The sequence below is a fragment of the Siphateles boraxobius genome, unplaced genomic scaffold (assembly GCF_051911475.1).
Source record: "Siphateles boraxobius isolate OS27281-9 unplaced genomic scaffold, OSU_SipBor_1 5, whole genome shotgun sequence".
In the NCBI taxonomy this organism is placed as follows: Eukaryota; Metazoa; Chordata; class Actinopteri; order Cypriniformes; family Leuciscidae; genus Siphateles; species Siphateles boraxobius.
The window spans coordinates 24,632,272-24,772,550 of NW_027509141.1; the positions used below are offsets into that span (position 1 = coordinate 24,632,272).

Genomic DNA, 140,279 nt, shown 5'->3' on the forward strand with positions numbered 1-140,279 from the left:
TGATTAAAACTGACAACTAATGAAAATCCCAAATTCAGTATCTCCGAAAATTAGAATATTACTTAAGACCAATACAAAAAAAGGATTTTTAGAAATGTTGGCCAACTGAAAAGTATGAACATGAAAAGTATGAGCATGTGCAGCACTCAATACTTAGTTGGGCCTCCTTTTGCCTGAATTACTGCAGCAATGCAGTGTGGCATGGAGTCGATCAGTCTGTGGCACCGCTCAGGTGTTATGAGAGCCCAGGTTGCTCTGATAGTGGCCTTCAGCTCTTCTGGATTGTTGGGTCTGGCATATCGCATCTTCCTCTTCACAATACCCCATAGATTTTGTATAGGGTTAAGGTCAGGTGAGTTTGCTGGCCAATTAAGAACAGGGATACCATGGTCCTTAAACCAGGTACTGGTAGCTTTGGCACTGTGTGCAGGTGCCAAGTCCTGTTGGAAAAGGAAATCTGCATCTCCATAAAGTTGGTCAGCAGCAGGAAGCATGAAGTGCTCTAATACTTCCTGGTAGACGGCTGCGTTGACCTTGGACCTCAGAAAACACAGTGGACCAACACCAGCAGATGACATGGCCCCCCAAACCATCACTGACTGTGGAAACTTTACACTGGACTTCAAGCAACGTGGATTATGTGCCTCTCCTCTCTTCCTCCAGACTCTGGGACCTTGATTTCCAAAGGAAATGCAAAATTTACTTTCATCAAAGAACATAACTTTGGACCACTCAGCAGTAGTCCAGTCCTTTTTGTCTTTAAATGCTTCTGACGCTGTGTCTTGTTCAAGAGTGGCTTGGCACAAGGAATGCGATAGCTGAAACCGATGTCTTGCATACGTCTGTGAGTATGTGGTTCTTGAAGCACTGACTCCAGCTGCATTCCACTCTTTGTGAATCTCCCCCACATTTTTGAATGGGTATTGTTTCACAATCCTCTCCAGGGTGCAGTTATCCCTATTGCTTGTACACCTTTTTTCTACGACATCTTTTCCTTCCCTTCGCCTCTCTATTAATGTGCTTGGACCCAGAGCTCTGTGAACAGCCAGCCTCTTTAGCAATGAGCTTTTGTCAGTTTTGTCAGTGCCACAGACTGATCGACTCCATGCCACGCCACATTGCTGCAGTAATTCAGGCAAAAGGAGCCCCAACTAAGTATTGAGTGCTGTACATGCTCATACTTTTCATGTTCATACATGAAAAGTTCATCCTAACCCTTAAGTAATATTCTAATTTTCGGAGATACTGAATTTGGGATTTTCATTACTTGTCAGTTTTAATCATCACAATTAAATGAAATAAACATTTGAAATATATCAGTCTGTGTGTAATAAATCAATATAATATCCAAATTTCACTTTTTGAATGGAATAACTGAAATAAATCAACTTTTTGATGATATTCTAATTATATGACCAGAACCTGTATATGTAGGCCTAAATGCTTCCTCAGAAAAACCCTTGATCTGATTTTATTAACCATGAGAGTGAATTCAGGTAAAGTGGGCTATTCATCTCAATGAAGAAAAAAAACTTAAGGATTTTAAATGAGTGACGTAAAATGAATGAATAATGTGATTTCTGCATCATTTAGGAACTATTCAAATAAGCAAATGTGTGACACTGTTCATGTGAAGTCCTTTGTACAAAAGGTCAGATGTTCTTGTTTCCACTGAATCGCTCAAGAAAATGTATGTACATTTTAAAATTAAAGTTTCTTCCTCAAATCATATGCTGGTAATTTGAGACCAGACCTGAACCGTCGTAAAAATAATGTAGTGGATCTCGCATGAAAGGTTTTCATTCTGACTCCATTGCAAGAGTTATTTAGGCAGATATAAACAGAAAAAATATAGGCTGTATAAAAAACAGTAACCCTTATTTTAGATCAACAACTGTGTGTTCACAATGTTTACAGAAAGAAGAATTCTGAGAAGTCTGCCCTCATGTAATACCAGCAATAGTCCTCTGCTAACTGAAGAGGGCGCTATCATCTTGCACCTTGCCAGTATACTTAACGAGCTTGGTGTATTGGATAACGTTGTGGGAAAATGTATAAATAAAATCTAAATCATACTCTAAAATCACTTTGGATGCAGGTCAAGACGATGGTTTACTGATAAACAAATCAGAGGAGAGAAGGTTTGGTTATTTTACAAATAAGGCACACACACACAACTGTTCAAAAGTTTAGAAAGATTTTTTCTAAAAGAAATTGATACATTTATTCTGTTTTTACTATACTTTTATTGAACTGATAAAGTCATTAAAACTGATAATGTCATTAAATATATTTATAATGTTACAAATTTTTTCTGTTTCAAATAATTGCTGTTCTCTTAAACTATCTATTCATCAAAGAATCCTGCAAAAAAAAAAAAAAATCCACACACTTCAACTAGATAAGAAGAAATGTTTCTTGAGCACCAAATGTTAAGGATCATGTACTAAGGATTGGAATAGTGGTCTCTGAAGATTCAACTTTACCATTACAGGAACATATTACATTTTAAAATATTTTAAATAGAAAAAATATTTAATAATATTACTGTCTTCACTGTATTCTGTTTTTGTTAAAATAAATGCAATCTTCACTAGACTGAGACTCTACTTATTCTTATCTTAATCTTTCTGACCAACTTTCGAATGGTAGCCAACTTTATATTTGTGTTTTTCACACACAGGACTAATCTGCAGTGATTGTATATAATCGATTGTTTATTTGAATTGTAGTGCCATTTTAGCGTGTAAAAGTGCATTTTAAAAATGAATAAACAGGACATAAATATTTTCAACATGAAATTCAAGCAAGTAAGGCCTGAATTAATACTCAAAACAAATTAACATTCAGATGCTGTTTAATACCTTCAATTATCATACTTTCAAAAGCCACCCCTGAGGTTTACTATTAATAGCTTGATTAAACAGAGCAACAGGTGATTGTTGGCTGTTAATTATTTATCTTGTTTTCATGAGTGTTTTGAGGCACATCCACCCCCTCAGGTACCGCTCAACGACTGTCCAATGATCGCAGCCTTAATCACTCCTCTTGAGTAATGAAACCTGCTTGTGTTTTTTTAAAGCAGTGGTTATACAGTTCACGCTTAATCAGAACACTTACAAAGTATTTTTCTCTGCCTAAACCCAACCATGTGTAGGCCCATAATTGAATAACTGTTCAAAATTAGATTTTTAAATGGATTCATAAATGGAATTATGATCATGCATTACAATGGCATCTAAAGTTCCTACTTTTATGTATTATCTTTATTTGAACATCTATAGCCTATACTGATAGGGTTGTTTTTAAAGGAATAGTTCAACCAAAAATGAATTTACATGTTCCAAAATGGTATGACTTGCCTTTTTTCTGTGGAATATAGATGATGATATTTTCGAAATCTGTTTATGTCCGTATAATGAAAGTCGAAATAACATTGGACCCCATTGCCTTTTATTGTGGAGACAAAAAAAAAACACAGAGTCATTTTTCAAAATATATTTTTGTTTCTTTTAAGAAATAAAGCCAGGCTTGGAACAATATGAGGGTGAATGGTAACACTTTACAATAAGGTCTCATTTGTTAACATTAGTTAATGCATTGCCTAACATGAACAGACAATGAGCAGTGTATTTTTACAGCATTAATTAACCTTTGTTAATGTTTGTTAATAAAAATGTTCTTGTTCATGTTAGTTCACAGTGCATTAACTAATGTTAACAGACACATCTTTTGATTGATGTATGCCATTAACTAAGATTAAAAAGTATTGTTCATTGTTAGTTCATGTTGTAGTTAACTAATGAAACATTATTGAAAAGTGTTACGGGGTGAATAAATGACTTTTGCGTGAACAATCTTTTATTTCTTAACAATCCTTTACTGAGCATAGATAGATATGCCCACAGAAATGGACGCAAGAAACTCATGGCAAGATTTTTACTTGGTGGAAAACTTTACCCAAGATAAGTGTTGAAAGTGTTGTATGCTATTGGCAATTCTCTTACCATTCTAAGGGGATATGGTGCTAATTTGGCAACACATGGGTGTAAATCCATCACTAATACAGGTATGTGTCATCCCAATTAAACTAGACTCGCAGGTGGAGACCTTTTGTTACCCGTCTGCCCTTGTCAGCTCTTCTGCCCCCTCATTGGGCTCTGGTAAACATCTGACTTTCCATCAAGAGGAGACTAGAACAGTCACCATCTGGAGGAGGGTGTTTGGCCCGAGGATACAAAACAATGACATGAAAATACAAGTCAGGGGAAAACAATGTGATGACGCGTGCCAAAACGGCCCGGCCACGTCTTTTTGTAGTTTACAGGAGAGATTTCGGTTTCAGCGCCCACGCTCCTATTTTCGTCCTTCAAATGATGATGACACACGGTTGTTTTCAATCCCTGTGGATCCGGCGGAGCGCAGCATGTTCGAGTTGTTGATGGCCTGTGTAAACTTTTCTGCTCGTTCCCTGGTGTGACATGTTCTTGCCCGTTTCGTATCTGCTCCTAGTACTTTTAGAGCTCACTGGTTCATTTCAGACTGTTCCTTTGGCCAAAAAGAGCAGAGATAAATAATAATACGAGAGCTATTCGGCAGTGTTTTAGCTTTATGACCTTGATTCACACACTCTCAGCACATGAGTAATACAAGCCACATTATAGTAACTGCTGTCAGTGAAGGTAACCACTGCTACTTCTAGATGTGTGTGTCAGCACCACTGCCGAACCGTGCTATTAATAGAAGGCACAGTGTGTCTCAGGTGAAAGCAGTCTTTGTGTCCTGTGGTCTTTGCTGTGTGGGCTGTGTGTGTGGCTCGGGGAAGGTGACAGGTGCAGATCTGTGTTGTGGCCAGCTCATCTGTTTTACACTTTTTGTCCTTTTAATGCAGAAACAGTGCAGAGAGTATCTTGGCTAGTACAGGAGGAAAAGTTCTATATATTAGGGACGCACAGTATATGCACAATGTACCATATAAGTCAGTATTAAAGATATTTATTTTTCTTTCATCTAACACTTTTATACCAACAATAAATCGGATGGATTCATACAAAACAGATGGAAAAAACATGCAATATAAAAGTATAATTTTTCAATTTATCGGTCCCAGTTGATTTCCCTTTTATAAACTACTAATAAATCTGATGCATTCATACAAAAAAAGTATGTTCAATATCATACTGCTTATTGGTCAATATTACTTTTTTTCAGTATCAGACAATATTTATTTATTTGTGGATATTTAATATTCATGTTCTCCTATTTTTACTTTTAGTTTACCTCTGCTGTCATCTAATGCTGGCTTAAAGTTCATCTTTAAAACACTAATCATTTAAAAACAGTGTTTAATGTCATCTTTAGCAAATCTCAAAATGAATACCCATCTGTATGTTGTGATGCTAAAATTTTTTAGTGTATTATTTTTAATTCGTTTAGAATTTTAATAGGAGTTATTTATTATCGGTTATCTGTCATAACATGAATATAATTCTTGGCTTATTGCATCAGCCAAATATTTGTATGTTTGAGCATCCCTAATAAAATACAGCAAAATAGCATTAGTATTAGTAAAAAGTTAAATAGTGAATTACAAAACTGCATTAGTGAAACACTATTATCCCCATCATGACCACAAGTTTCGGTTTAAATTTCAATAAAGATTAAGGTAAATCATGAATCTTTTATCTTTTTTTAATATATTAAGATCAAACAATCTGATTGCATGCGGTTAAAGAGATGCCTGAGAGGAGAGCGCTGTTCAAAACAGATAAGGCCCCTTTCTGCTTCACTCACTCACCCTCATCCAACGTTTCCTGCTGCCTCATAGAGTCTTTATCTCAACCCATCTCTTAACTCGGATATACCGCAAACCCTCTCACTCTCACGGTTTAACCAGTCGCAGTCGAGGAGGCGTACTTGCTCTACCAGCTCTCTTTCCATCTGTCTCATCAGTTTAAGACAGTGTGAAGATACAGCTGATCCTAAGAGCTGTTAACGCTTTTCTAAAACATCCACTATAGCTGTGACCAAATATAAACAGTTGACATAAATATTCACTTTCAAGATAAGGAAAATCCTTATATGTTCATCACATTTCAACTTACTAAAATGAATGGGTGGGAAAGGAGTTGCTGGTGCTTGGCTAGCTGTTAAATAACATGTGTACTCTTGGTCATTGATCATCACCTTCTCAGTGCCTGTTTCACAGACTCTCCATTCACTTATTGATTCATGCAAATTGATTTCATATGGATTTTGTGATGTAATCTATTAGCTGCTCATGTGTCTGCTAAAGGCTTTTAAATGATCAGACGAATTGAGCTGTCGGCCGAATGAGGTCAAGAATAATGATCTGGGATAAACTGCAAAGAAACTGAAAATGAAACAAAGAATGTTAGAAAAAAAAATTAAACGGAAGGAATATGAAATTACTGAGAAAGGAAACAGGGAAGGTCTAGTTGATTTAGATGATTTATATTGCATAAAATAAAGCTTGATTTCGGAGTATATATTTTGATTGACATTTTTTATTAAATTTTAAGCATAAATGGTCTTGTCTTGTGTTTAAAAACAATTTGCCAATGGGGTAAAACTAGATTCAAAATATATTCTCTTATTTTCTTATGCATTTTTGTTGTATTTTGTATGCATTTTGGGTAACACTTTATTTAGACAGTCCTGCATTCCAATTGCTTTGGGCCTAATAAGTCTTATTTTTTAGGGTGGCCAAGGTCAATGATCCTTCATGGTTATCTACTGTTTTACATTTAAAAAATGATACTAAGATGAATTTCTTACGTAAAATGGTAATATTGTTGTAGAACAATAAAGAAGCAGCAATTCCAATCACATTATTAAACAGCCAGCAGCAAAATTGCTTTTTATTCTGGCTGACCTTTTGCAAAATGAATAATATTTATTCTTTAAGCTCAAAATCAGTTTCAAATCACACTTTGGATTCTTCAGCCAAACAGCTTTTTGATTGTATAGCAGACATTTATAAACATTCACTGTCCCTTTAACAGCCCAGGGGGTTACAATGCATGTTTGAAAGATTGAGAACTTAATGCAATCATGAAACAATTAGTCAAAAGCACTTGTGTGAACGCTGCCTGAATTATGCAGATGGTGCAGATCTGTATTTCTCCTGTGAGGTGCTATGAACTTGAATTAAACTCAAGGGTATGGCCTGCTCTCCAAACTGGCTGCATGGCCAAAAGAACAAAACAAATCGGGGTGACGTCTTCTACACGTGCTGGCGTTTATCATGCTACATTCACTGGCAGTAATGTGTTTAGACGCATGTCAGGACCACTGTTGTTGGGATGGAGGGGGATGGGAGACTTATCTAGTACTGCTAGATCAGCACAACTTTGATTTCATTGATTGAGTCGACTGCAGAGGACATCTCAACAGTCATATTACACAAAGAAAGGAATGTAGCTTACATTTTCTGCTACATGTCTATATAAACATCACGCTCTTCTTAAATAACAAATACATTTAAAGCATATGTTTAATATTAAATTGCCTTAATAAAACTATAATATAATATAATTAATGTAATGTAATATTACTGAAAAATAAATGTATGTGTTTGAATTACAGATAAAATGTTCATCCATTTTGATTACACACTTTAACATAAACAAACTAATACAATTAATGTGATGAATATGTGTCAGTCATATATAATGAAACTGGCAATAATTCTGTAAGAGTACTAATACACGTAATGTTTTAAATACACAATAATCAGGTACATGTTACAGGTACATATAAATGTATCATTAATAAATTTAATTTGTTTCGATCTCATACATTTTAATAAGTGAATATTGCTTGTCCCAAAGCATGTTCATACTTTTTCAATGAATAAATGTAACTATTTACACAATGAACATGATTTATGCTGATTCTAAACCATTTGGGGGAAAAAATGCATTTTTAAAATATCATTATTATGTAAAAAAACAAAACAAATATGCAAATAGTTCATAAACTATACCACAATTTTTTTGAGTGCAGAAATCGTCCCCGTTTCATTTATGTATGACTGGCAAATATGCATCACATTAAGATTTTTAGTTTGTTTATGTTAAAACTGTGTAGTTTAAATGGATGGATATTTTATTTGCAATTCAAAATATTTTTTGATACATAACATAACATACAATATATAAACATTTGATTCTTAATACCATTGTCAAAAAATCACGTCTAAATTTTATAAAGTAATTTAAAAACAAAAGTTTTAGGTTTTTTTTTTTTTTTTTTTTGTAGCATATAGTATTTATTTTAGTTTCTTTTTTCGATGTATCTCATTATTACCTTAGTGGAGTGATGACATGCATATTTAAAATGAATTAAATCTGAGTGAATGCCTAAAAGTCTATTGATATTTCCCTAAATTGAATAGGCCTACATAAAAACGAATCTTGTAATTCCTGGTATACTTCATTATACATTAGGAGAAGACTTCCATGGAACACCCTGTTGGCCAATGTCAAGCACTATTGTAATGACTTATGACTCATTATGGAAGCATAGATAAAAAAAGACAGCGTATCTGTGTAGTTTTTAAGTGTTTTAAGTAGCTCATTTGTTTTCTGTCAGATCATCAGTACGAGTTATTATGTATACAACAACAGACATCACAGAACATCCTAATCCTGTGACTGACAAACTTGCAGTTTTCTCACACCACAGAAAGACTTTCTGCAGACTCAGTGCTTTGTTTATCGGCGGTATTTATACACTTCTTCTTTATGGTGGCTTGACAGCAAGGAGTGGCACGCTACTGTTCTCAGTATCACAGTTTGCTGTGGAGGTGACGGACTAGATCTTTTCCCATACTTGTATATTTCTTTCTGTCTCCATAACAAAAACAACTAAATGCTTGTTTACATTACAGTGATATGGATATTTGCATGAATTTGATCGTAAAAACCACCAGCAGTTACAATGAAAGGGGTCTGTTTTTTAAATCATGGCATCTGTCTTCACATTTACGCACAGACAATAAAGTCACAAATGTGTCAAATGTAATTGAGGTTTTCCCTGCTGACCATGACGTTCTGTGCATGTCAACTTTAAGAAGTTCCATGTCTATAGATTACAAAAGGTGTCTCATTGCATTGTACAACCCGCCTTTTGGTTTATAAAGATGGATGAGCTGCTGATGCATAAACAGATAAAATAGCTTGTCACTGTGAAGGCCGGGGGCCGAGATGCCAGATCTACTCTCACTTGGCTCCTGTGGGACGGTGGGTTTCTTCACCTTTCCATCAGGTATGAAAACAAGGTCAGAGAGCAAGGAAGAGGAGAAACACTGACTGTATGACTGCATGGGGATGGAGCATTTGCCTGTTTCTCACAGCGTTTCTTTAACTATGGGAACTTTTAAAGTTAATTTGTTTTACCAACATTGGATATCATTTTTTTTTAAAGAATTAAAACTTTCATAAAGCAAGGGCACATTAAATTGATCAGAAGAGACAGCAAAGACTTTTAGACTGTGAAATAAATGCTGCTCTTTCTATTCATCAAAGAATCCTGTTTTTTTTTTAAATCATGGTTCCCACAAAAATGTTAAGCAGCACAACTGTTTTCCACATTGATAATAATAAGAATGTTTCTTAAGCAATAAATCAGCATATTAGAATGATTTCTGAGGGATCATGTGACACTGAAGACTGGAGTAATGGCTGCTGAAAATTCAGCTTTGCCATCGTAAATTGGATTTAAAAATATATTAAAATAGAAAACAGTTATTATAAATTATAATATCCTTTCATTTTTCTGTATTTTAAATGCAACCATGGTGAGCATAAGCATATAAATCTTACTTCAAAAACATCATACAAATCTTACCAACCACAAACTTCTGAACAGTACTGTATGTATTGTGCTTGAGACTATCCTGTGGTAGAAATGGCATTTTATACATTTTTAGAATAAAATGGCTTGCTAAAGATAATTTTATTGCAAGCATTTTATATATTGCATATACAACTAAATATTTTCACACATTTGCTCTAACAAAATTATATTTATTGGAATGACACACAAAAATATATCTTCTGTATATCTCAGTAATATTTTAGATACTAGTTTTTATTAGCTAATATTTTTTATTTTCCAGTTTGATTTCAATTTAAGTTAAAAATATGTCTATTTAAAAAATATATATTTTCATTTCAGTTTTAGTTTTTACAACACGTTCAAATAAATAAATATTAGAAATGTTGCCTAATATTTGGCAACTAGTTAAAATAAAGTAAGTTTAGGTTTTGTATATATTTTTTTTGTTTTTTTAAGGTTTTGGCTTTAGTTAACTATAATAACCCTGCTATATCTTTTACATCTCATATCTGATTGCATGCATGCTTATTACTGACCAAGTGCACTCAATAAAAAATAAAATAAATAAAAACATTATTAAGACCCACGTTTTTGAGGGATTGTCATCATTTGTGTAGAAATTTATACAAATCATTTTTAAACAATAAATATTGAAATGGTTTATTGTAGGCCTACTATTTGTTAAGATTATCATAGTTTTAATTAAAATAAACTAGATAGAAATAACAATAAAATCTATGCAGGTATTTAGAATTTAGCAAAAATGAAATCATGCTAAAAACATTTCCAAGGGAATTTAAATATAACAGAAAAGAAATTACCCTGTTGTTCATGAAACACCCATCAAAAAACTCACAATACACAAAACCATATAACCAAACAAAGCTATTACAAAAAACGTATACATGCAGTCTCATTTCGAGAAACAATAATGCAGATAAATGTTTGTGGTTCCCATTTGTAGCTGTGAAATGTTACCTCAAATTAACACATTACTTCCCCATTCTGTTGAAGCACATAAGCCAGAGTGAGAGCGTCAAATGCCCTTGGTGGTGAAAGTGCTGACGAGCCAGTTTGACATGAGATGGCGAGGACTGATAACACCTTTTGAAGCCTGATCCCTATTTGCCACCTGTGGGAAAGCTCATCTTCTCTGCCCCCCATGTTCTTTCACCATCATGGTCCTGTCACACTCTACCAGCCGGTTTCAAGATCAGCAGACAAACATGATATTAAGGAGACAAAAAGCCAAACGCTGAGCTGATTCATTATTTGCGAGGGTTATTGTCAAAACCATATGAAAATCCATTACTTGAAATAAAATAAACATTAACTAAAATAATAAAATAAAATTAAGCCAAGGCAACGTTTCTCATTTTCGTTTAGTACTAAAATAACTAAAACTAAATCAACTAAAGAAACTACATGAAAAAAATTATAAAAATGACTACAATGAAAACAGAAAATATAAAAATAAAATCTAATTCAAAATATTTACTAAAACTATAAAAGTACACTGATAAAAATGATTCTGTGGTGAAGTAAAGAAATTAGTAAAGAAATTTAAGTTTAAATATCAACGTTAGAAAATTAAGTAAAACCTACTCAACTTTCTGACACGGGTGTTCCCATCATGCACTGGGGCAGGAATAATTAATATGGTTGCATTTTTTCACTATAATTGCTTTTGTTGTTAGGTTAGGTAACTTGCTGTTTTATGACATCTGGAGTTTATTTTAGACTTAAAATGACATGTTCATACTGATCCATGATCCAACGAATGTTACCGTTATTGTGTATTGTGTACACAATACTGTTACCGTTATTGTGTATTGTGTACACTTTGGATGTGCCAGTTTTAGACAATACAATTAAGAAGATTTCTGCTATATCTGTAATGTGTATATCTACCCTGCTGCTTTATGGCATACAAGGAACCACTGTCATTTATCCATTACACTATCAATTACCCCATGTTATCCTGCTACATTTGACCCATACATTACATTAAGATGAAGACATGTTGAAAGTCTGTATTCTATGAAAAACTTCTGTCTTTAATTCCATGGACCATCGTGACACATTTCTGAGCTGATTGGGTAATTTAACTGTTTGGCGAATGTACAACTGCCAGCGAAGCACTGCAAATCTATAAAAGCTCTGTTTACTTATAGCATCTAGTTTGGCTCCAGGTTTAGAAACAAATCTTCTTCAGAAGACATCAGCTGGACACGTCTATCTCACTGTTTTGTGTGCTGAAATATTCAGGATGCAGTCTTGGCGGCTCCAGACTTACGGCCTTGAACTTTTTGTCAACTCAGTGCTCATGAAATGTTCAGTCTTTAAGTTTGTGGCTTTAAAATAAAAGAGTCCACATGAGGCTTTAACAAAAGCATGACCAACTGAGCTTTTATGGCCGGTTTAATCCTGTACTTTAGCCAGGCTAAGGCAAGTGTATCAGTGGCAGAGGTTTGAGAGGGAGAAGGAAGTGACAGTGTGGGAGGAAGCCTGAATTCTTCCAGTGGGTCATGTGTGTGTTGTGTGCTCATGAAGTGCTGTCATCAGTTCTGACGCACAAGAGACCAGCCAGCATCTGCTTATCTGAGGTTTTCTTCTATAGAAATGTACAAGACACTTGCAAAGGTCGACATAAATCTGAGTTTCCACTTGTAAACTTATTGCAAAACCTATTAGAATGCGTGCAGTAAAATACTCAAAATGCTGGTCTAGTTCACCCAAAAATGAAAATTTGGTCATTATTATGGTGTAAAAAGTGTATGGCTTACTTGTTTTTGTCCTTACCATGAAAGTTAGGGGTCTAAAACAACACTGGAGCCCACTGACTTTCATCAAAAAACATTCTTCTTTTTTTTCCGAACGAAAAAGTCTGTTACGACATGCAGCTGAGTTAATTAAAACTATCCCTTTAATCGCAGGTTTGACTTTGATATTCAGCACTACACTGCTGCATAGTGTTGTAGTAAAATCAGTTCCTAGAACTTACCGAAAGTGAGACGATTCATTGATACAAAGTGCTTGTGAACGGTAAATCATAATGAATCACAACACCCCCACTAGCTGTCATTGCTCCAAACGCAGAAACAAGTGGACATCCTGAGCGGAAACCACTAACCCCACCGCCGCATTGCATTCCTTCACTTCATCTCCCCTCACTCTTGAACAAAGTCACTTGACCAGACCCCTATTTAGGAAGTGAAAGAGGAAGCTCCATATATCCCCATCCATCCTTACTGCCACACGGCTGCTGCTGTTCACGTGAGGGGTGAGAGAGATAGAGGACATTGGTATTATCCACACTAAAAAACAGCCTGAAAGCAGGAACAGACCAGTTCTGACCAGCCAAGTTCTGCTTGAGAGATCAGGCACTTTGACTCAGTGTTCGGCCAGAGGATGTTACTTGGGTACTGTACTATAACTGCAGGTGGACGAATGTACAAAAATAAAAAAAAAGGAAAACTAGACCTCAAAATGTTCTACATGGTACACGTAGTTCTCATTTTAATATGATTAATCAATATTATTACATGTATAATTTTAATATAAAATTAGAAATGTAAATTATATAAAAATGTTTAAATGTAATACATATAATGCATCTTATTTTAAAATGATAATTGAAATAAATATAGGCTACATAAGTTGTAAATCAATTATAAATGTATATTACATAAAATGTATAAATATATTTATTACATTTTTATAATATGCATTTATATTATTATTTATATTGTATAATATATTTATTTCATTTATAATTTTAATATGATATACATTATAATGTATATTATATTGAAATTACAAATGAAATAAATATATATAATTATAAATAAAAATGAATAATACAAATGCTAAAATAAACAAATGCTAGACTGTAAAATTTTCTACAAGGCACAAAGTAATTCTAATTTTAATATAATTAATCAATATCATTAAATATTATTCATTATTATATATTTGATCATTAATATATATATATATATATATATATATATATATATATAAATTATCACTGTATTAAAATAATATTATATTTAATATATACAATTGTAAATGTATGTGTAATAAACAATGTATATTATATTAAAATTATAAATGAAATAAATATATATATGTATTTTATCATATTGCAGTAACAGAAAATTGATAACATAAATACAACTATAAATTACAAAACTATAAATGTAATAAAAACAAAATTTTTAAAAAATTCTGCCAAATAATATAGTTTTAAACTTGTGAACTTTAAAATTGTTTACAGTTCGCGAACAACGTATAGCAAGCAGACAAATTTATACATAATAATAATGGAAATACGTGTGCATTTATGTGCACGGCTCATCGGATCAATTCACAACTGTCCGTTTTACAACCAGAATATGTTTACAATTGAAAAAGCCACTGTTAGTGTGTTATCAACTTTTTTGCGCTTTTGTTTGTTCTTGGTCTCTTCCTGCCTCAGTATTTCAGTGACCCTCTGATGCCACAGAGAAGCAGACACCTTGGGTGTAAAGTGCTGACTCAATGGACCGAAGGCAGAGTGGGGGAAGGAGGGGACTGGAGGACTCAGACATTAGCCACAATATCTCATGCGCAGGGAGAGAGGTTGTTAGTGACTTTTACAACTGCACTGCGTATGCCGTGATAAAACACTGTACATCGAGTCATGTCTCACTACAAGAGCACCATAGAAAAACAAAACACCAATGATATATAGAATTACCTACATTAAAAAAGTGCTGGTCATACAAATGCAACCCGAAGAAAGAAGATTAACTATGAAAAATACACAGCAGACAGCTTACAGAACATAACACTGATTTGAGTGAATGTCAGTCATGATGAGTGAATCGCTAAAATCTAAAGTCACATTATTCCAATTTTTATTGATCAGAGTCCACAATGCTTTCAATCATTCTCGCTTATGAAGGACAAGCTCACCCTAAATGGGATGAGAAAGAGCCCATAAATCTGTTGCTTCGTGAAAAACTGCTTTTGCACCTGTGACCCTGTATTGCACAGGTGGCACGTCATTACAAAGAGGTCAATCTTGCACTAACTGTTAAGGAGCAGTTGACAACAAGGTCGAGGGTTAAAGGCTGTTTTGCCACACATGTTGTTTAGATCCAGAGAAAAGGAGAGTTGTGTAAACCAAAAATAACAAGATCTATTTATGTCAGTGTTGTGAAAGTGTATCAGCACTACTGCTTTAATCATTTCATTTACTTTTATTAACAAAGTGTGCAATCCATATTTGCCTAGTTTAGATTTGCATATTTAAATCCTTTTAATTCACCACCAAAAGTGCAAATATTCTAAAGCTACATTGTTCGTGGTTTAGGGTTTAGATTACTCATTGTTCTTGTAAAGTTTGTTGGGCTAGCTGTTATTGGAGTTATATAGTACAACAATTACGTACAAGAGAAATGAAGCGACAGTTCGGATGGATGGCCTTTGCTTTCCTCTTAAGGAGAGGGCAGAGGGCTAAACTTATTTCCACCTTGGTACAATCAGTGCCGTGCAGCTCTTCTCCGAGTCTCTCGAGTCATTAGAAACACAGTTGTCTCAGGAAACAGCCGCTAAGCAAGGTCAAAGGTTGCTGCCAGTAGACATACCTGCGTTCTGTTTTTTTTTTATGCTCACATGATATTTTATGTGTGTGTGCTGATGCATTTGTGTGTGTTTCAGGTCAATCTGTGTTGACTTTTTATGAACAATGTGGTTGATTGGTTACATATAAAACATGCGCATAATAGGCCTACATACAAAAGTACGAAAGATTAGGGAACTCAAATACTTTTTTTGCTTCAAAAATTTATTCTGGAGGTAACAATGCAAATCACAATCATTTCCTCTTCAAAAGTTCCAACGAACAATTCTTGAAAATGGTACAACTGATTAATGAAACAAATGAAAGACATAGAAAATGTTCAAACAAACAAAAATGCCAATGCAATGCATCTATTGCCAAAAGGGTCAAATGTCATTTGCATAGCTGAGATGGCTGTTGTGAAAACTCAAAGATAAAAGATATACATTATCAAAACCAGCTTGACATGTCAGAGATAAGGTCGAGTGGAAATATAAAATACTAAATAAGAGAACTAAAACTTTCTCCTCCGCTGACAAAAACAAACAAAAAAAAACATAAGATGGTTTGCTGGTCTTGCAGCTGGTTTTAGAGGGGTTTGAGGCATCAGACCAGCAAACAATCTTATTTCTAGTTTAAGATGTTTTTAGCAGAAACTTAAAAAAAATCCTGAATACATTTTGAACTACCGCAAAAACTCGGGCGATGATGGATTTTCACAAGAGGGTCCGTTACTCTGGCAGTTCATTCCGACAACTAGCCTCTCGCATTTGAGTTTATATGCGTCCCTCTCGCGCACCAGCCGACTGAGCTCGTGCTTCAGCTGCTCCACTTGCGTCGCGAGGTTCGTCTTCTCGTGCTCCAGTGTGTGTTTCTGCTGAACGCGTTTGTGCCGGCACGACTGAGCGTACCCGCGGTTCTTCAAGGTACGGCGTTTCTGCTTCAGGCGGATAATATCGTCCTTGCTCATGCCTCGGAGGTGTCGGTTGAGCTCGCGCACAGACATGGACACCAACTGCTGGTCGGAGAAGCGGCTCTCCGCGCGCTCGCTGCGCCTGTGGTGCGTCTGATGGTGGGACTTAAGGTGCGTCACGCCTTGAGATGAGCAGTCGATATGCTGCATTAACTGATCCATGCTTTTGCCGTGCGCAAAGCCGGGATTGTGGCCGAGCTCGGTGTACTGCTGCTGCTGATGATACTGATGCACACTCGGCGCGTGGAACTGACCCATGCTCCTGTATCCCTCCATCTCTGCCTGGTGGAGCTGAGGCGGGTTTGCATGCATGAGATTCGCACTTAAAGCTTCCCGGACATCCTCGGGTGTTAGTTCAAGACAGTGTGGATCTGCGTGCTGTGGATATGTCCCCGTGCTCAGGGTCCAGTAGAGATCGTCAGCACTGCTTCTCTGTCCACTCGGGCTGAAGCTCGGTGATGAAGGGACGGAGCTGCACGGGGTGCTCACGGGTGTGCTGGACACGGAGCCTGGCACGTGTAGACCGCACTGCTGGATAAAAGAGCGCTCTGGTCCCAAAGCTGCAGTCTCCTTCTTCACGTCAAACCTCATGTCAAAGTCACCGTAGTCCATATTCAGCTGATTTTTTGCCAGCTCCAGAAGACCATGATGCTCCGCCGTCATGATGCCTAAAGATGTTTCGATGAAGTGAACAACTTATTACTGTGGTTCAGGTTGCATTAAGGTTCTGAAAACACACCTTAGGCTATAAAATCGAGCTGGCTGTGAAGACACCGATTTCAACCACTCTCCTGAACAATTTAGCCAACGGAAAGTTAGCAGGTTTTCGCCTTCAGGTCTCAGATGGTCTCTCGTTGACCAGCGCAGGATGTATGTTGAAAAGAAAGTAAATCTCGCTGCTTTAAAAGCAGCCGCGCAGCGAGACCACGCCCTCTTTCCTATCAGCTGTCACTCTCACCAAAACACGTCCAAGTTACATTTAGGCTTACCTCAAATCAAAAGAAAAAAAAGCTGTATTTTGTACAACGAAAAAGAAACCTATTAATAAGGTTAGCATACTTTTTATTTTCAAGTTTTCCAGGGTTGACTCTCAGTATAGCTATTTGATTCTCACTAAAGGCCTATTGTTTTATTTATTTATTATATTTAAATAAGTAGGCTAGGCTATAGGTCAAAGGCAGTGCAATAAACAAGCTACCACAATACACTTTCCAGTATAATGATCTGACAGTCACAAGCATTACAATATTGTTGTACAGTTTTGGTGACTGTAGGCCTATATTTCACAGTTCCTATAATTGTTATTAAATAAACCTACACAGGCCTAATGTTAATAGGCCAACATTTGAGCTACAATCTGATTATAATGTCATTGTAATGTCATAATTGTCATTGTAAAATATACTGGCTGGTGCAACGGAAGGCCACACGATCTTAAAGTTGGCCTCTCCAGCAACTGTGACCAATAAAAATAAAGAGAGAGCATAGTCTACAAGACCATCAGGGTAGCACATGACACTAAATTAAAGCTATAAGCATGAACTGAATAACATAAAATGCAACATAAAAATGTAGGCTACTCCAATGTACATGAAAGATAACAAAAATAAAATCTTTCTTAAATAAAATCTAAACATCTCAAAAGTCTGGGAATGCCATTTCCCCTATTCATTATAGCTTAACTTATAACATCTCCATAATTTTAACAAGTGTATTTCATTTTTATTGCTGTGTGTATTGCTGGGTTTAATTTAACGGTGTTCACTGTTGTATTTTTACAGTATATCATAATAAAAAAAATTCTGCAATGCAGTAATGAGGATGCAAAACAATTATGATGATTTAAGCGTGAGATACCTGGACGTGTTTCAGTTTTGTGAGATTCATGTTGCCAGTGAAAAACAAAACAAAAAAACTGTATAACTCCTCTCCCCTCAGCCATGTAAGACAGTGCAACTATAATCCTATACTGAAAATAAAGTTTAAACACCTAACTGGAAGCAAATTTGAGATGAGCCAATATAAAAGTTAAGATGGTATTTGGACCCAATGATAAGCCCAGGTTAGAAGATCATCAGAAAACGCATGCAGTATGGTGTATGTTTCTCTGATAACTCTTTTACTGACACCATGTGGCCATTGTGTGAAACGGCTGTTATGTTTTCCAAAATGTGATAAGGTATAGGTAATTTTTACATTTATAGGTAATTTTTACAGTTAAGACAACATCCGTCAGTGCATCTGCTTTTAAATGTATTATCTGGAGAAGGTTGGCTGTAAAATCTCCCTAAGCTTGGGAAAATATTTTTTGAGAGAGAAAGAGAGAGAGAGAGAGAGAGAGAGAGAGAGAGAGAGAGAGAGAGAGAGAGAGAGAGAGAGAGAGAGAAAATATTTGTATACAAAACATTTCAAAGCATTGAATAACTGGTGCCTCGGTTCACTGTATATTTAGTAAACACAAAAGCACCAATAAAGCGAAGAAAACAAGAGCAGAGCCTTGACAGAACATTCATGGACCAACTGGGAAACATTCAAAGTACAATGATGTCAAGACACCAAAAAGCTGAGATAATGATTGCCGGAGAACAGCTAAGGTACGCTATATATATATATGTATATATATTCACAAAGCTTAGTCCCAGGAGGACATTTACACAGTCTAAATAAATCTCACCTACTCACACTTGCAAGACTTTATTAAATATTGTATTATTTGTTGGATATTGAAACATTATTCTGTTATACAGTAGCCTAGGTAATATTATTATTTTTATATATTATAATTTTTACATAATAAGGGTTCTAATAATCTGTGTTTTGAAGATTACGACTACATGATAGCAAGTTGATTAAGGACCACAGACACCATTTGCGAACGTACCCGAATTGTTTTGTGGCTCAGGAGTTAACTGATTGGCTGATTGCTCATAAAGAAGTGTCTGATCGAGAGACTGCTGTCCAGCTCATGCAGTACCTCATGGACCATGATATCATTCATCACGGTAGAACATTATTTACTGTACACCAAATAACAAAGAATATGATACAGCAAGGTCATTTCTGCTTTCTGTGTTGTCTCATATTAGGACCCAATTATTTGACTCTTTGTGTTTTGACTGAATTATTTGACTCTTTGTATACATTTTCAATGTATACTTTACAATTTTCTCATCTTAATAGTGTGTGATAAGTGGCCCGTGTTCAAAGATGCCAAATATTTGTACAGATTCAGAAAAGATGATGGCACATTTCCTTTCAACGTAGAAGTTAAGATCTTCATGCGTGGACAGAGGCTGTATGAACAGTAAGACATTTTCACAGGAAGTAAAAAAAAACTTAAATGTAATAAAATATTTCTATTTCAAGTAAATGCTTTTTAAAACTTTCTATTCATCAAAGAATCCTGAAAAAATGTATCACTGCTTCCCAAAAACATCAAGCAGTGCAATTGTTTCTTGAGCAACATATCAGCATAATGATTCCTGAAAATTCAGCTTTGCCATCACAGGAATAAAATACAAATTATATTCAAATAGAATTATAGAGTTTATTTTAATTTGGCTTTATATCTCACAATATTACTTTTTTATGGTATTTTTAATCAAATAAATGCAGCATTGGAGGGTGTAGATCTTACCGACCCCAAACGTTTGAATGTATAAATTAACATTAACCTACAATTGCTGTAAAAGTATTTTCATTATTAGTCTATTTTTCAAAATGCTTGTCTCAAAATTCATCTGTTGCTTTTTACAGTTTGATTACAAGCAAAGACTCCATCTTACAGCTGAGACAGGAAAAGAGAGTGGATTATGAACGTTCTTTCCCTGGTTACATGTTAATTGATTGGCTGCTACAGAATGGTGAAATAGAGAGTAGGCGGCAAGGACTAGATCTCTGCAAGGCCCTACTGGAGCATGATATCATTCAGCATGGTAAGAAATATTATGATAGTGTGTGTATTATTTTGCCACTAAGTCAAAATGCACTGCCTGTGAAGTTAATCTAATGCAACATACCTGAGTATTTAGCAATAACTTATTCAAGCTTTGCCTTGCTGAAACACTCCACTCTTCATTTCACTCTGCAGTCTCTCTGAAGCACCACTTTTTTGACAGCGGGTTGCTGTATCAATTCTGCATTAACTTTCGCCGGCGGCGACATCTCTCTGAACTGCTGCATGAGACAGAGAATGAAGAGGTTGAATGTATAACACAGCATAACCAAGACCAGGCTGACAGTCCCTTCACACTGCGCAAAACTTCTCCATCTGAGAGCAACACTGACTTCTTATCTGGTATTAAAATTATAAAAAAATACTACAAATATATTTCCATGCATTGATATGGAGAGTTAGAGCTTGAGATGCGGTACTTAGGCAAATAGCTCAATTTATTCAGAGTGACTTTCAGCACAATAATTGCTGGGTCAGCCCCCTCTGGAGCAATATAGCAGTATGAAGTTAAGTACCTCGCTCAAGGGCACAGCTGAGATATCACAGCATAATGAGCGCAGTAACTCAACATTTCCGTGCACATCCATATATGCAACCTGCAACCTTTGTGTCAGCAAGCTAGCTCCTTAACCTAGAGTTTCTCATTATTTTATTTTACACCAAAGGCCCCTTTTCATAACCCCAAACTATTCATGGACCCCCAGACACACAACAAAATGTAATACTGGACTACCAGTTGGCCAATATAACAATATGAGCAAATTGCTGGAAAAAAAGAAAAAAAATATATAATTATATATATATATATATATATATATATATATATATATATATATGTTGTATATTACTCTGTATATGCATTTAATATGCAGCCTTGATGAACATAATACACTTCTTTCAAAAACAGATTACGTGAATAAACTTTTCTAATTCATAATTCTGATTTCTAATTACAGTTGAACCTGCTAAGGATTTAAATGTGCCTACAGATGGACACTGTGGAGGTTTGACCCACCAGCAGAACAGTTCATGTGGATACCCACTCACTGTTTCTCTTACCGCTGCTCTTGCACTACGATGCAATCCTACATCAGGTTATAGGACAGCATCTGCATGCTTTTGAAAATTTGTTACACATTTGTTATATTTCAAAGTTTTTATTTTTTAGCGGAAAAGATTGCTAAAAATAAAACTAGTGACATTATTCTCTCTGTTGGCAAATTCTGAGCACAACAATAAAAGTGTATTATTGTTATTGGCAGTGCTGAAAAGACATGTAACCTGTGAGGAGCTGTTATCTCCAGGTGCACCTTATATAAAAAGAGTTCTTACGGTAAGTCTTGCATATCATGCTCAGCTAGCCATGAAAAGAACCTTGAACTATTATTTTTTTTTAATGTGAGTTTTATAATTAAAGATCCTCGGTGATGACCTAGGCTGGGGCATTGTGGTACGGGGAAAATCACCTTGTTATGTTCAGGCAGTGGATCCCGGAAGCCCTGCTGCGGCAGCAGGAGTTAAGGTGATCATAACATGTAAACACATTGCTTACACAATAAAAAATTTGAATCCATCATCAGTTGGTCTCCAATCTTTTTCTTTTTTTTGTGCTTAGGTACGCCAGTTTGTGTGCCGAGTGAATGGACGCAGTGTGCTTCACCTGGACTATCGTACCCTCTCAAAGCTGGTGATGACTGGACCCCGTTTTGTTACTTTGGAAGTGATGCAACCACTGGATTAATTCGGCATGGATGGAATAAAAAAATGTATACATTTTGAAATGAGTCACTACATGTAGTGCTAGGTGAAGGTTGTGCAATATTTTTCTCCTTATGTCATGTAAATCTTCCAATATATTAATATCATATAATGGGAAAATATATTATTTGGTGGTTAAAATAAAGAAATCATTACAAAAAAAAATCGAATGGATTCTATGTCTGCTTGGAGTTTTGGTTTTACACAGAGGTGGCGTTTGCAGTTCGGAGGCCCGTTTCATAGAAACAATTGGAGGGCCCCATCATTCAGACAAACAATTCGTTCATTCAAAAATAGACAATGATATTCTAAGTCTAAAATGAAAGTCACCATTTTATTAACTATCAGAATAATATTAACTTCTTGTTTGTTGAACTGTTGAACCATCGCGTTTTCAATTGTGCTCATATTTGGGGGAAAAACACTCTGTATCCTGTAATAAATATTAAAAACAAGAACTCATAGAAGGACATTTTTACACCTTATCTCTAATTTTGGGGGCATTTTTAAAAACGTTGGTGCCATTTTTGCCCCAGTCCCCATTAATTTGTTAAGTTATGTTGATTATATGGAGGCAGATCTAAATGTGAGCTTGCAGTTGATTGTGGAAGGGTGGAGTTTAAGATTTTTTTCCGGAAGGTTTAGTAATGACAATTTGATTAAATATTACAAGGTAAAAAAAATGTTTAAAAGTAAAACATATTCATGGATGAAACATTCACAAGATCTATAACATGAATTTAGAAAATAGCAAACACTTTGGTTTAATATTAGGCTGGCAGATAGTCTTGGACTTTACACTACCACTGTCAATGTTGATGACATTGAACCAGTCATATCACTAACACCAGAGAAAAATTAACCATTCTAAACTTAGATATAGTAGCCTACTGGTATTTTAGAAGAAACTGTTTGCCAGGTGTGCATCTTAATTTCATAATCTCAACTGATGTATAAACCCATGCAAATATCAAGGACAAAAGCTACACTTAGCATATCAACTACTTAAAACCTACTTGGTTAGTCTTGTGTGGAGTTGATAAATGACCGCCAGACATCAGTGTGGCCCTTTTTGAACCTTACACAAATATATGTCATTTCCGCTTGCAACCGTCCGCCATTTTGAGCAGGCTGGGCTGGTATGTGGTACACTCTCGAAGAGAAGAAAAAAAGTATTTTTTCTGCCCAGTGTTTGTATTGAATTGACACTACTACAGGCTATCCAAATCGTGAATTAAAGAACAAGTTCATAGGACCAATAGAAACTGCCCTGTAGTCTGTGTAAATCCAGTTGAGGACACATGGTGCGGATTCTCAGGATGAGTTGCCTAAATCCACCGGCGGCAGCAGCGGCGCGAAAGACTGCAGCATCTGCCCGGGCCGAATAAACCACAATCTGCCTCTGTCCTCTCATCCCAACCATTAATTTGGTCCGAACGCGAAACTCTTGAAAGGAATTCGATGCGAGACCGTGAAAAAAAGCAGGTAATACGCCATTATAAACGTTTGTTTTTCTTACTCTGGCATCAGTGCTTTTGTGTGGAGTTCAGTGTGCACATCAAACATCCCGTTGCTAAGCTAACGTGCTAACTGCATATGTGTGCATGCAGTAAGAATTGCCATGTTATCACAAAAGTTAAAAAAAAATACAAAATGATTTATAAATTAGATAAACTTTACTGTCATTGCAAAGTTTGTATATACGGGTAAGGGCAACGCAAACGTAGTCTGTCAAAATAAATGGGTTATTATTTTGCTGAGCCCAACAAAAAGGCCTGCGGTGGCCTGTATTGTTCTAGTGGAGTTGCATTCATAGGAGCAACTGGCCCAGTTGCAGGGCTGCATTTGCGGCATGCAATTTTATTAATTAGGTTTATTTTAAAGTGGTTTGTTTAAATTCTGCAAAATCTACCAAACCATTGACTGTATATAGGCACGTATGTTTACTTCGATTTGATTCATTTCGCTTAACTGATGGAAAATGAACACCTAGTGAAATTATCTTTTATACTACTGTACTGTATATGCATGAAGATGCATAAAACAGTATACAAGCAGATACTAATACTTTAGTTGTTGTTGTTAAAACAAATGTTCGCAACTATTCACAATGTTTTTTCTACATGTTAAAAGTTTAACATTGATTGAATTGTTTACATGAATAGTACTTAAATCGTTACTTCACCCAAAGATGAAAATTCTGCCATCATTTACTCAGTCATTCCAAACCCTTAACTTTTGTTCATGTTTGAAATACAAGTTAAGATTTTTTTTTTCATGAAACCTGAGAGATTTCCTTTCCTCCATTGATAGTCAAATCACTTCAAAAACACAACATTAAATGGGGTAAAATAAGCTTAACTGTACTTGCTAAATGCATGAGAACAAATCTCACTGGTTCTTGTGGAAGCTAAAATGTGCTTGTGACACAGAACAAACCTCATTGGTTCTTGGTGTCTCTTCAGAAGACTTGATTTAAACTGCTTGATTCATGGATTAGGCTACTTTTGCAATCTCTTTATGAACTTTTTCAAGTGTCACAGTTTTGCCATAATGGAGGGGCTGTAATCTCTCAGGTTTAATTAAAAATACCTTAATTTGTGTTTCGAAGATGAGCGAAAGCCTTAATGGTTTTGACTGGACTGGAGTGATATGTGAGTTAGTAGCTAGTTGATCAAATTTCCATTTTTAGGTGGACTATTCCTTTAAAATTGTTTGTCATGTACACTCTCATGAGGCTAATAAAAGCTGGGGCCAACATGTAGAAAGAAAGATCACATGAACAGCAAAATACTACTAACTTTTATCCATGTAGCCTTCTGTTGAACACTTTTGGAATAAGTTAGTGATGGTTGACTTCAAATAGAAAATAGCAACTGAAAACCATTGCTTTTGCATGATGCTGCATCCATAACATTAAATTAATAACTAGTATGGGTTTCGTACAACATAAATTGAGACCTTATTATTGAGACCTTAACTAAAATTCTTCTTTCTTTTTTATACATAGAAGAGATGTTTCAGCTTCCAGTGAATAACCTCACTCGGTTGAGGAAGGCCAGGAAAAAAGTCAAGAGACTGCTCAGTGACATTGGCCTTGACTACTGCAAAGAGCATGTGGAGGTGATTTATTTTTGAATTTGCAAATGTTTTGCAGTCATATTGAACATCAAATTAAACACAAACTAAACACAAACACACACACACACACACACACCTACTCTGTTAATACATACACTTAAGACCTTCACTGATGGTATTTCCTGTCCATTTTCCTGTAGGACTACAAAGATGTTACCCCCAGTGATTCTCACATGAATCAATTTTACCTTGACATTTGTATGTGGGATTCATCCTGGACAAAGTCACAGGTATGTCAGCCACTGCAACAGAAGTTGACAATTTTTTCACATTGCTTAAACATTTTGTAATTCTGCGTTGTCTCTAAAATGTTGCAGGACTACAGAACAAAGCAGTTTTGCTGCTCTGATTGCCCATTTGCCTCCAAGTATTTCTCTGCCTACAAAAACCACTTCCGCAATGTTCACAGAGAAGAGTTCGAGAGCCGAATCCTTCTTAACTGCTCATATTGCACATACAGTGGGAACAAGAGGACTCTGGAAACTCATGTCAGGCTCTTCCATATGCCTCACAATATGGTACGCCAGGGTGCAGCTGTCTCTCACGGCGCTCCAGTAGCGGTTAGGGATGGTATGCGGGTAGACAAGCCCTTGCTGGGCGATCGAAAGGAGCTCCCAGTGTACTACTGCAAGAAGTGCACCTATCGAGATAGACTGTACAATGTGGTGCGCAGGCATATCTACAGGGAACACTTCCAGCATGTGACCACACCTTACTTGGGAAAAAACTCAGAGAAGCAAGAAAACAGTGCAGAGACCCCTGGCAACAGTCATGGAATTCACTGCAAGAGCTGCCACTTTACGCCTCGTTCTTATGAAGCACTGGTGCAGCACGTCATTGAGTTCCATGAGCGCATTGGCCATCAAGTTACCGCTATGATCGGGCACACCAATGTCATCGTGCCGAGGCCCCAGGCCAACCTAATCCAAAGGGGTGTTGCGATTGCTCCTGGTGTGCGTCCTCAGACACCTCAAATAAATCGCTTTAATATGCCTAAAATGGTAGGGTTACCTGTCGGCAACCATTTCAAGCAAAGCCTTGCAGGCAACTCCATGCCTGGTCAACCAGTGCGCGTTACACTACCTGATAAAGCTTTTGTGTCTGGTGCAGTCTCCCAGTCACACACAGGAAAACAAGTTAGTAGCTTTGGTGTCCATGGTGCTGCACACTTTAATGCACATTCAGCTTCTTTCTCCCCCTCACTGAAGAGCCTACCTCTCTCTTCATCATTGCATGCTGCTACTGCCACATTGACGTCACTGCAGGCCAAGAAAGCTGCAGCCAATGCTCTGAACACCTCACAAACACAAAAGTGGAAGATTTGCACCATCTGCAATGAACTTTTCCCTGAAGGCACATATAGTGCTCACTTTGAAAAGGAACACCAGGCGGAGAAGGTGAGGGCGATGGCTAAATACATCATGAAGATCCACAATTTTACTAGCAAGTGTCTGTACTGTAATCGTTACCTACCAAGTGACTCTTTGTTGAACCACATGCTAGTGCATGGGCTATCATGCCCGCAATGTCATTCCACATTTCATGAAGTTGAGAAAATTGTAGCACACAAGCGGCTGGCTCACCCTAATGAGCCAGGGATTCCGCCAACTGGTTCTCCTCTCACATTTGATCTCACGCTTCAACAAGGAAGTCCAAAAAATGTCCAGCTTATTGTAACCACCTACAACATGAAGGAGAACCCCGAAGCCTCTTCAGCTACCAATCAACAGCCACAAAACAGCACCATGGCCAAGCCTGCAAAGATGGCTGCAAAGCAGCCAGATACCCAAAGTGATTCTGTGGTCCGAAACATGTCCCAGTCTTCGATGTCGCAAAAGAAAGAAGTTGGTAAAACTCTCTGCCCACTATGCTTCACTATTCTCAAAGGTCCCATCTCGGACGCCCTAGCCCATCATTTACGGGATCGTCATCAGGTACTCCAAACGCTGCATCCTGTAGAGAAAAAGCTAACCTACAAGTGCATCCACTGCCTGGGAGTGTACACTAGCAACATGACGGCTTCCACCATCACGCTCCATTTGGTGCACTGCCGAGGTGTTTGCCAGACTCCCAAAGGCACCAAACCCATCACGTGTGGACTGCGTTCACCTGGAGCCGGGGCTCTCAAACGTGAGTTAGGTACCCCGGATCCATCTGACCCCAAGAGAAGAAAGATGGTAGACCAGTCTAGGTATTACCCAACAGTCTTTGTTGAGAAGCCAGGAGAGCCAGTCGTGCTGGCCTTAGATCCGAAAGGCCATGGTGACGAGTCCTACGAAGCACGGAAAGCTTTCCTTTCAGCATATTTCAATCGGCATCCCTACCCTTCCCAACGAGAGGTTGAGAAACTTGCCGCAAGCCTCTGGTTGTGGAAGTCAGATGTCTCGAGCCATTTTGCCAATCATCGGCGCTCATGTGACCGAGACTTAGTAACCCGCAAACCTGTTGTGTTACTCGGCTTTAACATGCGGGCAGTGAGCCAGCTTAAGCATGACATGAGCTTTGACGCCAACTGTCTGTTTAAAGTCAACGATGATGAAAAAAGCGGATTCTCAAGGACCTCAAAATTTAGGCTGAAGTCTCCTGTTGGTTTCTCTGCAGACTTAAAGGGGGAAAAGCAGCCATTAAACACTGGACAAAGTAGTCAAAGCAACTGTGCCTTCAAGCCATGTCCTGGATCATCCTCAGAACCTATTGCCATTGACTCTGACAGTGATTCAGAGCCAGAAGTGATGCTTGGTGAAAATCTAAATCAACAAACTGTGGTGTTAAGGCCTTCTGTAGTTCAGTCCCACACAAAAGGGACATTGCTGCGAGAGCGTTTCCGTTGCGAAAGAGGTGTCAGGGGGAGCAGAAGTTCTCCCAGAGTTGGGCCAAAAAGTCTTGATGGCTCTGTTTCTGGTTCTGGTCCTGATGAAGCTACCTGGTCAGGCAGCATGTCTTCTGAAGAGACCCACTACAGACCAGCGGGGCGATTCGAAGTGAAAGGGAAGAAGGTGGGGTTGCTTGGTAGATGATGGCTTGTGGTGATGGTCCCCTTTCTCTCTAACTCTCCAGGCCCAGATTTGTTGGTCAGAGCTTTTACCTCACATTTGGGTGACAGTTTAACATTATGATGTGAACGAATATGAGTTGTAACATGTAAGGCCGGAGGAGTTACACAATTTAACTCAAAGTACTGTTTATTCTTAAACAATTCTGCTCTCAAAGAGCGGAAAACTATTATACTGTATCCTTTTTTTTCCCCAACCAACCCGTTGTCTTTGGAGTTTTTCTTATTCTTTTTTTGTATACTGTTCTCTGTATTTAATCATACACTTGTTGGAATTGTAACAAATTGATAGGTCTATTGTTTTTTCCTGATCAAATAAAAGGACCGTGTAATTTACAAACAAGTGCTTGGGTGTTTTTTTGTTGTTGTTGTAGAAAATGCTGAATTCAATTGTATTACTAACAAAAAGCAAAAATTCCCATTTGAGCCAAATATCTGATTTTGAATCCTTTCAGTAGAACCTGTTTTGTCATGTACATTTTAGTTAGTTTACTTAAAATTATAATAGGCAGACCACTATTTCAGTGCAATGTGAAGCAAGTGGTGGAATATTAATTTGAACTAAAGAGCATTTGGTTGTGCTAAATGTTTCCTACTGGAATCACTCAAAGGTAACTGTTCTGATTATTACACAATAGTATTATCTCAACAAATAAACAACATCTTTCCTTTATAGTCATTTTTTAAATTCTTGCCAAGTAACTTAACAGTTGACCTATATCTTGACTATTGTATTGACACCACACCGCCCTTAGAGGTCACTGTCTGCAAGATCACTGTCATTCAATAATACAGATTTTAATTCACATAACATTCATGGCAGCTGCATTTTGCCAATTCGGCAGTCCTAAAACCGGTTGTTGGTCATGTTAGCTTGACTAATGTCAGTGGGGAAAAAACAGTGCAGTCTTTGCACAGACTCTTATAATATCATTAGTATGATTTATTTTTGTGAAATATGCCAAATTTGCACTGTGTGCCATTTCATTCATAAAGGGTATGCATTTGAATGTATTGGGTGTCTGAATGTTGCAGTTTGTACTCTGAAAATTGGAAAATGCGCTGATTCAGTAGACCTTAGATAAAAGATTTAGTGGACATGTATCATATGTGGTTCGTATAAGCAAGTATTTGTGAGGGAAGAGAGACTGAGACAGAAGGACTGTAACGGATGCTGTTTTGAATTTGCTCTGCTGGTCCTGTGGTTGCTAATCTCTTGCAGTCATTTGTCACCATTTCCCCAATATATGGCTGGCCGTCCCAGCAGATAAACTCAGTGAGGACAAAACAGAAAAAATAAATACCCACCTGCCACTCAGAATTTGCTTGTTTAACGTTTCAAACAGGGACAAACCATATATCTTAAGGTTGTCTTTTATTTATCAAGCCCTTGATATTTGTGCATAGATATTTTCAGGATCTAAAGCTGTAGTAACTGTGTCACTATAAAAGGCTGACATAAGATAGATTTATTATTTTTAGAATATACAAATATGAATAGTGTTAATATTTAAGATTGAACTACTATTTTATGTAAGCCTTTACAAATTAAGAATTTTCTAAAACCATTTCTGAACGAGTCAGCTAGGGTTTATGATTAGTTGACATCCACAGATGTTCATGGTTCCACGTGAGATGTGATCTGTTCTTCACTTTTCCACATGACTAATGATCAATCATGCAATGATTTGACCTCAGTATATGCAAGTATGCAAATAACTGTATTTCTGGAATTGCTCCATCCTCCATGATGTATACTAGTTTATTTTAAGGCCTTGCTGAGTAACAAAAAATGCAGGTGCTTGAGTTGCTATGAGTAAAAAAAAAACTGTAGTCTTTAAAACCCAACTATGTTAAATCCAAACCATTCAATGTGTATTAAATTAATGTTTATTTAAATTTAAGGGATGCTTTAAGCATTTGTAGCTGATACTGTTAAGAACAGTAAATGATTTCTGGTGATGCCGCAGAGGTGGGTCAGTGTTGAGAATGTTGTGAATGAAAAGGTTATCACTTTCACCTTAGTCTAAACTAAAGCCCCAACACCTGGTAAAAGGGTAAGAGCTATAGGATAACATCTGAGTAAATTATTTTTTTAGTTGTTTTTGTATATGTGGTCACAGAACACATGGGTCAAAGGTCAATGTCAACGGATGTAGTATGTCTGTGAATGTATTCATACTAAACACCTGCATACCAACAGAACATTTGAATTCAATAGATAGTATGTGTGTCAGACCAATTGTTTTTCAGCATATATTGGTTCTCATATTCTCCCTGTGAGAGTTTCAGTGCAGGTGCATCTATTTTGCCAGCATCTGGGCCACACGACCTGCAGTTGCGTTGTGTACACAGATATAACAGTTTTTCCGTGTGAGCTAAATTTAGTACCTGGCACAAGTGGAAGCTTGGTTAAATGTTTTGTCGCCTTCGCCAGCTTTATGGAAAGTGTTTCATTTGCATGTTCATGCTCCAAAAGCAGATCAATTGTTAAAGCCTCTCCAGAGTGGATGAATGGACAATGACACTATTATTGCATAGCTGGAGTGACATGAAGTCCAAATAGTGAGCTTCAAACCACAAGGTCTAAAACAGTTTGCGAAATTGAAATACCATCACCACACTGAAAGTCACACAAATGTCTAAAATTACACGCATCCGTTTTCCTTTAAAGGAACTAAATAAATTTATAAATCATAGAGGTTTGTGTACATATACATATAATTTCAGTAGGCCTACCTTTTTAGGAAAGAAAACAAAATTGTGCACGTTTTATATATTTCTGTAAATTGCATTTGTATCCAAACATGGTGAGTTTTGACCCACAGAACTGATTTTTTTTTGTTGTTTGAAAATTATTTTAATAAAAAAAGTGATGGTAAGGTAGTGGTAAGTGGATCACATTTCTGGTTTGTTGTCAATGAGGGGTTACTTGAGCCTTACTGGTGGTGTTATCCGCACAATCAATTTTCCACGAATGTGCAAGACTTCTGATTCATTAGCCATTAAGGTAAATAGCTAGAAGAATAACAAAGTACAGTAAAAATACTAGCGCTACAAACCAGTGTTTATGATGACAATAATGAATGAAAATTGTATGGCAACAAATACCAGTTTGCAATTTCAAGCAGCCTAACACACTGTTTTTGTACTGCTAAAATAATAAACCAGATAACACTGGAAGATACAAATGGCCATTCCTGCTCTAATGTTAAAAATAAGGTTATAAAAAATAATAAAAATAACAAAAAACATTGTTATACCTCAAAACATTTAATTAAAACACGTTTATTGAATGTCTCAAAATAAATCATAATAGTATGATTATAAGCACAGAAAATAAGGCCTAAAATCATAAATATTTACATTTACATAAATATATGTGAGAGTTTCAGCTACCAAGTTTTTCTGTTCCAATATTCAAACTTCATAACTGCTTCAAAATCACTGACAAACTGTTAGACTGCCACTGTTATAGAGTTGCTTTTACGCATTTTCTCTTTATTTAAATGTGATGCGTTTATGCAAGAAGTGTGTTTACTATATCTACAACGTAATGTATATGCCTCATGGTCCGACGGACATTTCCTTCACACAAGTGAGGGCATCATGCCAGAGTTTGGGTGGTGGCTGTAGGACAAAGTGGGAGAGGAGTGCAAGGTTGAAGGGGGCAGTAGATGAGGGGTGTGGCCATAAGACAGGAGCGGTCCTGGGTTCAGAGAGTAGGGACCTACATGCTCATCGGGAGGTGCGATGTGAGACATGTCAGGGTAAACCTCTGACACTGTGCTCTTTTTGCCCTTCTTGTTTCTGTTAGACACCTTGCGATTCCGTGTCTGTATGCCATCCTTCTTCATAGTTAAGGGCCTGTTGACCTGCAAAAAGGCACAACAGAGATATTAAATTTGGCAGTTACTCATTTTTCCTTCTGGTAAATTTGTATAAATGTGTATACTCACATTGTGCAGTTTAAAATAGAGGCCGCAGGCGTTGCACACAGGCTCGCCACTGGCATTGCGTCTCCATAGTGTCGTAGTGCTTGTGTGGCAGTTGGCACACTGCGTTCCAGCGCGTTTGCTGACAATCTGACACACAAGCAGAATTTATTGTCAAAAAGTTGATATAATCACCACATAATGAATGATTTAATTAATATATAACCCTAACTATAACTATAAACCTAGTTACATACAGTACACTCATGTAAAACGGAATATACATACCACAATATAGCAAATCTTAAATGCTTGATTGTTATATCATCAAACTATATTATTGCCCAGCAATATATTAAAAGTTGGATATATAGTACATCCTATTTTACCTGCGTACATACAGTAGAGTACACTCACGGTAAGCAATATATACTATATTGCAAATCTCAGCTGCGTGATTGTTTATATTTTCGCAGAAATGTAAACTGTACCGCACAGCTCTATATATATATAGATATATAGATTATATCCAACCTTTTTCAAATACATACAGTGCAATCATAAAGCGATGTATACTAAATAGCAAATCTCAACTGCATGATTTTTTTTTTCACTGCAAAATGTAACTATATAATCACCCATTTCTTTATTTAAATTTGTATATATAAGCATGTGCAACTTTATCCACATACATGGCTGCTCGTGTTGGGCGATATAGCAAATTTCAAATGCTTGATTGCTTGTGTTATAGCGAGATTTAATCTACATCTAGGCAAAATGAGACTAAACGCCATGAATTTCTTAAGGTATTACAAATATTAACTGCTTTGAGCCAATGTGAATTGTGAAAAGTACCACATAAAAAAAATTGACCTGAATTGATAAATTCACAAACTATCACATGTTTTTTTTAAATTATTTTACATACCAGCCTCTTTTTTGGTCTGATGAGGGGTCTGTTCTGGCCATTCATCTTATGGTACAGTCCGCAAGCATTACAGAGGTAGTGGCCTGTCCCATCTCGACGCCACAGAGGGGTGGCAGTGGCACCACAATTTACACATTCACGAGCCTCTGTCAATTTCAAAAGTAATTAATATTCAGAATCATGCAGGATTTTAACTTTCTCAATCATTTCTAGAGGAAATTGACTTACCTGGTGGTGAAAGTCTCATCTTGTTGCGAAGTTTGGGTGAGTATGACGAAGGGCTCATCCAGGGTCCAGCACTAGAATAGAGTGCTGCTGAACTATAGTCCTGTGACGTGGTCATGTACGATCCGTATGGACTCAGCATGTGTGGAGAAGGACCATACACACCTCCAGCGGCTGAACTCAGATTGAGAAAGCTGCTTCCCCCTCCACCCATGGGACTCAGCCGCTCGGCTTTTAGGACTTCCTGGAGCCTGGGACTTTCCTTCCCATCATGACTCGGGGAAGGGAATCCCTCTTTGGGGGATGTGAAACATGGGGTTGCACTGTTCGGGTAGATGGACGTGGTGGTGTGAGGGTGGAGAGATGTCTTTGTGAATGGGCTGCTTGCCCAGACAGTGGATGTAGGGTTATAGGAAGAGTTTAGAGAGTGGCCTACAGAGTTGTCCAGCCACTGGATGTTTCCCAGAAGAGATGGAGAGGAGTAGACTTGGCGAACTATTTCAATGGAATAAAAAAGTAACACATTTTGACTATAATTTACCTCAATATTGAAGGATGTTTCAACTGTTTTTGTCTAAGCAGTGACAATGGAGTTCAAAACAACATTGGACACCTCTGACTTTCATTATACGGACAAACAATTAAGACATTTTGTTTAAGAGAAGGTCATACAAATTTGAAACAACATTAGGGTGAGTAAATAATAGACATTTCATTTTTGTGAGAACTATCGTTTTATGGGGGTGTGGAAACCAGTGAAACAATGGTTGCATGTCTTCAAAGAACTCCTACTGATCTCTTATTATAATTGCAATACCATTCGGTGATACAGAAAAGGCACTTTTCACTTGAACTACAACAGTGAGGATCTCACCTGGGCTGTGTCTGTAAGACGACGAGGCTCGACTCTGGACACCAGAGGAATAATAAGATGGTAGTAAGTCAGTCTCAGAGCTGGAGTAGAAGGGCTCATCATCTTCACCGGGTGGCAGTAAACCAGGCTCTGTGGTGTAGTTTGCTAATGGGTCGGGACTGATCAGGCTGGGGGACATCCAACGAGACTGCTCAGATGAGTTCTCCATCTTACAAGTGGGAGAAATAATGTTCAGACAATAGTTTTGAAAGAATTATGAATTTAATAAATTCTAAAGTTAAAATATTTTTTCCACAATCCTTATAGCTGAGCAACTGCCATCAAGATGAATAGAAATGCTAATATATAGCCTGACAGGTAATATAGACCTTGGTCCATAGAATATTTTATTAAGGTATCTAGACAGTAAGGCCTGTCACACTTCCCTTTAAAAGGTCCTCATTTGACTGTGGCAAAAAGTCAGCACTAAAAATACAGTATGTCTGAATTTCTCACAGGCATTCATAACTGTTAGCATTAGCTCACAACAACGTTCAATCCCTTAGGGGAATTGACTATTAAAAGATTAACAGAAAGACCATATATTGTCTTTGAAAAACAGAATAACGGTCGAGCAAGAACAATATTGATTAAATATCTAAATGTCTTGAAGCATCATTTAATTTTTTTAAATCAGTTTTTTAAAGTATTTACAGCTAGTAAAGCTCAGAATGTCGTACAAAATTTGCAGGAACAGATAGGGCTATATTGTTGTGTAAAGAATTCGATTACTAGATAATTAGATCATTATCAGAACTACAAATATTTATCTCGGAGCTAGTCTTTATTGCATTGATAATGCACTCAGGTAATTAGGCTAAACGTTTTTTTTATTTTGGTTGGTTTGTTTGTTTTATTTTTGTTTGAGCTAAAAGCAAGGTGCCTATTTAAGTTAAATTAAACTCAACTAAAAACAGACATTATAATTTCACAAAACAATTTTGTTCAATTGAACTAAATATGATTGGATATATGGACATAATTAACATAAATATTGGAACATATTTAGCCGTCAATCTTGAGTGATTATGAAAATAGCATCGCATATTCTTCTGATAACCGTTTAATCATTATCAGTCTAAATGATTGCACGTACTGAAAGTGTCAGACAAAATTCAGCCCATTTGATGTGTAGCCTATTAGCATAATGCTGTGTACGATCAATGGGAATTATTGAACGAATTTTGAATTAAAGCGTGAACGACCTATTTTAATATATATAGCTATACAAATATAGCTAAATTTAGAAATGAATAGCCTACTATTAAAATATTTTATGTATAAAATGATTTAATAACAGTATTATTATGTTAGTTTGTGTATTATATCTATTTGTAGGCCTATGTTAATATAAATCAGTTACAAACACAGCAGTAAAACGATTCCGAATTATATTTTTGTTTAAATTGAAATTTGGATAATAGTAACAATAATTACAACACAATTTGAATAAAATGAGGGGAAAAAATTACATTTGACTACTAATTAACACCTCTTTTTGGCTCATTATTGTTGCAAGCTCTTAAATACAGAAAGCAATACATTAATTAAATGCTACTTTTTTATGTGCTGGTTTAATAGAAAAATAATAATTCATATAAAGAATTATCATAAATAGAAGTTTAAGTTTATAAAAATATTGCAAACAGCACATTGGTTTATATGTTCACTGACTGATTAAATTGGCTTATTTTTAACCCTAGACTGTATGTCAGAACCAAGTATATCACATTTGGCAAATATTAAAGATGTATTAAATCAATAAGAAAAAACTCTCTTCCATATCTAAACACAAAATAATTTTGTGAGTAATGTTGAGACACTTTCACTGGCACTGTACAGAAGAACTTACCTGCAAGTGATGTATTGAGTATCTTTGTTTATCAGGTGAGTAGATTCACACCACTGCACAGATCATGGAGGACGGCTTGAGAGTCTACTGGTTCTCTGCTCGCTTGCTTATCTCCTTCAGCCTTTAGGAACTAGCAACTTCATTTAAAATTGTAGGGCACCAATGGGTGGGGTTGGGGTACTTTTTTGGACACTCCTACCATACGGCAATGCTTAGTTTTGAATATTCTATGGCAGATCTCCGGCTGACACAGCAACTAAGTATAGATCACTTTAACAATGGTGGTTTGTATCAAATATTATTGACCATTATGATTATGATTGGCCATAGGACATGATTTTGAACACAAAATTGTTTACAATTCAGATTTCACACTCAAACGTCAATCAGTTATTGAGCTTTTTGGTTGACCAGAACAGAAACAATGCTAAATTATACCAGTTATTATACGTTCTCACAAACCAGAGGTTATACATAAAGGCTTGGTGTATAAATAAAGATAAAGAAGGAAATCTAACAGCTCATTGACTGAGAAAATCCCACAGAGAATATGAGAAACCTTAGTTTACAACTACCATAAACGTATCGTATATGATTCAAGCACAGCAATGATAAAGGAGCACTGACGCGTAAAAAAAAAACCATAGAGCATGTAAGTATGCCATGGCACATACACAATAAATTCAGGAATTAAAAAGGCACAAAGAAGTAACAAAGAGCAGTCCAAGTGGAAACGGTGACTGTGAACAAAGCAAATTAAAATGCAAAAGCACTTTTCCCTGGTGCAGCTCAGCAAAGAACAGTAATGCAAATAAACTCAAATGCTGCAATCATGGGCAGAGATATGGACGCAGCACGGCCTGCCTGAGCACAGGACTTAGACTGTCACTGTCATTTGACAGTCAAAACACCTTCAACTTCCCTCAACCATTGTGCATTTATAATTTTCAGGGAAACTGGGATGAGATCCAGAGAAGCAAATCCTTAAACAAGGGCCAGGTTATTGATTTACATAAGGACCTATTTTAGAACTTGAACATACATATAGGCTAATATATTGTTACATTAGGATATAGTCAAACCAAAATTTCATTTACTCACTCTCCTGTCATTCCAAACCTGTAAAACTTTCTTCAGTGTAACACAAAAGGAGATGTTTTTGATGAAAAAATGAAAGTGGATGGTGACTAGGGGGCTGTCAAGCTACAAAACACACATAAGAACAAAATAAAGCATCGTAAAAGTAGACCATACGACTTGTGCACTATAGTCAGAGTTTCCTGAAGCCATGATAGATTTATGCGAGCAACAGGCCCAAATTTAAATCATTACTTTTCAAATTTAACTTATTTAGCTTTCTTGACATTCATGGTCCCCATTCGCTTTCATTCAGTGGAAAAGAGTCGTTGAGTATTCTGCTATAAAAAGACATGATAAATTATATGAGTGAACTATCATTTTAAAAACAAACCAATAAACACAAAACATGGCTTAAATTCTGTCCTAAACATTTTAAAAGTTACAAGATAAGTCATGATCAGTTTCGTAAAGATGTAATACTATAGATGTATTTATTTATTATGTTTTTTTTTATTTGTAGAATTTAAAATACTTGTATATTACTGTAATCGGACCCCCTCGCAAAAGACAGACAAATAAAAAGAACACTCTGAAGACCAGGGGGGGGGTGTATCGTTGAGGGTTGTGGCTGGTGGCTGTGTGTGTGTGCTGGCTGCTGAACTGTGATAAGAGGTTATCAAGATTGGAGTGGGAGGCTGGGGAATCGTAAGACTAGCCATGACACTAAATGAACAAACTCAAAGGAACACTGACACCCTACAATTGTATAGTAAGACAACCTTCTCTTTTACACACACACACACACACACACACACACACACACACACGCACGCACGCACGCACGCACACACACACACACACACACACACACACACACACACACACACACACACACACACACACACACACACACACACACACACACACACACACACACAGAGAGAGAGAGAGAGAGAGAGAGAGAGAGAGAGAGAGAGAGAGAGAGTGTGTGAGAGAACATACACGATTACTTAGCTGTCAAAATGAGGACTTCAGTTGTGTAGTATTTTTATTTTTTAAATTATTTTTTATAAACTCTATCCCCTAACCCTAACCATACCTCTAAATCCATCACAGAAAACTTTCTGAATTTTTACATTTCAAAAAACATCACTTTGATTTATAAGCTGTTTTCATCATATACATTACATATATATTTACAGTTAATATACGTATATTTAAAAAGTATAAATAGAAAAATGATGGACACACACACACACACACTTATTATTGTTGTTGAAAACAGTTGAGCTGATTAATATTTTTGTGTAAAACAGAAAGTTCAAAAGAACAGCATTTATCTGAAATAGAAATCTTTTGGACATAAATAAAAACAAATATTTTTACTGTTAGTTTTAATCAATTTAAAGTGTCCTTGCTAAATAAATAAAAAATATTCCAAACTTTTGAACATACACATAAAAAGAGAGAGAAAGAGAGATAGAGAGATTTTATTTAAAAATATTGCATGGGTCTCTCCATAACTCAAAAGAAATTAAGTCAGTACAACTATATGCATGCAACATATATGTGATGTGTATGCAGTCCAGGGTTTTGTTTAAGGGACACAGTGAGCGAAAACAGTACTAATAGTTCTTTTAGTATAATGATAACCATTCCTGAAACCAGGAAGTCCTTAGATCCAGATCATCCAGGTGCCAAATACAAAATGCCCATGTGGATCCAAAAAGATGTTTCAGTTGGTGGATGACACAAGATCTCTGCGAGAACTGTTACTGGTCAGGATAACAGGTGCGGGGGCCAGAGCAGAAAGGCCAAAGGGTTTGGGGCAGTTGTGGGTTCTTGGGGCAGCGCTCCAGTTCCAAGGAAAGAAACTTCCATGAAAGCAGGTTCTTATCTCTGCCTCACACAGCCAGCTGAGCAGCTCTGTGTCGTGAGGGTATTCAACTCAGAGGACCGCCTCTCTCTCTCTCTCTCTCTCTCTCTCTCTCTCTCTCTCTCTCTGTCTCTCTGCCCCGACAGATTATTTCTTTTTTATTTCCAAAGTTAGAATACATTTCTTTCAGATCATCCACAAAAGGAAGTGTTATTGCCAACAATTATCTTCATTCCCAAATAATTACATCTCTCATCCTCAAGACTCAAAAATCATTTCTAGTCAAAAGTCTTATCCCAAAGATAAGTCTGAGTGAGAGAACACAGAATGTTCTTGTCTATGGGTTGCAGACTGTAAGAGGATATATCGCACTGAAATAATTTCCAGTCTGTCCCTCCTCCTCCTCTTCACCACTGTATCCACAACATATAAACAATAAAGCCATTTACTCATGTCGTCAATTTGTTGGCTAACGCGGAAGACTGTTCACCATCGGTTCCCTGGGTAATTTATCATTTGTTTTTAGAATAGTGGCTTTCAACAAGTAACAAGAAAGTAAATATTGTATACAATGGTTGTCAGATTCTTCAAGTATATAAACTCACATCCTTGTGGCAGTTGGAGTTATTATGTATCTTATAAGATATAATTTATAAGAACTGAAAGATTGTGAAAAATTAATACAAGTTTTAAAAATCTGTTTAAATATATTTTAAAATGTAATTTATTCCTGTTATCAAAACGACATTTTCAGCATCATTACTCCAGTCTTCAGTGTCATATGATCCTTCAGATATCATTCTAATAATTATGCTGATTTGCTGCTCTAGAAACATTTCTTATTAATATCAATGATTTGCTGCTTAATATTGTTATGTAAACAATGATGCAGTTTGTTTAGAATTATTTGATGAATAGAAAATCCAAAAATATAGCATTTATTTGAAATTGAAATCTTTTGAATCTTTACGGTCACTTTTGATCAATTTAATGAATCCTTGGCAAATAAAAGTACACGTTCAATTGTCTCAAAATTCACATTTGAGCGTATAACTTATGTTGTAGAACAAAATGTGAAAGTATTTAAATAAAATTCATAGAGAGAGCAATGCATGACACGTTAGAGGTGAAATTCAAGACTTTTAAAGAAGAGGATGTGTACCTGACCTCAAAGCCACAGCTCCCATAAGTAATAGTGTGACTCAAAGGTACCAGCTAAGTTTGTCTGTGTTTTGTGAGGTAAATTAGTCAAAACCACGTTTCAGTTGAGGAGAACTGGCCTCAATATTCACTGTTGCAACCGGTTACAATTTACAGTTTTGCCCTCCACACCCTTAACTGACACAGAGCAAGACACCTCCCATGTGAGGACCTCTGACATAGCGGGTTATGGCAAGTGTTTGCCTCTGTCTTTTTTACTTAGAAAGCAAAACTGATTATGAAAAGCTATAATTACAAAGCAGTACTGTAGTAGTACCATGCTACAGTATCTGTAAATGGTATCGCATGGTTACACCATGGTAGGCCAACTATGGTAGGCTAGTCTACTGAATTATTATCAAATGTATGGTTTTGTGTGTGGAACTCCAAGTTATTTCAAAGATTTGTGTATTACCATGATCAAAAATCTGTAAATGCTGATCAGACCAAGACAGTTGTTCATTAAAAGTCACAGATTTAAAACAAAGCAGGTGTAGCTAGGTTACAATATGAAAGGATTTTTGTTTGATTGTTTTACCTGTAGCCTATCTGATTTCGACCAAGCAAAAAGACGAACAATTTTACAGTAGGCTACGCCTAATAATAATGTTGAAGTCTTCTGAGGTCATTTTCACTATCGATAGCTACGATGCATGATGACGCCAGTTCACATTTGAACACGGTAAAATCTTTTTTTACAGTTTTGGCTAAAATCCGAGAGACATCCGAGAGACATCAGCAAGCGCCGGTTGACCAATCAAAATCAAGTATTGAAGACCGCGGATATTAATCTTTATTAGTGTTCATTTCTACATTGACTAATTCTTAATGCATTTTTATTTCATGTCATATTAGAAGAACGAATATATTAACAACAAACGATAGGGTAAGATGCGGGAAGATGCCCATGGAGGACAGCAATGTGCATTTCGAACATAATTATTTAGATTCGGCTAGATTTAGCTGCATGTGCAGGATGCATGATAAGGATAGCCAATAAGGTAAATAAAAAATATTTGGAGAATGTCTTGTCATAGCAGTACATTTTTAATTATTCAAAGAGGAAAAGTTACCCCACTTCTTGGGTAAGTGTTTACAAATTGTATAAAATACTTTCGATATCATTGTTATTTAAATATATAGGGCCTATATTAAAGTGTGATTAATGTAAAAGACTAAATAAACTATTCTATTTAAAACTAGGCCTAGCCTAATATATATAGTCCTAGGCTCTATAAACTCCACAAATTTCAAAATCTCATTAACTAATAGGCTACAAAAAAAAAATGTGGTAGGCTACTCAACATAATAGATCAATGCAACTAATTTACAACTTACCTTTAAATAAATGTGGTAAAAAATGTTCATTGTTCATTTATGATGCCAATGCATTAGATGATGCATAAATAAACTTTCCAAACTTCTGTCACTTTTGGCCTACTAAAAAATGAACAGCAATGTTATTTTATGTTGTAAAATACCAGATCATGAAATTTAAAACTGTCCAGAGCACAACTTCATACATTTTTGTTAGCCTACACAACACCTGTTTAGTTTAGCAAGGCGTTTGTTTACCTTACACTGCAAAGTTGGTTAACCATTACCTATTTTGCCATGTTTTCTTATGGATCAGTGATATGAACAGGACACACACTACAGTCTGAAATACAACAAGGAGAAGTGTTGACTGAGATGAGTTCCTTCATGACCTCCTTTCATTGAAGACGGCTTTGGTTATTTTTATCATGACTGAGTGGAGCACACCACACTTGAAAGTGATTCTTATCGGAAACTCTGGGTGAGTGTCTGTCTTAGAAAGTAATGATGGTATCTAGTAGTAAAGCATGCATGTAAAGCACACAAATGAATAACAGCTTTCCAGCATCCTATTATATAGTCCAGAAAATTTAGCAAGAACAAAGAGATTAATTCTACCATCAAAGGTTTGGTATCATTATGACGGTTTTGTTTCTAAAGGAATGTGATACTTTTATTCACCAAGGTTGCATTATATTGATAAATCAATATTGTAAATACATTTGATTTATATTTTTTAAGATTAAATAAAGTTTTCTAAGACATGAGTAATGACTGCATATAATGTTTTAAAAATATACGGAAAAATCTGTTATTAATTTACAATAGTAAGTTTTAAAAAATGCATTTCAAGATGTTTTAGTGATTCCAACTTTTGAATACCAGTGTATGTGCGACCCAAAAACAAATGCCTATATACTGTTACACAAAAAACAAGGAAGTAGGCTACAGAAAGTAACTAAAAGAAGTGACTCTCTAAACATGAAAAACCTCAACAGCTGCTTGTGTTTCTAAAAGATTTGTCATTTACTGAGGCAGCTGGTTCTGTAACTCAAGGTCAATGCACTATATGCATTGTAATGGTATAATAAAACAGTTAATTTTCTGGTCAGTTAGTTGTCCCTATTTCTTTTTGTCTGAACAGAGTGGGAAAATCTTCATTTATGACCCGGTTTGTTGACCATCGCTTTACTAAATTGTATCGTGCCACAATTGGGGTAGATTTCCTTGCTAAAGAAGTCACTATTGATAAAAGATCAGTGATTCTTCAGGTGAGATACATTTACATTAATTTATGCTAAACCCACAAGATTGAAAAGATATAAGAAAATCCTTCGCTTCATGTCATACACAGGATCCACAGATAGCTTTCATTACAATATCACAGGTTACATCTCAACTGATTGAACAGGGTTCTACAAACTATGTCATGCAATACTCAGCTGTTTTTTGCACCAGATCTGGGACACTGCAGGTACAGAGAGGTTTCATTCCCTGGGTACCGCACTGTATCGTGGAGCTCACTGCTGCCTCCTAGTGTTTGATGTTACCTCGTCCGTCTCCTTCGATGCACTAGACATCTGGAAGAAAGAGTTCCTGGTGCAGGCATGTCCTTCTGACCCCACTGCCTTCCCTTTCATAGTGCTCGGCAATAAAATTGACTTGGATCATCGTGAGGTTAGCCAACTCTATTGCATTATGAGCTATGGATCTAGGCCTAGTTTCACAGACAGGGTTTTTATTAAACCAGGATTAGGCTTTAGTTAAAACAGGTCATTGTGCCTTAGAAAAAAACATTGTTTGCACCTTGAGACAAAACAGTGACACTGACATATTTTAAGATATCTCAGGGCAAGTTTCTTTCAGTTTAGAAATCTCAAACATACAATTTAGTTTGGGACTAGGTTAAAGCTTTGTCTGTAAAACCAGGCAATAATGTTTTAATTTACTAATAACTGATTGCAGGATTTGATTGACAGGTGTCCCCAAACAAAGCCCAGCAGTGGTGCAGTGAAATCGGAGCTGAATATTTTGAATGTAGTGCCAAGGAAAACATTGGCGTGGACACGACCTTTCACAGTGCAGCACGAGCTGCCCTGCAGTATGTGAGTTCAATCATTTTGTATAACCAAGACTAAATTATTATATTTTAACAAATATTCCCCCGGTTTTACAGACAAGGCATAAACCAGTCCCAGACAAAAATGCATGTTTGAGCAGTTTTAACTGAACGCAACTTGCACTGACAGATCTTAAAAAGTGCCATTGTTTTGTCTTAAGGCACGTTTAAATGTCCTAACTGAACTAAGGCCTAATCCTGGCTTAATCTAAGCCCTGTCTGTGAAACCAGGCCATTGAATTTAGTTTTTGATCAGAGACACTAGCCAGTCCTAACTGAATATTTAATACTCAGCTTGAAGAAAAAAGCAGCAGCATTAGGTTACAGTTGTTTGTGCCACACTCTCTACAGCTCAAAAGTCACCATGTGGAGAATGGGGAAGACATCCAGATTATACAGAAACAACAGGATAAGAAGCCAAATAAAAAATGCTATTGTTGAAGCAAGGACAATCTCTTGTGCTACTGTTATAAGACAACATGAAATCAGTTATTTTTTATGGAATATTGCATTATTTATTATAAATCATTTTTCCGTGTACATCATTAAATTTTTTTGCCGTTCATGAAGCTTGATGTACGGATATATATTCACCCGGGATACACGACACAAAGTAAAAAAAAAGACCATTGCAACTTCAGTTTCATGCCGACCTTAAGGCCCGTTCACAAGCACGATATCCATTATGATTACTGTACATTTTTAATAATCGTTCTAATAGTGTGAGAATGGTGAAGTCCACACCACAGCTATAACAATAAAAATAACAACAAAGAACAATGTTGTTGGAATCACTTTAGGAGCTTTTCTTTTTCCAGCTGATCAATAAGTAATTGCATTCTGGCTCTTTTCACCACATTAAAACATGGATAACTAAAGCAAAACATTTTATTTAATTTTTTACAAAATGTAATACAAAAACATCACTTTTTAAAAAATGTTTGATGTTTGTTCAACATTTAAATATATAAAATGTATTTGTCAAACAAAAAAAATTCTAGTCAACTAAAATGCCGTTTTAATGTACTAAAATTACGATTTTGGTCAATGTAAAATTTACTAAAATGAATAACAATGAAATGGATAAGATTTAAAAGATTTATCAAAAAACCTGTTTTTGATGCAGGTGTGAAACACTTTTGTATGAAAAATAAAAGCTCTTGAACTACTTCATATGAATACTATGCTGGGATATCATTCCTTTATTTCAGAAGAAATATCTCCATGTTAAATGCAAACGAGTTAACCGCCTTATCTATTCAGCTATCCGAAGGGCGTTTCATCAAATATAGCTACTCAAATTCACAATTCTGGAAGACACTGGGGATTGAAATGAATTCCCAGGATGTGCTGCATGAAACTAAAAGAAATTGCTAATAATTAATCAGGGAGACAGTTTATATATTTCGGTTTCTTTTATAAGTCAAGACAAAAAAGGCAATCAGGAGATGACCAACATGTAAAAACGTTGTACAGGTAAATATATAAAAGGCTAGAATATCATCTTCACTTCTTGCGGTATGAATGAACTATATTACAGTCAAATCCGAACTTGGCTTTTACCAAGAATGAGAACGGCCATTCTCACCCACATGGAGACATACAGGTATACACTGAACATTTAGTTTGCATACCTCTCAGATAATCAAAAGGGAAAAAAAAGTAGAAATTCATCTTCACATGGACAATTTCCTTCACAATCTAGGGCAGAGAAAATTCTACAGTTACATTGTGAAAAAGTTAAGAGGACAAGCCAGAGAAAGGGAAAAAGCTGGGAGTTTACTAATAATGGCGGTTTGGTGAGGAATAAAAAAAACAAAACAAGATTTTTTACATCTCAAGGTTTGGCATACACAAACACAGAGTGGAAACAAGCGTAGAAAAACTCAGTAAACAAAGTAAAAGCCCTTCAGATGTTTACATTTGTTTACATCCTTTTCAGTTGTAGCACATCACCACACGGCTTGAGCACAAATACAATGTGTCTTGACAACAGCACAGCCCTCTATCGCACAAATCCTTAAACCAAAGGTGGATGGCCAACAATTTTTAAAACAAAAACAAAAAAATAAAACTTGAGTAAAAAAAAAAAAAAAAAAAAAAAAAGCACACAGACATACACACAGGAGAGAAGCTTTAAAAATACAAAAATAAACTACACAAAAGATCTTCTCCATCGTCGCGCACTAATTTTTGGGAAGTTTTGCGGGGGGGGGGGGGGGGGGTACGGTCTCTTTTTTTTTTTTTTTTTTTGTATGGCAAATCTCAGTTTTAGCAAAGTCTCTGTCCTGCCGGTAATGTACTTCCATGGCCATTTCTTTATCTGCAGTTCTGCCTCTATTTCTGGTTAATGCAAAAGTGCACAGACTTCACCAGAAGGCTTGAGTCCAGAACGAATCCGTATGCAGATCTTATTTCACTTAGCCATTTGAGTGAAAAAAATCCCCTCTTGTCTGAGGACAAGTGCTTGGTTTGTTTTCCCCATTTCTGTTCCCCTCACATGAAAATGACTCATCTCCATTCAGAAAATCCTCCCGCCGTGTCCACATATTTAACGTGAACTAAAACTTCACCCTGAAGTCCATCACATAAAAGACAGTAACTTCATTTGAGCCCAACTGACAGAACGAACATTAACGAATATCTTAAAACTGGTGTTTGAATTCACTAAAGCAAGATACATGTATTGAAAGAAATGGGGGAGAAAGGAAGACTACAATGGAAAATGCAAATTAGTTTTTTCCCTCCCACTCCAACTATGTTGAAAAATACTCAAAAATATGCAATGTGCTTTTCTCCATTCAAACTACTAACAAGAAAAAAAGGCATTCCCTAGAAATTAGTTCCTTGTTGATTTTTTGCTGTTCTAATAGATGGTTACAGTTGAAGATGTGTTGAACCCAGATGGTGGAGAGCTTTGAGTAGTGTAAGTCTTCCAGGTCTTGGAGGACAAATGGAGAGAGGGGCTTATTGGTCCATTCTTGCTTTCTTCTGACCAATCCCTTTCCTGCAATTAAACGTACATATATTTTAATATATATATTCAAACCACTGTTCTGAAATTTAAGGTAAATATGACTTTTTTTAAAGAACTTAATTTTATTTAGCAGGGATGCATTAAACCTGATATAAAGTGACTATAAAGTTACAAAAAATGTTCTTTTGAAAATAACAATCATCAATGAATCCTTAAAAATTACTGCGGTTTCATTCATAACAACATTGATAAGAAATGTTTCATGATCACTAAATCAGAATATTAGAATGATTTCTAAAGGATCATGTGACACTGAAGACTGGAGTAATGGCTGCTGGAAATTCAGCTTTACCATCACAGAAAAATGTTACATTTTTTAAATATTGTAATAATACTTCAAAATAATACTGTTTAACTTATGTTTCATCAAATACACTTTTATGATACTGGAGACATGGACAGATACTTACGTATCTGGTGAAGAAACTGCTCTTTTTGGGGCAGGCTTTGCAGAAAGGCCATCTTTGTTAGACTCTACAAAGTGAAATGAGAAAAAAAAACAATTGTAAAATCCACCTCGTCACTGGCTGAAACAAAAATCTTTTCTCACCAAAGAAAACCTGTACCTTGCAGCCATCGCACTTGTGTAGCCGGGCCGTAACCTTTCTCGTTGCGAGCTGCGATGCGGAAGATGATAGCGGGTTTGGTGGTATAGTCTATGTGGGCGTTGGACAGGCTGGAGGACTGAACCAGGCAGGAGGGGTTTGGCCCACAGTACACGCGCATGAAGGCAAGCTGGGCCGGGGCCGAGGGTTTCGCCTCAGTGGTCTGGCTGCTCTGGATGGCCAAATACACGGAGTATTCTGTGATCTTCCCTGATGTCATTGATGGAGGCTCCCATGTAAGATGGGCACCGTCTGGACTCTGAGGAGAGAAACAAGTGAAGAGAGTACACATTTATATGAATGTAATGGTTAAATTTTTTTGTTGCATCAATTACAGATGCTACTGATCTGCATTGATTGTGAACAAGAATATTTTTTAATATACAGTATGAAGAAATAATACTTTTTCTAATTAAGGATGCATTCAATAGAAAAAAACTGACAGTCAAAAACATTTATACTGTTACAAAAGACTTCTATTTCAGATTTCGTCGGGGGCTGTGGGAATCATGGTTTTCGCAAATCAGCATATTAGAATGATTTCTGAAGGATCATGGGACACTGAAGACTGGAGTAATGATGCTTAAAATTCAGCTTTGCAATCACAGGATTAAATTACACTTTAAAATATATCGTTTAAGTTATTTAAAAAAAAATGTTTTGAATCATTATTCGTGCCGTCAAATCGATTAATCGCAACCATCATAATTTTGCTTACATACTATATGTGCGTATATATATATTTTTTTTTCCCCCTACAATGTATTCAGAAGCCGCTGGATTTTCAGCGTCCCTGCAAAATCTTTCCATGATCAGTAATATCACGACATTAACTTCTAGGGGTGCAACGGATCAAAAAACTCAGGGTTCGGATCGTTTCTCGGATCAGAGTCACGGATCGGATCATTTTTCGGATCAGCAAAAAAAAAAAGGCCTCATGTCTGCACCTATAAACACAAATGATAGCTAGGCCTGTCACGATAACACATTTTGCTGGACGATAAATTGTCCAAGAAATTATTGCACTAAACTATAATATTGATGATAAACGATAATATTGTCGTTCTGAGACCATTTTCATCTAAAATAATGATAATGGCATAATAATGCAGGTACACCTTTTCAAAGATCAATAAACTTTTATTTCTAAAGACTATTTAACACTGAAAACATTTTAAATATAAGAACAAAACAACCAAAAACAAAAGCAATGGACTCTCATTCTCTGTTAACAAAAAATGCACTTTACCAATGTGTTCACACTGAGAATCATATGCATCATGTAGGCTACTGTGTGAGCATGCGTCTCATATGAGTGTGTGCGCGGAGTTTGTGTGTACTCGCGTCTCATTGAGTTTGTGCGCAAGTTTGTGTGTGTGTGTGTGTGTGCTCGCGTCTCATATGAGTAGGTGCGTGGACTTTGTGTGTGTGCGCGCGTGTCTCATATGAGTATGTGCGTGGAGAGTTTGTGCGCGCATCTCGTGTGTGTAGAGTTTGCGTGTAACGTTATGTGCGAGAGCGACTTAAGGTGTGTCTTTGTGCAATTCATATGCATTTGTTTGAGCATTCAGCAGTATACATGTATGTTTGACTACTTATATGTGTATGCAAGTGTTTTATGTGTGCGTGAATGAAGTTTGATTTTTTTAAGCCCTAGACTGCGCCTCATATGAGGGAGAGAGAACGCGCACGCAAGAGAGAGAGAGGGACGAGCGAGAGCCTGGTAGTGCTGCGCGAATGTTTTCATTCCTGTCAGTGAAAAATCGGGGCGATGTCGCTTCAAATGCGTGGCCATGCTGCCACAGTGCCTACACACGGTTTTATCCACTAACCTCTTTCCTTCATCATTATATTTGACAGGGAAGCCAAAATGCTCCCATACAGGGGATTTAAATGACGCGGGGCGTTCAAGCTCCTCTATTCCTCCGCTCGCCATGACCACGCTGTGTGTGGACTGAACATGCCGCATGCGCACAACTTTTTTTTTTTTCATAAATCAATCCGCGGATCACTTTTGTGCCGAACCTAAGATATTGATCCGAACAGATCACGGATCAATGATGATCCGTTGCACCACTATTAACTTCATTCAGTTACACACCTAAAAACACTGAGACATGGCGGTGCAGCATGCGGTGGCTTCTGAATCTACTTGTTGACAAGAAAGGAGGAAAGAGCCACATATGGAAATATTTTAGATTAGCCTAATGTCACGTTGCCATAAGAGGCTGTGCATTTGTTATTTCAAATGCAGCATCCGCGCAGCAGCGCGCTCATAATAGAAGCGACGCGTCGCGCTCGTTTTTTTCCAAGTGCGCCTCTGATCATGGTTGCATAGCAACGACAGACACCACGGGAGAGCAAGCGCTTGTGTGAAGGAAAAAACGGTACGAACTGCGCTCTCCATGAGGACGAGGAAGTATCACCTACTGCCCATAGTCCTTATGGTTAAATCATAACACACACACCCCCCAATCTGTTCAGCAGATTTAGAACAACTTAAGGGTGATAACAATTTTCATTTTGAGGTGAACTATCCCTTTAAAATCATAGTTTGGTGTATCGATAATTCTAAATTTAAAATTGTGTGAACCAAGTAATCATGTCAAGCATCCTATTCCTTTAAACTTTTCTTTAAAAGAAAATCAATAAAAAATGAGTCAAAATGAATCTTTGAAAAACAAAATGATTGTGCAATTCCTATTTAAAAAACATAACTCATTTTATGGTGCTCTATTGATTATAACACCATATGTAAGAAGAGGTAATCAAGTGCAAATTAAGATTTGAGGTGTACCTTGCTGATCTTTATGGCACATGGTGCCCCCGGGAACCCTGGTAAACAAGTCTTGAAAGCAGATATTTCAGAAAAGGCTCCACGGCCACAAGTGTTTATACCCGCCACACGGAACTTGTAGGCAGTCCCGGGCTGAAGCTCCACCTTCTTCATCTGGCTGTAGTCAGGGATTGTACCTGAATCATCCTGCAACATAAAACAAGTTCTGTCAGTATAATTACATTTTGAAATAAGCAATGTCACGGCATCTAACAATATTGTATGAAGTAAAATCTCATTATGGCTTACCTCAACATAAGTGGAGTCATCTGCAGGCATGTAGAAATGTGTTACAACCATATTGGTCACTTTGACAATGCCAACATCAAACCACTGGTTTTCTTTCTTCACTTGAGGTTTGACTGTAACAGTGGGAGGATTTTGTCTCTATGGGGAGAAACAGAAAACAGGATTAAAAAAAACTACTCTTTCATAGATCAATGAATATTATCGTGACCCTTTACCCATTATTTAACTTACCCCAGCCTGAATGCCATTGGCCACTTCAGTGAGAGCTGCAGCTGCCTGCATCTTAGCTGGGCTGGCAACTACAACAGGTGCTAATGTGCTGGATGGAGCCAAGGCTACAAAGGGAATAAACAGAATAAAAATGGAACATGTGGACAAATATGATGTACCATCCTGACATTTAACTGAAATAAAACCAAGCTTACAGATATAAACATTACATTCAGACTTTAAAATGTATTAATGGAAAAGACTTCACAATAATCTTCCATTTATTAAACATTATTTAACTGCATTAGATTACATAAACCAACAATGAAATACTTCTAAAAGCACTTATAGATCTTAATCAGGGTTTCTGCACACTTTTTAAAGTCAAATTTAAGGCTTTTAAGACCTTTTTAAGACCCAAAGAAATCAAAATTCATACCGTGCACCGGGGTGTGGAATATTGGAATATATATGTGTTGATATTTTCAAAGTTTTGTTGATAATTAGATCATATTTTACTGATTGTGTTTTTGTGCTTGGTGACATGGCTGGTTGAGGCCTGTTGTTGACAGCTGACTCATGAAGATATTCATATTTTTCATATGCTATGCAGTGGTCAGTTCACAGCAGTGAAAAAAAAATTAACATTTTTTATTAAGGGGTAATATTTGCCACCTTAAATTGATTTCCAGGGGCTCCTATATATGGCCATTTGTAAGCATTACCTTTTATGTCAAATTGTAACATTGAAATTAATAACACATAGAATAATAACACAATACCACTGTCACCAGTCAAATTAAATCAAAATCCATCTTTGCAGTGCAGAGGTGACACGGAAGTGGCATCGGAACTGGCATTAATATATTTACACCGCATTTAAAATTGCATAAATAAAGCTATGAGATTGTTTTTTTAAATATGAACTGATTTTCTAATTTTAACGTTCTAATTAAAGGGTACCTAAACCCTAAACCAACTTTTTTTAGTTAATGATCTGTAAGAATGGGGCTTTATTAGTACTGTTCAATGATTCAAGTACATTTTTTGACATTTGTGTATAAAGTGTTTTAATTCTACAATATATGGTGTAAAAATGTCTGAGTGCTGCCCTCTTCAGGTTGAACGGTGGCTACTGCAGTTGAATTTTCCTATTGGATGTTTGGGGTGGTTCGTGACTAAGGGGTTGTTGGTGACATAGGCAAGTTCCATACAGACACATGCGTCTCAGGTGCATGCCCCCCTCCGCTGGGCTCTGCCCACTTTTCCAGCATTTTTCAAATATTGCCAGTGGGTGGAGTCAGGCTCTGACCAGGGATTTAGTTACCCTTTAAAGAGTACTTTAAATGTGAAACTAAAACCGCCAGTAGGTGGCGGCTAGGTACTTTCTTAAGTGAGTTGAGGGAGTCATTAATTCAACCGATTTGTTCAAACAGCTGATTAATTTGGGAAAGAAGCAAGTGTTCATTAAATCATAAAATTGATTCATTCAAAACCATTAGTTAAATTTTACAAATCTAATTTACGATTTAATTTAAGGATCTGTGGAAACCCTGCTTAAATGTTAATTTCGTAATTTACTATTACAAGAAAATGTATCTGTCAATATTTAATGAACGAAATATAAACAAACAACCAACAGTATTTTATTAACTAACTTTAACAAAGACTAATATATACAGTAACAAAAGTTAATCATTGGTGGTTAATGTTAGTTTACATTAACTTAAGGGACCTTATTGTAAAGTGTTACCTTTTTAATTTACAGGATATTTCAACTATAATGGTTCAAAACAACTAACATAGTCAATACTATTGAAGAGTAAATTGAAACATCACACATACTCTCTGATGTGGTGCGAGGCAGCAGTCCGACTACTGCACTTGTGACAGCGGCGGCTATCTCGTTGTGTCCATTGCTTTCTGAGGAGGGATCATTTAGGCTGTCAGCTGGAGCCAGGCCTTCTGTGGGAAGTGCGGCCTGGGCAGCGGCTAGTTGCTGGGCTGCCTGAAGCTGCTGTTGCTGATGAACCAAAGCCGCCAGTTCCTGCTGGGTCAGAACGATGGGGATGGTGTGGGTCTGCTGATCTTCTCCGGCATCTCCGTCACCAGAGCCTGAGGGGGAATGAGGAAGAAGATGCTTACTGTGAGTTTTAGACTGATTTTTAGGTTGGGATTTTGTGGATAAAGGATGGTGACTCACTCATGACAGCCTGCTGTGCTGCTTGTAGTACAGCCTGGATGGCGAGGGCCTGGGCCTCCTCTGTCGCTGCAGCCTGAGCTGCTGCCTCTGCGGCTGCCGTAACAGCCAGCTCCTCTGGGGTCAGACCAGTCACCATCAGCGTTGTGGGTTGTACGTCCGACATCAGCTCTGGTGGCAAGGCCAGTGCCTCGGCCTGTGATGCTGATGCCGCCTCTACACCCTCCATCTACAAGAAAAGAACAGCATTTATTGACATGGTAATAGAAATCTTTTTGTAACATTATAAATGTCTTAAATGTCACTTTTAATGTGTCCATGCTGAATAAAAGTTAATATATATATGTGTTTTTTTAAAATTTATATATGTATACTTTTATATATTAAAATGTATCTATTTTCTTTAGATATTAGATCATTTGTCCTTACTCATTTTAGAAGATGAATTATTAAAAGTAGTATGCATTAGTCTTAATTTGCAATAATAACTGGAAATTGAAAAGCCAGAATGCAAATGTCTATACCTCTGCTGTTGGTAGCTGCTCCTGAGCAGTTTCTCCCTCTGCCATGCCAGAAGTGTCATCCTCCATGGGCACTGCCCCTGCCTCTTCCTGGCTCTCTGCCTGCATCGCTACCGCCATGGCTTCTCCCTGGAAGTCACTTGGCAAGGCTGCTGCCTCCGCCTGGAAGTCACTGGGCATAGCTACTGCCCCCGCTTCTGCCTGGAACCCTGCCTGCATAGCAACTGCCTCGGCTTCAGCCTGGCCTTCTGTCTGCAAGGACTCTGCCTCCGAGCTCTCCATAACAACCGGCTCAACTCCTGCCTCTGAAGATGACTCTGTGATGGAAGAAATAGACTGCAGGAGATGGACAGAGAAAGAAAAATTGGTGATGTTAGGAATCCCTGTTTTTTTCTCAACCATCCTCTCCGACCACCTTCAATCTAACATTTAGGTTGGTTTCAATTGTATGCATCAGTTCCCAAAAGTCTCACCCTACAACTTCTGTAATCTGGATGCTAATATGATACTGAATGAGTTTAAGTTAGGGTATCTGCAGAGTTTTTCAAATTAAATGCAATCTAAGACTTAGATTTAATTGAACTTTTAAGTAAAATTTTCCTGTTTCATATGCATTACTACAATTCACACCCATTACCAAAACGATATCTCTGATTCTTTTAATTAGTCTTGTGTCGATACTAGTAAAATAAAAAATAACCAGAAAAAAGAATTATGAATACAGAAGATCATTAACAAACCCAAAATACACCGGGACGCTTATTTTGAAATGTCCTTGCTTGACTACTACCAGCTGCTCATTTAAAAAGATGACAGAGATTTGATATAAGGTATCTTACAACCATCTTCAACATATTACAATATAAAAACCATAAAGTAAACTATCACAATTCAGCAACAGTAGATCATAAGTAATCGCTTGGCATTAATATGTGTTATTCATTGACTGCAAACTGCTCTGAAACCACAGAGTCTGTAGAATGTGCAACAGTGCCACGTTTTGACTTTTAATTAAATACCTTTTCTGCATGTTCAATCATCTTTTTAAGGAATATCATGATTCCTGTTTTTTAGATCCCAAATTTAAGAACCCTTAAAATGACTTTTATGTGACCATTTAAGATATTTAAGACTTTCTATTACCTTAAATTTGATCAAACTGAACTTTAAGGACTCACAAAAATGGGTGGGATTTTGACTTAAGGCATGCCGATTGCATTGGATTAATAATTTAACATCAAACATAGGAACAGAGTTTGTATCTCCACTCACTGGAACAGATGGTCCGGGTGGAGGCGTGGCCTGTGTGACTGTGGTAATGGCTCTGCTCTGGGGCGCAACAGTGGATGGCAGACCCTCTGTGCTGGTGGCAGATTCTGATGCTTCACCACTCTGCTGGGCTAAACACACAAAAGAAATCATTACCATAAACCTTTAAAAGACAGAATCAAAAATGGGAATAAACAAGAAAAAGGAAACTAGTTCAGTTTTCCCATGGCAAATTTAATTTAACCACAACAATTGTAACCACAGCACAACTTTTCTTTTTTACTTTGATAATAGTAAACAAAAAAATTCTCGATCACCAAATCAACATGTCAGAATGATTTCTAAAGGATCATGAAACACTGAAGACTGTAATGATGCGGAAAATTCAGTTTTGCCATCACAGGAATTAATTATATAGAAAACAGTTATTTTGAATATTTCACAATATTACTGTTTTACTGCATTATAAACCCAACTAAAACTTTCGAACGGTACTGTAAATAATGTTTGTGTGAAAGCTGAAGATGAATCTTTCTGAAATCTGAAGTACCTGTTTCCTCATCTGTCTCCATACTGCAGGTGGCAGTGGTGGCCGTGTTGGTGGTGCCCGTCTCGTGAGTCTCACAAGGTGGATTTGAGCAAACTCTCTGCACCTCTCCCGTTTGGTTTCCTCCCATGTTTGATGAAGCCGTGGTGGCCGTGTTGGTGGTGCCCGTCTCGTGGGTCTCACAAGGTGGATTTGAGCAAACTCTCTGCACCTCTCCCGTTTGGTTTCCTCCCATGTTTGATGAAGCCGTGGTGGCCGTGTTGGTGGTGCCCGTCTCGTGGGTCTCACAAGGTGGATTTGAGCAAACTCTCTGCACCTCTCCAGTTTGGTTTCCTCCCATGTTTGATGAAGCTGTGGTTGCTGTGTTGGTGGTGCCCGTCTCGTGGGTCTCACAGGGTGGATTTGAGCAAACTCTCTGCACCATGCTAGCAGGAGCAGTGCCCATGCTTGAAGATGCTGTGGTTGCTGTGTTGGTGGTGCCGGTTTCGTGGGTCTCGCATGGTGGGTTTGAGCAGACCCTCTGAACACCACCCATGTTGGCAGATGCTGTGGTGGCAGTGTTTGTTGTACCCGTTTCATGCGTTTCGCAGGGCGGGTTGGAGCACACTCTCTGTACTGTGCCAGCCGGTCCAGTGCCCATATTTGCCGTCGCTGTGGTGGCCGTGTTGGTGGTGCCTGTCTCATGAGTCTCACAGGGGGGGTTGGAGCACACTAGAGTAACAGTGCCAGAAGCATCGCCTGCACCAGACTCAGTAGAGGTGGGCTGCTCAGACGTGGGAGAGGCCAGAATGGAAACGGGCAGATCTTGGCCAGGCTGAGCCTCCACACCAGTGGGTGTAGTTATGAGAGTCACCTGGGTGGGCTATTAAGAAAGGATGACAAAATTAGTGACTACAGATAGTTATTTTTTCAGTGAATTTAATGTAAATATTGTGTAAAACCGTTCATTTGAAATATAGCATTTTTTTTATCCTTAAGGCAAGACATGGCATGTTATTAAATAATCAGTTTTCATGAGCTTGAAATATTATTATTACTAAGGGCCTGAACATTTATTCTGTTTTTGAGCATTTTTTCCCAATAGAAATGTATTAAATTCACCTATTTAAATCTTCTCAAAATGAGTTTTTTGTCATTCTCCAGTACAAACCACTCAGCCTAAATAGCACCTATGTACACCAAACTTTCCAGTTATACATTTTGCAGTATTCTGAAGATATTTTCAGAGGGATTTGTTAATAAATCATTCCTGGACTGATTTATGTGACATTTTAATAAAAAAAATATGGCAAAAATCTATTTATTTTAAGGCTATGGACAGTCTATTTTGATTTCCTAGGTAATGAAAGCATATATCCTGAAATCCCTCTGGATTTTTTTTTCACCTTGTCTGTAAATGAAAAAAAAAAAAAATGAAAAAAATTGCACCTGGCTTTATCATATGTTCAGATCTATCTACCGAAAATGCCTAATTTGCATAATTAAACATACAAATAAAATTAACCTATTCACCTGTAGTCTCGCCTTAAATAGTATTTTATATCATAAACATAGTTATAATTATTTCTGTTATTATACATTATATCAATTACACTACAGTTTGGGGTCAATTTTTTTGAGAAATTATATTTATATTCAGCAAGGACACACTAAATTTCATTTATAGTTTTACAAAATGTAGATTTCTACATCAAATAAATGATCTTTAAAAAAAAAGATTACAAATTTTTTAATTAAAAATAAAACCTGCAGCCATATCAATTCATAGGGGGGAAAATTATACTTTTTCAGTTGTGTAAACATTGTGTACAATTATTTATAAAATATTTAACTATATATAATATACTTAAATAATGTCTATAGAAATAACTTAATGACACAAAATGGCTGCAGTAATGAAAGAACAATTATATACAAATAAAATTCTAATCAGAAAAGATAATCTGGTTCTAACCTGCATGTTGGAGGTGACAGTGGTCAGGTTGGTCTGAGCAGCTGACACAGCAGTGGCATTGATGACCTGGTTGGAGAGGGTGGCAATCGTGCCCAGAGTGGTGATGGGGGTTGCCAGGGTGGCATTGGCACTGGCTAGGCTTCCTCTGGCTAAGCTGGTAGAAACGGTTCCCGTGACTGTGCCAAGAGTAGTTACACCTTGGAAAGAGGACAGACACGACGAAAGGGAAATGCTATCAATAGCAGTTGCTGAATTACACTTGGCAGAGAAGCATGAAGTCTTTCAGGAACATTAACTTTTGACTATCAAGTTCATATCCTTACCAGTTGTTCCCTTGACAACCAGGGTGGTTACAGTTGGTTTGACCCCAGATACCGGAGACATGAGACGCACTCCTCCCATCGGCATGGTGCGAAGAATAGTTCCAGGCTGACCAGGGGCTCCCTTCAGAACAACCTTAGGAGAGAAAAACCCAACCCAGGTAAGAAAACAGACTTTCAAGTGCTCCAAAGACATCAGCTTTCCACCATTTTTGCACCAGGTATTCTGACCCCAATACCTGTGTTAGGCCTTGCTGGCCAGCTGCTGTACCAATCTTAGGCATTGTTGTAATGAATTTGCCAGGAGTTCCTGTTCCAGATGTCATCACCTTCGTGGTGTAGATGGTAATAGGGCTCTTCATCCCGGTACTACTAGTCACGCCTACAACGGAAAACAGGCACTCATTAAGTGCAAGTAAAATAAAAACTATATAAATCTATTATTACTAACTATTATTATTAGTTCTGAACATTAATAATAATAATGATTGCCTTTATTATAGAGATGCTCCGATCAGCATTTCTGGGGCCGATCACCTATAACCAAAATCATGATCTGGCGATTGCCGATCACTGCCAATCACAGAATGGCAGGGGAATGGGAATCTTTTATCTATAATCTAGCAGAGTTTGCACCATTTGTAGAAATGTGTTTATTAACATTAAATTATTCCAAACAAAGAGGGGTCAGGCAGACCAACACATATCAGATCAACCTAATGGGAGGGGATCAAGTTACACTAAGGCATATTTGGAAATTCTAGCCTCTTAATACACCCACTACATTTACTAATTGGCAACAAAATGTACAACTTGTTACACCAAAACTGGCTACTGATAAAAGGACAAAACTATGGCAAGTTTTTTTCTGTTATTATTATGAACGTCTGATGTGGTTGAGCAGAATGCTCTTTTATGAAGTTACTTCATTAAAGGACATATTTAATGAGATTATGCCTGAAAGTTTTTGGATTTTTTATCATATGTTCATTTAAAAATATATATTGTATAAAATGACTTCTTGTTTTGTTTTATTGCATTTATATGATATTTGTATTTTTATAATTTATTTTTTGCCATGAAAATAGCTTTGAATGCTGACATGGCATTAAATAAAATAATCTGAATCTGATGTAGTTGAGGAACCAACTACTACGTCAGATCAAAAAAAATAAAATACCACCACCACTTTTGAAACATCTCGCTGTACCAATACAAATAAATAAAAACATCTCCAGTTAACTCAGAGCATTCATTTTGTTCATTTGTTAAATAAGAGGCGATCTAGCGCTGAAATGTTTTTTTTTTATCAAGTGATCAAAGTGCTCGTTGCCGCAGCGATCAGTGGCGCAGATACCGGGTTCTGTTGTGGCTCGTGCGGTGCAAAGGTCAATCCGTTGGGAGACTCCCTATTCGTTCCGGTGAAGGAGAACTCATGTTGCCACTGCCAAGCTCCACTCTGCTGTTGTGTCCCCGTGCGCCACGCATGCAGGTGGGAAAAAGTCGCGCGAGTACTTTACGTCACTTGATCGGCTTTTTTGATCGGCGCTTTTGGGGTTCGCCGATCAATCTATTTTTAGCCAATATCGGCCGATCATGATCGGCGTCCGATCAATCGGAGCATCCTTACTTTATTATTATTATATACATTTAATAATACATATATAAATTAAAAATCAAAAACTGGTGTGCACATCCCAAACACCCAGAATGGGCTCAGGTGCAGGACAACAAAGTAACAAACAAAAAAAAGCATGAAGTCCACACACTGAAAATAGATGCTCCAAATGAATTTATTAATAGCACAATGTTTTGACCATCAGGTCTTCATAAGGCACATTGCCTGATGAAGACCTGATGGTCAAAACATTGTGCTATTAATAAATTCATTTGGTGCATCTATTTTCAGTGCGGACTTCACGCTTCTTTACATATATAAATTAAACAAATAAATCTAAATGTATTATAATTGCAACTAAGTGTTAATATTTTAGTTGTTAACAGTAATAATAATTTAATGACACTTAAATATAAATAAAACAAATGTATTTAGTATTATTATTACTAGCAGTAATAATTACAGCTGTAGTTAACAACAATATTATTATTACTGACAAATTATACATTACTACCTCTCCTACTACTAATAATCATTAATCTCTCTTTATTCTGGAGAACAAAACACAAAAATGACTAGGGTTGGGTATCGTTTTTTTTTTTATATTGGTGCCAAATCGAGACTTTAAAAAAAAGAGCCTCAAAACGATGGTGAATGACATTAAAGAATGGCTTTTTTATATAAAAAAATTAAATAAAAAATTCTTACAATTGACCAATTTATAAAAAATTTAAGTACACTTAAATACATCAATAGAAGTAGCCTAAATAGAAAACACCACTTCACAATAAAATCTAAGCCACCAAACCCAATTACAATAATTTAACACTAAAAAACAGTTACAGTACTAATAACAGCAAAATAGTCTGTATTCCTGGTATGTTACAAAGTGCAGCAGTTCTTTTGCAGAAATAGGACCATGTTTATGTCTTCTCTGGCAAATACGACACCTCTCCTGACTTATTGCATGTCCTGCACAAGGTGAGCATTATTTTAGAACGCATCACCTTAAATGCGTGACGTGAAACCCCTTGTGGAAGAACGCTGTCATGTTTACAACTGGATTTTCAAAAGTATGTGAATTTTGCGGCTCTATTGTTGAAGTAAACTTGCACAACGTTCTTGAATGATAAATTTATTATATGTACGCAGGTCTGTTATTGTAGGGACATCGACTCTACATATTCACACTAAACATACGATGAATAAAACGAATTGTGATTGGTTGCGTTACATGTCAGTCACTCCTTGGCTGATATTTTTTATTCTTAAATGCATGTCAGTGAATGTGTTTTGTCATTTAAGAAACTTTTATAATGATCATGATTCATGTTAGTTGATCTATAACGCACAATGGGCATGGACCATGTTAGTACGCACCGCAGTTCAGAGAATTGTGGCTGCCGGATTTACAACACGTCAATTCGTCCATTTCTCCCGAAATACATGAAAGTAAGTGAAGTATGAGAAGAATAGAGTAAATTTTATAGTTACCTACACAATGCGTATCTAAACACGTCAACAATTTATAATTGAAAGGATTGTTATTGCCGCTTCCATAGACAACAGTATGTATTTTACAAACTATAAACGTATTGTTTTGCTAGTACTTATGTGTTTTTAAATGTCTGAAACCTAAAATAAACCTTATGTGGCAGAAAACACTGAATATTTGTGATGTATGACAGCGCTGAGCACATTCATCTCTTGCTCAGCCCCAGCCAACACGCGAATTTTGAATTTAGAAGTTGATGTTTACGTGATCTGAACGTTCTAATCACACCGGGGTGAACGATCATGCTCGTCAAACTAGCGATCACATGCGGTGATGATGCTTCTTAACGTCCGTTTCGGAGAACCAGAGGGCAAATATTTCAACCGACAGCTGAAGCATTTAAGTGGTGATAAAATGAGGCACAGAAATCTGCGTTTTGATACAGTCCAGTTACATAGGTACTGGCAACATTATGACCGGGTTTCATTACCCAACCCTAAAAATGACACTTCTTGACAAAATGGTTTACCTGCAGCTCCCTGCTGTAGAGCAGACATTGGGATTGTTTTAATGATAGTGGTAGTTCCCGGTTTGTTGGTAGTGGGGGACATGCCACTGATGCCCAAGATAGTGGGCTTGTTTCCTGTGCCACCGGCTTGACTGGTGGTAATTATGGTAGTTGGTTTTCCATCCGCAGATGTTACCAGCTTCAGAATGGTGCCGGGAGGAAGGGTACCCTTTGACTATGGAATGAGAATGACATTAAAATTTATATTTTTTCAAATTATAAATAATGTGTGTGTCTGAGAAACTTAAAACTAGTTATACTTATGTTTAACATACTTGTAAAATCTGAGCCAGAGGGTTAGAGGAGGCCTGTCCAGTCAAAGCAGCCGTCTGGACCGGTTTGGTCTGTACCATTGACACCATCTTGCCCAAGTTAGAGATCTAAAACAAGAAAAAAATATATAGAAATAATTAAATTATAAATAATGTCCATTTAATGTTTTTACCATTCAGGTTTTTCCCATGCCAGAATTTAAAATATACTGTACCAGGTTTCCTCCCATGGAAAGTGGACTCTTGACAAGAGTGATGGTCTTGGTGACTCCGCCCACCATAGTGGTCACAACCTGAGCCTGCTGTGCTACGGTAACTGTGCCGGACTTGTGCACTGTGATGATGGGCCGGGCACCTGTATTTGGACTGGAAACTGTCGGAGAGCCCACCTGTGCAGCGGCGGTCTTCAGCATGCGAGTGGCTGGGTTGCTTACCTACGACAAAAAAATATTGTGTCATGAGACGAGGGCTGGCCGATATGACTGCAGAAGAGCAACGTGACAAATTGCCACATAAATATAGAATTCAACTGATGTGTGGTCACATACTAGCTAATGCAAGTTTTGAATTCAGCTCATCCAATCAAAGCTTTGCAGTTTTAAGTGTTTTTTTTTTTTTACTCAAACATAACATAATGTGAAGGTATGCTACCTTTCAAAAATTTTGGGTTGCTAAAATTGGGTTCGGCAAGTCTCTTTTGTTCACCAAGGCTGCATTTATTGGGTGAGCCCTCAATACAGTAAAATATTTTAAATATTTGAATATATTTGAATACATTTATTCCTGTGATGTCATTACGTTAGTCTTCAGAGTCACATAATCCCTCTAATATCCCTCATTCTAATTTGCTGATTTGTTGCTCAATAAACATTTATTATTACCAATGTTGAAAACAGTTGTGCTGCTTATTATTTTTGTGAAAACCATTATCCCTCTCATTAACCATTACAGTCATATTAGACTCTTGATGATTCTATGGCCATCCATACTGTCCATGATTTTTCTGGGCAATGCTTTCTTCGGGGTAGGTTGCCTGATCTTTCCTCAACCCTCCCCATTACATGTTTGGGACATTCTGTACCAGGCACAGCAAGCTCATTGTTCATGATGCCCGAATTATTGGAAGAAAAAATATCAAATATTGAATTGGGGGTGGGTTTTATATGAATATATCTATAAAGGGAACTGACTGTCTTCTACTGTTGAACTGAGTTTTTCATAGATACCCAGATGATCTACTTTTTCAGGTTAGAATCCAAAGTGCAGATCCATGCACACTCCTAACGGCTAACATAGCCCACAACTCATTGCATGTTGGACGAGTATTCGATTAGAACTACAAATGCAAATAATAGGTTAAAAAACTACAAACATAATGGGTGTGCGAGTCCGACGTTTAAGATAGAAGTTTGAGTGATTAATAATCAGTAATCTAAGCTGACAAAAAGATATTTATTCAATGTTATCCACATTATCTTTCATCTGCAACAGCATTGTAACTTTTGTGATCCGTTGACGACGCAATTATGATGAAGTAGTATGTCCCAAACCTTGCCAACTATTCTGCTACACACTCAAAAGCATGTGCGTTTTCTTCACAACAGTACATGCTTGTAGAGCACAGCATAAATAGGCGAATTGAGATGCAGCAACAGTGACAATCTTAAGATAATTACCATGACAGGTGATGCGACTTTAACTGTGGTGGGGTGAGTGGTGGACCCAGGTGTCACACCCATGGTTTTGACAATTGTAGCCCCAGCCGGCATACTGAGAACAGTGGCTCCGGGGGAAGGAGGGATTTTCTGTGTGGCTGCAGCAGCTGCAGCCAAAGCTGCCATTCCACTCATCTGAGGGCTGCTGCCGATGGCCTAAAAAAAATTTGAAGTACACATTTGAATAAAACAATTTATGAGGTATTAACGGTTTTAAAGATTCCACCTTTACTATTCGCTTCATACCGTTCCTTGAGTGGTCTGTGGTGGCACTACCATGCGAACACCTGCAGGAAGTGATGTCACATGGACTGGGGATTTTCCAGCCTGGCTGGCTTGGCGCACAGTGACAATCGATGCCCCGGTCCCTGACTGAGGCGCTGCAACTTTCAGAATAGCTTAAATATAAAATAAAAACTGTTAAATTATCATTTAATACAAATACTATGAAAAAAATGCTTTAATTTAATATTACATTTAAGTAAACATTAAGTGAAAATATTGCTGAACTATTAACAATTGAACAAATCTGTACCTGGGCCACGCGCCGTTGAGGCAGCCAGAGGACTTGCAGGCGTGGTGGGTAAAACTGAGGCAGTGGGCGAAGCAGCCTGGGGCACGAAGGTGATGCCACTATGCGGCAGACTCTGAGCAGACGGAGCAGCTGCAGCGGGCGCTGGACTCTTAGGCGAGTTTCCAGGGAGGGAGGGAGCTGCATTGAGGGCTGGTGATGTGGCAGCAGTGGCTGTTGGGATATCATATTTCTGAAGCTGAAGCAGGTACATGTCTGCTGTAGACACCGCTCCCCAGCTAACCTCTAAAGAATTTGTGTTGGCCCGAACGAGCTGTACCCGTGAAGGAGGATTAGGTCGCTCTGCAAAAAAAAAAAAAAAAGCAATGTCAAATTATGCATGATTTAATACACTCAGCTTATGCAAAAAACACCACTCAATATGCACCTTTTTATGCATTTGGATATTCTTACAATGCAGTTTAACTGTGTCAGAAATACTTTTTACTGCATATCTGCTGTACTCACCTGTCTCTAGGTACCACAGGTCTTTGCAGCACACCTGATTGTTCCAAGCTTTACGGTACCCATCACGTCCACTCCAGACATAAAGTCTGTTGTTAATGGCAACAGTGCAATGTCCTGCTCGTGCACGTGGTATGTTGTCCTCCAAAGTGTCCATCAAAACGGTCTCCCATGACAAGGCGTCTAAAAGGAAGCTCATTTTTTAACTTGAAAGTATATAGCATAATATGAAAAAATGCATCAATAAAATAGGGCTCAGTAAAATAGTCCAAACATTTCACACACAGGAATGTCATGATGCCCAAACATTAAAGTACCAGTATATATTACCATTCAAATGATTTAAAGAAATTCATACTTCTATTCAGCATAGATTAATTAAAATGATCAACATTGACAGAAATTAAATTTATGTTAAAAAAAGATTTATATTCAAATAAAAGTTGTTCTTCTGAACTTTATGTAAATGTTCATGTTTCCACAGTTTTCAACATAAGAAATGTTTCTTAAGCAGCAAATCAGCATTTAGAATGATTTCTGAATGACCATGTGTATAATAACCGTTTGGCCTTTAGTTAAATAAAAACTACACTACGTGTACTTTAAAGCAACAATATACCCAAGTTCAGGCAGGCCAGTGTGTTTGTACACTTCCATTCCTTCTCATGTGTGGCCACCTTCACATCATCCATCACCAGGGGAACCCAGCCACCGAAAACATACATTCTACAAATAAAACATATAAAGCATTAAAGGTCAGTAATGCCATTGTGTACATTTAAGGAATGCATGTGGTGAAGCAATTCTAGATTACACTGACACTTACTTGTTTGTAATAGTGGTGGCTGAGTGGAGGCTACGGGGGAGGGGAGCAGCGCCGCTTATTGCAGGCTTGTTCCAGGTCAGCGTATCTGAAAAGCAAAGAATGGCCTAATTATTGCTTAACCCAATTGATTGATTGAATTAATGAACTATTTGTGGCAAACACCACAGCAAAAACAGCCGTAATCTTCATACCAATATCTAATGTCCAAAGATCTCCCAAACGACAACCACTCATTCCTCCATATATAACAAGACGGGACTTCTTAGTAGTTTTTTCAGTATAAATTACAGCAGTGTGGCTCTCTCTTGGAGGAGGCAGTACTCCATACGTGACCGGTATATCCCAGCCCACAACGTTGGAGCCCGGACGCAGTTCGAGGGTATAAAGGTCATTCAAATATCTGGAAGCACACATAAGTGGGTCTATGAATAAAAATATAAATACATTTATTTACAAACCACATTATTAAATGTTAGGAGTACCTGGGAATGTTGTTCTTGGGGTCTTCGCTGTCATTGGCAAGCCCCCCAAAAAGATAGCACTTGTTGCCCACAAGAGAAAAACTGTGGCCCAGACGAGGACATGGTGGTGCTCCATTTTTAGGGGCTTTTGGTTTCAATTTTTTCCATTCCCACCTGCTTGCCTGATAACCGTAACCATAGCAAGATAATTTCAAATCTGTACTGACAGAGTCAACAACAGTCAATAAAGGCTGGACTACACAACATGACTGAGCAGATTTTAAAACGTCATAAACAGTTACAGCGAAAAACTGGGCATCATACACTACAGAAATGAGGATTGCACACTACCAGACTTTCAAGTCATTCCAAACACAAACTCGCGCAGATGCATGCACCTTCATGGCTATAAGATGTATGGCAGATAAAAACAATGTTAGAAAATAATTAAATCAAACATGTTTGATATCATCCGACTGGATGGAATCATAGTCTGAAGCTGAAAAAAATAGAGTTCGTGCCCATCATATATTATGCGGTTTTCTGTGAAATCTGTCAATGGACTGCCCAAAATCAGCAGACCAGATATTTCGCAGACTTTCACAACTAGCGTCAACTCCTCCATACTACAAACCTGGGCAAAAGTCATGTAGTGTATTCCAGCCTTTAGTCACATAACAGAGTGATTTTAAAGAAGTTTTTCCTTACCTGTAACTCATAAAGGTCATTGCTGTACTTTCCATATTCCACCATTCCACCAAACACTAATAGTCGTGTACCATCACATACAAAACCATAAGCCGCACAGCCTGGAGGAATGTCTCCGCGAACAGCTGGTATGAACCACTGGTTTGTTGCTGAAAAAGAAAAAAATATTTAATTGTTTAGTCAATGTCTCAGTGATAAGGTGTAGACGACTTGCAATAAAACTCTCTTGCAACTTAGCTTATCTGGAAGTGAAGCCAATGTCAATAAAAAGCACTTCAAAAATTCAAAGCACTTTTTAACTATCAAAAGAACAAAATGGAGAGTAGGACAAAATTCTGAGAAATGGGGCGGTTCAGGTTCAAGTTTGGTGAACGGTAGTCTCAGCCTCAGACGTCACGCCCACAGACTGTTGGCTGAACGTCTGATACATAAGGCACACTTTTCTGGAAACACATCGGGAGTTTTGAAGTCGCAATCTGATTGGTTGAATTCTACAAGAGGACCGGGAGATGTGCGTCTCGCGTTCTTTAACGGTCCGCCTGGAAACAAATGCCGTGCGTGACACCAAAAGTGACACTTGTGGAAGAAGAAAGCCATTGTATTTACAACTGTGACAATGAGCGCTTACCAGGATTAACTAAACACTGGATTTTCAAAAGTATGTGAAGTTCGCGGCTGTATTGTTGCAGTAAACTTGCACTAAGTTCTTGAATTAATAATTTATTAGATGTACGCCGGTCTGTTATTGTAGGGACATCGACATTATAATGGCACACCCCTAAACATGACGCGTAACAAAACAAACTGTGATTGGTTTGCATTACATGTCAGTCAAACGTCCTCTTGGGCAGTCAAGAAAAGCTGTGATAGAGTCCAGACCTTCTGCCGAAGATCTGGCTATGTGAGACTAGCTGAACAATAACCTGCAAATTCGTATTGCGTGAAGACGTGACCAATAGAAGAACTATACATTTTGTGATCTCTAAGCTGAATTAAAAGAACACAAACTTTGTCACGATGAAACTGAAGTAGCGACAGATATTTTTCTGTATTGTGAGGCACATCTGAGTGAAATAGATTATTGAAAAGAAAAAATGTATGGACATTTCAATTAAATTAGAAAGTCAAAAAACTTTAAAAATGAAACATATGCACAAATGGATTGTTAATAATAAGATCTATAACATGTATTTAAAAAATAGATTGGGTGAATTTTCATTTCATGCCAACTTTAAAGCTGCAGGTAACTAAAACATTAACATTGCAGTAAAGGAGTACATTGTGTTTTATATAATGTATTTATTATTATTTTAAATATTGAATTTAGGTTTTTTTAAAGGCACCACAGAGTGAAACATCATATCTCATTCTTTGCGTGTGTAAAGAAATTTTCCTCAAGTTTAGTTAGACTGTGCCTTCAGAACTGAATGACAAGAAGAGAATTTTACTGAATTGCAATTCAAAGAAATGCAAAAGTCGCAGAGGAATTATGTTTTTGGCTTCATTAGGAAGACTGAGGTAAATAAGAGCATTCCGGAAATCAAGTGTTTTCCCCACTATGACCCATAAATTAAAGTTAATTTATAAAATGCAATTAATATATTACTATAGAAAGCACTTTAAACGTTTTATCAATATCATATAACATTTATGGAAAAACCCAAGACATCTAATGCAAGGTAGTCTACTGCAACTTAATTCCCACTTTATTGCTAGCGTCATTGTGGGCTAAAACAGCCACAGAGCTCGGAGAAAGATAACAAAAAGTCGCACTGGTGCACGTGCAGGAGGGGCGTGCGCGTGACGCGGCGGCGGTCAACGTCCATTTATGTTTTCTGGCGCCTTTTTCCCTCACATCACAACACAACAGTCGACCTGCAGACGAGATGCGGCTCTGAACCACCACAAACATTGCACAAATCACACGGAATGTTTCATATGCATACATGTAAGCAAAATTGTTAGTTTTCTCCGTAAAGCAGACAGGTGACTACTATGGCTACGTCTTCATCGCCTCGCGATAGAAAAGATAGTGAAATCACAGAGCGCATTTAGCAGCGATTTGCAAACATTAACGTTACGTAGCTTGTATGCATATACAAACTTTCCGCACATACAAACATTTTATTTAACTTAACTTACCAGTATTATAAACGTGCAACTCGTCAACGATTCCTTCGTTTCCTCCGCCAAAAACGACCATCAGCTCCTTGATGGCTACTGCTCTGTGTCCGTGTCTCGGTCGGGGTACCGGCCCGGACCACCCTAGAACCCGCTTCCATCGCGGCTGCAGTGCAGCTCCGGCGGTTCCAGGCACAATGGAACCGGGGGACGTCATGTCCTTTTACTGGAAAAAAGAATGCACTTCAGCGACTCTCTTAGCCACAAATATATATCCGTTCTGTAAGCTAAAGCCAACGCAAATATTTCACACAAGAACCCTGGTTTATATTTACAAACACGTTCTGCATACATTTATGCATTGTACTAAGATTAAAGTCTTAAAAGGTGTGGGTTATTCCGAAGTTTGATTAATTCAGGAATGCCGCCATTTTGGCGCTTGTAGGTGGACTAAAAGCCGGTCAACTCGTCTAAAAAACGGCGTGCAGCAGCTTGAGCATCGATAATTACACATACAGAAAACCACATACCACTAAGTTCTAGTTCCAAAGAAAAACAATAAAATTACATCATCCAGTTAAATGTCGCTGGTGCAGAAAGAGTATCAACCCATGGAAGTCGCCATCTTGAAACAAGCCTCCGCCAGTCTGAAAAATGGCGGCGCCGTAACAATACATATAGTCAGCTAAGTAGCAAATGCAAATAAAACTCTATACGAACTACGGGAGTTATGTTTTCTAAAATATAATTCAGTGAAACGCTGCAAATCTAAACAAAGATACAAACTCAAGAGACTACTCGAAACCCAGTCCTCATTTGCTGCAGAAGGCTATTTTCATGCCTCTCTGGGAGTCGCCATCTTGTCAGCCGCTCAAAATAGCAACAATAATACATTTTAAACGCGCGATTTTACTCCAGCGCAATGCAGATTCAGAAAATCGACAAAGTTCTGCGATTTCCAAGCGGTCTGGGCATTTAAGCGAGACTTTTGCGCGTGCATGAAATCATGCAGCGGAATGCGGTTACTAGCAGCGCAACAAAAACAGACATCTAGTTACGTTGTTACGTCCACAAATAAATACGTAAGCTCAAATACATCCCGATACATACTGTGAGAAAATATGTTTGAGCAAGTCTCCTCCGAGCGAAAAAATTCGATGGATGAATTATTATTTAATTCATGCCGCCCCGGTGTAAGCAGCCATCTTGTCGTTAAATCAGCCCACTAGCAGCTCCCACAAGAAAAATGGCGGCTAAGTTTATGTTCGCTATCAAAAAATACACATTTCGGCTTAATGGAGTCTCTTCGCCATCGATCATACGTACGAGATTCGTATTGCAATATCCAGGGAGATCTTTTGACTGTCTGTTTTTTAGATGATAGTCCAGGTTAATCCAAATTTGTTAAGAAGTATCCACTCTCATGCCTGCCTGGAAGCCGCCATGTTCTTGACAATGTACAGCCGCTCCTGCAGCCACCCGCAACAAATATGGCGGAATTACCACGTCCTTAACTAGAGCTCTTTGTGAAACACTCACTTACATATTTTAGAAATACAATCCTGCATTTCTTTAACGATAGTTTTATACTTATTATGCCATTATAGGTATGTATTTGAGATTAGCTAAAACTATTGAGATAATTTGAACATATTTTTACGCTTTATATAGAGTATTTAGGGCTTATTGTCCCACACTAAAGATGGCGACCTAAGTCGAATTTATTGATAGATTTTCCTCCTCTGCCGCATTTTCGTGCAATCCACAAATATGCATTAATAAATGTAACTTAATATTAAATAATACCAGACTTTATCGCCTACATAAAATCTATTTTGTAATCTTCGTAAAATACAAACTTTGTTCAAAAAACTCTTACAAATTCTTAAACTCGTGCCAAAGAACATTAAGGACAGTTGCTTTGGAATAAAGCATCTGTCAAATGCAAATGGCTCATTCTTCAAACTGAAGTGGCAAACCAGAGGCAGAATTTGTAAAAATGCTTGTTGTCAACTGTCACTCTCCTTTTTGAGCATAGGCATGAAAATGCTAAATCCAAACTTAAATGTTTGTAATTCATGAATGCTTTGGAATACAGTCCCAACGTTGGTCACTTTTTAAAGAAGACACTCAGCAGCACTTCAAAAAATGTAATTGTAAAAAGTACTGTACTAAAAAAAAAATTTAATAAAAAATATGTATGCTATTTTACAAATAGGTTATCTCTAACCAAGTTGTGTTCCAAATTGAAGTTGATATCACAAAGCTTAAAGTTCCTATGAGATTTTGTTTAGGTGCTATACCAAAAATAGCCAGATTTGATAGCCATTGAGGGTTTCTTAACGCGTTCGCCTGTAAATTTATAAATTTCTGTCACAATATCACTTATATCACAAAACAGTCACCAAATATGGAACTTTGAGACTCAAAGACTTTTAAGCTTTGAATGATAAATCATTTATGATGAATACTAAAATTTGTGATAGGAAAAAAGGCAATAAAAAAAGAGCGCCAAGCATCCCGCTATGTAGGCTATTGCTGCATATTTATAATGAGTGACATCCATTGATGTAACGCCACAGAGATAAGGATGGGGACATAAAATTTTAAAATATGTATTAAAAAACAATTAAATTCAATTGTACATGTTAAAGTGTTTTTATTCATACACCATTCAAAAGTTTGAGGTTGGTACGATTTTATAATATTTTTTAAAGCTGTCTCTAGCTCACCGAGGTTGTATTTATTTGATAGAAAAATACTGTAAAAACAGTAATATTGTGAAATATCATTACAATTTAAAATAGTTTTCTTTTTTAATGTATTTTAAAATGTAATTTATTCCTGTGATTGCCAAGCTGAATTTTCAGCATCATTACTAAGTCTTCAGTGTCACATGATCATTCAGAAATCATTCTTATATGCTGATTTGAGACTTAGGCGGAGCTGGTGCTCTCGAGGACCAAGGTGGATCCGGAGGGAGCGGAGCCCGCTAGAGCTGAAGGGGTGGAGAGACGCAACGGCGCAGATGGCTCGTAAGTGACGGCTGACCAAAGTGAAGCCGGAGGGACTAGGGAGCCTGGTGGAGCCGTAAGGCTGGGGGTCTCTGGTGGTACAGAGGGTGGGAGGAGCCAAGGCGGTGCAGACAGTTTGACGGGTCGAGGGGGAGCGAAGGGATCAGAGGCCGGAGGCGGTTTCTCTTGCTTAGGTGCAGCTGGAGAGTGCACGACCTGAGGCTTGACCACATCGTGAGGCGTTACAGACGAAGGGCATCAGGCATACAGCTGAGGCGAGGCTGGAGGACTGGCTGAGATCTGTGGTGAAGGTGAGAGAGGAAAGCTGGATGGGATCAATTACGTTAATTTTTAGCCCATATAGTTCGACGACAACTTTTTCGAGCTGTACCAGAACCAGCAGCAATGAAGACCCTGATGATGATGAAATCAATGATTCAGCGTTGGGTAAGGTGGGAAGCAGTATTGGAATGTAGGTCTATTAGCCAGTCCTGCATGTCCAGTTCCACCAGGATTCCCTCTGTCACAGTGGTTGCCGGCTCACACCCCTGGTCAGACAACATTTAGGTGACGGTTGGCGCTGTTGTCACAGGCTCTATACTCACGGAGGGCAGAAGCTCTCCTTATGTGAGGGGCTCGGGTGAATTCTCTAGGGTGGTGGTTGGCTGGGCTTTGGGTCTGGCTGTATAGAGATAAAGAACTGAATGACAAGCAGCTCCTGTGAGAACAATCAGTGTCCATAGAAACTGATGAGTGGAAGGAAACTGTACAAAGGAACACATATGTGACTGAAAATAACAAACTAAAAATCCATGAAAATGAAACTTACTAAACAGAACTGTGACATTGTGAGTGTGATTGCATTAGATATGATAATCAGAACCAAACAGATGTTTTGTTAGTTTTTGGCAGTTTCCTAGCCAAGAGCTGTAAAGTCACAGTGACAGAGCTATTCTGGATAGTGGGCGGGGAGCAGCGGCACATTTGCATTTAAAGATACATGCACGAAAACAGCATGTTTTTGCTTACAACCTGGTACAGTTTAATAAACTGTGCGGTATTTTGATCTGAAACTTCAGACACAGACACCTGAGTCTTATATTACATCTTGAAAAAAGGGGCATATAAGATAAAATTTTTTTTTTTACATTAAAATTATTTAACTATTAAAATATTTAAAGAACCACATTTTTAATGATTAGTCAGTAATAAATTATAATAATTGAGCAGCAAATCAACATATTAGAATGATTTCTGAAGGATCATGTGACACTGCTGAAAATTCAGCTTTGCCATCACAGAAATAAATTACATTTAAAAAATATATTCAAATAGAAAACAGTAATTTTAAATTGTAAAAATACTACTAACTTTTTACAGATTGCACAGATTTTTTTCACCCTACAAAATATGAAAATTGTAACGTCACCAGCTGGAGTGCCCTATAGAGCCAGCAGAGGGCACTCCACATCAGACTATTGTCATTCCCTCACAAGCTAGGGACAGGGATTTCTCCCTGCCCCTTTTTTGTTTCAAAATGTATTGTGCCCCTATAATAATAATAATAATAATAATAATAATAATAATAATAATTATTATTATAAATAGTATAATAGATAACAATACACTTAAACACTATTGCCACTTACAATAATAATACAAAAAATACTATATATAAAATGTATTTGGCGGAAGCATTTGGGCGGAGATGAAGTGGTAGGCGGAGTTTCCTTCGGAGTTCGCCGCGAGTCTTCAAACCATAGTCACAATAAACACATAGACACCCTATTGTCTGCTGGAGCGTACGTCAATGGCGCCGCCATATCAAGGAGGGCAACTTTCCCATATTTCTCATTATGGGAATTGAGAAAAATGCCTGTTTTGTGCGCTGCGTGGGGCTGTACAAGTCGCCACACAATTGAAAACAGGTCTCGGGGAATTACCTTTCACCAACAAGACTGACATTTTTTTGGGGTTGTATTTGGTCATTATATAATTATTAATAAAAACGTACACCACGTACAAACCACTGAAATCGGCTGATAAATGTAATCGTTATTATTGTTTTTATCCAGGAAAACCGCAGCTCAACCGTTTACTTGCATTTGTTTACAGCGCAGTCTTGCCCTCCGCAAAATGGCGGACACGTTGACGTATCGCAGCAACGTTCCAAAGCGGCTATGATACCCTCATTTTTCTTTATATTGGAAGTATGTTTTATTTGGTTTTGTTAATATGGAGAAAAAGTTTGAGAAAGAATCTTACTTTATAAATCTTTTACTTCTCCTAGCAAAATTTCATATTCATAAGTGTAAATTCTCCAATCATAAGCCATTATTCAAAGTCTTTCTCATCGAATTTCACCAATACCTTCAAACGCTTTCTATCTCTGAGAAGTCCAAAGCTAGGAAAACATTATCCTGTTGTGCTCTCTTCAAAATCCCTTTCTAAAATTTGTAACATTTTATTATCTTAAAATGCTGTTGTTTGTATCTATTTATGTATGTGATTATCCTCTCTTGCATTATTATTATTATTGTTAATTTTTTTGTTTTTTCTCTCTTTCATGTCTCCTCTGGTGTTTGTTCTATTCTTTGTATTTCATGTGATTATTAATAAATAAAAAAAATAAAAAATAGGGCGTCTATGTATTTATTATGTCTATGCTTCAAACTACAAGAGCAGCAGGTAACGTTAAGCTAATATGGAAAAGTAAATTTTTTCCTACAATGCTACTGTAAAAGTTGCGGCAGCATGCGAGTTATGCTTAAATAAAAGTATAACTCGATTTCAGCTGCATTCTGAGTCTGACAAAGTCATTCGGGTTTTATCCAAGGCAAGTGTTATTAGCTTGGGGGAATACATCTAGTGAAATGAAATCCAATCCAAATGAAATCCAAAGTTCATGTCCAACTCTAAATTATAAAGAATTTATATATTTGATTTCATAACACTTTACAATAAGGTTAATTTGTTTATTATTAATGTATTAACTAACATGAACCATGAGCAACACACTTTTTACTGTATTTGTTCATCTTGGTTAATAATAATACATTAGCTAATTGTTTGTTAATGTTATTTCACAGTCAGTGCATTAACTAATGTTAACAAACACAACTTTTGATTTCAAAAATGTTTTAGTAAATGCTGAAATTAATATTAACTAAGATTAATAAATGCTAGAAGTGCAGTTTATTATTAATGTCAACAAATTTAACTAAACCTTATTGCAAAGTGGTACTTATTTCATGATAGCTAACACTATGCATATAGAATACATAAATAAAATTTACAACATCAACAAAACTAAACATGAATTCCTCATAATTACCTTCTTGATTCTCACTGTTTTGTTTGGTAAAGTAAATAATAGCCTATTTAGTAATATTATAATAATTTCCCTGTTTTGTTTGATGTGTTATGCATTCTTATTGTATCAACATCTTTTCATAGAATCCCAAGAAAATAAAGGATAAAAAAACAAAGAACTCTTCTTTTTTTTCCCCTTTTTGGTAATAATGTGCTTGTTCATGTTTACTAATGAACTTATTACATGTTGATTGATTAACAGATCATTATTTAATGTCCATTGAGATGCTTACAAATGTCATTAAACTCCCAATTCATATTATCATCCACTTTAAAAAACATATGGTTTACAAAGATTAAGCTGCATTAATAAATCATTAACAAAATTATATAATGCTTAACGGATCATTAGTTAATATATATTCAAATAGCTATGAGATAATATGCTTGTTAATGTTGAAATAATCTTTTTAAAGATTACATAATTATTAAAAAGTTGTTATTTAATGAAAATAAAATGCAAACAAATCGAAATAAAGGTCAATACATTTATTACCTAAAATGCACTTGTTTACATTTACAAATATTGTGGAAAAATAATTAGGTAATTTAACTAGTCATTTTAACTTCACTATTCATGTTAACATTTCTCATTAACTTATAGCCACAGTCTGTAACGGTCATAGGCCTAAATTTGGTCTTTGTTTGTTGGGTTTAATACTGTTCACAAATCATTTGTTAATTATTTGTTCCTGTTTTTGCAGTGCACAATCTAAAGTTAAGACTATTCTTTATTTGTAAATGTTTATAAATGTTTGTCATTTAGTTCCTTTATGGGCAGTCATCTCAATGGCAAAAGTGTCCCAAAACTATTCATCATTTGTAAATGTTTATATAAATGTTTACTGTTAATCATTTACCTTGCACTGGACTTTTAGCTACTATACAACGTTTGTGTAAAGGGGGGTTTGTTAAGTTTAGCTAAATGCTTGCTAAAGACTTAACAAAACCACCACATAATTGTAATTTGGGTGCAAAACATGTTTGTATCGCCTCAACACTTATAGCTGCTATGGGCCAGGTTTACTAAACAGGGCAAATTAGCGTGAGAGCGCAATTCCAAAAAAGCGCTGATGTTTGTTTTTGGGCTGGTAAATAATGGTGCAAGTACCTTAGTAAATCATCTTACATGATTCATTCAAATACTCTCCTCCCAAAAGTTTTGCATCTGAAAGGGAAACTCCTGGAAATGCATATGCAGTAAGGTGAGCTGCAAAAATGTGTCCACGCTTTTTCAGCGCTAATTTAAACATTTTTCACTGCGTGTCTTTTAGGCAAAAGAGGGTCTGCGCTGGCGACAGCTGTTAGTAAATCTGGCCCTAAATCCTTAAATAGGATATTCCTTGAATCATAGCCTATTAAAAAAATACTTTGTTCATTAGACCTATCAAAACCATGTATAAACAGTTTGAACCATGAATCCCTTATAGTAATCAGACAGACCCCTACACTGCTGACCCCTTAACCAAGCCTTAAACCCTTATCGCTTAACCTCTCCCTAACCCTACCCGTATCCCACCTCAATAGCAGCAAAAGTGTTTTGCAATAGAACATGAACATTGAACATGAAGTACATTTAACAATTAAGTACATACCTACTTTAAAGTGGTCCCCAGTCATTCTTAAATTGTTACATTTTCTGTTGAACATCCAGATCACTCATAGCAAACGCCTTTTTGCATTTGTACGTTTGTAAATGTTAAAAAAAGTGCATTAGGTAATATATGAACTTAAATTTAATGACATTTGTAAATTATCAAGAAGTGCATGATAATAATTGAAAGTTTAATGATATTTGTATTTTTTTATTTACATTATGTAATGATCTCTTAATCAACAAACATGTAACAAGTTTATTAGTAAACATAAGCACATTATCTATGTGAATATATATTAACTAATGATCTATTGAGCATTATAAAATGTTTGTTAATGATTTATTAATGAAAGTTATTATAAAGTGTTAGCAACTACCAGAACAGTGAAATGAAGTACTGGTGTATGTGTTGATTAGATGAACTAATTAAGGCATCGTGCAAGGTGCTTTAGCAGGCAGGTACAGGCTGTGGCGTAAAGAGATCAAAACAATTAATCCTCTCTAAATGCTTACTTTCACCCGAAGTGATTTTGTAACTGCACTATTTTCAAGTCCAAGCATCAGTCAATTTCATAGTTACATTTTTAAAAGAAGAGCCATTCATGTTAATTATTTGTATGTCTGTAATGTCTTACCTTATTAACATTAAGTAAAATTATTGCATTTCATAATACTTCGACTTAAATCATTATTACATTTAAAACTAATTTATTGCAAAGTTTGCAAAAATCTGTTCCACATCAGAGCTGTGGTTTCCGTGTACTTATTTGCTCTGGGATGTTCTCTTTGTAACGTTGATCAATAATAATTTTCCTTAATGACATTACATCCAATTTATAATTGTTAACAGAAACTTATAAGCCAATATGCAGAAACAGTATAAGAACAGCAAATCTTCACATGAGAGTATTTGCTTTTGTGTTTGTTATTGTACATTGACTTGTTTATGTTTATCACTAAGACTGGTAAATATAAAACTATATAAACTGTCTGCAGGCATACTGGCATAAACTCTGAAACAGGTTAATAGGCTGGAGATAACTGTGACGCACTTAGAGGTGTCTTTACCTTAGGCACCCCTCTTAACTGGTCTACACTGACTGTGGTAGTTAAGAGTCTTAGCACAAGTCCAATAATTAGTCTTAAGCCATTAAACAGATAATTGTATGGGTCATACAAGTGAGGAAGACCAGAGATTAAAACAGAAGAGGAAGGAGGGGACAGTGCTTTGACCACTGAGGGTGACGGAATGGACAGATAAAAAGAGGTCATCTGCAGTGATTTTGGTGATAAGAAAATGAGAACGATTTTAAGATGATATTTCTTTTGAATGTTAATACTTCAACCTGTGTGTATCCCTTTCATACTTTGTCTAGTTCCTGCTACTCTTGTTAACCAAAGTGTCCAAGGTCCTGATATACTTACCAGATGAGTTTTGAGCAAGCTCATGTGACAAAATGAGTATAACATAAAATGCCACAATGATACTGGTGTTGGATGTTTTGTTCTGTCATCTTACCTTTGCAACATGCTTGTATGGGAAATCTGCTGTTTGTTGTTCAGGGAGAGATTAGCTGAGTATTATAAGCCGGAAGACTTTCATTTAAATCCTACTTTGCTCATGCAATGACTTTTCACGGGATGACACAAGGAAACCTTTTCACATTTCCGGGGTTTTCAGAAGTGAAAGTTGTCATAGTTGGTTAAACTACAGTGGTGAATGGGAGACAACAACAAATATAATTTTTGCATTCCCATTAGCTCCAAAAGCAAAAAAAAAAATCTGTGATAGCATTTCCACAACTTTCCAAAACAGGGAAAATTGATTGATTACGACAAGTGTTTGATTAATTGAGAGATTGATTATTTTGGTGAAAAGAAAGATGTCATATTTGCCATCACAAGTTCAGCTGTTGTATTAGAAGCAAAGTATAGTTATGAATGTGTATTAATAGTATTATCACAGTCTGTAAAAGGGCCCATTCGACTGTGCCTGTGCTTGATTAATGTTTTTAATATATTTTTTCAAAATGTATAAATAACAAATATTACTAAAATGTTTATTGAATAATTCTGTTGTGACGTTGGAATAGGCAATTATGAACTAAACTCTTTCTTAGTATTTGTCTATCTTAAAATATTTGGCAAGCTTAGTGACTGCCTCAAAGTCCCCATGAAATCAAAATTGAAGTTGTTTGGCTTTTAGTATGAATATGTTAGTCTTACTGTTATCTTTCAGCTAGTGTGCTCCAAAACATTGACAAAATTTGCATTTAGAAGATATAAGCATTAAAAATGTATGGTCTCTCACTTCCGCCAGTATGGATCAATGATTTTGTTGACATCACTCTGCACTTCAACTTCTCATCAGATGTTCTGTCCAAGCAAATGCTCTCTAGAATCTACAGTGTCCTGCCCCCAAATAGACGTTGAGGCTGCGACTAAAATGGTCACTTGTTCACACATTTACTCTTTTCTACATTAATGGCATATGCACTATAGGTGATAGGGAACGATTCAGACAGTGTAAATAGGCTTTCCATGCATTGGGGCAAATTAAGTCGGGTTTCAAGTTAGTGTCACGCTGTAATGATTTGGTTGTGACGGTGAGACAGCATTCGGCAGACAGAGTGAAAATCCAAACGCAGTTTATTATCAAATGCAATCCAAGGTCATAGTCCATACCAGGCAGAGGGTCAAGCACATGTAAACAGTCCAGAATACAAATCCAATCCACAGAGGAAGACAGGAACCAGAAATCCAAAACACGGGAAAAGATAAATATAAAGAAACCAGTGACTGCTCAAAGTACTGACCGAGTGTGAACCAAATCAAACAGGCAAAAACAAGACTCCATACTGAATGAAGGCAAAAGGCATTTAAATAGACCAGGAGATGATAAAATGAAACAAGACACAGCTGAAACAGATAAACTAATAATGAGCAGAGGGTTCTGGGAAATGAAGTCTGGGAATAACAGAGTCTAATGTAAATGGTGAGGAACTTGGCTGCCATCAGTTGGCACATGGAACCTGCAGCTGACAGGTGTAACATAGCCCCCCCTCGAAGGAGCGGCTTCCAGACGCTCAAAAGCAGGTGGAAGGTGGAGCGGAGGTGGATCCGGGGGCGGGAAGGTGGACCAGGACCATGGAGAGGAAGAGGGCCTGAAGACTGCGGCAGGACAGGCAACCAGGGCAGAACAGGTAGCGCAGGCGACCAGGGCGGAGCAGGCAGCGCAGGCGACCAGGGCGGAGAAGACCCTTCGGGCGGCCGCGGCAGTGAAGACCCTTCGGGCGGCCGCGGCAGTGAAGACCCTTCGGGCGGCCGCAGCGGTGACCTATAGCCCCCCCCCAAAAAATATCTGGGGAGAGTGACTGGGTCAGGACAGTGTTCTGGGCTGGACGGAACCAGCGGTGAAGGAGTCTCTGGGCTGGACGGAACCAGCGATGAAGGAGTCTCTGGGCTGGACAGAACCGGCGGCGAAGGAGTCTCTGGGCTGGACGGAACCAGCGGCGAAGGAGTCTCTGGGCTGGACGGAACCAGCGGCGAAGGAGTCTGCGAAGGAGTATCTGGGCTGGACGGAACCAGCGGCGAAGGAGTCTCTGGGCTGGAAGGAACCAGCGGCGAAGGAGTCTCTGGGCTGGACGTAACCAGCGGCGAAGGCTCTGGAAGCTCTGCCGAGACGTGGCGAGGCTCTGGAAGCTCTGCTGTTCTGACCATTGTCAGAGGTAGATCCGCCAACTTGGATATCAAGCCCCAACGTGGATAAAAAGCTTTGACATCCTCAATCGCTGCGTCAACGACACCTGGGAACACATGAAATGGTGTCCACGACGGTCGAAGACTGAAGGGTTTCTTTCACAATAGGAGGCCTTGAGTTGTTGATCTTGACCACTGAAAAATCTGGCAAGGGTATGCTGGCTGCTCTAACATGATTATACTGGTGACTGGCGGCTCTGACATGACTGCAATAGCTACTGGTGGCTCTGACATGACAGCTCTGGCTAACGTTGTAAGCACTGGAGTATTCAGCACTAGAGTGTGCACGGATGGAAATTGCTGGTCAAGCTCTGTGGCCATCGGAGCTTGTCTCACGTAGCCCCCACCCAAAAAATGTTTAGGCGAAGCACCACCATCTACCACAATAAACTGGGACCCGCTCCACAATAATGCATGAATTAGCTTATAATGCATGAATTAGCTTATCCTGGAGAAGAGGGTTAAGTCCGTAGCAGAAAAAGTCTATGAGAGCACAGTCCGGTAGATCAGAAGTATTTGCCACGTCAAGGAAAATGTTTACATGTTCTTCGAGTGTGCGGTTACCTTGACGCATACGAACTAGTTCAACTGCTAGATTCATGATGATGGAGTCTTCTGTAATGATTTGGTTGTGATGGTGAGACAGCATTCGGCAGACAGAGTGAAAACGCAGTTTTGGAACCTGCAGCTGACAGGTGTAACACATGGGAACAGCACATTGAATAATACTGCACGTTTCAAGGCACTTCACTGGGTCTTTAATTAACTCTTTTACCTGCCATCTGTTATACGGCGCTGACACATCTTCTGAAAGAGTACAGAATATCTGGATACTAAACAAGCGATATCAAGAAGATGCAAAATAACGCGATAATAAACATAGAACATATAAATCAAAACTGCCTAATGTTACCAACTGAAATGTCAACCAAGCACGAGGTATATAGGACGGTGCAACCATAGGGGGTGTTGATTCTTAATCTACTCCATCTACGTATGTTTTGATCTCCGATCTGGATGCAGTCTTTGACAAAAACGCTGCTTTTTTTTTTTTTATAAAACTTACCGACATTCAAGTTTTGATAAAAAAAAGAATGCGTTAAGCTAGAATAAAACTTTTAGTTTTTTTAAGCAGAGGATCTGTTCTTTCTCTTGATAGCCTATTGCATGTTCAGATATTCATATAACAAAATAATCTGGGGGCCATGATAATTTTGTGAAAATTATAAAAAATTCTGACGGTGGCTGGCAATTTTTTTAAAGCAAAACGTTTTTGCTACTGAATATTTCATACTGTAGGTGCAAGAACTGTTAGGTACATGTAAACTCACTGTGTGACAATGTATTCATGATGCTGTTGAACAAATTTATTTATTAGAATTTATTTACTTAATTACTATATTTTTGGTATAGTCTTAAATAAATATGTAATTCTATGCCTTGTTGTAACTTTTTTATTAAAACTATAAATTCACTTTTATTGTGATTATTAACCTAATTATTATTTGTGCAATATTTATGCAATTATTCAATGTTGGTGAGCTTTTGTCTTTATAAGTGTTGCATACAAGTGTAGTGTTACTTTTCTTTTTGTAAATGAATTAATTTATTAAATAATGGTTAATTAATCATTTCAACTTTCATTTAGCTATCTAAGGTTGTTCAATTAAAATACAGAACATTAATTAACATAAAATAATGAACTGTCATGAACAGGCTTTTTTGTTAATGAAAAAAAACAAATGTTGGAAATGTATTGCTGCTGATTAATACATTTGAATTCTTTAAACGTTATTAAAAAAAACATAATTATGTGTGATTTAGTTGCTTTACGAGCTTGTTTTGTCACGCCATTAAGCAGTGACCTATTTTTTGCTTCTGTTTTGGTGTTTAAAGTAGCTTAATGTCATTTGCTAACTCAAATTCATGATTATTTTATCTTTTGTCCATACAAGATGTTCATCACTAAGTTGTGAACATTTCACTTCCAATAGTCACTTGCTCGGCTCTGACACAAGAACCCTCTACAGACGAGTGTCAAGGACAATCCAGCTGTCAAGTATTTAAGGCCTTTCACAAAGGCCATGATTCCAGGCTCAAAGCTGGAGATAATACGATGGGAAGCAGATTAAAGAGGGGTTAACTACGAGTGATTAGCTGCTTTATCTGCACTGGGCGGCAGATTAACTGCCATCTCTAACACAGAACCACACTACAGGGTGAAAGGGATGATCCGAATTAGCCAGGTTTTGGTGCTGGAAATGAGATTAAGTGAATTGTGTGTCTTGCACTGCACAAATGTAGTTTTGCATGTGTTGAATCTGTTTGTCATGTATTTGTGTGCCTGCAGAAGAGCAAGTGTGTTTGGTAGATGACAACAAACCTCAAATCCCTCCATCAGGACCATTTGGGAGGAGCAAAATGGTATCTTTTGGATCCCTATAAAAGAGGGATCACTTGACAATAGTTTGAGGGAGCCTTCATCTGGTGTTCAACGGAGAGCGAATTTACATCGAAACGGGTTGGACTCTTTTTGCGATGCTGCAGTAATCTACAGAAGGAAATAACACAATTGATTGAAGCTTTAAGGTGTTACAGCGTTCTCGGTGGAGTGGTTGCCAGTTTTAAGCAAGATGAAGGCAGTGCCCGAGTTTAACGATGACTTCTGGATCCCCATCGCTTTAGATACCAACAATATCTCTGCTTACAGTCCTTTCCTGGTCCCCCAGGACCACCTGGGTCACCATGGCGTATTCATGGCCATGGCTGCCCTTATGTTCTTCCTTTTCATCGCAGGGACTGCGATCAACGTCCTTACCATTGTTTGCACAATAAAATACAAGAAACTCAGATCTCATCTTAACTATATTCTTGTTAACCTTGCCGTTTCAAACCTGTGGGTGTCCGTTTTTGGTTCCTCGGTAGCATTCTACGCCTTCTGGAAGAAGTACTTTGTCTTCGGGGTGATAGGATGTAAAATTGAGGGCTTCACTTCAACAATTGGAGGTATAACATGCATCCACATCATTTTAATGCTTTTGTGTTAGCCTGTTGTAGTTCATAGATAAAAAAAAAAAAAAGCAGAACTTATTCTTACATTCTGATTTGAGATGGTTTCACCAAACCCTTTACCCCATTTTTTTTCTCTGTTGTTGCAGGAATGGTGAGTTTGTGGTCTCTTGCTGTGGTGGCATTTGAAAGGTGGCTGGTCATTTGCAAACCCCTTGGGAACTTTACCTTCAAGACCCCTCATGCCATAATTGGCTGCATACTACCTTGGTGTATTGCATTGTCAGCTGCAATCCCTCCACTGTGTGGATGGAGCCGGTAAGTCCCACTGCTCACACTGAGGAGGACACAATGCCAAAAATCAATGCCTATCCTTTTTTCTCCACTCCTATACAACTTGTTCAAGTTCCTGAGTGAAGTACTCTGATTGAATTGTGCAGAAGTGTCTATCCCATCAACCTCACTGAGATTTGTTTTACAGGTACATCCCTGAAGGTTTGCAGTGCTCTTGTGGACCTGACTGGTATACGACTAACAACAAATACAACAACGAATCCTACGTCATGTTTTTGTTCTGCTTCTGCTTTGCGGTTCCTTTCAGCACTATCGTGTTCTGTTATGGTCAGCTGCTCATCACACTCAAATTAGTAAGTACAAATAGCATTTTCCATTGAATACTGCTTCAGAATTATTAATTGGTTTCTGGAAAAGAGTCCAAGTTTAAGTTAGGAAGAGGAATTTTATGCAAACATACAGTGTTGTCATTTAAACTTTTCCAAATTTCCAGCACCAAAACCTGGCTAATTCGGATCATCCCTTTCACCCTGTAGTGTGGTTCTGTGTTAGAGATGGCAGTTAATAAATATTACATAAATATTAAAACCACAAAACCATATTATTTTACATATAATGTTAATTCCTGTTCTTTATTTTGATCTTAAAACTAGATAGGAAAGTGAACATTCAAATGATAAAATTGTCTTTTTTTGAAGGTAAGCTTCACACTAAAAGCAGTCATAACTCATAAAAATATGATTTATTATTATTATTATTATTTTGCATAAATCAATAATAAATGTATTTCAGTGATCTGCCTCATTGGGAGGCACATCCCAGTCCACTAGATGGAGATATATGAATGTGTTACTGTGGTCATGTTGCCCGTTGCTCTAAAATCCCTTGTTTGTCCTACCAGGCAGCCAAAGCTCAAGCAGATTCAGCTTCGACCCAGAAGGCAGAGAAGGAGGTGACAAAGATGGTGGTGGTGATGGTGTTTGGCTTCTTGTTATGCTGGGGACCATATGCTTGCTTTGCTCTCTGGGTAATTTCCCACCGTGGTGAAACATTTGACCTGAGACTGGCAACCATACCATCCTGCCTTTGTAAAGCCTCTACAGTGTACAATCCTGTCATCTACGTCTTAATGAACAAACAGGTATAGTATTATGTGTACATTTGGAGTTGTATTGTTGAAGTTTGTTCCCATAAGGCTACAGTACTAAATGCCATGTTCATATGGCATAAGTAATCACTTCAAATAATATGTGCTACTCATTTCTTTTGAAACCCAGTTCCGTTCCTGTATGATGAAGATGGTCTGTGGCAAGAATATTGACGAAGATGAGGCTTCTTCTTCATCTCAGGTCACCCAGGTCTCTTCTGTTGCACCAGAGAAATAAACCCATTCTTAATGTAACCTCATCCTGCGGACAGAACCACTCTGCTGCATGGCAGTGAAATATAATTTTTCAATGATTGTAAATAATAAACATAGACCCACTAGGAATTTTTGCTTTTAATGTCAACATTTTTGTAACTTGGTCTTGGCTTGCTGAACAAGTAGAATGAGTAGAAGTTCGTTGTCATCATTTAAAAATGTACAATAAATGCAAAGAAAGAAAGAAAGATTTGTGGTGTTAAATTTATCAGTTCAACAATTGTGACATACAAATTTATATAAATTATATTACATTAGTCTTATTACTTCCTGTTTTAAATGGACTGTTGTAGTGAGCACACCATTTTACAACAACTAACAAATGAAAACAGAGAAGTATTTCATATATCTGAATGTAATCAAGTCCATCGCCCTTCAGTTATGAGTAATGGAGTAACACATCCAGGGATGGTCTGAAAAGCAAAGTCAAACAGAGTATTATCTATTATGCAAAACTGCTAATAATTAATCATTTTTATTAATTCACTAAAACATAATAATGAGAATATATGTGCAGTAGTTTCCAATGTCTCTAGAAATGCAGAAGAAGTGTATTACTTGCTTACTCACCTTAACTTCTTCTTGTACTTAATCCAATAAGTAGTTCACTTTCAAATCAAGATACAAGTGCAAAGAAAGAATATGGAATTAGCTTTAGTCATTTCCAAACTAGCCTAACACAATAAATACACAAACAATATCAATACAGTCAATCTAGAAATTAAACCACAAATGATGTTAGAGAAACAATGAGCAGTGAAAGCAAAGTTTTGCCCATGTTAGATTAACATCTATTATATGGATTAATTCCATTTAAAAATGTAAAAATTGTTAAATAAACGTTCAGTACTAAATACCATGAATATAGCAGTTGTCCAATGGCAGACCATGTGAGACCAAACTATTATCTTGAGTTTTCGTTGAGAATTCAGTTGTATATCCGAGTTCTGCTAGTAGTGAACTTTTGCCAATCACGAATAGTTCAGAACTAGCGGAATTCCAGACATAGGACTGACTGAGTGCTGCTCATTGATACTTTCTGATCCATCTGTTTCTGAAAAACATCCTTTTCAACTACATCTCTGAATATCTGTGATTTACACTGTGAAATAGCAACAACAAACACTATAGTGACCCTTGACTCTCAATCCCACAAAGTATACATTAATTCCAATAGTCTATTAAACTTCAATTTTTTTCGATTAGCTTCCACTGTAAAAGGAAGTGTAAAAGATCAAAACGAACAAATACTCTTTTTGGATAAACACATACATATCAGTACAATTCTCTGCAATTTTAAGAATGAAAAGGAAACAACTGATAGAGTAAATAAGTGTACAGACTGCTCTCGTCTTCGTGTTGGCTCCATCCTCACCCAGGTTTGGTCTGTGCCTGTCCTAGTGTTCACTTCCTCCTGCTCCACTTTGCCACAGTAGATGGAGAAGCCGATGGCTGAAAAAAGACAAGAAAACGCCTATCGTCAGAATCAGGGAGAGATTAAAACTGACCTCATCAAGATTTTCAGATAAACCCTGCTTTCCCTAAACTGAACCATCAATCCATTGGGATTAGGAAGGTTTGGGCTACATCCTTGTCAATACTAATTAGGATCTCATGAGGGTACCTGGGTACCCCAGTTGTCCCAATAAGCTGATTTGGACTTGGACTGTAACCTAGATGTTTGACTTACAGTTACCCTGCACATACTGATGATTGAAACTGTTACATTTGTTTTGATTGGACGAGATGATATGAATGATTAAGCATTTTTGGGCTTGAACTGTGTGGCATGGTGTTTACAATGAAATTGATATAAATGAGAAAATGTTTATGTCCTGTATAAAGGCTTAAATTCTCTTTAGCCAAGTTATGCAGTCGTTTTGTCATTATTTACATTTGATAAAATTTGGTGTTTTGAAATGTCCTGAAATCCTTTGAAATATGAAAAAAAGCCTCTTTAATTAAATAAATAAAAATTATAACAAAAATAACTTTTTCTACTGAAATGTTTTGTGTGCGCACTCTCAAAAAAAAGTGCAAAAGCTGTCACTGGGGCGGTACCCTTTCAAAAGGTACACATTTGTACCTTATTTACACCTAAGCAATGCATATCATCTTAAAGGTTCATATTAGTACTCAAATGGTACATAATAGTACCTTTCGAAAGAGTACCGCCTCAGAAATAGTTTTTGTATCTTTTATTCAGAGAGTATTCAATTAAATTAAATTCACAATTATTTGTATAGTGCTTTTCACAATACATGTCATTTAAAGCAGCTGTAAAGAAAATGTATGTGGATACATTACAATTATGCATTGAATGTAATGGAATAGAAAAGATAGAATAGAATAGAATAGAATATATGCAATAGATTCTGTGCAGCTATGCAATATACATTTGTAAGTGTGTGAATACGCAAAGATGACATATTTGTGCAATGTACCAAATAATTAAATCTACAATTTTCAATACTGTAAAGAGTTCTTTACTCATTCAATAGACAGCAGGGGCCATTATATAGAAAAATCCTAACTCTAGAATCCCATCTTATCTTTTTAGTGTGATTTCAGTCAGAACCTTAAAAACTTTTACATTTGAAATTTAAATTCTAACTTAAAATCCCATATGGAATGTTTCTTATATGCTGGTCTTGTTGTACGGAGCACCAACAAAAGAGCCAGAGCACTCTAATCTGGTGCTATTTCAGAGAATGACAATGGATTTGTTTTTTTCTTTTTTTGCAATAATGATCTCATGCCTCTTTAATAAAGTGTGCTATACACTAATACTGTAAAAGAAGCTTCAGTCAAGGACAACACAAAGAGGTCAGTGACCTAAAATTCAAACTGTAGAAAGCATCATTGGGCCGTCACCTTATAATCACTCTTGACTTGGTCTTGCCAAAGGTCACCACCGCACATTGTTTTGGTTTACCTGTGATGGCTTCAACAATCCTAGGAAGGAACAGTAGCTTAGGCCTCCTGTAAGCCTAATGAATGAGTTTTTGTTCTGCTCCTGATACCTGTTTTGACCTCAACAATTCTCCACCCTGTAAGCCAGGGCATCCTCTTTTTTTGCATATAAAAGCACTTTGACAAGAGCCTAAAGTCTGTCGGTGTGAGTTGGCCAGAGACAGAAGCTAGTAAAAGAACAAAGGCCCAGACCTTTACAGCAGTTAAGTAACTACAGGTTTGGGCTATACAACCTCCAAAAATGGCAGAGCAATGGGGAGACGTGATGTTCGCAGCCAGGCGAAGGGGAGATGAAACAACGAAAGAAACACTGTTCACATATACCAACAGCAATAACACCAAAGGTGAGCGTTTAAAATTTCTTCTATTTCTATTTTAAATCGTAATTTGAGTAGGTTTAAATTGGGAGGTTATTTGCATTGAATATGTTGACAAAAAATGTGTAGGAAATCGTTCAATCATAGCTATTCTGTTCTGTATTATAAAGCCATGTGGATGTCTTTGTGGGCTTTTAAAGCTTCCACAATAGTGGCAGTGTAATAGGACTGGAAATTTTGGCAGTCTTACTCTTAAACTTCAAATGTGTGGTCTTCATCAGACTGATGAATATGGAGCATCAGAATAATGAGAGTTGATCACAAAGCTTGTCAGTTGAGAACTCCTTCGAGATGATAATATTACTGCTCTTTATTTCTCATTTCCAGATCCATTTGAGGGACCAAACTACCACATTGCTCCTCGATGGGTGTACAACCTCTCAACATGCTGGATGATATTCGTGGTCATTGCCTCGACCTTCACCAATGGCCTGGTGCTGGTGGCCACAGCCAAATTCAAGAAGCTCCGTCACCCTCTCAACTGGATTTTGGTCAACCTCGCTATAGCTGATCTAGCAGAGACTCTGTTGGCCAGCACCATCAGTGTGATCAACCAGGTTTTCGGCTACTTTATCCTCGGACATCCCATGTGTGTCTTTGAGGGCTACACTGTATCTGTATGTGGTAAGTTACTACCCAAAGACATCATTATGAATACATTAGACCAAAGTTCAATATATATTTTTTACATCATTGAAACTTTGTCTGGTTTTTAATGTTATCTAACAACACAATCAACAGGAATCGCTGGTCTGTGGTCTTTGACTGTCATCTCTTGGGAGAGATGGGTGGTCGTGTGCAAACCATTTGGAAATGTCAAGTTTGATGGTAAATGGGCATCTGCTGGCATCATCTTCTGCTGGGTTTGGGCAGCTGTCTGGTGTGCACCTCCCATCTTTGGCTGGAGCAGGTAAAATTACTTATTAAATTATCAATTATCAAATTATCAATGGCATTTGACAGCTACGTACATTTATATCTTAGTAATCAATCATGAGTTTGATGAATTCTTTGGGTGGTAAGACCAACAAATAAGTTCCACACAAGCATAAATGTAGATCTTTCTAATCTGTTATTTTTCAGATATTGGCCTCATGGTCTGAAGACCTCCTGTGGCCCTGATGTCTTCAGTGGAAGCGAGGACCCCGGTGTCCAGTCCTACATGATTGTCCTAATGATCACCTGTTGTATCATCCCTCTGGCAGTCATCATTCTCTGCTACATCGCTGTGTATTTGGCCATTCATGCTGTAAGTTGTCTCCTTGACTGCTTTCAAAAGTTTGTTCCAGTTTCTAAAAAGACACTAAGCATCTATCATTTCTTTCCAACAGGTCGCCCAGCAACAGAAGGATTCTGAGTCCACACAGAAAGCTGAGAAGGAAGTATCCAGAATGGTGGTTGTCATGATCCTGGCCTACTGTGTTTGCTGGGGTCCTTATACGTTCTTCGCCTGCTTTGCAGCTGCAAACCCAGGCTATTCCTTCCATCCACTGGCAGCAGCCATGCCTGCCTACTTTGCCAAGAGCGCCACCATCTACAACCCTGTCATTTATGTCTTCATGAACCGACAAGTAAGTCAATGCTGTTTAACAAAGCTCAAGCCTTGAGCACAATGAGAAAACTTTGCATGAATCATTGTAAAATAATCTTGATTTCTCTTTCTTCACAGTTTCGTGTATGCATCATGCAGCTCTTTGGAAAGAAGGTGGATGATGGGTCTGAGGTGTCTACATCCAAGACAGAAGTGTCCTCTGTGGCTCCTGCATAAATTGCGCACCAGATCTGAGAGCAATGGTCTTGAGTCAGACATGGGAAAAAAAGATGAAAATGGGACTTTTTATATTCCTTGTTTACCCTCAACGTATCTTGACAAATTTGCTTCCAGATATTTCCCTCGGAGTGATGGGGAATGCCTTGTTGCATGGCACTGTGTGTTAACACATTACTTGCTCAACGGCCCCATGGCTTAAGATCTACCGGAATGATGTTACAGTTTTTATGGTATTCATTTGTCACACAATCATTTGTCCATGATACTCCATCCACTGACTATTCAGAAGGTCGTATGCCTATATATATAGCACTGCTTTGTGGGAATGTGACACTCAGTGTGGATTAACTAACAGCAAAAAGTAATCGCCTCATTGTAATGTACAATTTCTGCTGAATTGCTGTTCAGTGGCAATTTAATAATATCTCTGTAATCTTAATTTTGTAGTCATCTTGCAAGAAAACAAAAATGACAAAAAAAATTGTTTGATAGATAGAGGCCTGCCCATGTACAGCATGTAATATGGATCTATTTTTTTCTTTGATGAAAATTAAAAAAAAAAAAGCAGCAAAATAAATGTTCTGTTCTCAGTATCTTTCATTACACATGCACATCTCTCTGAAATGATTTCATTGTGGGTCTCCATTGGGCAGCAATTGAAATAGTCAAGATATGGTCCCTTTCACAGATAAGCATCTTCGCATATTTTCATATATAAACTTTTTTATTTTATTTTATGTGCATTTATATTGCTATACTATATTATATTGCCCTGGCATTACCTCCTAACACAACAAGGAGGTTACTAATACAGCTGCTGAATGAGTGACTAAAAATATGACATCCTTATCACTTCTGACTGCCATAATCCATCTCTCTATATGTTTTTTCTCTTTTAGAAAATCTTGGAAATGCAATAGTCGGTTATATCTTTTTTTCCCTTTTTTTTTTTGAAGTAAATGGGAATGGAAAAATAATATTTGTCAAGTCAAGTCACCTTCATTTATATAGTGTTATGTGTATGCTAGGTCAAATAGATGTGTTTTTAGTCTAGATTTGAACTGACAGAGTGTGTCTGCTTCCCGGACAATGTTAGTAAGACTGTTCCAATGTTTTGATGCTAAATAGGAAAAGGATCTACCGCCAGCAGACAATTTTGATATCCTAGGCATTATCAACTGGCTGGAATTTTGAGATCGCAATAGACGTGACGGACTAAAATGCGTTAAGAGCTCGCTCAAGTAAATGGGAGCTAAATAATTTAGTGCTTTGTAAGTAGGCTAATCAGCAATATTTTAAAATGTATCTAATGTTTAATAGGGAGCCAATGCAGTGTTGACAGAACAGGGCTAATATGGTCATACTTCCTGAATCTGGTGCTGCATTTTGGACCAGATGTAGTTTGTTTATTAAGCGTGGAGGGCAACCACCCATAATAGCATTACAATAATCTAGCCTTGATGTCATGAACGCATGAACTAACTGTTCCACATTTGTCATTGAGAGCATATGACGTAATTTAGATATATTTTTAAGATGGAAAATGCGGTTTTACAGATACTAGACACGTGACTTTCAAATGAAAGATTGGTATCAAAGAGCACATCCAGGTTCCTCACCGACTACGAAGACTTGACAGAGAAGCCATCAAGTGTTAGACAGTATTCTAGGTTAGTATGTGATAAAGTTTTTTGTCCAATAATTAGAATCTCTGTTTTTTCAGAATTAAGTAGTAGGAAATTACTAGGCATCCAGTTTTTTATATCAGCTATGCATACCGTTAATTTTGTGAATTGGTAGGTTTCGTCAGGGCGTGAAGAAATATAGAGCTGAGTATCATCAGCACAACAGGGAAAACTAATGCTGTGCTTCCTAATGATATCTCCTAAAGGGTAGCATGTGCAGAGTGAACTGCAAGGTTCCTAGAACTGAGCCTTGTAGTACGCCATACTGAACTTTTGATCGATAAGACATCTCTTTATTTACTGCTACAAACTGATAACGGTCAGATAAGTATGATTTAAACCATGCTAATGCAATTCCACTAATGCCAAAATAATTTTCAAGTCTATTTAAAAGAATGTTGTCGTCAAAGGTATCAAATGCAGCACTAAGATCGAGTAACACTAATAGAGAGATACAACCACGATCGGATGATAAGAGTAAATCATTTGTGACTCTAATGAGAGCTGTCTCAGTACTATGATATGGTCTAAATCCTGACTGAAAGTCCTCGCAGAAACCATTTCTTTCTAAAAAGGAACATAGTTATAAGGATACTGCCTTTTATCTTTGACAGAAAAAGTAGATTCGAGATTGGCCTGTAATTGACTAATTCTGTAGGATCAAGTTGCGTTTTTTTAACAAGCAGTTTCAGCATAGCCAGTTTAAAAGTTTTTGGTACGTATCCTAATGACAAAGATGAATTAATGATATTAAAAAGAGGATCTATGATCTCTGGAAGCATCTCTTTCAATAGCTTAGTCGGTATAGGGTCTAACATACATGTTGTCGATTTAGATTATTTAACGAGTTTAGAAAATTCTTTCTCTCCTGTAGCAATGAATTAATCAAAATTTTCCTCAGGGAGACTACAATGCACTGCCTGATGCTAGTAGATGGTTGCATAGTTATAATTTTCTACCTGATATTATCAATCTTGTAAGTAAAGAAGTTCATAAAGACATTACTGCTGTGCTGCTTGGAAACGTCTGGGGTTGAAGCTTTGTTCTTCGTTAATTTAGCCCCTGTTTCAAATAAATACTAGGGTTTTGTTTATTTTCTTCTAACAGGGTCGAAAAATAAGCAGATTTAGCAGCTTTTAAGGCCTCTCTATACGCAATCGTGCTCTCTTTCCATGAAATGCGAAAAAACTCTAGTTTTGTTATCTTTCAGTTGCGCTACATTTTTCTGAATGCTCTCTTAAGGGCCTGAGTGTGCTCATTGTACCACGGCATTGGACTATTTTCTTTAATCTTCTTTAAGCGCAAAGGAGCAACTGTGTCTAAAGTGCTGGAAAAGAGAGAGTTCTTCTAAGCTATCTGGGATGCTGAGGAGATGAAACTGATCAGGAATATTATTAATAAAGCAATCTTTAGTGGCAGAAGTGATAGGTCTAACATATTTGTAACACGGAGTCGACTTTGCAGCCTTGGCTAAATGAAGTATACACGAGATACTTCTACACACATTTATCCTGCTATAGTTTAGACCTACTTCTTCATTCCTAACCTGGAGATGTGAAAAGCATCCATGATCTTGTTTAAAATGTGTCCCTAACTTCACTTTTGTACTCTTTCCCTAGATTTCATTTAATATAAAGTACAAATAAAGAAATTGCACTGAAATCCCTAAGACACCCAGACAAAAATCCACTTTAAGGAAAATGACTTTAATTTCAATGTTTTTGTTTTGTGTGCTAAAGGATTTAAAGCTTAAAAGTCACTTAGAAGTCTGCAAATAAGAGGAGCAAGTCAAGTGCAATGCCTCCATTTAAGCCTAAGGGGGCTATGCAAATTCAACTGGAACGTGACACTAAAAGCTCTGCTTATCTAAGGAAGATTAACCTCAAATTGAAGTCTTACCTTTTTGAATCTGAGTATCCCTGTGCCCCTGTGTGCTTGGGTGCTAATGTATGCATGGTTGTGTGCTTGAATCCCATACGTGTAAGGTCATGAACAGAAGTTAATGCCCATACTTCTCATGCAGATTTGGGGGCACTTCCTGTTATGCGAGACAGCTGTGCCTCCCAGCTAGCCTTAATTCGCTTCACGTCAGAAAGTCTTTATGGCGATGAGCTGGTATAAAATGCCTCTGACACCGTCTGCCAGTTTATTGGTTCCAAATTCTACCACAAACAGAGAAATAAGAGGCAATAGAGGGATCAACCACCAACTCAGGGAGAGAAAAATCCTGTGACAGGTACAACCACTGCAAAATTTACTATTTTTGGTCACATAAAAATGGGTAATTGTGCATAAATTTCAATATTTTGATCTCCAGGGTTTACAAAATGGCAGAGTGGGCCAATGTAGTGTATGCTGCCAGACGACGAGGGGACGACACAACAAGGGAGTCTATTTTCGTTTATACCAACAGCAATAACACAAGGGGTATTTTGTCTTCAGGAACACAGCTGAATGTCCTTCACTTTATGAATGAGAAGAAGAGGAAAATTGTATAATAATATCTCATCTGTTCTCAGATCCCTTTGAGGGACCCAACTACCACATTGCCCCTCGATGGGTGTACAACCTAGCAACAGCTTGGATGTTTTTCGTGGTGGTTGCCTCAATCTTCACCAATGGCCTGGTGCTGGTGGCCACGGCCAAATTCAAGAAGCTCCGTCACCCTCTCAACTGGATTTTGGTCAACCTCGCAATAGCTGATCTAGCAGAGACTCTGTTGGCCAGCACCATCAGTGTGATCAACCAGGTTTTCGGCTATTTTATCCTCGGACATCCCATGTGTGTCTTTGAGGGCTACACTGTGTCTGTATGTGGTAAGTTACTGCCCAGGAAGCAAATAAATAGGAAAATTATTTGGACCAAAACTTTGTGAGTTTTTTAATGATATCTAACAATCAACAGGTATCGCTGGTCTGTGGTCTTTGACTGTCATCTCTTGGGAGAGATGGGTGGTCGTCTGCAAACCATTTGGAAATGTCAAGTTTGATGGTAAATGGGCATCTGGTGGCATCATCTTCGCCTGGGTTTGGGCAGCTGTCTGGTGTGCACCTCCCATCTTTGGCTGGAGCAGGTAAGGAATGAAATATCGTAGTTTTCAATTGTAAATTATTTGATTCCGTCATAAACAAAATCTTCCCTGCTCTGAAGATATTGGCCTCACGGTCTGAAGACCTCCTGTGGCCCTGATGTATTTGGAGGAAACGAGGACCCCGGTGTCCAGTCCTACATGATTGTCCTAGTGGTCACCTGTTGTATCTTCCCTCTTTCCATCATCATTCTCTGCTACATTGCCGTGTACTTGGCTATTCATGCTGTAAGCTAATCTTTTATGAAATCTTTAGAGGGAAATTTTTCACTTTTTTTGCTATGGAGAACTGAGCATGTTTTCGATCGTCTCTGGCAGGTCGCCCAGCAACAGAAGGATTCTGAGTCCACACAGAAAGCTGAGAAGGAAGTATCCAGAATGGTGGTTGTCATGATCATTGCTTTCTGCCTTTGCTGGGGTCCTTACGCTTCCTTCGCCTGTTTTGCAGCTGCAAACCCAGGCTATTCCTTCCATCCACTGGCAGCAGCTATGCCTGCCTACTTTGCCAAGAGCGCCACCATCTACAACCCCATAATTTACGTCTTCATGAACCGACAGGTAATATTGCATTGTATTGGCATACTCAAATGTGTAGGTGGCTTATTCTTTAGTTACTTTAAACCACTTTTGGTAGGCCAACAATTAGAAACTGTCTTTGCTTTTGCAGTTCCGCGTATGCATCATGCAGCTCTTTGGAAAGAAAGTTGATGACGGATCTGAAGTGTCCACATCGAAAACAGAAGTGTCTTCTGTGGCTCCAGCTTAAACCTCATGTCATTTATAGCTCTTACCGAACAAGAGAAAATGGGTTTCTGAGAACTGGACTTATAATTGAAATAGTCTTGACTGTACATGTTGCTAAAAGTCTTCTGAAAGAAACTTTTACTGTCCTGGGAAATCGTGAGCTTAGAATTATACAGTTCTATCTCCGTTTAGGGTAGTTCTGAGATATTGAGCATGCTGTTTTGTGAGATGGAACCTTTTTATTTTATTAATAACTACTAATAAAATATTTTTTTTTACAAAAATAACACCACACAGGCATTAATAAACACCTAATGGATAAGATTATGTCAAAAACTCAATTTCGACCAAAAGTGGAGATAGAACCATATAATTCTAAGCTCACGAAATGTTGAATTCAAATTGAACATCATTTAGCAAGACTTAAAAGGATTTATTTGCAAAGCAATGATGTTTGAATGTCACTCAAATCTTTCATAATCTTTCAATTTCTCAATATGCTGAAAGATGTAATATATATATTCAAAAACAGGTCCTATGAATAATGTCAGTATTGTTGTTGTCACAGAGCTATGTTTTGTAGATGGATTTGCAAATGTAAAAAAAGATGAAAAAACACATTTTTATGTTATATTGTTTCATTGTTTTCTGAAGAAAATAAATCATGCAGCAAAATGAAACATTGGAATGTTTGCTTTCAATTATCGACACTGTTCACAAATTGTAAATAGAGGTCAGTCAATTGTTTATTTCCCCATTTTAGAATCTTGATTATTTCAGCCCTCTGTTAAAATGCACCACTGAAAACCATTATAAAGTTGATGGGCAGATAAGAAGAACAAGACAAGATTAGATAACTTTCTAAAAAAAACCTGCAAATTTATGTTTTCAGAAGATTCATAGCATTGGAAATCCAATAGAATTTCCGAAAATGTGTCTTGCAAGGGTTTTATAAAGGATATAGCACATTAATTAAGCCTGCCAGGTAACATCTTGTAATCTCATATAAGCTCTATTCCACATCAAGCGGATAGAAGATTTCACAGCCTTGCCAGTAATGTCAAGACTTTTGCTAGGAAGCTTATATGACGGAACTCATTAGGTTAAAACACTGTTGAGTGTATTTGTGTATATGAGGGCATTCGTGTGAGTGTAGGGGTTGCGTGACTGTGTTGTGGATTCGGCATTGCATGTTTTTGTTTGAGCTGGACTTTATTCAGGGTAAGGTAATTGTGAGGACATGCTGTCATATTTATGTGCACAATAATTTGAAACAGTTACTGGTTAAGGTGAGAAAAATTTCTAAACAAATTAAAAATAATGCACCATTTTAATAGAAAAGCTTATGCTCATTTTAAAGAATAAAACAAATAAAAAAAATCAATCAAACAAACTATTTAGATTCTTTGTTTTTAGTGATTGGCCATAAGGTATACCTGAAACCCTTTTGTAAAGCTTTGTATTATTATTAAATCACCTCTCTTCTATAGCATTTTATATGACATTTTATTCTATGTGCATATTACTGATGTGTATTCTAATCATATTTGGTGACTAACTTCTTCCACAGTATTATTTTATTGGTTTTTGCATGGTTTATTTTACTTAAGTGTTTGTTTTTGTGGATTTAGCAATCTACATATGGCTAGGCTAATTATGTCTTACACATGTTTGACGAGTCTGTATGGGGGAGGGGGTTGACAAACACCAACATGTATATTGGTAAAAATGGAATGTACTGTTTTGTCAGTTTGAAGGAAAAACAATAAAAAGTGTGAATCATAAAAATACTGATGTCTATTCTATTCTATTCTATTCTATTCTATTCTATTCTATTCTATTACAAATCTACCTGAGTAGACCTCAGGAGTTTTGGACATCAAATTATATCCATACCAGGACAATACAATTTTTCAATGCTTTCTCAACATTCTCATTGTCTATGAATGAAATTCAAAGCTTTTTTGCACATGGCAGTAAATAACAGTTAAACGTTTCGCTTTGATGACGTATTTCTAAAGTCATGTCTCACTACTAAGTTTGCGGCAGTAGCTACAGGACGCTGCGGGTTCTCACTTAGACTTTTATTTTGAAAGACCAGAGTTTGTCGCTGTATTCACTTGCGCTTTAAACCATTCACACGTGGAGTTATGTCTAAAGCAAGTGAGTATATATGTACATTTGAGTCTTTTATCAGTTATAGAGCATTAAAAAGTGCTGACATAATGGCCATTTTATTGAATTACTTTAATCATGTTACAGAGCAAAAAAGAGCGAAACGGCTGGGGTTTGGCGGTAAAAAGGTGGGTAATCTAGCCTACATGCTAACTACTGTCAAATCAATGTTCCGTTTAGTATTGGTGAAGTTAAGATGACATGCTTACTGTATGTCTACGTGTACCGGAACAAGAAATACTACCAGTCAAATGTTTGGACACTCCTATTCATTTACTGTTATTATTTACACATTTTAAATAATCAACACTATGAAACAACACTAATGGAATTGTGGGAATTATGTTGTTTATCAGAAAGATAAACAAATCAAAACTAGCTTATAGTTGAGCTTCAAAGTGCCACTCTTTCCCTAGATTACAGCTATGCACATCTTGGACCAACTTTATGTGGAATTTAAGATGAGAAATATAATTTCAGTGACCCAGCTTTTGACTGGCAGTGTATGTGTTGACTGTCTTCTTTAAAGTCCAAGGATGGGCAGCAGTCTCAAGGAGGGAAGAAAGATCCTGGCGTACCCAATATGCGCAGCTTCAAAGAACACAGTCAGAGACAAGCTGAACTCCGAAAACAGAGGGTGAGGAAGCGATCTGTACAACCTTTTCTAAATATGTTGCACATTTTCAGATCTGAGTAGCATATAATTTTACCTCTATTTATATTACTAAATGTTGATGTATATCACAACAAATGCTAATGTGCAGTTTGTGGCAACTGTTTTCTAGTTGGAGGAGCAACAGGAGAGGCAGAGGTTGTCAAGAGATAAAGAGATGATGAAAAGGAGAAGTCTGGACAGTTTCCAGAAAGACATCCAGTTACGACAAAGAGAGTTTGAACAGAGGGTTGGTGTCTATGACATTTTACTATTGAAGTCAATGTATTAGCCTTTGACTTGAATAGATTTGAATACATTCATTGTTTTAAAACATACTACCATGGAAACGTTTTTTTTTTAAATATATATATATATATTTTTTTACAAAAAATGTAATGTTTGCAAACTGCATTATAATTTAACCTAGGGCTGCATGATTAATAGCAATCAGCATGAAATTTCGCTTAATACAATTTGGCTCATTGTCAAAATCAATCAAAGCGTTTCAATCTTCTGTTTATTCAGCTACAGTAATAGTATGATGCCCATAGGGATTTCCTGGAATGATGTGCGTTATCGTACTTTTGCGGCAGGGCATATTTGGTGTGTCTGCGTGAGACGCCCTCTGGCTTTCACATGGAGCAGCATTTACTACTGATCACAGAGCCGTACTTCACTGACAAGCTGCACATAAAATAATCACAGCCTTTGCCAAATCGCGTGCGGTTTCATTTTGATTAATCGTGCAGCCCTAATTTATCCATGTCACTATATTGTTCAACCACTGTAACTCATCTATAAACTATCTTTTTTGCAATTGCAAATCATTGTAGATCTGCACCTTTGTCTTAATAATTCTTTATTGTTAATGTAATTAATGCAGGAAAATCAATTGCAAAACCTGGAGAAGCATGTAAACTTTGAAACTGAGAACTCAAGAAAGGCTTACTGCAGAGAATTTAAAAAGGTACTATTTCCTGTACTGGCAAGTTTTGATAACTCATTATACTTCCCCTTAAAGATATACCTCTATTGGCCATTTCTTAATGACAATTTACTTATTTCGTCTCTTTTTGTATTAGGTAATAGAGGCAGCAGATGTTATTTTAGAGGTTATGGATGCCAGAGATCCCTTAGGATGCCGCTGTCCACAGGTTGAACAGGCTGTTGTTCAAAGTGGAACCAACAAAAAAATTGTACTTGTTCTAAATAAAATTGGTAAGAGAGAATTTTTGCATGTCCAATTGAAAACTTCATTCTGCAACAGACAAAAAAATGTTTTTTTCTCGACTTTGTCCACCTCAAGATTTGGTGTCCAAGGATATTGTGGAAAAATGGATCAAGTATCTTCGCAATGAGTTTCCTACTGTGGCTTTCAAATCCTCCACTCAGCAGCAGAACAAAAATTTGGTGAGAGCTACAATTCATAGTTTTCAATCACATGACTGGCGTAGAAACCAGGAGGGCAAAACATCCATAGAACTGAAGCACAGGCCTGTCAAAATTTCCATCTGTTTCAAGCCAGGAATATTTAGATCACCTCCCAAAAGAAAGAAACAAAAATGTGTGAACAAAATTGTGGGAAAAAAAAACAAGTTTTGGCCACCTGTGATCCGTAAACAACACCTGCTTCAGTGTTTCAATCACAAAAAATAGAGACATTCTAAAACCCTTAATGTGGAAAAAAAATCAGTGCTATTAAATTATCAAATTCAGTTTACACCTTATTGGTGATGCATTCTATATACAGATGAGCAGATGAGTGTGGAATATGAACACAATGTGCTAAATGGTTAAGCATTGTTTTTTTTGGTGAGTTTTTAAATAATGTTTTTCTATGGAAAAATGCTTAAGTAACTGCATGTTGTGTTTAAGGTCTTTGTTCATCTGCTTGCTTGTGCAAAGTATTTATCATTAATAAGGTGTATATTGAATTTGGTTTTTTAATATCACTGTACTTCCTGGAACAATCCTGGTAAAAATGACTGGCAAGCATGGAGGAAAGTCTTGTTTTGCTCTCCAGGTGGGCGGTCCTTTAAAGGTGTGACATCATGCGCAAACTATGAATGGAGATGTATTTTATTATCAGACTCAGCTAATATTTTTTTTTTTTTACCTATTTATTATATAGTGTTACAGTAACGTTTTTCTATTGTCTGACTTCTATAGAAACGCAGTCGTGTGCCTGTGACCCAGGCTACTCAAGAGCTGCTCGAAAGCAGTGCATGTGTCGGGGCGGATTGTTTAATGAAACTATTAGGAAACTATTGCCGGAACCAAGATATAAAAACGGCCATAACTGTAGGAGTGGTTGGTAAGTTGTTTTTTGCAACATGATATGTACAAAAAAAAAATTCTGTCGTAAATGTCTAGAAAAGTCTATAAAAGTTAACGAAATGTTTCAGGTTTTCCGAATGTGGGGAAAAGCAGTTTAATTAACAGCTTGAAGCGTGCTCGTGCATGTAATGTTGGAGCTACACCTGGAGTTACCAAGTATGCTAAAAAGTTTTTTGTCAGTATTTTTTTTGTGTAAATTTAAAGCCAATTTTTCTATCCTTCTAAGCTGCCTTTCCCTCGAATCAATGTGTTTTTTAGATGTTTGCAGGAGGTCCATCTAGACAAACATATCAAACTTTTAGATTGCCCTGGTATTGTAATGGCAACCTCAACCAGTGATGCTGCCATGATCCTTCGGAACTGTGTGAAGATTGAGCAGCTGGTGGACCCAATTCCACCTGTTGAAGCCATATTGAGGCGCTGCAGTAAAATACAGGTTTGCAACTTGTATTTCAAGAACTTCGGTTTAATTTAATGTGGAATCACAGTGTTGCATATGATTGAGAGCCAGTTGGTTTTAATCTTTCTTATGTAGATTATGGATCATTATGGAATTCCAGACTTCCAGACAGTACATGAGTTTCTGGCCTTACTTGCCCGACGTCAAGGCAAGCTGAGGAAAGGAGGGCTTCCTGACTCCGACAAAGCTGCCAAGAGTGTTCTTATGGATTGGACAGGGTGAGGTTATAATCCCGGTGAATTTAACGTCAGTTACGTTTTGACCTTTTAAGAATTGTGTACCCAAAAATAAAAATTCTGTCATTTACTCACCTTGTTCACCTGTCTTCTGTGGAAGAAATAAATTATATTTTGAAGAATGTTTAAATTGTTTGCAAATACAATGAAAGTGAATGGGTTCCAAAATTTGCTTTCATTTTATGGTAAAAAAAAAAACCCAGAGACATGTTTCAAAATATCCTCTTTTGTGTTTCACAGAAAAAAGTCCCTTTAAGGTTCAACTTAATGTAAATAAAAAAATGTGATATCAAGTGAACACAATTTTGAAAACTTTCATCATTTACTCACACTCATGTCGTGTTAAACCCAAAGTACTTTGGGTACATTATGTCTTAATGTCCACTTTTGACTTATGACTTAATGTCCACATTTGAAACACAAATAAAGATGGTTTTAATATTCTCTCATAATTTTTGTCCATCCATTAAAAGTCGACTCAACTGGGGTTTTTTTATGCATTTTGGCGGACTGAAAACGCAAGTTTTAAAAAAAATCGGGTTTCAAAGTCCAAGTTTTTGAAAACGATGTTACTATCACCTCCATGTAAACAACAAAACACAAATTTGTGAAAACTGTGACATCATGCTCATGCGTATTACGTGTTTAGTCTATTGGCGTGCAATGTTAATTTACAAGTGACATTACCGACTACTGGCCTTGGATGCATAACACAGCGTTTTTAGTCGTTTTCGTTTTCGCTGATCCTTATGAACTGGGATAGTTTTGATAACATCAAAAAGTAAAACAAAGGATAAACTTTTCCATTTTAAGTACATCATTGTTGCGTAAACACCCCAAAAATTACCTCAAATTTTTTCTAGCACAGCTGTTACTTGTTGGTCAAAAACAGTTGTCTGTAGTGTAAAGTACATTTAGAAGTCTTTCTCTGTCTTGTACAGGGGTCGTATCAGCTACTTCACACATCCTCCTGAGACTCACACGCTGCCCACACATGTCAGTGCTGAGATTGTAGCTGAGATGGGCAAAGCATTTGACTGGGATGAACTGGAGAAGGGAAATCTGGAGGCAATGGCTGGTAACTTTGGCTATACTATCAATGAAATAGACAACATATTTTATATAAGTTTTATAACCACACATAACCTATACACACACTTGCCATTTATATATTTTTTTTTACAATTTAGAGTGTGGCACATCTGATGCACAGACGGGGTTCTGTATGGCTACATCTGGATTGACAGAAGGTGGTCAAGGAGAAGATCTAGCAGAACTGCAAATGGACAAACCATCAGAGGACCCTGAACTTCAAGACATGGTTGAATCAATGGATGCAGATGAGGACCCAGAGGTACATCCATTACATGGTTCAGTTCCTAATTCAAGATAATTTTACATCCACCTATATTAATCATTCAGTGCAGAAAGGTTAGTTTGGTGGCGATTTGTTATGGTGTGTTTGAAGGCTCATTTTTGACTTTCAATTATAATTCTTCAATTAAGTTTGGACCGATGACTGTTGAGCTCAAGGTTCCCAAGACAAAAAGCAGTGGTGCAATTGAAGCTGTAGGCCCAAAGCCAGTGGACCTAAAAGACATTCTGGATGTTGACCCACTCCTGCAAGGTCAGGCCCTCCTGGCTGCCAACAAAAAAAGAAAGAAGCAGCAAAAGAGAGCTGGTGAGACCCTCTTTGTTTGGAATAAATTCATCCATGAGTGATCCCCGTGCATACATGTATAACAAGCTGAGCACACTGCTTTTAAACTATGTATTATAACATTACTTCTCTTTTTATTTTTCTTCTTTCATAGATAAACTCGGCACCAAACTTTCAGATTCTCTTACCTCAGCTTTAAATTTCTCCTTCTCTGACAGCTGATGTGATGAGCATTTAACCAAGATGCTCTGGGAGTTCATTCTACTTTCTCCTTAGAAATACTAACATACTTGTATATTTAAATGATCTACAATTAAAAATATGCAAATAAATCATATTTTCTCTGACTGAGAAGAATGACTCAACTAGGCCTCTACGACTATTATTGACCTCCTTTCTACCCATCAATCAGAAAATCACACATATTTTAGTTACACTCTGACAACTTTCTCAAAGTCCTGGTACCAGTTTGTTCACTTTTAGAAGTACTAGTCAAACCAGATTGTGAAGGAAGAGCAGCCTATCACTGTAAAAGTGAGTAGGTATTTCAACTTTTTTCTGGGGGGGGGGGGGGTTATTTATTAATTATATAATATAATAGTTTTTATTAATATGTTGGATGATCTTTTATTTTGTATTAAGTCATTTTTATGTTTTTGTCATTTTTATTAGTTTTGTTTGGTCTATACAGTGTTAATTTATTTCATTTTTAGTTTTCGTAATATTACTAGTTCATCTTAAAATACTTTTATTTAATTTTTTTCTAATTTTCTAAACTATTAAATTAAGTTTTACATTAACTATATTAGAAATGTATTTTATTTCAACCTTATTTTAATTAACTTTTATTTAACTATTATTAATAGATTTAGGTTTTAGTTACCAATAACAAACTAAGATGGTTGAGTGTGATGGGGAGAGATGAGGCTCAGTCTGTCCAAAACAAGGAAATCCTCATGCGAGTAATGGCGATACTTCCAGCAAACTCGCTGTACTTCTGCTAACGCCAACCTGGTAAATCAACTAAATTTATTCCCACCTCTTTGACGATCTGACACGTATGTATAAGCCTTGTTAATCTCACAGTAATTAGGCGTGAATGGAAGTTGAAGAAATTAAATACAGGCAACGTGCCAGTTTGACGTTGGATGACATGTCAACTAGCTAGCTAGTTAGCCTAGCGCTAACAGCTGGATGGTGCTAAAAACAACCATTCCGGGTTTGTTAATTTCGCATTAGGAATTGTCATATGCAGTTACAGTTGCTTACTGTTGTAAATAACTAATACACAAGTTAATTTGGTTAATGTTAACGAATTTGCTCAACTTCGGCTAATCCTGACCTATAACTTAGCAAACTATTACATAACTTACAGCAGCGCTAAGTTAACTGCACTATCATAATTTAAAAAGTTTTTTCCATTTTCAGCTAAAGGAGTACGTTCAGATTAGTGTTTGTGCCTGATGTTTTTTTTGGTATTTAACGTTAGAGGGACAGTCTTAAAGGCAAAAAAAAATCTATATATTTTGGTTAGCTGTCATCATGTAAATTCTGTACTTCCCCATGATAGAGCTGCAGATTTAAATCATATGATATATTACGGATTCATCTTAAATGTTAAGCAGTAGTTTTTGGTCAGACATGTTTTTTTGTAAATTAAAAAAATATTTCACTTGTCTCTGTCATTTCATATTGTTGCGTATGTTTTATATTAGTTAAATGGTTAGTGTTATAGCCTTTAACAATTCTGTATTTATAATATTAAAAAAAAAAAATATATATATATATATATAAATTAACTATATATTCTTCCTGCTTAAAAAGTCTGAGAGTTTGATGTATTTGCTGATTGTGCTTTGGTAGAGTATTATATTTCTCTGTGAATGAGACTATCAGAGTGATGACTCAGATAAGTAAAATTTCCCTGTTCCTCAAGTCTTCATTGTCCAAAAAGAGAAGTGATCATCCCTGTTATTTCCTTTTATACTGCTGATCCTGTAGCATTATTACAAACTTTTTTCTTGATGCTTTTACCATTGCAGCTTGTTAATTCTTCTCATACTTGACCCGTGGAACCAGCGTAGCCATGTCATCCCGAGTGTTGCTACGGCAACAGCTGATGCGGGAGCAGGCGCAGGAGCAGGAAAGGAGGGAGGCCCAGCAGCAGGCGTCTGTCGCTCAGCTCCGCCCAACAGATTCCACTCCCGCCATCTCTGTCACGATGCCACCCATGGCTGCCCGCCCTCCTCCAGCTCAAGTACCGGTGGAGGTTCTGAAGGTGGGTCGGACCTCCTTATGAGCCTTAAAGAAGTCTCTCTCGGTCGAAAAAAACGTTCTACTACTGTGCACTCGAGTAGCATCCTAACTGCTGTCTACATGTCTAGTAACCGTGACCCAATTAACTGAAAGTTTGAAGCTTGACCTAAAAAAAAAGAATTGTTCGAAAATGAAAATAAACATTGCAAAAGAAACTCTTTGGTATAATAAAAAAATGTGGAATAAATGCTTAAATTAGTGTAAAAGTTACGTAAATACCTAAAAAATAAAATACAAAAAAGTACATTTCATTATTTTGAAATATTACATGATCATTTTTAAATATGTATTTTGAAATATTACAGACATTTTCTAAAATAAGGCATTCTGCAGTGCACTATAATTTAGTTTTGATGTCACATGCATAAAATGAAGAGTCAACATAAGTGCGAGTTCCCTTCTTTTATATAAAGTGGCAAAATGAAGTGAAACGCATTGTAGAGAATGAAATGTCACTGATGTCTTTACATGACCATTGACCCAGTGTTTTTACTTTGCTGTAGGTACAAACTCATCTTGAGAACCCAACTAAATACCACATCCAGCAGGCTCAGAGGCAGCAGGTGAAGCAGTACTTGTCCACCACGCTAGGCAATAAAGTTGCCACACAAACTCTTGGTGTATCCCCCGTCCCGCAGTCAAACTCTGCTCCGGAAATGGGCCCGTCTGCAAGCAGTGCTCCCAATAGCCCAATGGCACATCTTAACCTGGGCTCCAACAAAGAAGAGGTAAAGCACATCTAAATATACACTGATATATTTATTTATATCTAAACAGTAGCGGCTCCTGACCGTAAATTTAGGAAGTGCAGATTCTGGGTCTTACTGCCAGTTTATGATGAACATTTTGTAAACTTTATATTGTAATTGCTGAACACATGCAGAATGGTTGTTTTTAGCACCATCCAGCTGTTAGCGCTAGACTAACTAGCTAGCTATCAAATTGGCACGTTGCCTGTATTGAACTTCTTCAACTTCCACATAATTACTGTGGGATTAACAAGGCTTATACATGCGTGTCAGATCGTCAAAGAGGTGGGAATAAAATTAGTTGAGTTACCAGGCTGGTGTTAGCAGAAGTACAGCGAGTTTGCTGGAAGTATCGCCTTTACTCATATGAGGATTTAATCCTAACCCTAATTCTATAGTATGTTTTTATAAACATTACTCAGTACTTGTGTATATAATTATACTGTAACAAGAACACCTTCAAATAAAGTGTAGCCCTAGCCCAATTATGTTTTTACTGTGTGCCACTCTCTTGACATGTGAACATGTTTACCTTTCTCTGTTCAACTTGCCCTCTCACTAGTTTTGTGTCGCATTTAACTGCAAAATACCACACCAGCAGCTTAATTATATCTGCACCCCTCTTTCACACCATATAGCACTTCTGCTTTAGATCACCCATAAAACACACTCTTGTTAAGAATACAGTTAATTGCTTCCCTAAATACATACTTGCTTATATCCCACTTTTTCTAAAGCGATTAGATATGCAATAAGTCAGTACTCCTTCTAAACCTTGATTGCATCCCCTCAGATGGATGATGTAATCGACGACATCATCAGCCTTGAGTCCAGCTTCAATGATGACATCATGTCACTGATAGATTCTGGCCTACAACTCCCGAACACGGTAAGCTGAGCGGTGATCTTCATTATTGATGAACACATCCATAACATTACGGCAATGTTCTGAATAAAAGGCTCTTTGAACCCCATCTATATTTGTGGTAAACCGCCACAAGCCATTCTGAAAGCTACGGAGGGATCATTTCCTGAACGCAAATGTCCCCACCCCTTTTAAGAGTGAATGCTAACCACTGCACTTATGAGGGAGGCAATAAATGGGGATGCACCTCGGCAATCGACATAAACATTCACTTCTGACACTTACCTAACACCTGCCAGGCAGGAATTAACAGGGAGGGCACAAAAAGGACTGTGAACGGACTGTACAGAGCATGGCACAAGATAGAAAGAACTCTAGAAACCCCTGGTGAAGGATTTTCCTTTATTTATTTTCTGGAGGGAAGAGAGAAAAGTGAGTTGACGTAAAATGAGGATTTTAGTTATATTGCAGGAGCATGAAAGAAAACGAAAGGTAAAATCTTATTGTTGAATTACTGACTATTTATTGGTCTTTATTCTTAATGAAATCTGTTTTGAATTGCTGTTTTGAAATGAAAATCATTTTATTATAATTTATTATAATATGTATTTCATTATAATATCATGAAAATGTATATCAGAATAAAATTGCAAAATAAAATAATTTTAATTAATGTTGATTATAATGATTAATTTGTCTGCAAGTTTTTGTTGTTGTTTTTTCTTCAATGTTTGAATAATATGAATAGTTCAGTAATTCAATTTGGATGTAAAATGGCAAGATTTTCCCTCAGTTATATCACATCAATGTTCCTTGCAGAGTTTATTTAAATTCACGTTCTTAAACAATTTTATACTTGATGGTGAAGCAAAATTTAATTTTAATCAATGTGTTTTAGGCTGATGTAAACACCATATTACCACAATATGTTTCCTGGTACAGCTCAGTGTTTTGAAGGGTATTTGATTTATCTTCCCCGTTGTTGTCTTAGCTTCCAGGTAACCTTCTGGATGTCTACAGCAGTCCTGGCATGGCGACCCCCAACATCACTGTCAGCAATTCCTGTCCAGCAGATCTGCCCAACATCAAAAGGGAATATTCTGGTAATGTTTTACTCAACAGCCTTCTTCTGTGTTCCATTGGTTTCAACTGTTTGTTGTGTTATGAATCTACATTATATTGTGTAGTAGTCATAATAGATGTTTTTGTCAGACACAGATGCCAGAGCTTTCATGAAGGAGAGGCAGAAGAAAGATAATCACAATCTCAGTGAGTTCAAAAGACACATGCTCCAGTTGTGTATTGTTTGTTTACCGTGTCTCAACCCAAATCTGTGTTTTGCCTCGTGTAGTTGAAAGGCGGAGAAGATTCAACATAAATGACAGAATAAAGGAATTAGGGGCTATGATACCCAAATCCAGTGATCCGTAAGTTTTCTTTCCTTGAAACCTTAAGGTTTTGGCACTTTTTAAAAAAAAGAAAGCACAAATAATGTAACAACAAAAAAAACATGCAATACCAGTAAAATATTTTGGACACTTTTGGCTCATTTTTCTTTTCATAATCTAAAGGTTTATGCTTGAAATTAGTTTTGAAGACAATTATAAATTCCAAAAATTCAGTTTTTCATTTCATTTCATCAAAATTCATTTGTTGAGTTACTGCAATGTATATATGGTACACCATGGAGTGATGTTATACACTACTGTATAAATTTGGGTCAGTCTTTATTTTCCTGAAAGAAATTAATACTTTTATTGAACAAATATGCATTAAATTGATGAAAAAAAGTGAAATAATGTTATAATAAATACATAATGTTATAATGTTACAATGTATTTCTATTTCAAATATTAGCTGTTCATATGAACTTTACGGCTGGTCCGAATACCATTTTTTGAGCTTTGAAGCTTTGGTAGGAATGAACATCGAATATTCGAAACTTCGGAAACTCTATATGTCTCAGACATCCCAAGTCTCCCGCATATTGATAGCGGCTCCCTGATGCCCGCAAATATATTCAAATCTCCTGGAATCTAGAGCTCACAAACTCCAAACCGTGTAGCTCGCAAACGACAGAGAGGGAGAGAGCGAGAGACCTTGCGTGTGTGTGCAAATGTGCGCACCTCACGCGAGCAGGGCTTATATTCTCCGAGAATGGACACTGTAACAGACACACAGGTCTTTTAACATAAGCTATATTTTTAATAAGGTAGTCTTATAATATTATTCTAACTGACAAAGTAGAGAAGATTTAAATAAAAACGAAATTTAAATAAAAACGAAATTTAAATAAATAAATAAAACGAAAAAAAAAAAATATATCCTATATTTCCCAGTTTTAGATTTTAGATTGATAATAACGGGTAAAAAGGATAATACATTTTGTTTCTGTTATTTTATTTTCCACAATGTCAAAGCAACGCAGCTTAACCCAAAATACAAGCTCAGGCATGCACTTCTGTCCATGCAAACTCCGCTGTTCTGCGCTCTAGCCAGAGAATACTCCCGTTGCAGGAACACTTTTAGTAGTCCAAGAAGAAGCAAATATATTTATTAAGTATCTTTAACAAACTTATATGTTAAGTATTATATTTCACCAGATTTTATAGTGTAAAACATATTCAAGCGCGAATGAGAACCGTTTCGAGGGGGATGCCAGGTGTGCAAAAAAAACCCCGAATATTCGAATGTCACATTTTCAGATCAAATACCAACCCACCCAACGAATATACAAATATACGGGTCCAGCCCTAATGAACTTTATATTCATCAAAGAATCTTGAAAAAATGTGTCCACATAAATAATAAGCAGCATAGCTTTTCAGCATTAATAATAATAAGAAATGTTTCTTGAGCACCAAATCAGCATATTAAAGTAATGGCTGCTGAAGATTAAGCTTTTCCATCACAGAAATAAATTACATTTTAAAATATATTCAAATAGATAACAGTAATTGTAAATTTCAGGATATTACTGTTTTTACTGTATGCTTGAATGAAAAATTGCAGTCTTGGTGAGCATAATACCGTTCCTAAGAGAAAAATCTTACTGACCCAAAACTTTTGGTCAACACTGTGTGTGTGTGTGTGTGTGTGTGTGTGTGTGTGTGTGTGTGTGTGTGTGTAATATTTATCTCCTGTCTGGTTGAAATGGCAGGGAGATGCGTTGGAACAAGGGAACCATTTTAAAGGCTTCTGTTGATTATATAAGAAAACTTCAGAAAGAGCAACAGAGGGCAAAAGAGATTGAGATGAGGCAAAAGAAAATGGAACAATCCAACCAGGCCCTGCTACTCCGCATACAGGTATGTGAAACTTAAATTGTTCCACTTCTTTATGATGTTAAAACCTGTGTAAAGATATCTAACACCCCCTTCTGTTTGTTGCACACAGGAATTAGAGATGCAAGCTCGTCACCATGGCCTCAACACAGCTGTGTCTCAAGGCCTGAGCACAGATGCTTCCTTCCTTCAGCAACAGCTACTACAGGCAAACCAGTCCATGCAGCCTGGCATTGGGGAAGGCCAACCTCAGAGTCACCTCAGCATGGATGCTGCCATGGCACAGACTTCCCCCTCTCCCTTCCTCACTATACCTCCCTCCGGCTCCCCGGGTGCTGCGGCAGTAAGCGGCCCTCTCGATCTGGATACCTTTAGCTTTGCAGATCTGGACGACCCAACGGCCTCTGATCTTTACTCTGACGTGGGTCTCCATGACATTCTGATGGATGACAGCTGCACGATGCCCACTGTCAGGTCTTCAGATGTGCTCTTTTCTCCTGGAGCCTCCAAGACGACCAGCAGCCACGATAGTAGTGTAAACATGGAGGATGACTTGTGACAGAACTGACCACTGTATGTATGTTTCTGTGCTTTTCCTAATGTGGGACGACGTGGAATGTTTTAAAGGGACAGTGAGTTCTTTAAAATTCTGTCATTTAGTCCAAGCCTGTATGACTTTCTTTTGTAGAACATAAAGAAGATATTTTGCTAAATGTCTCAGTTAGAGCTGCACGATTAGTAATGGATCAAGTGGTCTTTATGAGCGAGTCATTGAATCATTCATTCAATTTAGGCTAACTAAACATTTTTATATAGACTTCAGCAATTAACATTTTGTCAGAACTTCTAGAAATGTACCTTATTTTGTTTAGTTGCCTGTTTAGAATGGTGGGGCAATCATGATCTTTATTTTAAAGGAAAAAATTGTGATTCTCAATTTATCCAGAGTCATGCAGCTCTAGTCTGTTGTGTTGAAGTCAATGGTCACCAAAGCAGTTTGATTACCAATTTTCTTCAAAATATCTTCTTTTGTGTTCTGCAGACATTTTTATGGATTTGTCATTGTTTGGTGGACTATCCCTTTAAAGAACACTCTGTGTTGTTGTTCTCTTTGATTCAAGGCAGTTCGTTAAAAAAATTAACTGTAGTATTACAGCGTTTCATTGGCAGTCAGTGATTGCAACACTCCCAAATGTTTATACAAAGTCTGAAACGCACCCAAACCGTTTAGCCTTTTTGTAGCTAAAATGTAGGACGTTTTAGCCTTTCTAAGCCTTCCTTTAGCCTTCAGCTGCCATAAGGGTAAATCATGTGACATTTATTAATGTGATAGATGTGTTATTAGACTCTGCATTCAGAGCATGCAAGTGCACATATATATGTTTTTGGAGTGTAGTAGTCACTTTATAGTCACTTACCATACCAAAGGGATGTTTCGGAGTTGTTTGATTGCAAGAACTCATTATTTATATTGTTGATGAAAATGTTCAAGCAATATTTACTGCGTATATCAGAAAAGTCTATTTTTTAATACTTTGCTTGCTTTATTTTAAGTTCTTGCATATTTACTACTAACTGGTTTGAAATTTCTACTTTTTAGTTTTTAGTTTACAACACTTCCTTTTAAGCTTAGTTAACTTGACCTTTTTCAATGTTACATTGCTAAACAAATTTGTGACGGTGCTGGTGTTCATACATGTTTTTTTTTTTGGTGACTATAGAATAAGGTAAAATTCATTTGGTAACACTTTACAATAAGGTTCAATTTGTTAACATTAGTTAGTTTATTAGTTTAACATGAACTTGCATCTTCAGTAATTTCAACAATTTACCAATACGTTATTAATGTCAAAAGTGGTATCTGTTAATATTATTTGATGGATCTGAGCTGACATGAACTAAAAATTACCAGTTATGTTTTTGTAACTAACGTTCAAAGATGAATAAATGCTACAAATATATTGCTTATTATAGTTAATGCATTATAGCTAATGGAACCTTATTGTAAATTGTTACTTCCTAAAAAAAATATATATATATATATATATATATATATATATATTCAAAAAAATATTTGGCATTAATACGTTAGGTATCATAAAAAACAATATCAAACAACTTCTAGTTATACTAGAAGTTTAATCTCTACCAATTCTAATATATTTTAAAATAATATATTTAAAGATTTTATGCTGAATAAATGAATATTAATGTATTATGAACAAACATGATTTACCAATGTACAGTAGTATATTTATAAATGAACATTTAACCTCAGTTAATTGATGTTTTAAAAATTGTTCATTGTTACTTCTTGATACCTGACGCATTAACTTATGTTAATGAATTATGCGCAAAGTGTTACAGATTTTTGGAATGTATATAAGGAAACAAGCCACATAAACATCATGCACAAATAGCTTTTCAGGTGTAAAACTTCACAAGCTACCTCTGCCTAAAGTGCTTTTTGTAAGCAATAGATCTAAATCAGCATTTTGTTAGATGCAGCTAAATGTACACCTACATGCGAATATAAATGTTCTGTAGATGTGCTCAGAAACATGACAGTCAAAGCCAAATTAAGTTTCATCTCTGATCAGACTGTGCCTTTAGCTTCAAAGAACAACGTCATTTGTTTGGTTTGTAAATATAGAGAAATAAATAATTATTTTTAGAAGTTGTTCTCTGTGAGTTCTGCAGCAATTCAAATGAATGTATGATATATAAAACTATATGATTTAAAGCTAAACGCATAGACTTGTAAAATATATTTCAAAACCTGAATGTTTGAAATGATTTATGTGAATTTACAAAGCAATAAAAATGTTTATTGTCACATGTGCTGACAGTACAGTCCTTAGAAATAAGCATTGGTGTGTGTCTAAAGACATATTTCTACTCGTTAAAACCGTATTGCCAGTTTTTTTTCAGCTGCCCTCTTTATTTTCATTACATCTGTACTCAATTAAAGGAAGGTGTTGTTCTTTTTTTTGTATTATAAACAGATTTTTTCAAGCGCATAATTTATAATTCAGATAAAAAATTTAATTTAAATTTTAATGTGTTGGTGCATTTAGTTGGCTAAAATAAACTGATAAGAAAATCTTATGCTTGATTTTTTTTTCAAATGTTTCTCTTTTTGTTATTTTTTTTAAAGATCTCCATACAAAAATATAACTCATTTGTCAGTGTTTATTCAATCAAATCTGCACATTAATCATTTGCACATTTACCTTTAGTTTCATCTCAACGTTAATTTAATATGCCAGATTTGATGTGCAAGTTATCAGTTTTAGGTAAACAAATCTAGCATCTCTTTTGCATACATTGGCTAACTTGCATTCTTTTCACACAAAAAAGCTTTAAAACATTAAAAAGAGAGAAGAACTGTTTTTATATTTTTATATATAAGATACATTTAGTATAAGGCATTCTAACATTGTCTTGCCATATATATACATGTACATATTTTTTTGCAGTGTATCTTTGATAATTTATTTGCCAATTTTGTTTACCCTCAAATGGCAATGAGCTGGACAAAAACTTTAATATTTTGATATATTGTAGTTCAGGTGATATGTAAACAGCATATGCATTTTTTCCTCTGATGCAGTGTGAAAATGCAGTATCAAATGCAGCCGTGCAGTATCATAGTCACAATCAACCAGCAGATGTACATGCTTGTGAAATCAGCACATTACATTCGCTACATCCCATTCCAACCTTATCTGATAGTCATGACAAGTATATAAATGACAGTGAGACTGTGCAGCTAGTGAAACAGAAGCTGAGAGAGTTCCATGCCGAGCTCCAGACACTCGGCCGTCTGTAGACAGATGTCGCATATGGAGCAGTCGAAGGCGTTTTCTCCACAACTGCAGCCGCACGCCTCCACGTACTCGGCACAGCTGCAACATTGGCAAAAATGGATGAAGTCCTCCAGAGAGGAAGGGTCGCAACAACATGCTTGAGAGCAGAAGGATGTACAGATTGAGGCCACGCAGAATTGACAACCATCCCCAACGGCCAGCAAGCAATCCCAAAACCTGCAGAACAAACACGCTAACAGAAAGGATGCACACAGGTCTAGAAGTGCAGGAAAGAAAGAGAAGAAAATGTATTATGTGTGAGATTAAATGCAGGTTCTGCATTCAACACAACATTTTTTTTTATTAAAAAGAGGTTACGGTGAGCCATTTACAATGGAAGTGAATGAGGCCTTATAATAATAAGCTTATTTAATAAAAGCACTTACATTAGTCTGATATAGTCACTATGAAATCAAAATAGACAATTCTTGCTTGTTTTTTATGGAATATTGGAGTATTCATTAATCTATGCACATTATTTTTTTTTTAATTCATGTGCCATCGTAATCTTCAAAGAAAATAATTTCCCCTCCCTCTTGCAGCGACTTCTCTTTTTCTCTTCGCTTCCCTTTTCTTCTCTTCTCTTCGCTTCCCTTTTCTTCTCTCCACCTTTTCTTTTCTCTTCCCTTACCTTCTCCTCTTCTCTTCACCTTTTCTTTTCTCTTCCCTTACCTTCTCCTCTTCTCTTCTCTTATTTTCCCTTCTCTTCTCTTCAGGGCGGAACAACCTTTTACTCACATGAGATCACAACAATAGCAAACCACAACCATCCAATTAATTCCCGATGGACAAAATCAAGTCCCGTCCATTTTTCCTTGTTCGAGAAGCCGTTTCACTTATATATACACGTCACAACAGGGAAGAAAAGACTTTCGCAACTTCCGTTTCATGTCGACTTTAAAACTATTATTTGAGCTGTAAAGTTGTTTAAATCATATTTTTTTACAGTCCTTTATTCTTTACACTCATTGTTTATATCTTATGGCTCCATTCACTTCCTGAGTGTCTCACTGTAAACCAGATTTTTGCTTTTTTTTAAGTAAAGGAGGGAAGTGTAAATTAATTTCTGTAATAATCAACAACATTGCGCCACAAGTGCTGTCGATTGAGCTCAACTTGTATTGAACCCGGAATATTCCTTTAATGGCTGTAACAGACAAAATATTGATGTGGTAACCACAAAAAAATCAGCTTTGCTGACACTGTAGTCCATCATAAAACTGCTATCCTGTTTGTATAAGTTTAAAAGCCCTTTATACTACTAATCAGCACCACACTAAGAAAGTTTGGGTTGTGCATGCATTCCCTCATAAATTTTGCTAAATACTTATGATAAAAAAGGACAGGAAGAAGCAAAGCTGTTATCAGTCCTGCTAGCGAGGATTTCAGCTGCATCTATAATGCATTAGATGTCATAAAAATTGAATCCCTCATTTCATTGAGTCAAATGTAATTTGAGGTGTTGCTTACCTTCAGCAGGGGCTTTCAGGCTCAGACGACTTTTCGATGTGGAGGTGGAGGAGTGGCTGATTTTGCGATGACGTTGTGTTGCTTTATAAGCGGTGATATTTGAGTTTTTGAGGTGGTTTGTGGGTAGCTGAATGCAGACAGGAAAAGCATCACTGATGTCTCTGCCAGGTGTCCCTTGAAGTGGCTTTTTCACATCTGCTGTGACTTCTTTGATATGCACGTCTGTGATGAGGAGACAATTATAAAGTTATTTGGATGTTGGCTTAAAGACTGATAGGTAGTGTGAAGGATATTTACCAAATGCTAGTGGTTTCGTTTTACTAAGAGGAGAAATAAGACTTGAGTTTTCCTTCCTAGAGAGTTCATCTGTTGGTGAGAGTTCATCATCCTTTAGACATGTTCTGGTAGATTCCAAGTCTTTTTTGTCAGATAACTCTATACAATAAATAAAGCACATTATTAGTTGCTCTTTTCCTCTTTACTGATGTATAAAAAGAGCACGGAAAAATCTTACCAGAGTTTTGAAAAGTTGATACACTTTGAACTGAATGAACTTGCGGGTCATCTTCACGAAAGCTGGATTTTGATCCAGTTGGTGACTGCCCATGTTCTTCGTCATGGTCACAGTTCATCTTTTCAAACTCTTCTCACAGTATTTGCTAAAACAAGAATAAGTGTAAAGATGTAGAGTGAAAATGCTAGAGCATTTGAACCATGTCATAAAATATTCAAACACAGGAAGCACAGAGAATAGATGTGCTATAGTCTCTGGCATATATTAAATACTAATGGTAAAATACTATGGAGGAAGCTAATTGATCACTTGACATGCTGATATATTATGGAACTAACAGTTAATAATGTGAACACCATTTCAGATGTCTTGTATTGTGACTAATATGACTACTTTTTACTGATGGATGTAATCATTTTTGACTTATACATTTGATATGCGCAAAGTATATTCAAAATATTATACATATACGCAAAAAAAAAAAGCTTATCGTAAAAAAGTACTGATGGAGCAAAAAGTGCCAGAGTCATTAATCTATTATTAAACTCAATCCATTTGGCAAACATATTGTGTGACAGGGATAAGAGGCATCCTAGATGTAAAGAGGGCAATAAATTTCAGCAACCTATTAGTCCAATGTTTGCTTACCTTGAGTCAAAGAGACGCCAGGAAAATTTATTTTCAAGCAGATTTCAAAACCCAAACAAACAAAAATAAATAAATATATTTTACAGGATATTAATAAACAGATAGCCTACCTAAAATTATTCAAATACAATAGAAATGAAAACAAAAATAGTCTATACATATAATATTCTTATTAAAAAGAATTCAACATTACAAATTATACAACAATCTTCAACCTAAATTTCACCAAAGATATTTTAGGACCAAATATTTATCGTAAAAACACAATGCTGCCTCTTCATCGTGTAAAACAGTAGGATATAAACTTGCGGCATTGTCACCAAATTTATACAGATACAGATATTAGCAGGCGAACAGTGATGTAATATTTATATTAGTTACTTTGTAAACCTAAAACAATTAGTGTAAATCAATAACAACATAATGTTGCGTCCGTCTTTTTCAACTTGTTTTTTACTATTGCCAAGTTATACAATATATACAATCTTACGTATTATCTATGATCATTCAAGCTTATGAAAATTCACTATACCTTCAACACTACATTCATCTCATTCTCATCGCCCCTCAGATACCAGATTGATACTTGCCCTGCAAGGGCCGTTGCCTAATCATTCAGTTAGCATGCTCTCATAGTGTTGATAGGACCACACCCCCTACCAATAAAAAAATGCAATAACATTTATTACAACAACAATTATTATAAATAATAATAATAATAAGAAGAAGAATTTTATTATTATTATTATTATTATTATTATTATTATTATTATTATTATTATTATTATTATTATTAGTAGTAGTAGTAGTAGTAGTAGTAGTAGTAGGCCTAGTAGTAGTAGTATAATTGTTAGTATTGTTGATATTTTTAAAATATTACTTTTTTTTTAAACAGGAAACATATTTATTATTAAGTCTTTCAATGATCGTAATAGAATGTACTTTGTCGGTAAACGACCTAGAAAACGAACATAGCTTTTCCCCCCATGAGGACTTTTATTATGACAATCAACCCTCTGCCGTAACAGAACCGAAACAACGCTGTCCACTGCCCACGGGAACAATTGGGTTTGTAATATTGCTCCAGTTCCTAGTTTTGTTTGGAAATTTTGACTGTTATAAAAGTCGGAGCATTCCGGACATTTACGTGTTCATGCAGTGAGACATTTTTCTCAATTGATCCTTATTTGCTCTGTTTGGTCGGATCTTCTAGAAGGCGGGGAAGCAGCAGCCATGGTAAGTCTGATTTGAAAGCATATTAGCTACGGCTTGAGCAGTCAAAATAATACAAAATTAGTTCTCCAAAAGCGATCGTTGCAAATGAAAGAACGAATTATTTATTTATCTTGTTATATTGTAAACCATCACTCGATTTTTTCAGCACTGGATAGTTAACGTTAGCTGCTAATCTATTTTCTCGCTATCAAGTGTGCTATCATGCTAATTATTGTTACACACTGATGTTGGACTTTGGTCAAAACATGTACCTTTTTGTTTAGTTTTAAATGGATAAGTAATTTAATTTGTTTTTATTGTTTAATATTTCTAATTACATGCTATACAAACATAGTCTTTGAAGTACGATGTTGATATCTCCATGGAGTGCGTCTTGCAGTTTTATTGTATTGATTGTATTGTATTCTTTTCAATGTTTACGTTCTATTGTCTTCATAGGACAGCGAGATGTCTGATTTGGACCAGGCTCCAGCTATGAAAAACACTGTTGTAGATGGAGAGAATGCTCCTCTCTACTGCATTTGTCGAAAACCAGACATTAACTGCTTCATGATGTGAGACAAATCTCTCCAAACATTCTTCCACAAAGAATATGAATATGTATGCGTCCAAACTGAGAGGTTAATTTGGATCACATTTTTTCTCCACAGTGGTTGTGACAAGTGCAATGAGTGGTTTCATGGTCACTGTATAAATGTGACAGAGAAGATGGCCAAAGCTATCAGGGAGTGGTACTGCCACCAGTGTCGGGGTCAGTAATTAATGACCTTTTTTCCACTGTTGTTCACCTTCAAATATTTAAACATGCACTTTGTCATATTAAAATATATTTTGTTACAATATCAGTTAATCAGTTCTAATTCTTTATCTCTTAGAAAGGGATCCATCTCTTTCAATACGCTACCGGAAAAAGAACCGGGATAAAGACATTGAGCCAGAGAGGGTTGAAAAACGATCCAGCACTCCAGAGTACAAGATCGATAAGCGCCGTGGGTCTAAAGTTAGTGTTTCTTCAGTATGTTATTATATCTAATTTTGCTTGTTATACATTCAGCACTTTATCTATTGCATACATTTTTTTTATGGTATGTACATACTTTGCAACGGTCTTAAACACATTATTATTTTCAACAACAACAAAAAATGTTTTTAAGCCAGTTATTTATATCTTTTGGTGTAGTTTGTCAATAGGAAATATCAGTTTACATTTCCAAACATTCCTTTTTCCATTAATTGTAATAATCCAGTGAGATTTTTGTGTGCACAAAGGAGTCTGACAACAGCCGGTATGATCTGATCCACACGGAGATCTGATCTCACCATCATCGAGTCCGTCTGGGATTACATGAAGAAACAGAAAAAAACTAAGACAGACTAAATCCAGAAGAACTGTGGCGACGGCTCCAAGATGCATGGAAAGTCTCTGTTTTTTTTTTTTAGTAAAAAACAGATTCGATGATGGTGAGATCAGATCTCCGTATGGAAGTCCTTGTGCATACAAAATCTCACTGGATTATTACAATTAAAGGGCATTTGTAGGTTAGAGGACCCAACGAGTCAATGTATAGAAAAATAATCTAGGAACTAGATTTTCTTTAAAATATACTTATAAATACGCTACATTGGCTTCTGGAGTCGTTTTTGTGAGAGAATTTTACTTCCGCATCACACTTCACTGTCACACTACAGCAAAAGATATAAATGACTGGTTTAAAACCATTTTATTTGAGGTGAGAATACTAACATGCTTAAGGGTGCTTTCAGACCTGTAGTTCGGTTCATTTGGTCCGGACTAAGGGCGAAAAATTATACTTTGTATCATTTTCGGGCGTTTTGGTTCCTTTTCACACCACACTGATTGCTCTGGTCCGAATCAGTTGATGAGTTGATGAAACGAACCAAAATGCAGTCACGTGACAACATCCACATCACTCGTTGGCCAGATGTGTCTTAAAGTGCGGAATTGACGTGCGGTAAAATTCCAACAGAACTCCCGGAAGTAAACAAAGAGAAAAATCCGGCAGACATGCGGAGAATTCGCTCACAATGTAGCCTGTGTTCAGAATCAGCACGAGCTTTATCCTTTCGCAAATCCCCCCATTAACAACAAAGTCTAGACACGATATAAATAATAAATTCACTGTGCAGTGCGGACAACTTCAGTGTTTATGATGAAATTTTAGTGAGAGTGCAGAACGCGGTAAGTCAATCATGGCTTAAAGGGAGCGCTATTGACAATCTAAATAATATTTTTGTTTGACTACGGCAGCTGGTTAAGTCCAAAAATGCGCAGTTCTTTGGCAGTTGGGTCTGTTCGAGGTCGGATCACGTTCTCGCCACAAACTAACCGCTCCAGAGTTTGCTTGAAAGCGTACCGAGACCACCTCTTCGTTGAAGTCTCGGTACGCTTATTTGGTCCGCTTTTGGTGCGCACCCGAGTACGATTGCTGCTTTCACACCTGCCCAAACGAACCGCACCAAGGGGGAAAACGAACTCTAGTGCGATTCAACCGAACTAAATGAGGCATGTGTGAAAGCACCCTAAGACTTTTGCACAGTACTGTAGGTTACACTTTATTTTAGGGACCTAGATACAGTGTAATTATCCAATTAAGTACTGAGTAATGTTAATTAGCAACATATACTACTAACATATAGAGATAGGATTATATATTATATTACATCTCATCTTTATTTGTATTTCCTCTCAATTTGTCTTAATTTGAACTTAATTCATTTTAAAACAAGACTGAATTTCCCTAATAACCTTAATGAGGTCATTAAACCTGAATGGATACTATAGGAATTTATAATTATTAAATTTATTAGTGATAATATAGAACAATATAATAATGTGGTCCTCAAACTGCGTTCCAGGTGAAGCGATCAGCCCGTATGTGTGGTGAATGCGAACCCTGTACTAGGAATGAGGACTGTGGTCAGTGTGACTTCTGTAAAGACATGAAGAAATTTGGGGGCCCAAACAAGATTCGTCAGAAATGTCGTCTAAGGCAGTGTGTCGTCCGTGCTCGGGTGAGTGTCTTTTATATAGGTGGTTTATTAGGTAGTTTTTGTTTTGATGTTAACTCTTTCTCTTTGTTTCTGCAGAAAATGCTACGTGTTCGGGACGAGGAGTTTTCTCTGCGTGAGAGGAAGGACAATATAATGCACAGAGATAGACGATACTTAGATGATTACGACGAGAACGATATGGAGCCATATGAGCACTACAAGGACAGAAATGCGGTACTGGCTAATTGCTGTTGCTCAACCACAACCACTTAGTATATACATACATTCATTTGAACTCTTGTCAAGTTATAAGATGTTTTTATAACATGAGTATGTTTGAGATTAGCTTGTTAGGGAGGAATGATGCTTTAGGTCTAAGCACTCAAAAATAAATATCGCCCTTCTCTTGTGACCTGTTTTTTTTTAGTCATGGGGCAGTGATGATGATGAAGACGGCCCACTTTACAGTCCTGTCCCACGGAAGAAAGCTATAAAAGTCAAACACGTCAAGAGGAGAGACAAAAAATTTGACAAAAAGGTGCAATGAGGAACGCAGTGCTTAATACATAATCGTTTTTTTGATTGCATTTAAGAAATAGTTTTTGTTAATTGTGCTCATCTTCTACAGAAGGAGTCCCGTCGCCACAAGCAGAAACAGAAGCACCGTGATCGTTTGAGGCACAGCGAGAGGGGAGACAGCAGACATGGAGGAGACATGCAACAGTGCCTGGGGCCGAACTGTATTGAGCTGACACGTCCAAACTCTAAATACTGCTCTGAGGACTGTGGCATGAAGCTGGCTGCCAAGTAGGTTTCATTAAAGATTTCATTAAAGTCGGCATGAAACAGAAGTTGGTTGATGTCACAAGTTATTTTGATTAAATTATTTATAATAAATACTGCGTTATACCATAAAAACAAGAAATTGAGATTTCATGGTGACTTTAAGTGCAGCCAACTAGCATTGAACGATCGTGCAATGTTATACCAACACCAGTTCGATGTGTTTTAAAAAGATCATATTGATTTATTGATCTGCCGATCTGTGCAGCCGGATCTACGAGATCCTCCCGCAGCGAATCCAGCAGTGGCAGCAGAGCCCCTGCGTCGCTGAGGAACAGGGCAAAAAACAGCTGGAGCGCATCCGCAGGGAGCAGCAGGCTGCACGGATGCGCCTCGCCGAAATGGAGCGTCGTTTCCACGAGCTCGAGGGCATCATTGCCAAAGCCAAGCAGCAGGTGGTCCAACAGGATGAGGATGTGAGTTTCCAGTAATGCTTTCTCATGCTGATGTCATTTGAATTTTATAGAATAACTGGTAAGAGATGGAATTTGTGTGTTTCAGGGATCTTGTCATATTTATTAGGGTGTAAAGCTAATGTCCTTTCTTGCAGGTGAATGAAACTGACAGTGAGGACACAGACCTTCAGATATTCTGTGTGTCCTGCAGTCACCCCATCAACCCCAAGGTGGCGCTGAGGCATATGGAGAGATGTTATGCCAAGGTCAATATATGTTGTTTTCTGAGCCCATTTATTGGTTTTTGATTTATGATCACCTGAACATTGAAAATTAATTTATAGTTAGTCTAATACTAACGCTTGGTTTATTATTTAAACAGTACGAAAGCCAGACCTCATTCGGTTCCATTTTCCCCACCAGAATAGAAGGGTAAGAGAGATGTATTTGAAATTGTTATATGACCCAGTACAGCAGTTACGATTGAATGTCCCTGAATATCCTCAGTTCACTTAGAGAAACTCTATCTTAGTGCGCTTGTTATGTCGACACTTCCTCTATTTGCTCGTTATTTTTATGGAATTTAAAAATATTTTAAATAAATACATTTATTATTTCTTTATAATAGCCATGTGATAATGGTTATTTGCAACTTAATTATTTTTAAACCAAGACTGTTGGTTAATTTAAATATATATTGTAGTTGAATATCTATAGTAAAAATACTTATACTATAATATACTATTATATATATATTTACACACATGCATATATATATATATATATATATATATTAGTTTTTTTATAATTCTTTTTTATTCTGTCAGGGCAACAAGACTCTTCTGTGATGTGTACAACCCTCAGAGTAAAACATACTGCAAGAGACTCCAAGTTTTATGTCCAGAACATTCCAGAGATCCAAAGGTGAGAGTTTAGTTACGGTCTTGCCATAACTCTGCTCAGACTAAACTACATCTTATAAAATCTCTTCATAACTTGATTTGTGTTCAGTACATCTCCATTCTGCTTTTCTCTTCTCAGGTCCTAGCAGATGAGGTGTGTGGATGTCCACTAGTGCGTAACGTGTTTGAGCCGACTGGAGACTACTGCAGGGTTTCAAAGCGCAAGTGCAACAAGCATTACTGCTGGGAGAAGCTAAGACGTGCAGAGGTGGACCTTGAGCGTGTCAGAGTGGTCAGTTAAGTTCTTCAAAACTTATTGTCATAGTAGTCTTAATGTATTTTTATGTACTAATATTTTTCCCCTCTGAACAGTGGTACAAGCTGGATGAGTTGTTTGAACAAGAACGCAATGTGAGGACGGCCATGACCAACAGAGCAGGACTACTGGCCCTCATGCTCCACCAGACCATCCAGCATGACCCCCTGACCACCGACCTCCGCAACAACAAAGACAGATAGCCATGTGAACTATCAGTGCTCAATTAAAAAAATACTTGTTTATATTTGTATATTGTATGTGTGTATATTGTATATTTGTCACTATTTGGACAGAGTTATTCATAATAAACATATTCTTCATGTCTCCTTCAGTCTGTATTGATTAATTTTAGGGGATGCACTTAAGATTTTCTGAAGATGGTCAGTTCTCTATTCAGATATATATATATATATATATATATATATATATACATTTAAACCCCCAACTCTCAATATATATATATTTTTCCTTCCAATATTTCAAGCATCTCGAACAGTGAACTTGCTTTTTGAGCGTGTCCCATCTCTTGCCGGTGTGTTAACATCTTGTTTACAGACTTAATATTTCCACACAAATAACTTTTGGGAAATGATTGCAATGCAGTTTGCATCCAAGTTTGGAACAGACATCGGCCAACATAAAATAAAACAAACAAAAATAAAAAGATGGTTCATATTGATGGCCAGTTGATTGGTGCATCTCTAAAGTAATTTCACCTGTGTACAAGTAATTACAAACCAGTAACTTTTTTGTGTGTGTGTTATTCGTAAACATACACCTGTGAGTAATTTATAAAACAATTATATCTGATATTCTCAGAGTTTTTGGGATGATTTGCAATTATATATGTATATATTTGTGTATTTATTATTATTTTAGTGTTCGGAGTTTTGGATCACACTGTATGTATATGAAAAAAATCTGTTATAAATACCTAGACATGGTAATAAATATTAAAAATAGTCAAAGAAATTAAATGAATATTCCATATGGTATGTATAATATATTTTTTCATATACATACAGTGGGATCCAACAGTCTGAAGTCTAAAATAATAATAAATACATTTTAATTTAAAATATTCACGCAGATGTTTACACTGACAGAAATGTGTATATATGCTCCGTTGTTAAATATCTAAGATCTGTTGTGTAGCAGTACAACGAAAAGAATGACAGATAAATTAAAAGGTAAATGACACATCAAACTACGCGACATATCTTTGTGTGACGTTTTTTTATATCTTTGTGTGACGTGACGAGGGATCTTTAATTCAGAATGCTTGAGTCACGTGTTTCCGGGTTACAACAGCACTTCCGGCTTCTCTCCTGTGTCAGTTATTTAAAATATATCAATGTGAGAGTTCGTTAAGGGGTTCACAGGTATGTTTTTTAAATGGCGTATTGTATGTATGACTTTTGGTTTAACCGAACAATTTAAAACAGCTAAGTTAATAGTCTCGGTAAACATCAGTATCCAGTGTTATTTACTATCATTCCACGCTTGCTAACACTTTAGCCACCTCGCTAAATATTGGCGATTATACGTGTTAGGCTGTGTCTCAAAACCTAGTGTGCTGACTACCTAGACAGTATTTTGCGCATCAAAAGTCGTGCTTTTGTAAATAAAACGATTGGTCCCTATATGGACAGCAAAAATAGGCAGTCAGCTGACCGTTGAATACAATTGCAGGTGTCTGAGCTGAATGTATAACATAAAGAGAGTATTCAGATAATTCGACTTAATAAGAGCTTCAGATGGACAAAAAGTAGATGTTTATCTCCTCTTGCCACTCAGTTATGTAAATCAAGGATTTTTTTGTTGGCTGAAAAAAACAAACTATCTCTACTAATGCATATTTTCTTGTTGCAGCTCAAATAAGCAGAACAGGGAGGCTTTACTAACATGGAGACAGAGGAAGTAGCAACTGAGGCACCCGCAGAACCAACATCCGAAGTAAAAGATGCAAATACAGAGGAAAACAAAGAACCCGTTCCTGCAGAACCAACATCCGAAGGAAAAGATGCAAATACAGACGAAAATAAAGAACCTGTTCCTGCAGAACCAACATCCGAAGGAAAAATTGCAAATACAGAAGAAAACAAAGAACCTGTTCCTGCAGAACCAACATCCGAAGGAAATAATGCAAATATAGAAGAAAACAAAGAACCTGTTCCTGCAGAACCAACATCCGAAGGAAAAGATGCAAATACAGTTGAAAACAAAGAACCTACGACAAGCACAGACATTCAGGATCATGTCACGGACAAAAAAAAAGAGGAAGCTGTAACTGAAACTGAAAAAGAAGGTGAATCTTCCAAAGATGTCGACAAGCCTCCTTGTGACTGGCTGGAGCCACTCGAAGAAGACTGTGAGGACGTTGATTCCCAGAGTGTTGATGGAGAAATAGAGAGCATTGCTGGTAGCGAGTGGAGTGGGAGTGTGGTTAGTGTTTTGAAAACTGCTGGAGAAAGAGGTGGCAGAGGTGGTGGGTATGTACATGACCTGGATTCTTCCTAATTAATGCATCAAACTTTTATTTATTAAAATGCCTTTCATCTTATGCATTGCATTACATTGTTTGAGCTAAAACAGATGAATGTTTTTCTTTTTCATCTAGGAGACCAAGACGGAGAACACAATTAGAGGTCGATGAAGGTTGGGAAGATTGTCCGCCATTAGGGAAAGGATGGAAACGCAAGCAGGTGTTTCGTCGGTCAGGCAACAGTGAAGGACGCAGTGATACATACTATATAAGGTATATTTAAAACCGTTTGTTTAAAATGCAACAGATACAATCTGAATAATGAGACTTTCATTTTGACTCACTGTTTATTTTTTCTCCCTTTCAGTCCAAGAGGTCACAAAGTAAGAAGTAGGGTTGAGCTTATGAAACATATAAAAGAATCTGTGGACCTCACAAATTTTGATTTTAAAACGGGCCAATTTCTTGGTGACGGTCCTCGAAGAAGAAAGGTGAGGAGATGTTCAGCATGCTCTTTTAATTGTCAAGTCACCTTTATTTATATAGAATATACAATACAAATTGTTTCAAAGCAGTTTCACAGTAATAAACAGGAAAATGACAGAATCAATGATCCAAACTTAATAAATATGAGACAAATTTACATTCTGTTTTTAAAGTAGGACTGTTATATATATATATATATATATATATATATATATATATATATATATATATATATATATGTGTGTGTGTGTGTGTGTGTGTGTATATGTGTGACTCTGGACCACAAAACCAGTCACATGGGTATATTTTTTGAAATTGAGATTTATACATCATCTGAAAGCTGAATAAATAAGCTTTCCATACATGTATGTTTTTTTTAGGATAGGACGATATTGGTCGAGATACAACTATTTGAAAATCTGGAATCTGAGGGTGCAAAAAAATGTAAACATTAAAAATATCGCCTTTAAAGTTGCCCATTTATGTTCGATAATTCGATAAATCAAAATCGATAATTTTGACCCATACAATGTATTGTTGGATCCAGGGTCACATATATATTTATATTGATTAATAGATTTTACAGCCCTTTTGTAAGCAGCTCTACAGAAGAAAATAGTGTCATTATTCACCTCTAGTTAGTGTTGATTCAGTTCAGTTCTATAACCGTGTCAATGTTGCGAAATGCATTAATTATAAAACAAATTTGATTCCGGTACCAATAGAAAAGGAGAGTGGATTCTCCTATGGCACACCATGGCAGCTCTTCTACACCCGGTTTTCCAAATGAATTAACAAATGCAGGTGGCATGGCCTGCAGTCCAGGGTCTTCAGCAAGTCAAAGCTGTGGTACTGTTCCAAAGTTGAGCACAAATTCCACCCAAAAGGCTGCGATTATTGTGACCCCACCGAAATGCAGTACCTTTACTGGTCCTGGGACCGATACCACTTTACCAAATGCTCCCACTCGCCCTCCTGTTGATCTGACTGAAGTTGCTGCAAATCCAACGGTTCCTCCCTTGGCTGGTTCGGTGTCTGCAGATAGGCCAATCAATGGCACCAGTGGAGCTCGACAAAGCTTGTTTGGGTAGGCAGTGCGTTTTCTTTTTCTTACACTGTAGCATACATGTCAAAAACAGTGGTGTGAATTTCTTTCTTCATGTCACTCTCATTTTGTTTGTACTCAGCATCTGCCTGAGATGTAATAAAACCTTTACTTTTGAAGAGGGACAAACTATGTGCCAGAACTGCAGGCTAGAGGTTAACGCATGTAAGTCAAAAATATTTTCAGCATTACATTCAGTTTTGTGAGTACAGGACAGGTTATTTAGCAGCTTTATTGTAATAACAGAAGCGTATTTTTTGGCTATTGCTGTTCCTTTGGTGATCATGTTTTCTGTTGTTTTAGCAATAGCGAGACGCAGAAAACCCTACAAAAAGGTATGTTTTTATTTTATTTGTGTGTGTGTGTTCTTTTTGTGTTATGTAATCAGGGCTTGACATTAACACCTGCCAGATGTGGATGGATTTCAGCAGTGGCGTGTAACGCAGTCACTCCTACTAGCCACCTTAGTGGGTGGAAATTTATTTATAATATTGCCTAAATAATTTAGTCAAAAATACAGATTTCGATGCATAGGCCTATAGATATTGAAATATATCTGATACGCTTCCAATACTGATTTTCCGCAGAATAGATACATGTGTACGAACGATACCAGCTGCACTTTCATCTCTCAGACAGCGAGTTGACACACAAACCCGCCTCCCCTCACTCACTCGTTTCATTTGCTCTGGATGAATATTGTTGGTGTTACAGGGCTTGAATTTCAGTGTGGGATTGTGTGTATTGTGCATAATGTGTCAGGTCTTAAAGTGACAGCAGCCTAATATACCTGCTGGCAAATTATGAGATAAAATTAAAAATATCTATAGTTTTTCACCATGGTATCGATGTCAAAATTGTGGCCAGCGAAAATGCTGAGTGGCTAGTAACTTTGGAAAACCACTAGCCACAGTGGTTAATGTCAAGCCCTGTATGTAGTGTATTGCATTACAAATATAAAGACATTTATTTGTGGGGGTTTTTGTGTTTAGTGGAATCCATGTGGCCGATGCCGAGCATGCCAAACTGCAGTGGACTGTGGAAAATGTGTTAGTTGCCGAAATGGTCGACTACGCTTACGACTTAATATCCACTCTCGGAAAGTCGTTAAATGTCGAAAACGGAAGTGTTTGCACCCCATCCGTAAGGACAGGAGTGTAAAGGTACAGTGGTTAAAATCTGAATATTATTATCTTCTTTTTTTTTTTCAGTGGGCAGATGATTTTCTTTGTCTAAAATTGTGTAAGAATATAATCTTCAATTGTTACCCAGAAGGTATTTGGACCTTGGCCACACTTGCAATGTCTGAATGCCATTGGATTAGTATTATTACTATTAGCAGTAGTATTATTTTATGAATTTATTTGAAATGGAAATCCTTGCTAAATAAAAATATGAATCTCTAACAAAATACATCTTACTGGCCCCAAACGTTTGAATTGTAGTGTATATATGGATTTACCTTTTTTCTAATAACTAAATAGGTCACTTAAGTACCCATTTTTATCTAATCCACAGATATCAGAAGGGCAGTTTTCAAAAACTGCTGAATCACTCAGCACAGCTTCATATATTTCAAAAGTGAGTTTTTTTTCTTCACACAATGCACTATTACTTCATTATGCTTGTAAAAGCATTAATCGTTAATTATTTTTTCAGCCCTCAGTCTCAGAGGAATTTGAGGACTCACAGGTAACAATCTTATAAATAATGTGTCAGAAGTTGTCTGAGGGATTGCTGTAAAACAACTATATCTTAATGTTGTTTTCCTGTGAGCAGAGTTCCTATCTGCAGTACAGTGACTCAGAGGATCTGTCTATGTTCTTTGGGGGTAATGATGGTGACAATGGTCTGGATGAGGTAGAGTTCTAGCTACACTGTATTATTTCACTGCAGTAGCATTATCCAAGTGCCTTGATCACAGATATGCACATGATTTGAAGAGAAAAACAAAGTATTTCTTCCCCCACGTATGTCATGTTGTAAGACTTTCATTCATCTTCAGAACACAAATGAAGATCTTTTTGATTAAATCTGAGAGCTTTCTGGACTCTCCATTGACCGTCTACGCAACTACTACTATGAAGCTTCAAAAAGTTCATAAAGAGATTGTAAAATCAAATTAGATTAAATTAATCCACATGAATTGAGCAGTTTAGCCCAAACGAAGAGACACGAACACTTTATATGATGATTGAATTTAGGCTTTTATTCACATTTAAAAAGTAAACGGAAGCTCAAGCATGTTCGCTTGGCTCATGAACCAATGAGGTTCATTCTCGTGTTACGCATCACGTTTGAGCTTCCACAAGAACCAATGAGGTTTGTTCTCGCGCGTCAAGCAGCTTCTGTTTGTTCGCTGACCAGTGTTTGTGAATAAAAGCCTAAATTCAATCTGTTCATCATATTAAGTGATCGCGTTTCTTCAGAAAATATGGACTAAACCGCTCAATTCATATGGATTAGTTTTACGATCTCTTTATGAACTTTTTGAAGTGTCTGTTGTGTAGCTGTCAATGGAGGGACGGAAAGCTCTCGGATTTCATCTAAAAGACATTCGTGTTCCGAAGATTAACAAAAGTCTTACGGTTTTAGAATGATATGAGGGTGACTAAATGACAGAATTTTCATTTTTGGGTGAACTATCCCTTTAAACTGCAAATATTTAATACAGTCAGATGTAATTAGAGACTTATAATAATGTCCTTAATACTTTTCAAATAACTTTTATCACTTGATTTCCAGATGGGTGTTCCTAAGGTGCGTCGCCGTTCCTGCGGGAAGTGTAAAGGCTGTGTTCGCCGTACAGACTGTGGAAGCTGTGATTTTTGCATGGACAAACCCAAATTTGGAGGCAGAAATAAAAAAAGACAGAAATGCCGTCTACGACAGTGCCAAAGAGAGGCTATGGTGGGCTTCCAAAATATCATTTTCATTGTATTATGTATCTTTATTTATTTTATTTCTCACCTTTTTATATGAATTAGAATATTGTTGTATGGGTTATTATTGTACTTTTTGTTGTCTACTAGATTCAGGATTATTGTCATATAATATTAATTTATTATAACATTATATGTAATAAAGAAATATATATGTATATATATATATATATTTTTTTTTTTTTTTAAATAGTAAAATGACCATTTTTAACTGATTCATGGTCAATGACTTTTATAATCTGCTTATAACCTTTTAATGATCAAAATTTAAAAATACTTCAGTTTAAAAGGAGCCAAGTACTGTTACTTGTCATAAAGATATGGTCACTAAAATAATTATTAAGAAACAAATTGTTTAGTGGAATGAGAACAGTTACTGTTATGTTATTACTTGATGTTATATTTACCTGTATGTTATGTTTCTCATTTAGCAGCTTTATTTATTTTCCTTCTGGTTGGCTAAAAGTTATTGTGTTGCTGCTGATTATTGCTTAAGACTTTTTACACAAGAAATGACAATCATGTAAATTGTGTTGTGTTCTACAGAAGCATTTGCTGCCCATGGATGAGGCGGAGATGTTGTTTGCTCAGGGCTGGGTTACCCGCGGTAGGCCACGTTACACGTATGGACGCGGTAGACCCAGGTCCAAAAAGTTGTGGGATTTCGAGGTTTCAGATAATGAGGCTGAACAGTACCTGCCAAAAGCTTCCTCGGGTGCTGGCCGGATGGTAAATACAGACAGGCTCCTCCAGCCAAATTACAATGGAAAGGTATCCCAGTGGAGTGAAGTCCTTAAAGCATTAAAGTGTATTCCTGTTAGCTTCCAGTAACTTTCTTCTGTTTTTTTTAGGCTTACTTTTATACTGATGTTCCAAACAGTCATATGATGAACAACATCCCACTCTACAATCCACAAAAAGTTGACGTATGTTCTCACCATGAAAACAATATAATACCCATATAATATTAATCAAGTCATGATGATTCCAAAAAACGAATCCCAGAGAAGATTTCCCTAGAGACGGAAATAAGCTTATTTGGTTGCCAGAATAATTTTTTAATTTTTTTTATTGTTTGAATAGTCCTATATGTCCTATACAATATGTTTGTATCTCATCATCCCCTGTCTTTTGAGAAGATGAGAAGCCCTCAGCTGTACGCAGGACGGGCGGAGATGATCAAAGAAAACGGGCTTCAAGGCAGTGTCATCAGTAGCAGAGCCTTTCTCTCTGTGGTAAGCTTCTTATGGGTGTCTCTTAAGCTTAAACAAATAAAAGCAAACAAAAAACAAAGATCAGCAAGTGGGAAATAAACCTAGTAAGTTGCATAGCCATACACTACTGATATTGTTCCCACGCAGAGAGGAAAAAACAAGCAGACTCAGTGACTTCTTTGAAGCTGAATGAGTTGGCGGTGTTTCAATAATTACATTGATTTTTGGTTGTCGTGACAAAGTTTTCTGAGAAAACAAGACTGAAATGCATAATGCATGACCTTTAAGATTAGTGTATTCTATTAAATAATACTAGTAAATATAAATGTAATATGTATATATGAATAATAATTAAATCTAATAAATATTTGAAAAATATATTAAAAAAATTACTTTGTGTTTGTATTTTTATTCAGCAAAGATACAATATATCAGTCAAAAGTGACACTAAAGACATTTATGCGGCTACATAACATTTCCATTTCAAATAAATGCTGTTCTATTCAAAGAATCCACCACGGTTTCCACAAAAATATTAAGCAGCGCAACCATTTCTTGAGCAACAACTCAGCATATTAGAATGATTTCTGAAGGATCATGTGACTCTGAAGACTGGAGTAATGATGCTGAAAATTCAGCTTTGCGTCACAGGAGTAAATGACATTTTAAAATATATTAAAATTGAAAACGATTATTTTAAACTTAAATGATATTTCCAAAATATTACTGCATTTAATGTATTTTTGATTTTTTCAAAACACCAGTACACGCTGTTGATCGATTAATTGCTTGCCTTTTTCGCTTGTTCCGATTAACCAGATTTATTTGCATTTCCCATTTATTTATAGAGACCAGAGGTCCTTTCTGCAGCTAGATGCGATACTGCAGCAATTCCACCAAGCTGTGCTGGGGTGAGTTTGAGGGAAGGAAATCGATCACAAGGTTCGGCAGTTCAGGATCAATGTCAAGAAGAGCAACAGGAGGGCGAATCTTGTCCCTCGGTGAGGAGCTATTTTATGGATATTGTCTGAATCATGGAAGTCATTGTGGTAACAGTGATTATGTACATCTGCCTTTTGCAGATCACTCAGATATTCAGCATGGCAGACAGTGACCCCACCATCCAAGGCATTGACATCAATCATGAACTGATGCCGCTCCTGAAGTCTCTTCGTAGCATGGTGCTTCCCGTCCTCTGGTTCTGCGTTGTGGTGGAAGGGCCTCGGTTACAGCTGATGCAGTGCTCCAAGCGCTCCACTATGGCAGACACCATAGTTCATATTGAGCCCAGTTTCCACTACCACATCAGCGTCCAGGGACAACCCCTGCTGCCCACCCACAAACTCTACGACAGCCACCCGTCTCGTCTCACTAAAACAGAAGAGGTTGTTGCCCTCCTCGAGGAGCTGGAAAGGTACTCTGTCTGCCAGGGCTCGGGTCACAAAGATTCAGCAAAAGCGCCAGAGCCTGTGTTTCCCGAGCGGGCGGCTACCTGTGACTTCCTCATTTTCCCAGAGGCAGAATGCTGTGAAAAATGCAAAACTCCCTAAACGGCATAGAGAGATTATTCAGCACATGGAGATTGGTATTAGAGTAATACATCTCTTATTAAAATCCCACTTGCAAGATTAAATTTCTCCCTACTCTAATGTAAAAATAGAGCACCTTTTTGTTTTCTCAAAAAGATGCCACCATTACATCGACTGCTGAATTAATTTTTGATTACTTTAATCCACAAATCATAACTGACATTACTTCCCACATTATTGAGTGACCACTAAACATAAAGATGTTTTTTGACCCTAGAGAATGTGACACATTTTGGTACCCGCTCTGGCAAAGGATGCACATTGAATCCTGGTCATATAAATGGAGGCAGTGAATGGGGATGTTTTACACAATTAAACCTTGATCAGTTTAACTGTACATCTTGCCTTGCACTTAAGTTATAATAGTGCTTCACATCCATTTAGGTTTAATTCCTCACACCAATGATATCTGTACATGTTTGAATTCTTATGTACTTCTCAGGGGGGATTTTTCAGAATGCATTAATCATGTGGAAGATCCATGTTTGTTAAAAGATTTAATATTTGCTGTATGGTATGGGGTGAGGCTGCTCTCTTGTTTTGGATAGACAATTTTGTACATTGTGCAAGTGGTGGCAGAGAAATTAAATCAAATATAGTGAGAATGTTTTTTATAAACATGTCTTTTGCTTTCCAGAATTTCTGTTTCCTTTATTATAAAAACTCTTGATTTGTTTGTATGTGCTTTCATATGAATATTCTGAATCAGTTTATTTAATAAATCATATTATCTGTTGGGTAACTGTCATTATGTGCTTGTTATATACATATCACCATACTTTCTCAGTTAATCAGTAAATGTCATTTTACAAGTTTTCTGAAACCTTGTTTAAATATGCAAATGAGGCATTATCTAATTAATAAATTCACTCATTTGCATACATTTAAAGAAAAGTAAACTGAACATTAAATAAAGCCAGGTTCAAAAATCTTGTTTCATTTTGGTGACATACTAGAGTTAAAGGTTTTCACAGAAAGGATTCTGGTCTGAAAGTCAATTTTCACCACGTTTCTAGGAATGAAATATTGTAAATAGTGCACAATGATATATGAACAAACCCCTTGTAAAAAAAACAACAACAACAACTACTGAATAAAACAGTGTTTGCTTTTAAGTGCTACTGAAGATTTCTGGCTTGGTCTATTAGAAAATACATTTTGAGAAAACAAGATATGTATTGTAATTGAAATCTAAAAATGGTTTTGCCTGTAGTGTCTTATCTTAATGAGACCTCGCTCAGTAACAAAATTTAAATGCTAGACTTTAAAAACGCATCACTGATGTCGGATTAACTAAAAGTCTCTTTAACATACGTTGCAGCATCCACATGTAAATTTTCTCCTGCGGTTTCATGGATCAAATATGCAATTCACACGTGCGCTACAGGGGGCAGCATAACACAATATAACTGCACCTCTGCATTCAATTCATGCGAAGTTGAACTTCAAATGAAAATTTGTTTTCAATATGTAGTTATTAAAATACTATCATTTATAATATAAAAATCTGATTATCTAAACGGTTAGTCATTGCACATGAAATGTCGTTCCTAGGAATGTGCACATGTAATTATTTTTTAGATTTTCGTTGCGAACAATTTGTCTTATAAAGCAGTGCAAGTCTCAGTTCAGACACGCTGTAAGTAGTTACTGGCAATGAATTGAGTCAATATAAATAAGCAAGACTGAAAGAGTTAATCAGACAAGTGGGTGCGTGTTGCTCTACCCTGTTTGCCAGTCTCGTTCCAGAGGTGTGACAGCGCTTTACTGTGAATAACTGGGATGAACACTAAAATGTGAGAAAGGATGTTATAATATCATTGTGCTGGCGATATGCAGGGACCCATATGCTTTTCATAAAGGGGAGGATGTGATCTGCAAGATGTGACTGAGGAGAGCCGCAGAAGAATATTAATTGGCATCGCAGGTCCGTGTGCATGGTCTTTTCTTACGATATCTTCTATGAAACGTCGCCTTTTCTCAATAACAGACAGTATTAGAGTAATATTTGAAGCACTAATCACTTAATTTATGGTTTTGAGAATTCGGTCAGCGTCCCTAAATGCAGGGACGCATGAGGAGAAATCTGCCTCATGTCGTGTCAGATTTCTAGGACCTTTTTGGTGTTGTGCTAAATGTTTGTATTAAGACGTTGTCATTGAAAACCGGCGTTAACATTCTCTTATCGTCTCATTCATCCAGCATGTAGTTCTGCTGATGAAAGCGTCGCGCGTGGCTTTAAATGGGATTTTCCGTGGCATGTTGCTATGCGATGGATTAATGCTGCAAAACAGTCACACGCCTGTTATTGTCTTGGATTGGTTATCAGTCCATGTGTCATAAATGTGTCAATGTATGTGTTATTTCTGGTTAGCCACAATGATCAATATTGCGATACTATTTATCCAGGCGTGTGTCTCAGTTTGATTCATTATAAATGATTCGAATTTTTTGAATCAGTTACAGTAAAAAGATTTGTTCAGTGACCCTTTCCGCAGGTTACAATGCCAGTAAGTGGCCACAAGTCTGAATTCGGAATAGCATACTAGTCTTACTATGGCATAACGATATAAACTAAAGTGTACTAGTATGCTACTATGAATTAATTTTGTATGTCTTGAGTGAGTCATTCAATCGATTCCTTACAAACACTGAGTCATTCGAAGGTCTTATCTTAAATTAAACATTTTCGTGAGACTACAAATCTACCAAAGGAGTGATTGAGCTTCCAATTTCCCCCACAACGGACAAAGTAACCAGCTCTATTAAATTTTCTTTCATGTTTTTGTTTTGTTTGTTCTTTTACATCTACCATGGTATCATACCAAAACAACCATGTAAATAGCATCAATATCATCTACAGAATTAATTTAGTATATATCAAAAACTAATAGGCTATCATCATCGCTGTACCGTGATGCCACCACAGTATTTTAGTGTAAGAATGCCAGCATCAGTGTTTTTTTATTTTAAATTATTATTAATATTTTGAATAAACTTCTATTTTTTCTCTATTTCATTTTCAATTTTATTTGGTGCTTTTAGTTTACTTTTTAGTATTTAAGTAATTTTATTAAACTTATATAAACTTACACTTATTTTTACTTGAGTTTCAGTTTGAATAATTTTAGTACTTCAAATAATGTTTAGTGCTGTCAAACCGATTAATCACTATTAATCGCATCTAACATAAAAGTTTATAAATATAATGTCTGCATACATATTAATGTACTACTTTTGATTAGATTTTATTGATTTTTCTCATTTTCGTTGAAGGTTTTCATCTAGCATTTATGTTGTATTTTATTTCAGCTTTATTTCAATTATTGAAAACAATTTTTAATTTTAGTTTTAACATAAAACTGACCCACAGCCAGACAAAAAGCACTCATGTGCCAAGTCTTGTAGAGGTGTGGGAATTATATTATGTGGTTTTGTTTTACAACGCTACTTTCCTCAGCCCACATCATAATGCTTATTAGTATGACAATCAGCAGATTTGCCCATTCATTCAAACGTGATTCACATTTTGCCTGTCATGGCACATAATGAACTGTGCTTCTTTAACTGAAGCTCTTGAGCTGAGCTCCCTCTCTCAGGTCCCACTATGTTCACTGCTAGCTGAGGATGGTGTATGTGGTTTGAAGTGTCTAGACTCTGAGTCACTCTGCTTTGCAAGGCACAGATTTCTTGCTCCATCTAGCACTGTCAAGAGTGTATTTTCAGCAGATCTTTTTTTGACCTCCTCCCGTCCAGGGTGCATCAGCAATAAAGAGTTCAAACTGAGTCAATTGAGGCTTGATGTTTTAGCCATGTGTAGACAAGCAGGCACAAAGACTCATGCTGGGAATTTCAGGGTAACATCGTTTAAGCTTGTTATATTTTCAACCCGTCTTATAGCTTGCAGGGTTTTGAAATATGTTAGATGGTTATAGGAAGTGACAGGGGCAGCATCTACATGCTGAAAGGGATCATTCATATCAAAACAAAACATTTATGTATTGACAAAAACTACACTGAAACATTTTTCAAAATAGCTTCTTTCGTGTTCCACAGAAGACAAAGACGTGACAGAATGATGACAGAAGTTTTAATTTTCGGGTGAACTATCCCTTTAAAGTCTTGAGTCATCACCACAAATTACAGTGCAGGGTGTGAGTCTTAGTGTCCAAACAAATGGCTTTCTGTTATCTGTCCAGCTGCCATGCTGTCTGACCCCAGGACAGGGTCTGAGGTGGCAAAACACTGTCTCCACCCCGGCTAGGCTGTGAAAGTATACATGTTTTCACAGAGGGATTTACCACAGTGTTGCCAAGCTGTGGTCAGCTTTGTTACAGACTGTCTGTTTTGTCTTCGTCTATGCAGTAGCAAAGAAAACACGAAGGGAAGAATTTCATCTTTGGGTGGACAAGAAAGAGGAGTTGAGCAATTACTCAGGCAGAAATAACACAAATTTAAGCCGCCATTCGACTATTCTACGAGAGATTTAGCTTGATGTTGGGTTTTGTAAGGCTCTGATGTTCTGTAGTGCAATACTGCTCACATCATCTCCGACTTGAAACAGTTTTAAATCTAAAAGGATAATAGTTTTACCTACTTGGCTGCTCCTAACTTACTCTAACAAAACAGTGTCATGTTCACTAAAGCTGCACTTAAGTTCACGCTTGTTCAGACAGACAAAAAAATATTCTAGAAACCATACTGAATATGACAAAAGAGATATTTTCCCTTATTTTAAAAGACCCAAAAATGTTGTTCCAAACCTGTATGACATTCTTACTTGTTTTTAAAAGTAAAAACTTTCACCTTACAATGAAAGTCAATGGGGTCCAATGTTGTTTTGAAGACTAAGGGCAGAAAAAAAGTCATACAGGTTGTTTTTTTTTGGTTAACTTTCCCGTTAAGAATGAAGATAAATAAGATTTAGAGAACATATGATCTCTAATACAAACATTTGCATATTAATGGACCAGTGACATCGTCATAATGCTACCTTAGGTCACACATGTTGCAGGAAAGCTTTTTGTATGTCACTTTATGACTGACTATGAAAATAAGGATATACGGTACCTATACAATATACTTGTTTAATGTTCATAGAAGATCATTTGTAGAAGTATGAAGGGTGACTCTGAATAAGCAGACTATCTGTTAAGTCTAAGCATATAAAGTGCTTATTAGGGCAGGTCCTTGATTCTGAAGCTACTAAAATGGGTTGAACATAGTGATTGTTGTTTGACCCCTGTAACTTGATCTGCAGAGATCAAAGTGAAAGAGAGTAGAGGTTGGCAGGACAGCAGCTGGTTGTTCTTGAGAATCAGATGTAAGGAGGAAGGGTCACTCCTGGTCATACTTGCTCAGATGAAGGAGCCGTATTTCATTATATTGAGCACAGTCCTCCTTTATTAGTTCTGTCCTTAACTAATGGTCTTTGAGATTACTTTTGACAACTTTGTTCACAAATCACTGCTATAGGGTTACACAGTTCAATCATTAAGGAATAAAACAGACTCCACCTGCAGTGTTTTTACTTTTATGCTCATTAAGTTTAAAGTGCCCCTATTATGCTATTTTAAATTTTGCTTCGGAGATATCCTACAACAGGTTCACATGCATCCAAGGTCAAAAACCACTTTAATTTTCTTATATACATTGCACACCACCTCTTTTCTCAGTGTCTGAAACGCTCAATAAGGGATTCAGACTCTCTAAACCCCTACTCTGCTCTGATTGGTCAGATGGCTCAGTATGTTGTGATTGGTCTACCACTTACAGCATATGTCTTAAACAAAACGGCCATTACCATATCTGAATTTCAGCTCCGGAGGCTTCCTCATCACTTGTATACGCAAACATTAACAATGTGTCGGTTTTACCCTATCAAATCCAGCGTGAGTCTTCATTCTTTGGAAGTGCATACAAAATGGAGTTGCACAAAAAACTGCGTCTTCTCGACATGTCGACATGTTGCAACAACATGTTGCTTCTCAGCTAGTGTTTGAGGGCAGGTCAAAGTACTAAGTAGGCATTGTTTGCACTCAACCGATAAAGAACATAGGCTGGTATTGAGCAAATTTGTTACAAACGTACGTAGATATGGTAGTACAGAGTTGAGACTGGAATTGCTGACGATTCGTTTTGGCAGTTCAGAATTGATTCTTTCTTTAAGGAGACAATAACTTTATTTGGCGTGCACTTTGATCTTTAAAATTTTGCAGACCTTTTACATAAAAGGCAATACTCGAAAAAGCATAGGTGCACTTTCATACACTTACTTGTGTACACTTATTTTATATGTAAACTGGCTTGACTTACAATTGTTCATATGTACATCAAATTATTTTAGAGACTACACTCCATGTCAATTAAATGTGTTCTCAATTATGTCTGTTTGTTTACTTACAATTTGCATGACTACCATTAGAAGCATGCCCCATTAGATGATGCTCAAATACTCCTGTCTGTGACCCAGAAACATTCTTCATTGCACCTCTGTTGTATTTTGAACTCTGAAGTGATGCAATGGCCAAAGAAAGACAGAGAGTGTGAAGGAGCGTAATCTTCCAGCAGTAATCCTCTGATTCTTTGTAGTGCCAGAGCCCTATTGGTGTGCTAAAACAGGGCAGTGCAAATGAGAGACAGGTCATGACAAGTCCTTGGAATTGCCTTTGTCTGCTTTGAGAAAGCACTTCTCCCCCAAGCGCTAATCTCAGCCCCTCCAATTTCTACAATAAGGTCTCATGGTCACAAATAGCGTCAGATCCCTCTGCTATGCCAATTCACTATGCTGTCATGTGCAGGAAAAGTGTGTTATAAATTTCTAGGCTGCATGTTCGTTTAATCTTGCTCATGTCATTTTATATGATAGTGTTGCAGCATTTTTCAGAAATTCTAAATGATCCCATGAAAAAAACGTTAACTATTTTAGAAGCCGGTGATTTCATATACATTTTTACAGTGTTTCGTGCAGGGAATGTACGATTCTTAGAAGATCCAACCCTAAAATTAAATGTCAGGTCATGTAAAAAAAAAAAAAAACAACG

The 140,279-nt window shown here is 36.9% G+C and overlaps 15 protein-coding genes and 1 long non-coding RNA gene across 26 annotated transcripts in view; 11 read left to right on the top strand and 5 right to left on the bottom strand.

The window, feature by feature from the left end:
- Positions 1-15,680: 15,680 nt before the first annotated feature.
- On the bottom strand, positions 15,681-17,376 carry mafbb (v-maf avian musculoaponeurotic fibrosarcoma oncogene homolog Bb). The gene has a single exon (XM_077203485.1). The coding sequence runs from the start codon at positions 17,106-17,108 to the stop codon at positions 16,158-16,160; it is 951 nt and encodes a 316-aa protein (XP_077059600.1). The 5' UTR covers positions 17,109-17,376; the 3' UTR covers positions 15,681-16,157.
- Positions 17,377-18,934: 1,558 nt separating this feature from the next.
- Positions 18,935-22,205, top strand: LOC143711675 (DEP domain-containing mTOR-interacting protein). Of its 2 annotated transcripts, none has more exons than XM_077203518.1 (9): positions 18,935-19,039; positions 19,269-19,447; positions 19,626-19,749; positions 20,202-20,380; positions 20,536-20,742; positions 21,357-21,494; positions 21,663-21,733; positions 21,818-21,922; positions 22,016-22,205. In XM_077203518.1, the coding sequence occupies exons 1-9, from the start codon at positions 18,957-18,959 to the stop codon at positions 22,139-22,141; spliced, it is 1,212 nt and encodes a 403-aa protein (XP_077059633.1). In that variant the 5' UTR covers positions 18,935-18,956; the 3' UTR covers positions 22,142-22,205. The 2 variants fall into 2 exon arrangements, with proteins under 2 accessions (XP_077059633.1, XP_077059634.1); XM_077203519.1 differs by having other exon boundaries at positions 21,390-21,494.
- On the bottom strand, positions 19,614-23,320 carry LOC143711676 (uncharacterized). The gene is made up of 3 exons (XR_013194889.1): positions 23,175-23,320; positions 20,465-20,621; positions 19,614-19,738 (listed from the first exon to the last, which is right to left on the bottom strand). It is a non-coding gene; the product is annotated as an uncharacterized LOC143711676 (long non-coding RNA).
- adnpa (activity-dependent neuroprotector homeobox a) lies at positions 23,259-28,691 on the top strand. The gene is made up of 4 exons (XM_077203510.1): positions 23,259-23,643; positions 25,169-25,281; positions 25,440-25,529; positions 25,617-28,691. The coding sequence occupies exons 2-4, from the start codon at positions 25,174-25,176 to the stop codon at positions 28,314-28,316; spliced, it is 2,898 nt and encodes a 965-aa protein (XP_077059625.1). The 5' UTR covers positions 23,259-23,643; positions 25,169-25,173; the 3' UTR covers positions 28,317-28,691.
- Positions 28,692-31,623: 2,932 nt separating this feature from the next.
- Positions 31,624-36,326, bottom strand: gata1a (GATA binding protein 1a). The gene is made up of 6 exons (XM_077203486.1): positions 36,205-36,326; positions 34,314-34,521; positions 33,443-33,934; positions 33,215-33,360; positions 32,311-32,436; positions 31,624-32,226 (listed from the first exon to the last, which is right to left on the bottom strand). Exons 2-6 carry the CDS (start codon positions 34,519-34,521, stop codon positions 31,942-31,944), a joined length of 1,257 nt encoding a protein of 418 aa, XP_077059601.1. The 5' UTR covers positions 36,205-36,326; the 3' UTR covers positions 31,624-31,941.
- A 5,668-nt stretch (positions 36,327-41,994) lies between these two features.
- Positions 41,995-45,620, top strand: LOC143711659 (ras-related protein Rab-7a). Of its 2 annotated transcripts, none has more exons than XM_077203490.1 (5): positions 41,995-42,158; positions 42,822-42,948; positions 43,136-43,354; positions 43,657-43,778; positions 44,148-45,620. In XM_077203490.1, exons 1-5 carry the CDS (start codon positions 42,106-42,108, stop codon positions 44,362-44,364), a joined length of 738 nt encoding a protein of 245 aa, XP_077059605.1. In that variant the 5' UTR covers positions 41,995-42,105; the 3' UTR covers positions 44,365-45,620. The 2 variants fall into 2 exon arrangements, with proteins under 2 accessions (XP_077059605.1, XP_077059606.1); XM_077203491.1 differs by having other exon boundaries at positions 43,657-43,782; positions 44,148-44,386.
- Positions 45,193-69,850, bottom strand: hcfc1a (host cell factor C1a). 3 transcript variants are annotated; one of them, XM_077203487.1, is made up of 28 exons: positions 69,691-69,850; positions 68,386-68,590; positions 66,244-66,392; positions 65,557-65,717; positions 65,266-65,474; positions 65,075-65,159; positions 64,868-64,974; positions 64,252-64,431; positions 63,748-64,086; positions 63,459-63,610; positions 63,174-63,368; positions 61,713-61,931; positions 61,501-61,605; positions 61,187-61,400; positions 57,784-57,926; positions 57,548-57,680; positions 57,225-57,421; positions 55,274-56,132; positions 54,727-54,854; positions 53,458-53,790; positions 52,937-53,162; positions 52,579-52,848; positions 50,755-50,858; positions 50,524-50,661; positions 50,236-50,421; positions 47,400-47,697; positions 47,244-47,307; positions 45,193-46,803 (listed from the first exon to the last, which is right to left on the bottom strand). In XM_077203487.1, the coding sequence occupies exons 2-28, from the start codon at positions 68,579-68,581 to the stop codon at positions 46,764-46,766; spliced, it is 5,430 nt and encodes a 1,809-aa protein (XP_077059602.1). In that variant the 5' UTR covers positions 68,582-68,590; positions 69,691-69,850; the 3' UTR covers positions 45,193-46,763. The 3 variants fall into 3 exon arrangements, with proteins under 3 accessions (XP_077059602.1, XP_077059603.1, XP_077059604.1); XM_077203488.1 differs by having other exon boundaries at positions 46,111-46,803; positions 69,475-69,829; XM_077203489.1 differs by lacking the exon at positions 69,691-69,850 and adding an exon at positions 68,933-69,233 and having other exon boundaries at positions 46,111-46,803.
- A 12,627-nt stretch (positions 69,851-82,477) lies between these two features.
- On the top strand, positions 82,478-85,020 carry opn1sw2 (opsin 1 (cone pigments), short-wave-sensitive 2). The gene is made up of 5 exons (XM_077203493.1): positions 82,478-83,112; positions 83,265-83,433; positions 83,597-83,762; positions 84,311-84,550; positions 84,687-85,020. Exons 1-5 carry the CDS (start codon positions 82,740-82,742, stop codon positions 84,792-84,794), a joined length of 1,056 nt encoding a protein of 351 aa, XP_077059608.1. The 5' UTR covers positions 82,478-82,739; the 3' UTR covers positions 84,795-85,020.
- A 2,908-nt stretch (positions 85,021-87,928) lies between these two features.
- On the top strand, positions 87,929-90,530 carry LOC143711661 (red-sensitive opsin-1). Its single transcript, XM_077203494.1, has 6 exons — positions 87,929-88,149; positions 88,510-88,806; positions 88,924-89,092; positions 89,266-89,431; positions 89,514-89,753; positions 89,852-90,530. Exons 1-6 carry the CDS (start codon positions 88,047-88,049, stop codon positions 89,948-89,950), a joined length of 1,074 nt encoding a protein of 357 aa, XP_077059609.1. The 5' UTR covers positions 87,929-88,046; the 3' UTR covers positions 89,951-90,530.
- Positions 90,531-93,955: 3,425 nt separating this feature from the next.
- Positions 93,956-95,540, top strand: LOC143711663 (red-sensitive opsin-2). Its single transcript, XM_077203496.1, has 6 exons — positions 93,956-94,065; positions 94,158-94,454; positions 94,543-94,711; positions 94,789-94,954; positions 95,045-95,284; positions 95,394-95,540. The coding sequence occupies exons 1-6, from the start codon at positions 93,966-93,968 to the stop codon at positions 95,490-95,492; spliced, it is 1,071 nt and encodes a 356-aa protein (XP_077059611.1). The 5' UTR covers positions 93,956-93,965; the 3' UTR covers positions 95,493-95,540.
- Positions 95,541-97,522: 1,982 nt separating this feature from the next.
- gnl3l (G protein nucleolar 3 like) lies at positions 97,523-103,358 on the top strand. Its single transcript, XM_077203495.1, has 15 exons — positions 97,523-97,633; positions 97,733-97,773; positions 98,175-98,282; positions 98,431-98,547; positions 99,184-99,267; positions 99,383-99,518; positions 99,607-99,710; positions 100,470-100,614; positions 100,706-100,793; positions 100,896-101,073; positions 101,173-101,315; positions 102,275-102,411; positions 102,524-102,687; positions 102,840-103,014; positions 103,148-103,358. Exons 1-15 carry the CDS (start codon positions 97,621-97,623, stop codon positions 103,213-103,215), a joined length of 1,701 nt encoding a protein of 566 aa, XP_077059610.1. The 5' UTR covers positions 97,523-97,620; the 3' UTR covers positions 103,216-103,358.
- Positions 103,359-103,893: 535 nt separating this feature from the next.
- Positions 103,894-113,310, top strand: tfe3b (transcription factor binding to IGHM enhancer 3b). Of its 3 annotated transcripts, none has more exons than XM_077203497.1 (9): positions 103,894-104,007; positions 105,036-105,271; positions 105,813-106,037; positions 106,852-106,947; positions 107,915-108,026; positions 108,136-108,192; positions 108,275-108,350; positions 110,084-110,231; positions 110,320-113,310. In XM_077203497.1, exons 2-9 carry the CDS (start codon positions 105,080-105,082, stop codon positions 110,764-110,766), a joined length of 1,353 nt encoding a protein of 450 aa, XP_077059612.1. In that variant the 5' UTR covers positions 103,894-104,007; positions 105,036-105,079; the 3' UTR covers positions 110,767-113,310. The 3 variants fall into 3 exon arrangements, with proteins under 3 accessions (XP_077059612.1, XP_077059614.1, XP_077059613.1); XM_077203499.1 differs by having other exon boundaries at positions 108,142-108,192; XM_077203498.1 differs by having other exon boundaries at positions 103,923-104,051.
- Positions 113,311-113,379: 69 nt separating this feature from the next.
- Positions 113,380-117,358, bottom strand: LOC143711666 (uncharacterized). 2 transcript variants are annotated; one of them, XM_077203500.1, is made up of 5 exons: positions 117,241-117,358; positions 116,061-116,205; positions 115,844-115,981; positions 115,547-115,768; positions 113,380-114,293 (listed from the first exon to the last, which is right to left on the bottom strand). In XM_077203500.1, the coding sequence occupies exons 2-5, from the start codon at positions 116,176-116,178 to the stop codon at positions 113,980-113,982; spliced, it is 792 nt and encodes a 263-aa protein (XP_077059615.1). In that variant the 5' UTR covers positions 116,179-116,205; positions 117,241-117,358; the 3' UTR covers positions 113,380-113,979. The 2 variants fall into 2 exon arrangements, with proteins under 2 accessions (XP_077059615.1, XP_077059616.1); XM_077203501.1 differs by lacking the exon at positions 117,241-117,358 and adding an exon at positions 116,709-116,760 and having other exon boundaries at positions 113,715-114,293.
- Positions 117,359-117,726: 368 nt separating this feature from the next.
- On the top strand, positions 117,727-123,739 carry cxxc1b (CXXC finger protein 1b). Of its 3 annotated transcripts, none has more exons than XM_077203505.1 (14): positions 117,727-117,944; positions 118,383-118,498; positions 118,595-118,695; positions 118,820-118,944; positions 120,822-120,977; positions 121,053-121,190; positions 121,384-121,494; positions 121,585-121,763; positions 122,008-122,215; positions 122,350-122,460; positions 122,577-122,626; positions 123,022-123,118; positions 123,236-123,388; positions 123,469-123,739. In XM_077203505.1, exons 1-14 carry the CDS (start codon positions 117,942-117,944, stop codon positions 123,613-123,615), a joined length of 1,695 nt encoding a protein of 564 aa, XP_077059620.1. In that variant the 5' UTR covers positions 117,727-117,941; the 3' UTR covers positions 123,616-123,739. The 3 variants fall into 3 exon arrangements, with proteins under 3 accessions (XP_077059620.1, XP_077059618.1, XP_077059617.1); XM_077203503.1 differs by having other exon boundaries at positions 117,736-117,944; positions 118,820-118,959; XM_077203502.1 differs by having other exon boundaries at positions 117,736-117,944; positions 120,822-121,190.
- A 946-nt stretch (positions 123,740-124,685) lies between these two features.
- Positions 124,686-133,984, top strand: mbd1b (methyl-CpG binding domain protein 1b). 2 transcript variants are annotated; one of them, XM_077203506.1, is made up of 17 exons: positions 124,686-124,797; positions 125,288-125,907; positions 126,036-126,173; positions 126,268-126,391; positions 127,112-127,473; positions 127,574-127,656; positions 127,795-127,826; positions 128,484-128,654; positions 129,010-129,072; positions 129,151-129,183; positions 129,271-129,351; positions 130,237-130,401; positions 130,980-131,204; positions 131,285-131,359; positions 131,573-131,668; positions 132,496-132,648; positions 132,730-133,984. In XM_077203506.1, exons 2-17 carry the CDS (start codon positions 125,321-125,323, stop codon positions 133,195-133,197), a joined length of 2,856 nt encoding a protein of 951 aa, XP_077059621.1. In that variant the 5' UTR covers positions 124,686-124,797; positions 125,288-125,320; the 3' UTR covers positions 133,198-133,984. The 2 variants fall into 2 exon arrangements, with proteins under 2 accessions (XP_077059621.1, XP_077059622.1); XM_077203507.1 differs by having other exon boundaries at positions 124,700-124,797; positions 130,980-131,162.
- Positions 133,985-134,984: 1,000 nt separating this feature from the next.
- The window catches only part of ccdc120b (coiled-coil domain containing 120b), a 14,664-nt gene continuing 9,369 nt past the window's right edge, over positions 134,985-140,279 (top strand). Inside the window, exon 1 of the mRNA XM_077203514.1 lies at positions 134,985-135,163. The gene's annotated coding sequence lies outside the window, so the exon portion shown is untranslated. The remainder of the gene's footprint in view (positions 135,164-140,279) is intronic.

What these genes read in the sequence shown, in the direction of transcription:
- gnl3l (XM_077203495.1), top strand. An exon ending in GGCGCTGCAGTAAAATACAG is followed by an intron (nt 101,074 to 101,172) that starts GTTTGCAACTTG and finishes TTTCTTATGTAG; the next exon opens with ATTATGGATCATTATGGAAT. An exon ending in ATGCAGATGAGGACCCAGAG is followed by an intron (nt 102,688 to 102,839) that starts GTACATCCATTA and finishes TCTTCAATTAAG; the next exon opens with TTTGGACCGATGACTGTTGA.
- mafbb (XM_077203485.1), bottom strand. Translation starts at nt 17,108, where the DNA reads ATGACGGCGGAGCATCATGGTCTTCTGGAGCTGGCAAAAAATCAGCTG.
- LOC143711659 (XM_077203490.1), top strand. Translation starts at nt 42,106, where the DNA reads ATGACTGAGTGGAGCACACCACACTTGAAAGTGATTCTTATCGGAAAC. An exon ending in ATTCTTATCGGAAACTCTGG is followed by an intron (nt 42,159 to 42,821) that starts GTGAGTGTCTGT and finishes TTGTCTGAACAG; the next exon opens with AGTGGGAAAATCTTCATTTA. An exon ending in TTGACTTGGATCATCGTGAG is followed by an intron (nt 43,355 to 43,656) that starts GTTAGCCAACTC and finishes TTTGATTGACAG; the next exon opens with GTGTCCCCAAACAAAGCCCA.
- LOC143711666 (XM_077203500.1), bottom strand. Translation starts at nt 116,178, where the DNA reads ATGAACTGTGACCATGACGAAGAACATGGGCAGTCACCAACTGGATCA. An exon ending in ATCAACTTTTCAAAACTCTG is followed by an intron (nt 115,982 to 116,060) that starts GTAAGATTTTTC and finishes TTTATTGTATAG; the next exon opens with AGTTATCTGACAAAAAAGAC. An exon ending in AACGAAACCACTAGCATTTG is followed by an intron (nt 115,769 to 115,843) that starts GTAAATATCCTT and finishes TCCTCATCACAG; the next exon opens with ACGTGCATATCAAAGAAGTC.
- LOC143711661 (XM_077203494.1), top strand. Translation starts at nt 88,047, where the DNA reads ATGGCAGAGCAATGGGGAGACGTGATGTTCGCAGCCAGGCGAAGGGGA. An exon ending in CCCATCTTTGGCTGGAGCAG is followed by an intron (nt 89,093 to 89,265) that starts GTAAAATTACTT and finishes GTTATTTTTCAG; the next exon opens with ATATTGGCCTCATGGTCTGA. An exon ending in TGTATTTGGCCATTCATGCT is followed by an intron (nt 89,432 to 89,513) that starts GTAAGTTGTCTC and finishes TCTTTCCAACAG; the next exon opens with GTCGCCCAGCAACAGAAGGA.
- gata1a (XM_077203486.1), bottom strand. Translation starts at nt 34,521, where the DNA reads ATGGAGAACTCATCTGAGCAGTCTCGTTGGATGTCCCCCAGCCTGATC. An exon ending in GATGAGACTTTCACCACCAG is followed by an intron (nt 33,361 to 33,442) that starts GTAAGTCAATTT and finishes TGAAATTGACAG; the next exon opens with AGGCTCGTGAATGTGTAAAT. An exon ending in TCAGACCAAAAAAGAGGCTG is followed by an intron (nt 32,437 to 33,214) that starts GTATGTAAAATA and finishes CTTGTGTGTCAG; the next exon opens with ATTGTCAGCAAACGCGCTGG.
- mbd1b (XM_077203506.1), top strand. Translation starts at nt 125,321, where the DNA reads ATGGAGACAGAGGAAGTAGCAACTGAGGCACCCGCAGAACCAACATCC. An exon ending in CAGGCTAGAGGTTAACGCAT is followed by an intron (nt 127,657 to 127,794) that starts GTAAGTCAAAAA and finishes CTGTTGTTTTAG; the next exon opens with CAATAGCGAGACGCAGAAAA. An exon ending in AGGGCGAATCTTGTCCCTCG is followed by an intron (nt 132,649 to 132,729) that starts GTGAGGAGCTAT and finishes TGCCTTTTGCAG; the next exon opens with ATCACTCAGATATTCAGCAT.
- cxxc1b (XM_077203502.1), top strand. An exon ending in GGCATGAAGCTGGCTGCCAA is followed by an intron (nt 121,764 to 122,007) that starts GTAGGTTTCATT and finishes CGATCTGTGCAG; the next exon opens with CCGGATCTACGAGATCCTCC. An exon ending in AACATTCCAGAGATCCAAAG is followed by an intron (nt 123,119 to 123,235) that starts GTGAGAGTTTAG and finishes TTCTCTTCTCAG; the next exon opens with GTCCTAGCAGATGAGGTGTG.
- hcfc1a (XM_077203487.1), bottom strand. Translation starts at nt 68,581, where the DNA reads ATGACGTCCCCCGGTTCCATTGTGCCTGGAACCGCCGGAGCTGCACTG. An exon ending in CACCCGGACCATCTGTTCCA is followed by an intron (nt 53,791 to 54,726) that starts GTGAGTGGAGAT and finishes CATCTCCTGCAG; the next exon opens with TCTATTTCTTCCATCACAGA. An exon ending in GTGCCATAAAGATCAGCAAG is followed by an intron (nt 47,698 to 50,235) that starts GTACACCTCAAA and finishes TTCTCTCCTCAG; the next exon opens with AGTCCAGACGGTGCCCATCT.
- tfe3b (XM_077203497.1), top strand. Translation starts at nt 105,080, where the DNA reads ATGTCATCCCGAGTGTTGCTACGGCAACAGCTGATGCGGGAGCAGGCG. An exon ending in TGGGCTCCAACAAAGAAGAG is followed by an intron (nt 106,038 to 106,851) that starts GTAAAGCACATC and finishes GCATCCCCTCAG; the next exon opens with ATGGATGATGTAATCGACGA. An exon ending in CATCAAAAGGGAATATTCTG is followed by an intron (nt 108,027 to 108,135) that starts GTAATGTTTTAC and finishes TGTTTTTGTCAG; the next exon opens with ACACAGATGCCAGAGCTTTC.
- adnpa (XM_077203510.1), top strand. Translation starts at nt 25,174, where the DNA reads ATGTTTCAGCTTCCAGTGAATAACCTCACTCGGTTGAGGAAGGCCAGG. An exon ending in ACTGCAAAGAGCATGTGGAG is followed by an intron (nt 25,282 to 25,439) that starts GTGATTTATTTT and finishes ATTTTCCTGTAG; the next exon opens with GACTACAAAGATGTTACCCC. An exon ending in CATCCTGGACAAAGTCACAG is followed by an intron (nt 25,530 to 25,616) that starts GTATGTCAGCCA and finishes AAAATGTTGCAG; the next exon opens with GACTACAGAACAAAGCAGTT.
- opn1sw2 (XM_077203493.1), top strand. Translation starts at nt 82,740, where the DNA reads ATGAAGGCAGTGCCCGAGTTTAACGATGACTTCTGGATCCCCATCGCT. An exon ending in CCACTGTGTGGATGGAGCCG is followed by an intron (nt 83,434 to 83,596) that starts GTAAGTCCCACT and finishes TTTGTTTTACAG; the next exon opens with GTACATCCCTGAAGGTTTGC. An exon ending in ACGTCTTAATGAACAAACAG is followed by an intron (nt 84,551 to 84,686) that starts GTATAGTATTAT and finishes TTTGAAACCCAG; the next exon opens with TTCCGTTCCTGTATGATGAA.
- LOC143711663 (XM_077203496.1), top strand. Translation starts at nt 93,966, where the DNA reads ATGGCAGAGTGGGCCAATGTAGTGTATGCTGCCAGACGACGAGGGGAC. An exon ending in CTACACTGTGTCTGTATGTG is followed by an intron (nt 94,455 to 94,542) that starts GTAAGTTACTGC and finishes AACAATCAACAG; the next exon opens with GTATCGCTGGTCTGTGGTCT. An exon ending in CCCATCTTTGGCTGGAGCAG is followed by an intron (nt 94,712 to 94,788) that starts GTAAGGAATGAA and finishes CCTGCTCTGAAG; the next exon opens with ATATTGGCCTCACGGTCTGA.
- LOC143711675 (XM_077203518.1), top strand. Translation starts at nt 18,957, where the DNA reads ATGGACCAACTGGGAAACATTCAAAGTACAATGATGTCAAGACACCAA. An exon ending in GCATGATATCATTCAGCATG is followed by an intron (nt 20,381 to 20,535) that starts GTAAGAAATATT and finishes TTCACTCTGCAG; the next exon opens with TCTCTCTGAAGCACCACTTT. An exon ending in CTGCGGCAGCAGGAGTTAAG is followed by an intron (nt 21,923 to 22,015) that starts GTGATCATAACA and finishes TTTTGTGCTTAG; the next exon opens with GTACGCCAGTTTGTGTGCCG.